Source organism: Daucus carota, chromosome 1, assembly GCF_001625215.2.
Source record: "Daucus carota subsp. sativus chromosome 1, DH1 v3.0, whole genome shotgun sequence".
Taxonomy (NCBI): Eukaryota; Viridiplantae; Streptophyta; class Magnoliopsida; order Apiales; family Apiaceae; genus Daucus; species Daucus carota.
In genome coordinates, this window is record NC_030381.2 from 34,365,020 (window position 1) to 34,471,917 (window position 106,898).

At 34.1% G+C, this 106,898-nt stretch overlaps 11 protein-coding genes and 1 long non-coding RNA gene across 20 annotated transcripts; 4 read left to right on the top strand and 8 right to left on the bottom strand.

Annotated features, from left to right (window-relative positions):
- The first annotated feature begins 5,746 nt into the window (after positions 1 to 5,746).
- On the top strand, positions 5,747 to 10,908 carry LOC108226734 (uncharacterized). 3 transcript variants are annotated; one of them, XR_010285543.1, is made up of 3 exons: positions 5,804 to 6,097; positions 6,202 to 7,045; positions 7,664 to 10,581. It is a non-coding gene; the product is annotated as an uncharacterized LOC108226734 (long non-coding RNA). The 3 variants fall into 3 exon arrangements; XR_001807711.2 differs by lacking the exon at positions 7,664 to 10,581 and adding an exon at positions 10,589 to 10,908 and having other exon boundaries at positions 5,806 to 6,097; XR_001807710.2 differs by lacking the exon at positions 7,664 to 10,581 and having other exon boundaries at positions 5,747 to 6,097; positions 6,202 to 7,199.
- A 10,824-nt stretch (positions 10,909 to 21,732) lies between these two features.
- On the top strand, positions 21,733 to 25,846 carry LOC108226085 (meiotic recombination protein DMC1 homolog). The gene is made up of 15 exons (XM_017401040.2): positions 21,733 to 21,878; positions 22,013 to 22,095; positions 23,202 to 23,293; positions 23,372 to 23,443; positions 23,519 to 23,557; positions 23,761 to 23,818; positions 23,916 to 23,961; positions 24,056 to 24,101; positions 24,309 to 24,370; positions 24,506 to 24,572; positions 24,665 to 24,757; positions 24,847 to 24,915; positions 25,017 to 25,095; positions 25,237 to 25,403; positions 25,619 to 25,846. Exons 1-15 carry the CDS (start codon positions 21,865 to 21,867, stop codon positions 25,661 to 25,663), a joined length of 1,032 nt encoding a protein of 343 aa, XP_017256529.1. The 5' UTR covers positions 21,733 to 21,864; the 3' UTR covers positions 25,664 to 25,846.
- A 136-nt stretch (positions 25,847 to 25,982) lies between these two features.
- LOC108226295 (stem-specific protein TSJT1) lies at positions 25,983 to 28,519 on the bottom strand. Its single transcript, XM_017401242.2, has 4 exons — positions 28,168 to 28,519; positions 27,006 to 27,246; positions 26,766 to 26,886; positions 25,983 to 26,488 (listed from the first exon to the last, which is right to left on the bottom strand). The coding sequence occupies exons 1-4, from the start codon at positions 28,365 to 28,367 to the stop codon at positions 26,298 to 26,300; spliced, it is 753 nt and encodes a 250-aa protein (XP_017256731.1). The 5' UTR covers positions 28,368 to 28,519; the 3' UTR covers positions 25,983 to 26,297.
- A 9,329-nt stretch (positions 28,520 to 37,848) lies between these two features.
- LOC108221520 (uncharacterized) lies at positions 37,849 to 38,865 on the bottom strand. Its single transcript, XM_064086160.1, has one exon. The coding sequence runs from the start codon at positions 38,863 to 38,865 to the stop codon at positions 37,849 to 37,851; it is 1,017 nt and encodes a 338-aa protein (XP_063942230.1).
- Positions 38,866 to 41,772: 2,907 nt separating this feature from the next.
- Positions 41,773 to 43,310, top strand: LOC108226386 (early light-induced protein 1, chloroplastic). The gene is made up of 3 exons (XM_017401338.2): positions 41,773 to 42,044; positions 42,463 to 42,561; positions 42,884 to 43,310. The coding sequence occupies exons 1-3, from the start codon at positions 41,892 to 41,894 to the stop codon at positions 43,226 to 43,228; spliced, it is 597 nt and encodes a 198-aa protein (XP_017256827.1). The 5' UTR covers positions 41,773 to 41,891; the 3' UTR covers positions 43,229 to 43,310.
- Positions 43,311 to 43,623: 313 nt separating this feature from the next.
- LOC108225680 (uncharacterized) lies at positions 43,624 to 52,134 on the bottom strand. Of its 3 annotated transcripts, none has more exons than XM_017400616.2 (18): positions 51,841 to 52,134; positions 50,940 to 51,179; positions 49,630 to 49,693; positions 49,418 to 49,547; positions 49,190 to 49,334; positions 48,632 to 48,877; positions 48,480 to 48,558; positions 47,784 to 47,886; positions 47,547 to 47,672; positions 47,359 to 47,472; positions 46,518 to 46,636; positions 46,220 to 46,307; positions 46,023 to 46,115; positions 45,816 to 45,905; positions 45,562 to 45,681; positions 45,375 to 45,466; positions 44,355 to 44,412; positions 43,624 to 43,992 (listed from the first exon to the last, which is right to left on the bottom strand). In XM_017400616.2, exons 1-18 carry the CDS (start codon positions 52,031 to 52,033, stop codon positions 43,912 to 43,914), a joined length of 2,181 nt encoding a protein of 726 aa, XP_017256105.1. In that variant the 5' UTR covers positions 52,034 to 52,134; the 3' UTR covers positions 43,624 to 43,911. The 3 variants fall into 3 exon arrangements, 2 of the variants coding, with proteins under 2 accessions (XP_017256105.1, XP_017256100.1); XM_017400611.2 differs by having other exon boundaries at positions 46,023 to 46,118; XR_010285546.1 differs by lacking the exons at positions 43,624 to 43,992; positions 44,355 to 44,412 and having other exon boundaries at positions 45,393 to 45,466; positions 45,809 to 45,905; positions 46,023 to 46,118.
- A 2,428-nt stretch (positions 52,135 to 54,562) lies between these two features.
- LOC108226121 (heat stress transcription factor A-6b) lies at positions 54,563 to 57,201 on the bottom strand. Of its 3 annotated transcripts, XR_010285548.1 has the most exons (3): positions 56,754 to 56,896; positions 54,790 to 54,906; positions 54,563 to 54,693 (listed from the first exon to the last, which is right to left on the bottom strand). XR_010285548.1 is itself a non-coding variant. In XM_017401071.2 (2 exons), the coding sequence occupies exons 1-2, from the start codon at positions 57,051 to 57,053 to the stop codon at positions 55,262 to 55,264; spliced, it is 987 nt and encodes a 328-aa protein (XP_017256560.1). In that variant the 5' UTR covers positions 57,054 to 57,201; the 3' UTR covers positions 55,143 to 55,261. The 3 variants fall into 3 exon arrangements, 1 of the variants encoding a protein (XP_017256560.1); XR_010285549.1 differs by lacking the exon at positions 54,563 to 54,693 and having other exon boundaries at positions 54,786 to 54,923; positions 56,754 to 56,893; XM_017401071.2 differs by lacking the exons at positions 54,563 to 54,693; positions 54,790 to 54,906 and adding an exon at positions 55,143 to 55,948 and having other exon boundaries at positions 56,754 to 57,201.
- Positions 57,202 to 58,661: 1,460 nt separating this feature from the next.
- Positions 58,662 to 61,735, bottom strand: LOC108226372 (acireductone dioxygenase 2). Its single transcript, XM_017401318.2, has 7 exons — positions 61,577 to 61,735; positions 60,423 to 60,534; positions 60,246 to 60,340; positions 59,972 to 60,086; positions 59,663 to 59,787; positions 59,043 to 59,113; positions 58,662 to 58,949 (listed from the first exon to the last, which is right to left on the bottom strand). The coding sequence occupies exons 1-7, from the start codon at positions 61,592 to 61,594 to the stop codon at positions 58,883 to 58,885; spliced, it is 603 nt and encodes a 200-aa protein (XP_017256807.1). The 5' UTR covers positions 61,595 to 61,735; the 3' UTR covers positions 58,662 to 58,882.
- A 4,742-nt stretch (positions 61,736 to 66,477) lies between these two features.
- Positions 66,478 to 67,921, bottom strand: LOC108226420 (acireductone dioxygenase 1). The gene is made up of 5 exons (XM_017401377.2): positions 67,779 to 67,921; positions 67,608 to 67,695; positions 67,422 to 67,516; positions 67,023 to 67,262; positions 66,478 to 66,827 (listed from the first exon to the last, which is right to left on the bottom strand). Exons 1-5 carry the CDS (start codon positions 67,788 to 67,790, stop codon positions 66,693 to 66,695), a joined length of 570 nt encoding a protein of 189 aa, XP_017256866.1. The 5' UTR covers positions 67,791 to 67,921; the 3' UTR covers positions 66,478 to 66,692.
- Positions 67,922 to 69,928: 2,007 nt separating this feature from the next.
- LOC108225861 (VAN3-binding protein) lies at positions 69,929 to 73,785 on the bottom strand. Of its 2 annotated transcripts, none has more exons than XM_017400823.2 (7): positions 73,373 to 73,785; positions 72,853 to 72,960; positions 71,513 to 71,933; positions 71,082 to 71,309; positions 70,784 to 70,833; positions 70,509 to 70,566; positions 69,929 to 70,354 (listed from the first exon to the last, which is right to left on the bottom strand). In XM_017400823.2, exons 1-7 carry the CDS (start codon positions 73,655 to 73,657, stop codon positions 70,140 to 70,142), a joined length of 1,365 nt encoding a protein of 454 aa, XP_017256312.1. In that variant the 5' UTR covers positions 73,658 to 73,785; the 3' UTR covers positions 69,929 to 70,139. The 2 variants fall into 2 exon arrangements, with proteins under 2 accessions (XP_017256312.1, XP_017256307.1); XM_017400818.2 differs by having other exon boundaries at positions 72,853 to 72,963; positions 73,373 to 73,782.
- Positions 73,786 to 79,725: 5,940 nt separating this feature from the next.
- Positions 79,726 to 85,411, bottom strand: LOC108225641 (protein tesmin/TSO1-like CXC 3). The gene is made up of 10 exons (XM_017400572.2): positions 85,178 to 85,411; positions 84,364 to 84,524; positions 83,616 to 84,294; positions 82,473 to 82,957; positions 82,290 to 82,364; positions 80,948 to 81,128; positions 80,762 to 80,857; positions 80,622 to 80,688; positions 80,320 to 80,479; positions 79,726 to 80,231 (listed from the first exon to the last, which is right to left on the bottom strand). Exons 1-10 carry the CDS (start codon positions 85,301 to 85,303, stop codon positions 79,913 to 79,915), a joined length of 2,349 nt encoding a protein of 782 aa, XP_017256061.1. The 5' UTR covers positions 85,304 to 85,411; the 3' UTR covers positions 79,726 to 79,912.
- A 3,085-nt stretch (positions 85,412 to 88,496) lies between these two features.
- LOC108225978 (serine/threonine-protein kinase STY13) lies at positions 88,497 to 103,245 on the top strand. 2 transcript variants are annotated; one of them, XM_017400940.2, is made up of 7 exons: positions 88,497 to 88,633; positions 89,273 to 89,818; positions 100,045 to 100,166; positions 100,375 to 100,589; positions 100,673 to 100,847; positions 101,905 to 102,039; positions 102,731 to 103,245. In XM_017400940.2, exons 2-7 carry the CDS (start codon positions 89,470 to 89,472, stop codon positions 102,935 to 102,937), a joined length of 1,203 nt encoding a protein of 400 aa, XP_017256429.1. In that variant the 5' UTR covers positions 88,497 to 88,633; positions 89,273 to 89,469; the 3' UTR covers positions 102,938 to 103,245. The 2 variants fall into 2 exon arrangements, with proteins under 2 accessions (XP_017256429.1, XP_017256420.1); XM_017400931.2 differs by having other exon boundaries at positions 88,511 to 88,799.
- Positions 103,246 to 106,898: the final 3,653 nt, after the last annotated feature.

A 106,898-nucleotide genomic window follows, 5' to 3' on the forward strand; every position in this document is an offset into this window, starting at 1 on the left:
AATTCAAAAATAATACTTTTAACTATATAGTCAAAACACTTTAATATGCGTACCAAAAAGTCAAAAGACGGATATTTAAGAACGGAGGGAGTATAATTTAAAGAGACCCATAAACCCAGATAAAAACAACCCAATTAGTATTTTAATATTTAATTATTAATAGTTAATAATATAGTATAAAACATATAATTATAAGTTAAAGGGAAGCGTAAACTCAAATACTGATCATAATACTAACCTAATTTTTATTGTTTTGATTTAATAGACAATAGAAAATACATATTATAATTTGTTATAAATTAAGGAGGTCCATAGATCGAATATGAAACGGTTTATTAAACTTGATCGACCGACCAACTGAACTTTTCATGTTTCGGTTTTAATAGTACAATAATTGATAAAATCGTATAGATTTGTAATATTACTTTTAAATTGAGACCATTAGAGTATTTAAAAATAACGGTAATATATTTTGGTCGAAAAATTTCACCATTTATTTATTAATAATTATATATTAATAACATTATATATATATATATATATATAATATTGCCTGTGTTAATTGTAGAAGATCGGGTTTTTAGTTAGAAAATATTAAAATGGGTTTTACTTAAAAATGTAATTATTGTATTCCTCGATGTTCATTTAGAAGCTTGAATTTTTTAGTTAGAAAATATAAAGAAAATAACATATTTTAGTTAAAAAGATATTTGTTTTTATTGATAGGTATGTATTTCGACCCAAAGTTAAAAAGAATAATTAGTTATTTAGATAGACTCGTATTTCGGCTCAAGTACCGAGCGACCAAAATTTCAATATTTCAGCTTTAATAGTAAAAAAAAATAACATATTTTAGTTAAAAAAAATAACTGGTTATATAGATAAGCCTGCATTTCGGCCCAAAGAGTTAAAAAGAATAATTAATTATATAGATAGGTCCGTATATTTCGGCTCAAATACCGACACACCAAACTTTAATATTTTGGCTTTAATAGTAAAAAAGATAACATATTTTAGTTAAAAAGAATAATTTATTATATCGATAGGCCTGTATTTCGGCCCAAAATTAAAAAAATAGATTTGTTATATAGATAGGCCCATATTTTGGCCCAAGTACCGACCGACCAAATTTTTAATGTTTCGGCTTTAATAGTATAGCCCAAAAATAAAAAATAAATTTGTTTTATAGATAGGCCCATATTTCGGCTCAAGTACCGACCGATCAAACTTTTAATATTTCGGCTTTAATAGTATACCCAAGTACCGACCGACCAAACTTTTAATGTTTCGGCTTTAATAGTATACCCAAGTACCGACCGACCAAACTTTTAATGTTTCAGCTTTAGTAGTATAGCCCAAAATTAAAAAATAAATTTGTTTTATAGATAGGCCCCTATTTTGGGCCAAATACCGATTGACCAAACTTTTAAAGTTTCGGTTTTAATAGTACTAGCTTATAGCCCGTGCAAGGCACGTGAGCTTTTTAATTATTTATAAACTTTTTAAATATATTTTAAATGGTGTGAAAAAATTTAATTTATAAATAATAAATTAAAATTTTCAATAAAATAAAATTCGAAATTATGATTTGTTTGTAAGTTAGAACTTTGGTAAATACATCATCACAACCATTAATGGTTTCAAATAAATTATTTTAATGAAGCAATTACTTTTCTCGTATGTATCATGCCAAAGTATTAAATTCTATCTATCAAATTTTAATATATTTTGAGTGGAATACGTTATGCTAACTCCTATTAGATTATATTAATAAATGTATTTTATATTAAAATTATTATAATGTGATTTAAATATTTTTCAAAAAATTTATATGGTTCTAAATTAAAATTGATAAACATAATTTGTTTTGAATTAAGAAAAGGCATCATAAATATGCAATAAGAAGGTAGAATCTATTTTGGATTAAGAAAAAGTTTTTGTATTTGTTCCTCACATAAATCCGGCTTATTAATTTTAAAATATATTATAAAAAAATTGTGACGGTGAGATTTATATGATTCTACGAATAAAACTGGTAGGAAATATTTATTTAGGATTAAAAAAAACATATACATGTGAAAGACAGAATTTGTTTTGGATTCAGAAAAGGAATTATAAACATGCGTAGATATCAGCTGCCTTCTAGAACAGAATTTAATTTTGTTCCAATCTAACGGTGCTTATTTGTTCAATATAAGATCCAACGGATGATAAACTTTTGGATTAGAGGACCATGCGACCAAATTATCTCCCTTACGCTTATTATATATAAGTATATAATAGTATAGATAGATGTTTCAGCTTTAATAGTAAGCCCAAAATTTAAAAATAAATTTGTTTTATAGATAGACCCCCTATTTTGGCCCAAAACCCGACCGACCAAACTTTTAATGTTTCGGCTTCAGTACAGATAAGTATTGATATCATAGATATATAAAGAATCCCACGTCATCATTTAATTTCTCGAATAAATAAATATCTTTCTTATAATCCCACGTCGAAATACTAAAAAGAAAGTTGGACTGAGTTTGTTTGACTAAGTCAACAGATGGTCCCATGGATCATTGACCAAACGACGCAAATAGCGGAGGATGTCAGTAATAATTTCAGCTTGTAATATGTGCTTTATACTTTTATTCGATTTAGATGAATATTAGTAACTGATGAAATATCATATTAAACAAGTTTTATATAACAAACTAGTAAAAAAAGTCCATCTCATTCTGTTCAGAAAAAAAAAAAAATCCATTTCACACAATTTCTCGATCCTCTGTTCAAACAAGAAGGTACAAAACTAAGATTGTTTTCTGATGAAAATAATTCATCGGCATAATAGGCTTTATTGTACATCAAAAGTCAAATCAGTATTTGAAATATTAATATATTAAATTAAGGGAATTGATAAATAAGCTCCAAAGTTTACTATTTAAGCTTCAATTCAATTTTTTTACTTATCCAAATCTCATTATCACCACTAATATGGATGAAATATGTGGAGAAGGCATGGGTATATAAGGTATAAAATTTGGATTTGGAGCTTAAATAGTAAACTGTGGAGCTTATTTATCAATTCCCATTTTTTATATACTTTTATCTTCTTAGATGATGCATAATGGATACTCCCTCCGTCCCACCCATTTCTTATCGAATGGGTTGGGCACGGAGGTTAAGAAATATGTATAAAGTAGTGGAAAAGAGGAAGAAAAGTGGGTAAAGTGGTGGGACCCATTGATTTTGGGAAAATAGATTTTTTTGCCCCTCAACTTATTATTTGTTTAGAAACCTACCACTGAACTATAATTTTTTTCTTTTTTGCCACTAATGTTAGGTTCGGATTTTTTTTTGTCACTAACGTTAGGTTCGGATTTGATTATTAACACTATGTTATTCTTTTTAGATTTAATTGCATTTGGCACCCCTTTGATTTCAGTATGTTGCACATTGCACCTAATAGTTTTGGAATAAACACTATGCAGCCCCTTACTTTTAACACGTAGACACTTTGCACCCTTTCTGTTATCTTCTGCCGTTCCTGTTAACTTTTGAAGGGGCATTTTGGGAAATTTTATTATATTTAATTAAAATCAGACTTTTATTAAATTTTCTGACCATCTAAACGATATTTTTCGGAAATCTATTTTTCAGTAGTCTGCAATATAATAGTAATCTGTGTCTATATCTTTATATGTAGTACTCCATATATGTCCTAGGTAGTTTATCTTAGAGGACGAGAGTACAGATTTTTTTTACTCAGAAAGGAAATCTCAAAATTAACTTATGGAACTATATTTATAAAAAGTGGGAACCTTAAAATACGTGACCAGTAGTGGTAAAGAACTATAAAGTCAAGTGATACTATATTTTTGTGGAGTCTTAAAATAATTCATAAAACAAAATTTTTTAGGTTCTTGAAATGCCTGTTAAACTCTCGTACTTCAAGGTAAACTAGCTAAGGGACATATAGATGACTGTATATAATGTTATAGACACATATCATATTACCATAATATTGCAGACTACCACTATGTTTTTATAATGCTAAAAAAATAACATATTGTTAATAATCAAATCAAAACATAACGTTAGTGACAAAAAAAAATCCAACGTTTTTTTAAGGAAAAAAACCAACATTAAATTTTATTCAGAAAAAATAAAATAAAATAATTTTTGAATTTTTTTGGAGTCTCAAAATGCGTGTCCAACTCTCGTCCTCCAAGGTAAACTAGCTAGGACACTACATAAAGATATAAACACATATCAGATCGCCGTTATATTGCAGACTAACACTATATTTTAATAATACTAAAAAAATAACATAGTGTTAATAATCAAATCCGAACCTAACGTTAGTGACAAAAAAAATCCGAACCTAACATGAGTGACAAAAAGGAAAAAAATTATAGTTCAGTGGTAGGTTTCTAAACAAATAATAAGTTGGATGACAAAAAAATCTATTTTCCCATTGATTTTTAATGTATAAAAAGAAGATAATGGAGTAAAAGGAGTGTGAAAAGGAAAGAAAAGTGGAGAAGTGGTGGGACCCATTGACTATTTTTGGTAAGTTTTGAAATGTAAAGAATTGGATGGGACACCCAAAAAGGAAAGTGTAAAGAAATGGGTGGGACAGAGGGAGTATAATATATTCTTGTAAAATTATTTGATATTTTCAAAAATAGAAAAGGCATGTTTGGCCATTTGGGATGTGAACGCTAATCAGCCTACGTGGACAAAAATAGGGGTTTGAGTAAAATTTCTTCACTCCAACCATCCTCTCCTTACCTAAAATTTTTAGATGAGAGAAAACAAAACCCCATATTTAGGGGATAGAAAAGCAAGCCCCTATTTTTTTTCCAACTCATCTCCCTCTCTCATTTTCTTTCATTTTTCATTTTCCCTCTTTTTTTTATCTATCTCATCATAGTAAAAATTCTAATAAAATATTATTTTTTCAAATATAGGGATGATTATAGGGAATACCGTTGGAGGAAAACAAGTTTTTGCTTACCTATATTTTAGGTAATCATTATTTTATTATATTTTAGGGGTTCAAAATAGGTAACACCATTGGGGTTGCTCTAAAAGAAGTCCACCTTTTTGTGCCTGTCCCACCTCCACAATTATTGGTGCGTGTATCTATTATTGACGCCTTTGTTTTTATCCCTCGTGTTTTTGACATTTTTATTTATATTTTAAGATATTAAAAAAATATTAAAATTTAAACTTAATTTATCGTATAAAATTTATAAAAAAATATTTAGAGTATAGATTTTAATTTGATAAGAATTTAGATTTGTACAGCTAAAGTGGGTGTTTGTTTAACACTTATAAGTCTCGCTTCTGAGATTATAAGTTAGGAGCACTTATTCATACCGTTTACGTAATAAGTCAAGAAGAACTTATAAAAAACTAGGAATGCTAACTTTTGTTTGAGGGCTTCTGCTTATTTCCAAAACACTTTAATTACTTATAAGTCTTATCTTGCTTCTAACTTTTACTTCACTTATTTATTTTAAGAAAGAACGACTTATTTTAAGCTCATCCAAACGGCTCCAAAATAACCCGAGGAAGTAGTGGGATTCGGAGAGCAGGAGTTTAAATGTGACCTCACTATTGCAGGCCAGCTCACAGTAATCTATTTTTAACGATCAAAACTAAATTTTAAATTGATATAAATATTCGAAGTTTCTATTTTATGTAAAGCATTGACTATCAACAGTAACAAAAGAATTAGACAAAGAAAACGCTAGTGAGTGGGAACACGGATAAAAGAATCTCCTTAACGCGGCGGACCTTTGAAGAAATCAAGTCCAATGACAGATGTAATTAGCAAAAAGAAAAGTTATTATTCGTGTTAAGACAAAAGAAGCTTGTCTATATATAGAGTTGCTCCCAGATTCTCCACATATTCATTCACTTATGGGAACGTTTTGAAAGATCCCAACCTGTTCTCATTGTCCCAGCTGTTTTAAATATTCAATGTGCCAAACAAAAGGCTGGGATAATGAGAATGGTTGGATCTTTCAAATCTACCTATTAATGTTGAAGGTGGTCATTAAGCTACACCGTTTTCACCCTCAGAATCACTAGTTGGATTACGGTATGTGTCATGTGTGTGTGTGTGTGTGTGTGAAGTTAGTGACTAGAAATCTGGAATGTATTATGCTTGAACTCAGTTGAGCTGAAATGTTTTTACAATTGCAGGTCAAGATTCTTGCACTTGAGATACAGCTCATTTGTACGTAAGATATTACAGTTTTTTATGCATGACAAATATATATGTTTCTATTTCATATGTGTGAGCTACAATGGTTAGATAAGGTTTCTCCGGTGAAATTTGGACTCTCTCGGATAGATAGCGAATAGGTTACTACATTTGCTGAAAGAAAATTAGACTGTTTATTCGAATTCTGAAGTAAAAAATCTTAATAAGCTTCCGGTGACCGCATTGTCAACTGATAAATTTTCTCCTCTTGTTTACATGTTCAGAGTTCAGACATGACATCACCCACACACAGTTGTAGTTACGGTTACGAATCTGGGTAAGATATCGATAAAAGACCACAAACAGAGACTAAATTGATTTAAGTTGGCCCATTGGTTGGCTAGTGAGGTTTATGGCTGTTGTACACAAACAAAATTTTCAGCTTTTCTAATGATGCACATATTTAGAGGATGTACAGTTTGGCCTTTTACTAAGTTCAGATGGGTACCAAGATTGATCCTCAATGTTTCTGTGTGTCCAGTTAAGGATATGCCCACTGTTGATAGTAGAAGACTTTCTCATTCATCAGTAACCAACTTGTAATTGATTTCTCTAATTGAAAATTATGGTGGATTTTGAGGATATAATGTAGGAATCATGTTATTATACTCAGTATCAGCAGAGTCGGGAAGGAAGGTGCTGCTGCATTTAGGCGTCTCAAATCAAAACTGCAAAAGGCATTGCTTAGCTATCACGTTTCTACGAGTACAGATCAGGTCTGTGCCGCCATTCAGGGTACAAAGCTTCGGAAAATATCATAAATTACCGGCCAGGTGTTTACAGGTATTTGATTTGATTTTATGAAGAAATCCAATTGCTAATAGAAGCAACATATTTTGCTGCATGCCTGCATATGAAGCTTATCGTTTTTAAGTATGTTATACTGTATATGAGAGTCAAATTCATCAATCCAACAAGATTAGAAATAGTTACTACACATCTGAGTTTTAAGAGCTAGATGAATATGGGCGGTTAAGGTACCTTCTAGCGATGAATCAGCTGGACAGAGATCGATTGGACATATTTCCTGTATAATATTTTTAATTTCAGCTTAAACTCGCCTGATTTTCAAACTTTTCGTAGCCTATATCCGCTTAATCCTGATTTTGTTCACCTGATTGCCGAGAAATGACTAATTGTTCTGTTTTTCATAATCGAGGCGTATAAATTTTGTCCACCTGATTTAGCATTTTGCGAAGAAATGACTAATTGTTCTGTTTTTCATAATCAATTACTATTTGAACACTGCTTCACACACTTCGGAAGTACAACATTCTGCGCTTCTGCCTAGCCATGTTATTGACATGGTCAATTCAGTTCATCTCCTTGGGCCTTCCAAATTTCATACAGTTTATTAAAGATACTTGTTATAAAATCTCTTCACATCGGGCTTTTGTGTAGTCTTCCAATAGGATTGGATTCTTTTAACCCATATCAAGAAGCCCACGACGTGTGTCAGTCATAAGCAAAGCATGAGTGTTGTGCACAATTAAGAATCCTAAGCTTAAAGCAAACTCTGCATTAGCATTACCCTTTGTAAACTCCACATGGAGCTTTGCAGGGGATAACTGGAAGTTGGAACCGGTCAAGGACTCAAGACCATCATTGTACTTCATTGCTCTAAAAGTCAAAAAGTCTTAAATCTTTCCCAAGCTCCTGCTCTTCTTTCTTCCTTGCCATGCTTGTGGATCTGTCGGAGCATTTACAATGGATTCTTCATCCCTATCCCTATTTTCTTATTAAATTTAGTAATTCCCTAAAATTATCTTGATGAATTTAAAAATCTTCTACATCTCATTTCCATCATGTCTTACCCCATCCCTATATTCAATTTTATATTACTTCTTTCTCTCTCTTTCATCTATTATCTAATCAATTACACTTATAAACAATAGTAAAAAATGAAATGAAATGGAATAGGTAATGAATAGTAAGTCCCCAATTATGGGGTTTTAGTTTTTGTCCCCGAAACTAAACCCCATTTTAGGGTTTCGGATGGAGCAACAATTTAGACTAAAAATTAAGAATTTCTCTAAATTATAAGGATATGGGAAGTATGGGGAATCCAATAGGAATGCTCTGAGACCTACAATTTACACAATCCCCAAATAGATAAATTTTAGCGGCCTCTCTACTTCCTTTTGAAAGCAGACATAAAATATGCGTACATCTTACTCTCTCCAGCCTGATGCACGAGCACTCGAGCAATATACACTATTCACAGATTTTATAACAATAGTTGCCGTGACAAACCATGGCAAAAACAGAGATTTATAGACAGTGGTCGTGTACTAGTAACTCAGAGAAAGTTAAAGAATAATTCAACTAAATAAAACAGAACTGAAAGTTTAAAATCTTTATAAGAACCACCATTATATGCCCTAAACCAGAATCTCTGTTAATATTAGTGCAAGTTAATTATATTCCTCCAAGATGTAGGACTCCGGTTCCTACAAATCAAGCAATGAAGAATGTCTGGACCAAGGTAAATTCAGAAATCGATCAATTATCGGGAACATAGCATGTAATAATACAGAAAATCAGATGTGAATCAATCGTCAGCAATATAGCATGTCATACAATTGTTAAAATTAGTTGTCAGCAACGTAGCATGCATGTAATTTTTATGGAACCATTTATACTTAACTTACAAGATGCAGGGGACTGGGGAGCAACAACTCTTAATTATCTCTCTGAATAAGTTTATTAATTATGACTTATTAAATATAAAATAGTAAATATAACAATTTTTTTTAAAGTTTGGTAAACCTTCAAGTGGTACCAAACAAGCAAACGCATTAGTCTTTATCACATAAATAATACAATATATATTCTAAAATTGTGAAACATACAAATAAACTGGGATCGTATTTGTGAATAAGTAGATGAAGATCGAATAAGAATAACAAAATTGAAGAATATAAAGAGATACAGAATATTTGTCTCCAAAGCCTAGACAAAAATTTCCGAGATTACAATACAACAGCGGTGACACTTTCACCAACATGCTTCGACACTATTTGACATGAGAACTAATTAAGACGGCTGCATCTTCTTGGTGTGTCTTTTATATATGATGAATAAACTTGTGTACTACACTTCACATGATTAATTTAAACACTTGAATTATTTAGTCGGTTGGAAATTAAATGAGTGATCAAATTGGATTTATTAAAATTAAATTAAAACAATACTGGTCCGTATTTATATGACCAACTTACGAGGCATTTGTATTCATAAGTTGCACACTGAAAAATTCTCTAAATCTCGCGAATGCTTGTGAAGCGTCGAATTTCTTCGTAAAAAGCCCACACAAGCGTCTTGTCTTGTTAAAGTTATGGATTTGTGTCACTCATATACATTTTATTATTCTTTTGATGATTTAGAATTATATACTATAATATTTTTCAAAATGGATTAGAATCGAACTGTACGAAGGATACGCCCAGTAAGGTGACCAACTTTAAACAATTATATATCACTGATTTCTTAATCATTTTGAATAATTAAATGTATTGAAGCATCACTCATCCTGACACAACAATTACCTATTCTTTTCTTCTTTTTTTTGACACGAACAGTTATCTATTCAGCAGAGGGTTCTTAAAATTCTCTAGAAGTTAGTATGGTATGATTAGCAACTTTCAGACCAAATCAAAAAATTCAAACTTGGAAGTAGATATCATAGAAGTTAAAATATGAAATTTTCGTTTACAAAATTTCAGAATTAGATGATCAATACATCTTAAATTACGTGTTTAAAGTTAACTAGCTTATTTAATGAGATGGAGGGGGTATTTCACAAAATTTACAGGGCATCTTTTGCCTGATTACGGAAACCTCAAATTCAGTCAATAGTCGTCAGTTATAATTCCTTATTAGTTCATAACTTCGAATTCAAGGCTTTCTCAGACTTTGTACATGAAATGCCTTTATACTGGTAGTTTATTCCTCAATATTTATTTAGCTAAATATGATCGAATTTTTTCGTCCAAATTACCTGATACTGTAATAGTGAAACTCTATTATCAATACTAAAAAAATTTGCATTTACCAGCTACCCTTTAGTTAAAAGTAGTTGTTTTTCTGATTCTAAATGTTGCAGATGATATGCAGGGTTACACCCTACCTTTGAATCTAAAGATAATAAATTAGATATTTCTGAAAAAAGTCTTAAATTTATCAAGAATCATAAAAGCCAACAAGGTCAGCATATTACTGCACAGCCTGTTAATGCACATGACTCTTCTTTTCTGGAACGCAGGGACCATCCATCCGAAAATAGCTAGCTGATACGAAACCCTAAAAACTGGTTGGTTTTTGCAGGTTTCCTTTTATTTAAATCACAAGTGAGAGCGACATAAAAGAGCAGTCTGGAGAATATATACTAGCTAGCTACTTGCATGAGAGAACCAACTGGGTATTCATTGACAAGTTCTATTTGAGCTATATATACCAAGGATTCTAATTATTAGCTCTGAGGTTCTGGAAAATTCAGACTTTTTATCGAAACGAGGTCTGTACCGAGAGGGAAGCAGCTGAAAGGGTACTTTCATAGATATGCAACTTCACATGTTACATGTACTAGAAGTTGTCAATTTTGTCTCTGCTTCTAGAAATCTATCATACACACTAACATTTTAGCAGCGCTCCTGTTCAGATATTCAATGCATCAACCATTAATTAAGAAGAAATTAACTGTTAATTCATAAAGGACATACTTTGAAGCTTGATTTGGTCTATAAAATTGAAACTTCTATTGGATGTGCTTAAATATTCTTGATTAACTTGGCAGTTAATTACTTTTATTCAATTAATTTCAGACCACACCATTTTACAGAAATTACTACCAGAAGTAACTGTAATTATCATAAAACCTGTACGAAGAGGTTAGACTCCAATATTGAGACGTCGGAGAATATCAAGATCCTAGTATATAGAGGCATTCGGTGTAGCAAGATTACAACTTTGAAGAAGACAATGGCATGTTTCATTGGATTGCGGACTACATAAATTTAAATACCAAGATACGGATTACAAAATGACCTGCAAGAATTAATCATAAAATATATAGTGTATTAATTTGAAAACATCTAAAAAGCCAGAGTAGTCCTCATATGCATCTAATTAAATATATAGTAGCAAAAAGGTACTCCCTAGCTAGGTCAATCTTTGCATCTGGAAAACCAGCAGTCTACTCACGAATACAAACCCTAGCACCACAAAGCTTTCCCTCAAAGAACATCCTAGCACCTGTTTGATCAGTTATAGATAAATAGCTCTCTGTGCTCTATGGCCATTTTATTACACACAAAAATTACATGATGAAAATTATAATCATGTTTATTGTATAAATGGTAATCACATGGACTACTAGATCAAGGAGGACCTTTCTCACAAAAGATTACATATATTAGGTAAGTATAAACTGTTAACTCATTACATTTCAAGGTTTACATAAGAAACTTATACTGGTGGAAAAAGCTCACTTAATTAGGTCAGCATAAAAGCCCTAGCTGCGCCTGTGAAGACTTTAATTACTACCAATATATATCTTGGAACCGATTGTCGAACTAATTATTTATCCAGCAACATAGCCAAGTGATTTATGATGTATGCAAATCATTAACTATATATAATTGTGAAGGGTATAAATAGATATGTTTAATGCATGTTACACACAAAAGCAAGTATGAACAAACTCAAAGCTGTCACAGATTAGGCTCAAACCCTAGCTACGCGTGAGCAGCTAATTACAGGGATTTTGATGTAAATCACCAAATTGTCCACAGTAAATTCGTTGTCAGAAGAAAATAGTACTATAAAAGGAAAAAAACCTGCTACTTTTCGGATGAGCTAGGTTTAATGTAACAAGAAAAAACATTGATCTGCAAATTTTTACAACCTAAATCTTAAAACATGAAAGATTAATTCAAAAATCATACAGTAAAGTAGTAAACTTAACTATATTCATAGATCTGCAGATCTCAATATATCCGATTGTCTAGACAATAACAAGAGAAGAGGCCGAAGATCTAAAATTTCTGCGAATCCCACAGATACAATGAGGGTTTCCCATGCGACCAGCAAGAGGTGAAGCTACCACCACGATCTGATTTCTCCAAAGTAGGAAAACTAAGATCATGCTGGCAGCTTCAACTCTTAGTGGTGCATGATAATTAGGCTATACATGAGAAAACAGAGGTGGAAGAGAGAGAGAGAGGTTTCTTTCATGTTGTTGGAGGATATATGGATGAGGTTGGCTTAACTGGAATATTTATATCGAATTAGGGTGGGTTAGCGAGCTAGATGGATAGAGGATTGGTAATGAAGAGCTTTGGTAAAAACATACAATAAAACAGATTTTAAAGATAAAGAGAGGTGGTCCCTGCAGTGACAGGAGCTGGATGAGGTGAGGATCGAAGAAAATTGAATATTGTCACGCCTGCACCATCACCACAACAGATCCAGACCGGTTTTGCGAGGGTTTCTATACATATTGTAAGAGCATTTATTCACTTTAGGGTTGGATGTGTGGGGACCTTTTCCATCTGTAAAATATATAATTTCATCCCTCTTTACTATTGCATTTTTCTTTAATTTTTAACACATATTTAATGGATTGCATCTTGTACCTGTTGCGTGTCAACAAATTTCTTCAATTCTAGCAGGATACGTATTTCCGTGTCATCATCACACACTAACGACTATTTTTTTTTATCTAGATCGAATATTTTGATATGCAGAGAGTTTTAAGGATTCAGGAGCAAATTTAGCGGTGATTGGTGCGGGCAATGCGATTTTTCTCTAAATTAGCAACCAAACCGCATATGCGGGTTGCTTGAATATTCAAACCGCAACTACACTGCTAGCATAAAAACTGCATAAACCACACTACAAAATTGCTAATTATAAATAATATACATCTGTATATAATATAATTTTATTTAACAGTTACTAATTTATTTATATATGTTATTATATTAGAGCATCTCCAATAGTTTTCTAGATGGCTCCTATATATAATATAAAATATTAAGCTCCTAGTAAGTTAATATAAAATTAAGAGTGTCAACTCCAACAATGCTCTTTATATTTGCTCTTAATTTATATTTTATTCATATTTGAAAATCAAACATTTGTCATGTAGTGAGAGTCTAATGTAAAAATGGGAGGAAATGATTATTTTATTAAGTTAAGAGCCAACTAGTAGTTCTTAAATTAGAGGAAAGAGAAAAGGCTCTTTAAGGTTTTTAAGAGCCACTAAGAGTCTCTTGGAACTCTTTTTTTTCTCATCCTCCTTACATTTTGATTTAAGAGCTAGTTTAGGAGTCTCTTGGAGATGCTCCTACGGTGCGGTGCGTTTGAACCGCACTAGTAAAATGGCAATCTGCGACCTGGCAACCTGCATCGCACCTCTCAGTTTGTGAAAAATTCAAACCACAACCGTATCACGAAAATTATAAATCGTGTTTTGTGATGTGGTGCGGACGGTTTGGCGGTTCTGTGATCACCTCTATGAGCGATTATTATTAACGGGATTGAAGTCAATAAAACATCATCACCTAACTAAATTAAAAAGTGTTTGTTAGTGTGTATCAAGAAAATCTGAATAAACAATATACTCTTTCTGGGCCAGTTTTACGGTCTTCATTTCCTATTTTCTTTATGAGAAAACTTGTCTACATATATTTAATATGGTAATTAATATGTTAAGTATATATGTTAGTTTTTAAATAAAAACAAGTCAAAAGTTGAAAACATATATATACTTTATTTATTATAATTAAATTAAAAATGAATTTTGACAAGGGAAGAAGAAAAACAGAACTGGGGAATAATAAACTCTCAATTATTCTATTAGCACAGAGTTTATTATAAATAATTAAATTCTTGCAAGTAATTCGGTAATTTTACGACTCATATGATGATTTATTCTAAATTACTGAAGTGCAACACGCCTTAATTTTATTAACAAGGTTCCTCGGTTTTATTAACCGGACGATCAAATTAATATTCATATGCGGGTTTTTTTTTTGCTAAATGGCTAAAAAACCCTGCGTAATTATCTAGAACTAGAAATCTATGAATAGACATTAGTTTATGGGTTGTCTATTAAACATTGCAACCGATATCGTTGTCGATGATGTCTATGTAAAAAAAAATAGACATTGATTTCTGACCGTTGTGTATGTTAATTATCATGCACATCGGTTTTAAATAATACATTGATGTCCATGCTCATTAATACGTCGTTCTGAGTTATTTTAAATATTAAATTTTGTAAATTTTTGAATAAATTTTATTTATATATTTTGAAATATGTGTCAAATAATATAAAAAAAAGATAAAAGAAATTTCAGGGGCCGATGGAACACCATTTTCATTTGATTAGGCGTCGATTTTGTGAATTATTTAAGTTATTATTAATACATTTGAGGCTATAAATATGTCTAACATTTCTCTGTGTAGTTTGAATGGGGGAAACCAGGGCGTCAAGAAGTGGCACCAAGGGTCTGATCATCGATACCTTTGAGAGCCATAAGATACACATGCATCCATTGTAACTGAAGTAGAAAGAAGTAAAGGCGTAGCTACCAGATGAGTAGAGCACCCAAAGAAGTGGTGGTTATGATTAAAAAGAAAATGACTCAAATTAAGCAAATTATTATAATTATTAACTATCACAACTCACAACTACTCATAGTAAAGGAGCTCTCCAGTGGTAGCTCCTATAAGACTATAAAGGCTAGTTTAATTATGAGCTTAATTAGTGGTCCAGTCATTTGTATGCATGCACATATACACAGCGCAGGAGAACTCACTGGAACAAGGTGGTGAGTATTGGCGTTGTGCAAATTCTAGCTAGCTAGCTCCTAGAGTGGTCCTTTTGCTACACCACAGGATCACAAGCAATAGTTCAATATGCTACTACTCCCTCCGTCTCTTATTACTTTTCCTGTTTCTCTCAGGCACGTTAGCCAATACACACTTTTGATCTTTAATATCATTAATTTCATATTAGTATTAAATATAAAAACTTTATTGTATTAAAGTACTCGTGAATACGAATCCAACAAGATCACTCACGACTATATTTAGTCTTATAGATTAGACGTAAATTAGTAATTAGTCTCATGTTATGAACAGTCCCGATATATCAAACGAGAAAAGAATAAAGAAACGAAGGGAGTAACATTTATATGCTCCCCAGTCTCTCTTGGCCAGCCTGCAACTCTACTTATTAGTAAATTGACACGACTAGCGGACACACTCATGGTCGTCTATATATGCATATGCATATGTAAATTTGGCTATGCTTTGAAGCTTTATTCATTTAGGTATACCTATAGCGACTGGAGTAGCAGACTCCCTGTCCCGATCGTGTATTAAGTATTTTACAAAAAAACAAGATATTGATTACGACCATTCGGCGAATAATTTTCTAAATATTCATATCTCACTTCTATATGAGTAATGAGTCGGTAGCTATGACACCCCTCAAAATCAACTTGATGTAAATATGAACAAAGCCCTAATATGAATGGTATGTGGACTAGAATTTTCTTTTTCTTTATTTTAAAACCCACTACAAGAAAAACGGGTAAATTTGACCGAAAAAATCGGTCAAATTTAGTTAAATTTGACCGAATATTTTTGACCGACTAAATTTGACCGCTTAAATTTGACCGAAATTTTGAAAATTTTAAAATTTGAATTTTTTTCAATTTCCCGCTTGAAAATTTGAAATTTGAATTTTTTTTCAATTTGCCGCCTACAATTTATTAAATTTGACCGCATTCGGTCAAATTTATAAATTTGACCGAATGCGGTCAAATTTCAAATTTGGCCATATCTGGTCAAATTTAAACCTGGACAGAATGTATTTTGCTACTTTGTGGTATATTCTTGTGTGCGAATTTTAATACTTTATTTAGTAAATTCACATAATATTATCTTACTAATCAACATATATATCACATAATTCTTAAAATTATATACCTTATTAACAAAAAAAATCGTAATGATATTCATGTACATTAAGAATTTTTCTATTTACAAAAGAAATGTTACAAATTTAATATAAGTTCCTAATTGGATTTTGTAGTTCCACTTTGTTCCTTATCAATTTGGACGGAAATTGTGACTTGAGATTTTTGGTCGACGGAGTTGTTTCTCGGACGCCGGAGTTGCTTGAGTTGCCGGAATTCCTCCCAAAGTACCATTCCACAAGTTAATTTTCTTGGTGATATTCTTGTACAAATAATGTTATTGTAGATAGAGATTGTGTATGTATAAATATATATGGTTATGAATGTGTATGTAAAAGAGGGGAAGAGGGGAAGATGGAGTCATGGAGATGGGGAGGGGGAGATGGAGTCATGGAGATGAAGATGGGGAGGGGGAGAGAGAGAGATTTGGAGAATGGAGAGTGTATTTAGGTTATAATGTGTGTTTGTATGTATATATAGGATAAGGATATGTTGTGATGATTTTAGACCGTTGGATTGTTGTGTTGGTATGTTAAATAAGGACCATTAGATGTGTTTCACGCGGATTGCTGACATGGCAATAAATTTGACCGCTGGCGGTCAAATTTAGTTAAAATTGACCGCTGGCGGTCAAATTTAACTTTGGGCGGCAAATTTCCCTCACAAAATAATTCGAATTATTTGAATGCAAATTTGACCATCGCTGGTCGAAAATGTAAATTTGACCGATTTCGGTCAAAAAAATTTCATAGATTAATTTCAAAAAAAGCAAAATAAATATATAATCATTTAATTAAATTACTAAAAAAAAGGTGCTAAATTCAAATAGTATTATCTTAACATCTATATGTTTGGACTGTTGAAAATATCATTTAAAAAATTTATTTTGTTAATCAGAAATGAATCTCATTTTAAGGAGTAGTACTTCTTAATATATTTTTCTTATAAAGTCATGCAAGTCAAATTTCAAATCTTTTAATTATTTTTTCACGTGATTAAAATCAATATATTTGAACATCCGTACGGTTGGATCGTTCAAAAAATAATTTTAATAATTTATTTTGTTAATCGGGAATGAATGTTATATTAGGATTACTACTTCTCTTAATATATTTTTCTTACAAAGTCATGCAAGTCAAATTCAAATCTTTTAAATTGTTTTTCACATGACTAAAATTAATATATCATTACATCCGTATAGTTGGATCATTGAAAAAATAATTTTAATAATTTATTTCGTTAATCAGGAACGAATCTCATTATAAGGAATAGTACTTCTTACTGGATTTTTCTTATAAAGTCATGCAAGTCAAATTTCAAATCTTTTAATTATTTTTTCACATGACTATAATTAAAATATCTGAACATCCGTACGGTTGGATCGTTGAAAAAAACATTTTAATAATTAATTTTGTTAAACGGGAATGAATCTTATTTCAAGAAGTAGCACTTCTTACAAGATTTTCTTATAAAGTCATGCAAGTTAAATTTCAAATATATTAATTATTTTTTTACATGACAAAAATAAATGTATCTTAACATCCCTATGGTTGGATCGTTGAAAGAATTTTTCTTTTATTAATCAGGAATAAATCTCATTTTAAGGGGTATTACTTCATACTGGAATTTTCTTATAAAGTCATCCAATTCAAATTTCAAATCTTTTAATTATTTTTTCACATGACTGAAATCAATATATCTCAATATCCGTACGGTTGGATCGTTCAAAAAATCATTTTAATAATTTATTTTGTTAATCCGGAATCAATCTCATTTTAAGGAGTATGACTTCTTACTGGATTTTTATTCTAAGGTCATGCAAGTCAAATTTCAAATCTTTTAATTATTTTTTCACATGAATAAAATCAACATATGTTAATATCCGTACGGTTGGATCGTTGATTAAATTATTTCAAAAAATTATTATATTAATTAGGAATGAATCGCATTTTAAGGAGTAGTACTTCTTATTGAATATTTTTTACAAAGTCATGCAAATTAAATTTTAAATTTTTTAAATTATTTCACACGCCTAAAATAAATATATTTTTATTCATATTTAAAAATTTACATATATTTAAAATTTAACCAAATTAAATTTTAACATGTAATGAAAGTAATTAGATCTGGGAAGGATAAATTTGACCGCCAGCGGTCAAATTTATAAATTTGACCGAAACTAGTCAATTATTATTCAAAAAAATTCCACCACTTCAAGCGGGAAATTTTGCCGCCCAAAGTTAAATTTGACCGACTTCATTTTTGACCGAAGGCGGTCAAAATTAATGACGTCAGCCCTAATTTTTTTTGGAGGGAATTTTCCCTCCTATTTTTTTGGGGACCCGCATACTAAATTTGACCGGATAAATTTGACCGGTGCTAAATTTGACCGGTTTTGGTCACATATGAAAGCGGTCAAAAATAGTCGGTCAATTTTAACCTTGACTTGATATCATATGAAGTTGACCTTAAATTTGACTGCTAGCGGTCAAAAATAAGCCGGTCAAAAATAATCGGTCAAAAATACCCGGTTTTTCTTGTAGTGACCATATGTAAAGGAACACTGTATAGAATTTTAAGTTTCTGTCCAACTAGGTTTGTAGGGATTAATGGTTAGTGTAGACCTGTCGATTCGTATTTTGTCATGTACTTTTCGTGTGTCGCGTATCTGGTACACGAACACAATACAAAATGAATTCGTGTATCTGAAATCCAAACATAAACACGACATAAAAAACGAAATATTTAATGGTTTGGGAGTTCTTTTTAAAATATTCAAAGACTTATTATATATAGAGTGATTGACAGTTTGCACCCCTTAATATTTAGGCGCTTTTTCAATTTGGTCTCAAACAATATTTTTTGGCAATATGCACCCTAAAGTTTGAAAAGCGCTTCGCTTTGCACCCTTGTGACCATTCTCCGTTAATTGACCGTTAAAGTTAACAGATTTCAGGTTTTCACTTTGCACCCCATAATTTTAATTTTTTTTCATAAGTATTTTGAATTTTTTTTTCATAAATGTAAGCCCTCACCCTTTGAAGCTCATGGCACAACTGTACCTGCTGAAGTAATGACGGAAGATAAGGTTACAAAGTCTGCTGTGGATCCAGTGGTGGGAAGTATAACTCTGGATGACTGATAGCACTCATGAGCGCAGGATTGTAATGCTTATCAATGTGATCAACAATTCAACTAATAATTGCTACTGTATGAAGTGTTACTTATGTAATAATTTTAGATTAGAGTTTATATTCTAATAAACTGTAAGCTTTATCCCAAGGTCGGAACTTGTTTGCAGATTTGCTAGGAACGGTAAATTATTTGAAGGACATGATTACCACACGAAAGGATAAAATTTAACTTCATATTACTAATGCCATCACTGTCTACCAGGAATCTTAATTCTCAACATCGTGTATGTAGAGCACATATAGGTTTTACATTGAAGTTTTATGAACCAACATGCTAGTTCCTCCAATATGTGTATAACCATTATTACTGACCAAGGAAATGATGCAGTAGCTACACAGCCTTCATTACAATCATATATTTCTAGGTCATGCCCTGATATGACCAGCGTGGATGTTCACCACTACATATCATTCAGTTGAGGAATTATAGTATTGTTGTAAAAACAACTCGGTTCCAGGCTGTCTGCTGCAAGAAAGGTAATAAGACTTAGTAATGCAAGGTTATACTGCAGCAATGTGAAAGAACTGATGCACAGGGGAGAAGTCACTCTTAAGTTTCCCAAGCTTACATTTATGAAAAAATATATTTCAAAATACTCATGAAAAAAAATTAAAAATGTGGGGTGCAAAGTGAAAACATGAAATCTGTTAACTTTAACGGTCAATTAACGGAGAGTGGTCAAAAGGGTGCAAAACGAAGCGCTTTTCAAACTTTAGGGTGCATACTGCCAAAAAAAATTGTTTGAGACCAAATCGAAAAAGCGCATAAACATAAGGGGTGCAAATTATCAATCATTCTTATATATATATTATATACACGCACACATTATATATATATATATATATATATATATATATATATATATATATATATATATATATATATATATATATATTCAAAACACAATATCACTAAATTTTTCAACAACCCCACCTTCACTTCCACCTTCTCTAGCTCCATCTCCACTTCCGGCAAATCCATGTCCGCCGCTCCCTCCACATCTGCTGCCACGTTCACGTCCACCTTCCCTCCGGTCTACCACCCACCTCCACCGCACCCTCCACCACTTTCATCTCGACCTCTGACACCACCACGGCACCACCTCCACCTCCGCGCGCTATCCAGGCCTTACCTTTCCCATACCTCGACCTCCACGTCAGTCATCTCAACCCCCGCCTAATATAAATTAGAATTATATCATTTATATTTCTTAATATTATTGAAATAATAGAAAACCCATATCATTTATTATTAAATTCAAATTGGCTTATTTAGTTAGAAAATTAATTTTAGATAGAAAATTAGTGTGCATGTAAGAGGGCTTCGTTATTATTTGTGGGATGAAATCAGTTTATATTTTTTATACACATATTTGTTAATTTTTTAGTTATAAGAAATGCAAAGATTGGGTATATATTTTTAATATAAATCTTTTATTCTGCATATTCATTTTTATATAAATGTGGTGGTTAAAAAATTAAAAATTATAGAAGTAAACATGAAAGTGTTGAAAGGTGATGAACACAATCGAGATTTATTAAATAGTACACTTTAACACGTGTCCCAAAATACACGTTAGCCTGCCTACAAAAAAAAAAAGAGGAGTATATTTTTATACCTAATTTATTTTAAAAATTAATTTCGCGAGATAGGGCTTGTCTGCTACCCGGCAATGAAGGCCGCGTCCTTAAGTTGAATAACTTTATGACGACTGAAATCTTTTCGGTATACGAAATATTTGAAAACCAGCTGAAATCCATTCACATTTTAAAACTAAATAGTCACGATGTTACAGATCTATGCCCGTCGCACGTGTATGTCCGCTAGTTACATATTTACATGACTAAAAAATTGAAGTGTAATCCCTCAAGCCTTATAGCGCAAATCAAGGACAGAGTTCGGGATAAGCTTTATTTTTGCAAAGCATTTCGTAAGAGGACCTCTGAGGATCAGAATTATATTTTGTTACTATTTTAGAATCTGTTGAATCTTAGTCCCATGCTTTGTTTTCTGTTTTGGGTCTAGACTTTTATAGTTGGCTTCTGCTTGGTGACTCATTGTGAGTTTTAGAATGTATTAATTTTCTTTTCCGCGGGGTATGCCTCCTGATGTGTATCTTTTCTTTTTTATATAATTCCACATTTAGAAAAAAAATGAGTGCATAGAAATTTTGGACACCTGACACCTGGGTCTCGTTATTGGTATATACACTTGGGCCGTCTCTCGTAAATACCCAATACACGAAGCCCGTAATTCCTCATCGCGCCAAGTGATTATATCAATCAAAAACGTTTTTCACTTGCGCGCAATATAAACTCACACACGCAAACCATCACTCTTCAAAATTTCAAATCCTCTACTCTACTCTCACACTACTTCTCTCTCATCACCCTCTCTCTCTCTACAATATTCAAAATGTTAGCATTCAAGTAAGTTACTCTATAATACTCGTTATCTATTCACTTCACTGTTTTTATTCGTAGTTAATACTCATGATCTCTCTCTGATAATTAATTTTGGATACTGTTTAATTTGTTGATTTCGTGTATATAATGGAGCTCAGATCCGAAGAACACAATCAGCTGCAGCTCGTCGATAGAGACGAGATCGACGATGAAGAAGAGTTGTTCGAAATGATCGACAAGTGTAAGTGATTTTGTATTAAAATATATTCGTTGTTGATTTCGTGTATTGTGATATTTACTCGATGTTTTTAGTACGCTAATGCATATAAGATGTTGATTAATTGTTTTGAGGTTAGGCTTTGTGTATAATGACTTTTACTCAATGTTTTTCGTCTGTGATTATACTTGTGCTTCAGATTTGTGTGTCGAACTTCGTTGTAATGTTTTTGTTGATGATCTTTGCGTTGTCTGGAAGATCATCGCTAAAATTTTGTGTGTGTGTGTGTGTGTGTTGTGAGAGGTTGTTAAATTTCTGCGATGTTCTGAAGTTTATTTTACTGTGTCGATTGATCATTAATCAAACTTTGTTTCAAGTTTTATGATATTTTTCTAGCTTGTATTGGAAGATTACGTTTGAAAATATATGTGTGTGTGTAAAGTGAGAGTGATTTGTTGAATTTTTATGTTGTTCTTCTGGAGTTAATAATAGTTTGTCAACTGTTCATTGATCGAATTACATTTTAACGTACTGATGATGATTCCAGCTCTTATGTCATTGTGTTGATTGCATATTGATCAAATGTCGTTGTGGTGATAAGTGCAACCAATCTGATGTGCTTCCAGATTCTCTAAATCAGACTTTGGATTTTTGAATGTATATTTCTGTGAATAGTCTACTAACTATTTATATTTGAAACTTCAATAGGCCTAAATTTTGTACACATGTTTATATCTGTAATTGATTGTAATTTGTAAGCTTGTCTGCCCTTTTTTATATTATCGTTTTTAAAATCAGCTACTTGTTTAGAAACTTGATGTGAAATGCATTCAGCGTGATGTTAACTTTTAGATCAGAGTTTTTGAGAATCAAGGGCAATATTCAGTTTGTTATGGAATATGGATACATTTCTCTTAGTATAGTTCAACGTCGACTACATTTTCAAATGTTTTTAGATATGAATAGGATGATAGGAGTTTTAGCTCTTCCCCTTCACTGTTTGGACTTCAGAAATATAGCACTGAGTACATGTTGTTTGCGACAACTGTTAGTTTCATAATTAGTGTCGTTGAACTGAAAGTTGTTGGTGACATGTGTTTTTAGCTATGCACATTGTTTGGTTATTGTAGTGACTGCTCATGGAATTAATGCTGGAGATGTGAAGAAGCTTCAGGATGCAGGGATCTACACCTGCAACGGCCTTATGATGCATACGAAAAAGGTTTAAATGGAATTGCTTTTGACTGCATTCTCTTGGAATTTGAGTTTGCTCTGCATTTAATTCATCAAAATCTTTCAGAATTTGACTGGGATCAAAGGATTATCTGAGGCAAAAGTCGACAAAATCTGTGAAGCTGCTGAAAAGATAGTGGTCAGAGATTTAATTTCTAATTGTCAATATAATACCACATTTGGTTTTTACTTATTCCTTTGCAAATCTTTTCAGAATTTTGGGTACATTACTGGAAGTGATGCTCTGATCAAAGTAAGTTGCTAGTTCATTTCATTTGAAAACATAGATATTGTACCAGGGGGCCTGAGCTAATCAAAACAAGTCATGTGATTCCATTTTGCTCTTTGAATTTTATTTAGCAACAATAGACCTGACTTGCTTACATTATTCATGTTAGTAACTTCAGTATGATCAACAACTGTGAATATAATTAGAAGTCATCTGTTGTTATACAGAGAAAATCAGTAGTTCGCATAACAACTGGAAGCCAGGCTCTAGATGAACTTTTGGGCGGTAGTATATGAGATTCTCTCTGTTTGGTTGCTCAATAATGTTGTTTCCTATAATTGTTTAGAACTTGCTGTAATCTTTTTTGTTTGAACATGCAAAGGTGGGATAGAAACTAGTTCAATTACAGAAGCCTTTGGAGAATTCAGGTGAGATCCACATCATTGTAACTTCTAAAGAATTTAGTTATCAGGCATCTGTTCAAGTTTTGATTTATACATGTTGTTCACCATTTGAATACAGATCTGGAAAGACACAACTTGCCCATACCCTCTGCGTCTCAACACAGGTTCCTCTAGTGCCACTATGACTTTAATAAAATGTGCTTGTCAGTAGAGGCACACTTGTTAGTGTGATTCAAACTAACAACCACTTTCACTTAGTTTCTAGTATATTCACTGATTGTATATATAAATGTATTTAGACTTGTAATCATTTGGTTTTAGTTTGTGCTGATTAGCCTAGGCTAACAAGTAACAATTTTCTTATTGGACAGCTCCCCATTAATATGAAAGGAGGTAATGGAAAGGTTGCCTACATTGATACTGAAGGAACCTTGTATCCAGCTGTATGTTCGGTTTTTTTGTCGCTTCAGCTTTCAAGTAGCATATGTATTAAACCTCTTTCATGAAACAGCCATAGAAATTCTCTACATGGTACTCTCTATATCTCCTTAACTAACTGCAATCTCAGCCGACCTGATCGTATTGTGCCAATAGCTACCAGGTTTGGCATGGATGCTGGAGCTGTACTTGACAATGTAAGCCTCCTGTTTTACCCTAAGCATCTTCAGATTTGTCCTATCTTTTGTTTTGGTATGTAGCAGATGTTAACATTCTTCCATTTTGGTAGATCATATATGCACGTGCATACACCTATGAGCATCAGTACAACCTCCTTCTCGGTCTAGCAGCAAAGATGTCAGAAGAGCCTTTCAGACTTCTGGTGTGTCTCTGCCTGGAGTCCAGTTTTACTCGTATATATTTATGTCGCATTGCATCATGGTTGATGTTTTCCTGGACTGATACCTGCAGATTGTTGACTCTGTCATTGCTCTGTTCCGGGTGGATTTTACTGGAAGAGGAGAACTTGCTGATCGTCAGGTTTATCATGTTTCCTGAAATGCACATTACAAACTACATAGACTTGATGATTGTAATCTTTGTTTAGAACTTTCAGTGACACTTATTGCTTCCATCTGCAGCAAAAACTGGCTCAAATGTTATCACGCTTAATCAAGATCGCTGAGGAATTCAATGTGGCAGTCTACATGACAAACCAAGGTTCATTAACACTATCTGAAACGACTACAATTGTAGTTCAATATTTGTGAACCCTTAGACAGTCTCCTGAAACTAGATTGTGATCTGTGTAATCTCCTCTTAGTCTTCTGAACTTCTTTTACATAAATTTGGTGAATGCAGTCATAGCAGATCCAGGTGGTGGTGTGTTCATATCAGACCCAAAGAAGCCAGCAGGAGGGCATGTGCTTGCTCATGCAGCTACAATAAGGTTGATGTTCAGAAAGGGCAAAGGTGAACAGCGTGTCTGCAAGGTGTTTGATGCTCCAAATCTTCCTGAAGCTGAAGCAATATCCTTTGAAATTAAAATATCTTACACATTGTTATAAGCATCCATTTAGAATAACTGTTAGAACTTAAACCAGTCCTTTTGTCCTTGCAGGCCTTCATCCGTTCCTCTTTCATTCTTTCTCTTCCTCTTTTAAATTTCAAAGTGTGTTTTAGTTTTTGGGTCTATAGTTAACTCACTGCTCTCATTTTCATGTTAAGTCCTTGACAGCATTACGTATTTCAGATAACAGGAGGTGGAATCACTGATGCAAAGGATTAGAGATCAGCTTTATTTTCTTCTCAGATACTTCAGAAATCTATATATTAGAAATCATTGATGCTTGGTTCATGTTTTCAGTATGCCTGTTCTCCATATTGTAGCCTGTAGAAAAACATGGTTTCATGTGTTTATTACGACAACTTCCAGATCTATATATAATATATTAGAGCTTGTGATTTTCAACCATATTTTTAGGACATATTACTGTATCAACATAACAGGTTACTGGAAATGATGTATAAGCAGATCTCATTTCAATGTCAAAGACGATGTCATTTAGAAAAAATTTCATGGCTGAAGTCATTTCCAATAACTTCCCTCCAAAGAACACATTCATGACTATTTAAGAAAAAGATTTAAACATGTACAATCAATAAACAAAAGGATGATAACACAACCCTTGCTGAAAGTACTATTATTTTAAGCATCCTGAATTTCAAATGCACTGAATTAAATAAAACCGTAAGCAGCTGATTAATGGTTGTATCGAAGGACTGTGTTTGCTCATAACAGATTGAGAAGTTCAATAACATTTAGCCAGTAAAGTTCATGATTAGAATATAAAAGAAGTGTAAAAGACTCCTGCGACCCACTACTAATAACCAAGGGGTTGCCGCAATCAAAGGTATTTCGCTCAGTAATGTTGGGACCAGTTAGCAGCACTTCCGACTCTAGGCATGCCGCCAGTTTCCTTCCGAGACCCTTCATCCACCTTAAAGGTTGCACCACACACCTCACCCGAGCTATCTACTCTCGGCACTGGCTTCAATTCATTCATAGGGTGCTCAAAACTCCTCAAGCCTCCAGAAGTTGTGAAGAAGCATCCTGGTAAATAATCAAAAAAGTGAGACTGATATCTTGCAATTTAAGTTTCCATATAAAAAAAAAATAAGAATGAGAATAATTTGGGCTAATATCCTCAAGTCTTAATTATATTACAGTTATTCTTTGTTTATTTATTTTTAATATGAAAGCTACTCTAGTCAGTACTAGGTAACCAGATGCAAAGACTTTTCTGATATAGGCAGGGGACAGGAGGAACCTTGAAGCACAATTCAAGGGGAACAGATAATCAGGGTTGCATGTGAATATAAAATACTACCTTTTGGAAATGGTGCATATGACTTCTTGCAGCTCTTGCTGATAACATCTGTATCATCCGAGATAACAAGATCCCCTTCAGAATCAGTACCCCAGAAGAAGGGCACACTTCCTTCAGCATCCTACATTGCATAAAATTCAACATAATTAGCCAAATAATGATACAACAGAAGAAACAGATGAACAGGACTAAAGGGAATAACGACTAAAATAGAGTATAACAGAAGAAAGATAGACTCACAGCAGCAACAAATGCAGATTTTGATGAACCGTCATACAGAACAAAAGCAAATTTTCCATGGAAATCTCTCAACACCTGATCTGCGGGATAAGGACCTCTATCCCTTAAAGTTCGGTAGGCCTCTAGAACAATGATTACTTCATTTGCATTCTTGCCCAATCCATACTGTTGCTTAAGGTGTGCAACATTTTCAATGTGGCCTTGAAACAAGCAGAATATATCGTCCGTCACAGCAAACAATCTAAGCAAGAAAAAATAAACATGAAATTTCCTCATCATGGTTAACAAAATCATTGATACCAGAAATGCATAGAACGGAATAAACATGAATCATGACTATGGAGTGTGGTTTATTCTCCAATAGACAACCCTCAACCATCATAATTCTTCTTGGAAAGCATTTGAAAAAAATCAATCCTTAATCACATCATAAGTAAATTCAATATGGTTAATTAGAAATTTTTAGTCAATAGCATAAAAAACTCCCGATGGGCTAATGGCAAGGTTCCTCTCCCCCTCCTCTCACCGCCAAAGATCATGGATAAGATACATAAGGGATAGAATGTTTCATAACCCCTTCCCCTCCCTGTATACTTAAACATCCAATGCATTCATAAAATTTTGCAACATATCCCCAAATAAAAAATATTTTTTATAGCATATTTAGCACAGCATACTCTTGGAACACTGAAAATAAACTATCACAATAAAATAAGGGATTAATCCCTACTAAACCCTAACAATTGCTTAATACAGATGTCCCCATAAATCTTGACATCAACAATAAAACAAAAGCAAGAGATCTGGACTTAATCTTTTTGTCCTTAACCAAAAGATATAATACCAACAAAATCATCACAAAAACTTAAATCAAAACAAAACACAAAATGACAATTAGACAGGACCAGCTTGTCAAGCTTCAAACTGGTCTATAAAAATACAAATCATAATTTATAATCTCAAGGCTACAAAATCAGATCATCAGATCAAGAATGATAAACAACTTATTAAAATAAAACAATCAAAATTTCTAATAACCCATGAAACACACAAACCAAGACCAGATCAAGAACAAAAAAAATCTAAACAATACACAAATTCACATGTATAACAATACCAATATAAAAATCAAAAATCAGAAAAAATAATAAAAAGAAAATACCTAGGAAGAAAAGGGTTCTGCTTATCCATGGAGTAGGCCAAAACGCCAGCATGACCAAGATTAACGGTGACAGAAACAGGCTTCACCGAAGAGAAATGGCCCACCAGAAACCCATCTTTCAGTGCACTCACCGAATCAGAGCTCGCGTTCTGTAACGCCTCTGGGCTCTTCGCTACCGATTTATCAAAAACTGCTAGCATCTTTCTATATGTTGTTTTTATGTTGTATCAATTCAACTACAATGCGATTATTTCTTGTGTTTCAGGCGATCAATACATATATATATACACATGTGTTGAAAGGTCGTTTGATGAATGTTTTAGGACAGACTTTTGAGTTATTATTGATTGATTCTCTTCTGACCATTCCTTAATTACGTATATTTAACTGTTTCTCTTGTCCAAACAAATTATGGAAAAACTACTTTTATTTTAAACTAATATTTTGGTTTGTTTTAGAAAATTTTATCGTTATACTTTGTATGCTATAGACATTTCCCAAAATATTTAAATTGTTTATATTAATTTATTTATATATTGAAAGTAATTATTTAATTTTATAACTAGTGGATACTAAATATAAAATATAATATAAAAATATAAATTTTCTGAAAATAAATTCTTATATTATCTAAATTTAAATTACGATAATACAGCACTCTTTCCTTTGGTTACACGTATCTCAAAATTCACCTACAATATGTCGACACTCACCGGCCAAATCTTGAAAGATTGGGATACGGGGATGAATGTGTATTTAATTATTTATTTATTCTTAGAACTATTTTTTATTATGTTGAAACTATCAGGGTGTATTCAGTAACTACACCTTGCAAAAGAGTGATAAATTTATCTTATCCATTCCTTTATGGAAAGGTGATGTGGACGATAGAGACTGTTGCGGTGATTATTTTACTGCTAAATCTGCACTATTACTCTATTAGTGATGTGGATTAACGTGGATTACCCTGCTTCCCGTGAAATCCTTTATATTAAACTAGTTGAGAAGCCGCGCGTTGCGGCGGCCTATAAAAATTATATTAATAATTTAATATTAATATTTGTAGAATAAAATAATTTTGTGGATGTTTATAAAAAATATATTAATGTTTCAAAATTAATATTTGTAGTATAAAATAAATTTTATATTATAAAAATCTAGATGTAATATCAATACTAATATATAAAATTGTCAAATTGGACTATAATTCATGGTGAAAAAATGAAAATAAATTTATACACGTAATTAACAATTTAAAGTATGACGAATTTTAATTTTATTTTTAATTTAAAGTACGACAAATTTTAATTTTATTTGTGTTTTTCCTGAATACAAAGTTCAACAACAAACATGTCCGAAAAACAAATCATATATTATAAAATAATGACCAACAAACATATATTACTAACAGTTAATTTATTGATATCATCTATCAATATCATGTCATGTCAAGACTATATTCTTTCCTGTGTCTAGATTTGTCGACTCCAACACAGAGGTCTATAACTACTTTTACTTTCAACAACCTTTATTTTCTTTAATACTGTATAAACAGCCTTCACTTATCGTTGCAGAAGAACGGCACCACCGAGTTAGAAATCGAGCAAGAGAACTACTAACACCTTCACTTATCATTGCAGAAGAACGGCACCATCGAGTTAGAATTCGAGCAAGAGAACTATTATGAGAGAGAGATAGGGTTGTGGTATTGAGTAGGGCTGAGCAAAAAACTGAAAAAGAACCGAAACCGGTAAAAAAACGATTAAAACTGATTCGGAAAAAACCGAAACCGAAAAATTAAAAACCGAACCGATATCATGGGTTCGGTTCCGGTTATTGGTTAAAACCGAACCGAAAAAAACCGAACCGAATAATTATTTAAATAATTAAATAAATATATTTATATATACAATTTATAAGAATTTTAAAATAAATATTAAGAACCACAAGTAAATGAGAGAGCTGGGACATAATTCTATGATGAGTTGCAATTTGTTTGAATTTATAAATCAACTCAAGTCTTCGCTTCGTACGAATTATGAAGATACCATGTGATGATATATTCATCCAATATCCCCCATCATCTTTTAAATTTACTTTGGCTCCTGGTGTTTCTGATCTCAGTAAGAGTTTCAGTTTTACACAAAGTGAAGTGATCATGTACAGCTTTCTTCTTCATGTCCACTAACCGATCAAGACTCAGACGTGTTTTGAAATCTTTTTTAATAAATAAGTTGATTATTACGTATATATTACGCATATTAATTAGTCTTCTTCGTATATTATTTTTAATTTATAACTTTGTCGGTATTACGCATATTAATTAGTCTTCTTCGTATATTATTTTTAATTTATAACTTTGTCGGTTTTATAATCGAAACCGAACTGATTAAAACCGAATCAGAGTTTTTAAAACCGAATCCGAACCGGCGGTTACGGTTTTGGATTTTAAAAACCGAGGATATATGGTTGCGGTTTCGGTTTTATCTTGGAACCGAGCCGAACCGGGCCTCCTCTAGCTTTCCCCCAATATTGAGAGAAAGAGGAGGTTGTGTTTAGATGATTCAAAATCCTACAATCTATAGGGGTATTTATAGGCGCAGAGAAACTTGTGTGCTACTCTTTCCCATAATTAGATAATCTGAAACAAAATCAGATTAAAATTTTCAAACTACTATATTCCATAAATAATATGAAACAAAATCAGATTCTGAAACTTGCTTCTAATATACCCGAAACTAAAAATGGTAGTTCTAATTTCTGATATTTTTTCATCCAAAAATTCCAAAAAATTAGAAAAATAGAACGGAGTGATGTGAGAGACGCCACCTACACGCCCCTCGCTTCTCCTTTATATAAGTATATTGATTTGGACATAATCTCGTCATCTTCACATTTCATTCACTCCCTCAGTCTCAAAAAACTTTTCCCATTTGATATGTCGGAATTATACATAACATGAGACAAATTACTAATTTACATCTAATATGTAAGACTAAATATAGTCAAGTAATAGTTGCCCGCTGCGCATGGGCATAATAAAGATTATTTGAAAATTTTAAATATAGAGAAATAAAATTAATTTTTGCTAAATTGTTTCATATTGGTATTGTTTCTTTGTGACACCTTATTTGTTTAAATATTAAAATTAAAATTATTGATTTATAAATAGAGGGAAAAAAAAAAGGATGCCTTTAGAAGTGAGCTCCTTGTTCTACTAATTTAATTACATTAAATTTTTTTATATTAATTTGCTCGTGTAACTCCTGGACACTGTTTTAATTAAACAAAGCTTTAATGCAGGAGTTTCTCTTTAGTGCAAATTCTGCAGAACTGTTTTAATGCTTTAACGCCTGAGTTTTTCTTTTAAAATATTCATGCCCGCTTATAGTAATGGTGCCCGCTTCGCATGGGAATTAAAAATTAATTAATTAATTAATATTAAACTAAGTATGAATTTTTAGAAAAAAATTGAAAAAAATTAAAGTCTTACTATAACTTAAACATTCATTCCGATGCTCTCTATTTTTTATGTTTTTTTAGGATATACTCTAACTCTTTATTTTTAAAATTTTAAAATAGTAAATTTGATAGTATAAAAATAAATCTCACATTATTTTGATCAAAACTTTTTTTCATATTAGTTACATCACCGGTATACTCAATGTTACTAACTTGACTAAATAGATGCTGATTATAGAAAAAAGAAGAAGAAAAGAAAATTAAAAGTGTTTGGCAAGCACAAAACTAAAAGGCCTAATAAGAAAATAAGCAAGCTCAAAGAACAACACACATCGCAGCACAAGAAATTTAATAATACATATCGTGCTTTAAAGGATTTAATATCAACTGTCTCATTTAACAAAAAAAGAAAATATCAACTGATCAGATATTGATATAGGAAATAGTATAAGATAGTGATGGTTGGCAGGTAGCTTCCTTACCGGAAAGAAGTTTGTTTTATATGCAGCTCCGAAGAATATAACTGTCATCATTGCCAAGTAACTAGCAAGAACAATACCAGTGGTAAAAATCTCAGCAAGCTTCCAGCTATCAGGCAGAGGATATGGTTTCACCCTGTCCTTCGAAATTGTCATGATCGTACCTGGTATCAAAATCTACTAATTAGCCGAAAGCAACATTTTCGTCACTATAGTAAATCTTTACAGACTTTACAAATTACAGTGAAGGATTTGGGGATAGTAGGAAAAAGAATAAATATTAAATTTATAGGAACTGAATGGAGTTTTATTCCATTGACACCAAAGTCCATTCCTTCCGATGAAACAGAGCATTAAGTTTTGAAACTATCATTCCAACAGCTTGCTATACAAAGAAAAATTCAGGTCAACCATTTTATTCATCACCATCAATTTTTAGTACACTGACCAACACATGAATAATGCAATAGCATAACTTTATTTAACTATAACAGAATATTCATAGCTTGTAATGATATAAAGGCCAGCAATAATCATTCCCTCTTGCACCTTGGTCATTTGAATATATCCAAATGTTTCAAACATGCAACAAATAGAATTCCAACCATTTAAACACCATTAATCAACTTCTCAGCAATAATTTTTATCCAAATTCCAGCATACAAAATTTAGGACTCATGTACCTTCTTCACTCATAATGTAATCTTCCTTTTTACTCTTCTCCTCAACCTGGACCAAACTCCTCTCCATAAATTCCTTCCTAATCATCACCACTCTGATTTGAAAATGAGTGACCGCCTCTGGAATATATACACCCAATATTGTGCCACCTCTGGAATATATACACCCAATATAACTCATGAAAAAAAAGTAAAATATTCAATGACACATTTCATCAAACACTTCGTGAATATAGAAAAAAAAAATCACCTATAGAGAATAGATTCCAAACAAACAATACCTCAAATTCATCGACACTAATATGACTATATAAGAGGATGTGAATTGAAAAACAAACCTAGCAGGTACAACATCAAAACTCAATATCTGCCGCCAAAAAACAAAATATGTGCCGAAGTCATTTACCTGCATCAAGTAACGCTCAAGTACATGGATCTTATCATATATACTAAAAAAAGGGGGAAATGGAAAGGCCGGAGAGATAGATAAAGAAACAAAAAGAGGGAATTATAGAGACAGTCGGAGAAGGGAAGAGAGGGAGAGAGAGAGGGGGGAGAGAGAGCACACTTCAGGGAGGAAGGCAAAGAAAGAAGGATACTTACATGGAGCATATGGTTGTGCGAGCGCAGGGAGCTTTGATATAAAAAATATAAGATTTGAATTAGTTCGAATTCAAATTCAAATTCATCATACAACATGAATTAGTGGAAGGACGATGAGCTGGTCCTCTGATTCCATTCAGTACCTGCAGTTTCTAAATTAGGGAAGATATTTGAAGATGGATTGAGACAACATGATGTTGGTAACTTCTCTCTGCTGTATTTTCTTTTAAGAAAGGAAATTAAGACACGCGAAAATCGAGAAAAACGCAGTAGGAGTATTTTAATAAGTGGAGTCAACAAAAAAAGTGGAAGGTGTTATAAAACTATAAACTAAAACTACTATCAACTATCAAATGATACGAACTCTAAATATATATTAAAGAGAGAGATAACAATAAGAGGAAATTATTTTTGTATATCTATCTTGTACATGAGCTGATCTCCTATTTATAGCCAAACGAAGGATGTAGTATTAATAACCTCCGTGTATTGGTAACTGCACAATCAATTTACAGCTTGAAGTTTCCAGTATTACAGCTTGCTTTCTTATTCAAATAACACGGTATGTTGACAATCACCTTAGCCAATTAATACGTTCATAACACTCCCCCTTGATTGTCAACAGTGATTTATTACAAAGATTGACTGTCTCGTTAAAACCTTGCAAGGAAAAACCCAGTGGGATAAAAACCTTGTCGAAGGAAAAAGAGTACAGTCTCCCCCTGAATAAAATCACTCACATTTTGATACCTTGATCCAGCAGACTCTTTAATTTTCGCATACCCATATTATTTCGCAGTTTCTCAAATGTTGATGTAGGTAGTGACTTTGTAAGTATATCTGCCAGATTATCACAGGAGCGAACTTGTTGCACATCAATATCACCATTTTCTTGAAGTTCATGAGTGTAGAAGAATTTTGGCAATATGTGTTTTGTTCGATCTCCTTTAATATATCCTTCCTTAAGTTGTTTGATGCAGGCCGAGTTATCTTCAAATAAAACTGTAGGACTGTCTGAAATACTTGATAATCCACATGATTCTCGAATATGTTGAATGACAGACCTTAGCCAAATACATTCTCTGCTTGCTTCATGAATTGCTAATAACTCTGCGTGGTTTGATGAAGTTGCAGCCATAGTCTGTTTTGTAGACTTCCAAGAAATAGCAGTACCACAATATGTAAACAAATAACCAGTCTGTGATCGTCCAAAGTGAGGATCTGACATGTATCCAGCATCTGCATATCCAGTTAGTTGTGATCTTGAACTGTTTGGAAAGAATAACCCAAGATCAATTGTACCCCGAAGATATCTGAATATATGTTTGATTCCATCCCAATGCCTTTTAGTAGGATCAGAACTAAATCTCGCCAACAGGTTTACTGCAAATGCAATATCAGGCCGTGTGTTGTTTGCAAGATACATGAGAGCGCCAATTGCACTGAGATATGGAGTCTCAGGTCCAAGAGCCTCTTCATCTTTCTTTCTAGGACGGAAAGGATCCTTTTCAACCTCAAGTGATCGAACAACCATTGGTGTGGTTAGTGGATGAGCTTTGTCCATGTAGAAACGATCAAGAATCTTCTCAGTGTAGTTTGACTGATGAACAAATATGCCTGAAGATAAGTGCTCCACTTGTATACCTAAACAAAATCTTGTCTTTCCAAGATCTTTCATTTCAAACTCATTTTTCAAATAGTTAGTAGCATTAGTAATATCTTCAGAAGTACCAACAATATTCAAATCATCCACATATACAGCGATAATAACAAAACCAGTCAACGAACGTTTAATGAAAACGCAAGGACATACTTGGTTATTAACATACCCATCATTCAATAAGTATTCACTAAGCCTGTTGTACCACATACGACCAGATTGTTTCAAACCATACAATGATCGTTGTAATTTAACTGAATATAAATGTCGAGGCTTAGTGTCATCTATATTTAATCCTTCAGGGATTTTCATATAAATATCACTATCAAGTGATCCATATAGGTATGCTGTCACGACGTCCATTAAGCGTGTTTCTAGTTTTTCCATACAAGCCATACCCATTAGAAAACGAAAGGTAACTCCATCCATCACAGGAGAGTATGTTTCCTGGTAATCAAAACCAGGTCTTTGAGAGAATCCCTGGGCTACAAGCCGGGCTTTATACCTTTCGATTTCATTTCTCTCATTTCGTTTTCGTACAAATACCCATCTATTCCCAACAGGGACTACCCCAGCTGGAGTTTGGACTGCGGGTCCAAATACATTTCTTTTGCGCAATGATTGCAGTTCTTCTTGAATTGCAATTTTCCATTTTGGCCAATCATCTCTTTGTCGACATTCTTCCACAGTTTGTGGTTCAGGATCAGAGTTCATAATAATATCAAATGCCACAGAAAAAGCATACACATCATCGATTTCAGTACTCTCACGATCCAATAATTTCCCGTTATGTACATAACTCATTGAGATCTCATAATTCTTAGGTACCTTTGCTTCTATGGAAGCATTTGCCACTTCTGGGGCATGTGCCACTTTTGGGGCAATTTCCTCTTCAGGAGGTTTTGTTACAACCACTTCAGGGGCTTGAACCTCTTCAGGAGGTGATACCACTTCTGGGGTATTTTCTGAAACTTTTGCCACTTCTGGGGCAATTCCAATCAATTTCCGTTTTCGTGGTACAATATCTTTTGCACCAATAGGTCTACCACGCTTTTGGCGTGGCTTTGAATCACCAATCAATTCCTCTGAAATTGATTTATTGCCAGGGATTTCAATCCTGGCTGGAGCATTAACAGCAGGTATATATGATTTCACAATATTTCTAGAATCATTAAAAGCATCTGGCATTTGATTAGCAATATTTTGCATATGTATAATTCTTTGAACCTCAGACTCACATTGTTTAGTCCGTGGATCAATAGCATTTAATCCTGAGGCATTCCATGATATTTCTGAATTTAATTTATGCAAAATTTTATCTCCCCCTAATGTAGGGAACATAGATTCATCAAAATGACAATCAGCATATCGAGCAGTAAAAACATCACCAGTCAATGGTTCCAGATATCTTATAATAGATGGAGAATCAAAACCAACATATATACCAATTCTTCTCTGAGGTCCCATTTTAGTTCTTTGTGGTGGTGATATAGGAACATACACAGCACAACCAAATACTTTTAAATGAGAGATATTAGGTACTTGGCCAAGAACCAATTCTTGAGGGGATTGTTTGTGGTAAGCAGAAGGCCTTATTCTAATTATATTTGCAGCATGAAGTATTACATGACCCCAAACAGATATAGGTAACTTTGCTCTTAGGAGTAAAGGACGGGCAATAAGTTGAAGTCTTTTAATTAAGGATTCTGCTAAACCATTTTGTGTATGTACGTGAGCTACCGGGTGTTCGACCGAGATTCCTACTGACATGCAATAATCATTAAAAGTTGCAGATGTAAATTCAGCAGCATTATCTAGTCGGATTGCTTTAATGGGATGATCAGGAAATTGAGCTCGTAGTTTAATGATTTGGGCAAGTAATTTTGAAAAGGCTGTGTTTCGGGTTGTAAGTAGACATACATGGGACCATCTAGTTGACGCATCAATTAAAACCATAAAGTACCTAAATGGGCCAGAAGATGGATGAATAGGACCACAAATGTCACCTTGAATTCTTTCTAAGAATTTCGGGGACTCGGTTTGAAGCTTAACTGGAGATGGTCGGATAATCAGTTTTCCTAAGGAACATGCTGAACAATGAAGTTCATCTTGGGGTATTATCTTTTGTGTTTTAAGCGGATGTCCTACAGAATTTTCAACGATACGACGCATCATAGATACTCCTGGATGACCGAGTCTTTCGTGCCAAAGGGAAAGTAGTTTTGGGTCTATGACTTTGGGGATGTTGACACTATGAGATTCAATAACTCGTATATTCGTGATATATAATCCCGAAGAAACTGAGTGAAATTTTTCTAGGACCTTTTTATTGTCAACGGTGTTTGAGGTGATGAGAAGGTATTCTTTTTCATTCTCATTAGTAGTTTCAACGTGAAACCCATTAAGACGAATATCTTTGAAACTCAGTAGGTTTCTAGTTGACTTGCTAGAGTATAGAGCCTCTTGTATGTGTATGAGTGTCTTATTTGGTAGAATAAAACTGGCTTTCCCAAAACCTTCTATTATATTTGATGTACCCGATACCGTCCAGACATGTGAGTTGGTTTTAGTCAACTGTGAGAAGTATTTCTGACTCTGTAAAATAGTGTGTGTGGTTGCGCAGTCAACAATGCATATATCTTCCATCTCTATACACATATATAAACGAAAAACATCTTTATTAAAAACACACCGAGTACATAGAACAACAACATGAAACAAGTACATAAAACGAGTACATAATAAAAACACATAAAACACAACGGAAATAAGTAAAGTAAGACAATACATATGAACCCTAGTCGTCTAAACCATAATAAAGATTAGCACCAGTGTCTATTTCATTTGAGGCTTTATTGACTGGTTCATTAACTTGATTATAACTAGCAAAGTTTGTTTCCACTCTCTTTCCAGTATTCCTTTTGAATGACTCGTAGAGATCAACAAGATGTTTGGGTGTGCGACAAGTACGTTGCCAGTGTCCCTCAGTTCCGCACCTATGACATATATCTCGTTTTTCTCCTTCTGGGGGTGCCTTTCTTTTGTTTGACACTTCACGTTGGCACTTGTTGTAACCATCACGTTGCCACTTCAGGTGGCCAGAATGATATTGATTGCGAAACCGACCACGGAAATTTCCACGTCCACGGTTTCGTCCATAACCTCGTCCTCCTCTATGCCCTTTCCCACGTTCATTCTTCTGGAATGACGTGTTATGTATTTCAGGTAACTGGGCAGAGCCTGTGGGACGTATCTGATGGTTTTTCAATAACAACTCATTATTCTTTTCAGCCACAAGAAGGAGAGATATCAGCTCGCCATATTTCTGAAAATTCCGCTTCCTATATTGTTGAGCCAGGATCATAGTGTTGGGGTGAAAGGTTGAGAGGGTCTTTTCAATCATTTCAGCATCAGTAATATTTTCACCACATAAAATTAATTTTGAGCTTATCTTGAAAAGAGCAGAATTATATTCAGCTACAGATTTGAAATCCTGTAGCCTCAAATTAATCCAGTCATATCGGGCAGATGGCAAGTGAACAAGTTTCTGGTGATCAAATCTATCCTTGAGATTATTCCAAAGGGTGAGTGGATTTTTGATAGTGAGGTATTCAGATTTTAGGTCTTCATGGATGTGATGCCTAAGAAAGATAATTGCTTTTGCATTTTGTTCAACAGTTGGGATTTTTTCTGGGTCAATAGTATCTTTTAGGCCATTAGCACTAAGGTGTAATTCCGCATCGAGGACCCATGACAGATAATTATTTCCAGAAACATCCAAGGCAACGAACTCTAATTTTGCAAGATTCGCCATTCTGAATTTAAAATACGACACAATAATAAAACATGTTGGTAACTAAAATAATTAATCATATGTCACATAATAAATTTATAATATAAAACGATAAATATTATAATCATGCAACAGGAATCTTTAATTTAAACAACAATATAAACAAATTTAAAAACTATAATAATGACAAGGGTGTTGATAATAACATTTATAAAATAGAATAAATAAGTTAGAGCGTACCTTCTTCGTTGAAATAAATCCCGGATAAAATCTTGTACTCCTTTTATTGATATAAACCCGGACAAAATTTTGTACTCCTTTATCGAAATAAAACTTGGGCAGAGACTCGTGCTGATAACGTGTTATAAAACTATAAACTAAAACTACTATCAACTATCAAATGATACGAACTCTAAATATATATTAAAGAGAGAGATAACAATAAGAGGAAATTATTTTTGTATATCTATCTTGTACATGAGCTGATCTCCTATTTATAGCCAAACGAAGGATGTAGTATTAATAACCTCCGTGTATTGGTAACTGCACAATCAATTTACAGCTTGAAGTTTCCAGTATTACAGCTTGCTTTCTTATTCAAATAACACGGTATGTTGACAATCACCTTAGCCAATTAATACGTTCATAACAGAAGGTGTTTTGTTTTTTGCTGGTACGGAAAGAAGTGTAGTAAAATATTTGATAGAGAGCATGCAATCAAATTACAATGGCATTTTATGTAATTAAGTATGAAGTCTTGGGGTAGGAGGTGTAAAAAGTCCTTGAAAATGGAATCAGGATTTATGATTTAAGGGATGAGTGATCTTGTTGGATTCGTATTTATGATTATTTTAATACAATGAAATTTTTATATTTAATACTAAAAAGAAATTAAAAATATTAATAATCAAAAATGTATATTGGCAAGCGTGACAATGAAAAACAGGAAAAGTATCAAGAGACAGAGGTAATATTAATTCGGTTTTTCTAGTGTGTGCCCATGGGCACACACTAAGCACCAAATTTTATAAATTTGGTGAATTTTGATTGGCTCATGCTTCTTTATAATGGTGGACCCCCTGCAAATTCACCAACCACACCAATCAAAATCCACCAAAATTATAGATTTTGGTGCTTAGTGTGTGCCCATGGGCACACACTAGACAAACCCATATTAATTACTTCAATCCTTGAGAAATGGGGGCGCCATAGGTGTAGTTTATCTTTTAAAAAAGTACAATATATATCGTTCATCTGCTGCTTAGAACAACCCAATCCTAATTCTCTCCATAGTCTAGCCTCTTTTTTGTCGTAGCCGTCGGGAGCTTCCATCGGTTTTCACCGGTGGAAAGCTCTAAATCAGTTAATTACTTTGTTTTTTTCATAATTTTTGAATAATACTTCTTCTCGGAAAACTTAGATCTAAAAGCATGAAGCATCGGAGATTTCGCTCTCTCTTCTAAGTGGGTGGGTTTTCAGTCCGATTTCTCTTATTTTTGTGGTCTGTTCCAGATCTATTCTCGAGAAGATTCTTAGATCTAAAATCATCGGAGAGTTCGCCGTCTTTCCTCTCTGTTTCAATCGGGGTGGATTTTTAGTCTGATTTCTCTTGGTTTTGTGATTCCGCTCCAGATCTAAGGTTGTTTTCTCTCCCTCGTGAGAGTTTTGTTTTCGCTTCTTCATTATAAGCAGGTGTCTTGATTTGATGATGAAAGTTTGCATGGAATCGCAGTTTTGGTCGATAGCTCAAACGATAGCTCTATTAGGGCATGATGAAGAGGGTAGCGGTGATTCAACGAGGATGCATGAAGCGGGTATTTGTATTTGTATATACTTTATCTTCAAAATATCGTTTAACTGTCTCTTTATGAGAACAGACGATTGCAATTTCTAGTTTGTTCGACTCGATCATTGGTGTAGATGCCGTATGGCTTTTGATTATTAGATTAACACCTTTGTTTCAAAAAAAAAAAAGAGTACAATATGTAATTTAAAATCTATTCACTTTAATTATGTAGTTGATCACTCAAGTGTACTTAATGTATCAAGTCGGTCACCGAAAACGTTATCAAGATAATCACTAAACTCGCCATAAATATCAAACAAGTAGCCAACAAGGTGTTGGTGTGGTGGTAGAGCTCTTGTACCCACGTGTGCGTGTGTAATCAATTAACAAAAAAAATAATATCAAACAAGTACCTTAAAGTATGAGTTCAAGAAGTTAAAATATTATTTATGGAGTTTTATACATTATTCTTAAATGTTACCCTAACCAAATAAAAGGTCATGACTAGTATGTATAATAATAAATTTAGATTTTATCAAATTTATTTATTATTTATTTTGTATTAAAAGAAAGAAAATAAGTATATAATAAATAATAGGGAATAAACTTGATAAATCTAAATATATTATAGATATGAAATGGGCCGGGACTAACTTACTGGATCAGGTTGAATTGCTTTAAGATTTTAATAGATAAATTTTGACCCAACCAACTATGAGCGGCCCAATCAGAAATCAATGCAACATACTCACGTTTTTTGATGGGTCGGTTGGGCAGTTTGGCGGCCTGTTCAGGACGGGTCCATGAGCAGCCCCAATTCACAGTATTTGAACTTCAGAACCCAAGTAATTCATGAAAAAACTTCTTGAAAAATACTGTCTTGAACGTTTAGTCTGGAAGGTTCTAGTGAGCGCCAAACCAAAGATACGTAAAGTTACACACCCCATTCCTGGCCGCTAATTCATCTTCACGCTCTTCTGGTCTCTACGTTCACCACGTCACCCTTGTTCCAACAAATGTGGCCATTTCGCTCGTCACGTAGCACACTAGCCCTTCATACCTCAAAAGTGTAACGTGGACACTCAAATATCCAGCCTTTTCCTACCTCACTCTCCTCACTTCGCCTATAAATACATTTATATCAACCTTCTTTATACATACCAACCATCTCACTAGCTACTCTACTAGCCAAGCTTTTGATCTTCTAATCAAAAACTTTATATCTTTCTTTATTTCTTTCGATTTTATTAAAATATTTGTGATGGCTTCTTCATCAGTCATGCAGTCTACCCTAGCCTCTCCGGTTACACGTGGCATCACCGGAAGAAAGTTGAACATTGTTCCGGCGAAATGTGCGTTTATGCCGTCTTTGTCGAGGAGGTCTGCGAGCCTTAGACTCAAGTGCATGGCAGAGGTAGTGGTTTAAGTGTTGATACTGTAAATTATTAAGTACTTCTATTTCTATATGATATGTTGTATATTATTTCCTCCGTTTCAATTTATATGTCCATTTTTGAAAAAAAATTGTTTCAAATTAGTTGTTTACTTCAACTTTCAATACAAAATTATATTTCCAAAGTGAATTTCACTCCACGTATCTCTTATTTATATCTTCTAAATCTACCTAATACCATATTTTGGTTATTTAATGCAATTAATTTATAAACAACCATTTTTCTTAAATTTTATGATTTTTTAAAAATGGACATGTAATTTGAAACTGAGAGAGTAGTAAGTGTAAATAATAAATACTATATAATTATTAATTATGATAATCCTACTGAAAAATGTTACTAATGCTTTGTTTGATGTATTTTGGTATTTATGTATAGGATGGACAAAAGGAGGAATCTAGCCCGGTAACAAGTCCAACTCCAGCTGCAGCTCCTGAACCCATTCCATTTAAGCCTACCCCTCCTCCTACACCCAAGGTAATTTAGATTTTCACCCTTCCTGCTCCATGTCGGTGATGGATCCAGAAATTTTATCGACGGATCCAGAAAGGGCCGTCAGGGAGTTTAAACACCCGATTCCTATAATTTTTCTTATTTACACTATATTTAAAATATTTTATATTTAATCCTGAATTATAGCACACCTGACTAAAGATTTTTCCAGCTATATTAATATGTTATTACAGCTATAATAATATGTTATTAGTTATTACGCGAATATAACTGGGCATATAAATTTTATTATATACATGGGAATCTCTTGTAACTAACAAGGTGCATGAATTGACTTGTGTGACAGGCCAGCACAAGTTTCTTTGACGTGCTAGCATTCAGTGGACCTGCACCGGAAAGAATCAACGGCAGGCTCGCTATGATCGGATTCGTCGCAGCCATCGGAGCTGAACTCGCCAGCGGCCAGGATGTTTTTTCCCAGATTTCCAACGGAGGAGTGACCTGGTTCTTGGGAACAAGTGTGGTGCTATCACTAGCATCTTTGATTCCTTTGTTTAAAGGAGTGAGTGTTCAGTCTAAATCTAATGGAGTCATGACTTCTGATGCTGAGCTCTGGAACGGTAGAATTGCTATGTTAGGTTTGGTTGCTTTGGCTTTCACTGAGTATGTAAAAGGTGGTGCTCTTGTATGATTACTAAACGTCGCCTTTATTTAAGGTCTAGATGTGTACTTCAAAATCCAGATCTATGAAGTGATACAAATATTTTTGTCAAGGTTTTCTTGTGTAATTTCTGGAGGTAAAAATATGATACTGGAGTCCAGTATCATATTAATAGCAAATTCATTTTTCTATATATGCTATCAACATAAATAAAAAAAATTACATCCTCCCAATTTATGGTTTTGAATCAGGTTTAAAATCAGAATTTTGCTTATTTTTAGATTTAAGTCGACATCTGATTTATTATATAAACAACATTTTTTAGTGGAAGTGATTTTAAGCCCAAGCTTAAAGTGCAAACAGGCTCTTGGCTGCATTACAAATTAGCAGTGTGTTCATTAAACAAGAGGTTAGATGCACAACCCTGCTAGTAACCGTGAAAATTATACATATAAATTACTCATACAAGGGTTATAATACTCTTTAATTAACTCTGCTTCTGGCATTAGATCAATATAGATCTATATGTAAGATTATACTGGACCTTTTTCTCTCTATGGGGTAATTACATATTTACAAACGTAAAAAGGGATTACTGACATATACTTCACACACTGATTACTGGTAGCATGAAATTTACTGATGGCCATATATACTCTTTCTATGTATGTATTTACTTGCACAATCTCCGTACACATGCCTGTCTTCTATCATTATATAACTTGATCGAGTCTAACTTCACTGTCATATATACTGTTTTCACCCTTATCAGCATCCTGGGATACATAACTTGGCTGTCCAAGAAAAAGGTAAACTGTGTTAGATGTTTATAATACTTGGCATTATGCATGATTGTGGAAGTTATGAGAAAATATCAACAAATAAGATCCTACTTTCCACATGGTTTTTATGCTTACTTCTTAGTCTTTAATTGGCCTATAGTTGGTTAGGAAACTGTTCCAATTTACAAGTTATCTATGAATCCCGAAGAGACAAAAACTAGGTGAAGTGTTATTCTTAATGCCAAAACACTGAACTAATGATCGGACTGTATGGTAATGAACAGCATAACTCCAGCATAAAATCTAAAGCCAAAAGGGATCATTCTACTAGAGTAATGGTATTAGTGTGATGATGCAGTATTTGAGGTACTTACTTCGACTGGGATCTCAACCGGAAATAAATTTATGCTCTTGGAATTGAAGCTGTAACCGCTAGAAAAAATAGGAAATAACATAAATCAATGGCGGGATATAAAAAGTTCGAAAAACATCTTATGGGTATCAAAGCCTAAATAAATTCACTTGGCTGGTCATGAACATATCTACTTGATCAGAACTATAACAATATTACAAATACACACACACAACAAACAAGTAATATCCTTGACAAGTGTTCTGAAGGGCACCAGCCCATGAGAACAACAAGAGCCGATTTAACACGCAAATTTTTAGCAAATGTAGAACAAGGGTAAAATGATTCTAATGTTTACACACTTGTTGAAATATATTTTTTACAAGCTTAAACAATAGACAACATAATACTGTATCATAATCTCCGATTATGCAACCTTAGCAACTATGCTTCAAAATCATTTGGCTCGAGCCCTAAAATTCTTTTCTCCCTCTTCATAATCTATCATCATGTAAGAGAGTTGAAGTTCTTTCATGGGTTGGATTTGAGTTGTAAGAGATCATGGTTCTGTTTTTGTTTTTGTGTTACAAGTTCAGCTGAACTTCAAGCATGTAATCACAAGATTTTGCAAGTATAGGCAGGTTTTAGTTTGACTAACGCTTTGTTACCAATTTGAAATTCGCTAAAAATCACCGAGAATATATATAGGGGACGGAGAGAATAGAAGGGTCAAAATATGTCCCATACATCTTCTCGACTAACAAAATCTCGCACCTACACTTAAAGTGCAAGTAAACGCCTCCATGACAGTCTATCCTACCATCAGATTCACTAACTTGTGATTAGGGTCTTCCAAAACAATGAAGACTATACTAATACAGTGAAGCATGTTCCATACCTATTTTACTAACAATATGTGTGCTTTTAGCTGAGGGTAACATATTCGATCATGAGGATGAAGTATTACATGTCATGCTCGATCCTAAGAACCTTTACAAGTTCGGAGCACAGATGAAAGAAAGAGTACAATAAAAAGGATCACCTGCGAGTCATAACAAGCTGCCACACATATGGAATGAAGAATTCCTCAGGATGACTCTCTTGTTCATATGTAAAGCGTAATTGAGTGAACATCTGTCAGAAAATAATAAAGAAGATTATATCCAGACAGGAGAACTTAATCTATAATTGCTCGATATAATATGTGCAAGGAGTGACATTATGTGTACCTTTATTCCTTCACCTCGCCACGATCGGCAATTGAAGATTATGACTTTAAGTATCTTCTCCACTGACCATTCACCTTCCAATTTTTGGGCATCGATGCGGCTATTGAAAAAATCCAGTACCTACAGAAGCAGAAGGTATTTTAAAAAAATATGTAAAGAAAATTGAGCATTGTATCATGACATTATGTTATATATAGTAAACTAAGCATGCTTCAGAGAGAAGACAATAGTAGAGTTGAAAGCTTACTACTTACAGTAAAAATGTTCTCAAGCAGCTCATTAAAACGTGGGTGAGACTTAAAAGGCAGAAATATATCCTGCCGCTGTAAAATTGCATAAACAACCTGGAGCCGTGCGGATATCGTCAAGGATTTGCAATAGGGATACATAATACTCCCATCAAAATTATGGATAAGATCTTATACAGAATCTCAACTCTCAAGTACAAAACTTAATGATACCTCGGGATTCCGCGGCAAGGCATAAGTCAGAATGACATTTAATATTTCAAGAACTATCCTCAGGAAATCCGTGTAAATATGCAATTCTGAGGACTGCTAAAAAAAGGGGAGAATTTATTATGACATATAATTATAGATGACAATGAGAAGATAATTGTGTCAAGAATTATAATGTAGGAGAAGAGTGCAACAACTACCATGTCATCTAGGAGGCTGTCACCATCCTTTAGTTCACTACTGGAAAACTGCAGCTTATCATTTTTCAGATCTGCTACTTTGGTGTATCTGGATAGTAAAACTAATTAAAACATGAATACAAGACCTAATTCTATGGAGAAGGTGGTGAAACATGAAACCAACAAATAAAGCTGCCAACTACTTGAATCAACTCAACGAAGCTTTTATACCAATGTGATTGGGGATAGGAAAGATAATTAACTTGCTGCATGTGAAAGAATAATACAACATACGAAGTACAGAAGAGTAACAGAATACCTCCTCAATAGCATATCAAATAAGCTAACTAATTGTTGTGAAGCATATGCACTCAAGTGATGGACATGAGGTGCCATATTTGCCAAAGTTGCTAGACAATTCGTATGAAGATAGACATCCTGTTAAAAATAAAAAGATGCACATTAGAGAATAATACATCACAATTGCTACCTGAGATCTTCAATAGAGTCTGGATGCATGAAATTATGGCACGTCTCCAAACTTGTACACATGTTCAACAATTAGTATCAAATAAACAAAAAAAAATGGAGATTGACAGATTGTAAAGCTTTCATGTGAACACCTTCCTATAGCACTGCAGCCATGCTTATCGACAATTACTAGTTCAATGCTGAAAGTTGAACCAAACTTATACTGTTTTACCTTAGTGTCAATATAACATCATACTGGTAAAGTTTTGTTTTTTTGACGAAAAATACCGGGAAAGATGCCCTTGGACGCAACACAGATTCCTTATAGGGTCTACTGAGGCATAAAGATTATCAATGAACTTGGACATAACTACTGAAACAGATAGTAAATCTCTTTTATTTTGTACATATCTTTTAAGGTATGCTTCAGAAAACAAATGCCAAATTTATTTTAATTTTCAGAACAAAGATGGTTACTTGATGTTATGACTGTGCATTAATATATATATTTTTTGACCAAAAAGAGCTGTACCAATGACATTCAGAACAGTGGTAAAAAACTAATGCTCACTGCTCAGGCTTTAGACATATTATAAATTTCACGTCAGATAAAGCAAAGGTGGTCTCTGTATCAATCACAATAATATAAAAAGCAATAAAAAATAAAAAATCAACCAATGAGGACATACCCGCAGCTTAGATTGGTTGTATTTCAGAGTTCTTACGAGGATTATAACCATGAGAGAACCCACAGAAGTTTGTGAAAGAAGACGCTCTTTGTACCATGAGACGGTAGGAAGAATCTGTCCAAAAATGTAAAATTACAATTATGTACTTAGTTCATTATGAGACTGACTCAAAGATGGCTTTGACTTACCAACTTGTGAATGCTGGTATTAAAAGAGGAGTCCTGACTTAGTATAAGAAGGATGATCAGCACCATATAAATTTGATTCGATCTCCTGTTTGCAGTATCATATAATGTTTCCAGCAACGGTATCAACTGTTGATGTCATTAGAGTTCGAAGATAAGTGACAATTGAATGCCATGATTAATTTGAGTAGCAAATTTTTGTGTGTTAAACCAAAGAAGACAAGAAGCAGCTGTTCTGACCATAGTTTCTAGATCTGTTCGCACCAAGACATACTCAAGAAAGCCTGAATTTCCATGAATCAGTGAGTAGAGTATAAGAACAGCACCTTCATCTGCCAATGACCTGAAAAGACGTCACATGTGAATTTAACTCCATAAAACATAGAGATAAGAATAATATGACACAGGTATTCAAGTACACAGAATTGACCAGTAGCATGCTTGTGCCAGGGTACAAGTATTTCCACTTTCTTACAGTAGAGATATAATGCCCTACCCATGGGAAGCTTTTAGCAAGTTCATAACCAAGGAGTTTTAACAAGTGCATTAGAAAAAAAAAAATCAACTACAAAATTCAGTTTCTTGGGCCAGTAGATGGATAAACGAGACATGGCTGCGCCATGTCAAGCCATAGATGTGTACTAATTTAGTAATGTGAAGGGGGAAAGAAAACAAAGTATAACTTTTATTGTAACTACCAGTTTAAATAGTTGCAAGATCTACAATTCCATTATCTATTTGTCTATAAGAACTTTTTATATCTAACAGATAGTGCATTAGAAAGTAATAAGTTAATCTTTCATAACAATCCATAATTTTAGATAGAAATAGGCACAGAGGACTGTTAGAAAATGATGCCAACTAGAGGATCATGAGAAGCACCAAACAATAATCTGACCACTATCAAGTACGCAAAAAGGTGAATGAAACACTTACATGGCAAGAGTATCAAAGAGAGAAGCAAAAGGTATAGATGGACCACCGTGGGCATTCCTTTCGATATCCGTACGATCCACTGAAAGTAGATAAATTACTGAGCATCATGAAACATTCAGGAAAGTGCAGTATCAGAAACTATAGGTTCTTACATTCTACATCCCTTGCATTTTCCAAGGCCTTGCAGTAAGGGTTATCAGAGAAATAGGTTTCTTCTTTCAGAAGATAATCTGATTTTGCCATGTCATCAAACTTAAATTTCCCAGGTTCCGGTAAACAACATTTCCGAAAGTGAATGAGGATTAGTAAAATATTAAGACTGCTTTCAGCTAATAGACTTCTCGAAGTTTCACTGCTTGCACTGACGATGAAAGACAAGGGAAGCAACACCAAGTTTGCTGTAAGAAATATAAAAAGAAGCGCTTTCATTGAAAACAAGATATTGAACTTTTGCTATGTAATTAATATCTGAGGAGAACTACAATGAAATTAAAGAATGACACAATTTAAGAAATTATTACAATGCAAGAGCAAGACCATATAGACTTACAACTCATTCTTCTTCCAAAGTATATAGTAAGAATGACAAAAAATTAAAAATACACTGGTTGATCATATTATATAACGATGTGAAATATTAAAAAGACTCTTGCAAGTTGAATCCAGTTGTTCACTATAACACAAGTATATGAATATAAAAGTTATATTACCCGCAGCGGAACCAACTCTCTGCAAAACACCAGGCTGATTCCCTTCAGTAAATATAGCATACGAAGCAGTAGTATAAGGAAACTGGGGCCGAGCCATGTAATTGAGCAACAGCCTGCGAACTACTAGATTAATTACAGCTTTTTCCTGCATATACAATAAGAGCTAATTGACAACAATGACATATAAGATCAATGGGATTAATATGTGCAAATATTTATCCTCTTAACCTGAATCATTGCTGCATCTGTGAATGGGTGGGAATCATCTGGTCCTGGTGATGGCCCGGAAAGAAGCTGCGTTGACATGGCAACGAGCATGAAATCAAGTAGTCCATGGTGTAGGAGATATGTATCGGAACTTGAAAAACACAAAAGCATATAAATTGTCAATAATTTTAACTGGCATGAAAAAATAATATAGGAAAGTCAATAGTGCATACCTTACATCTACTGATCCGATACAATTTAGAACACTATTCATAACATATTGTACAATGCTTTGATCTGCATCAAACAAAAAAAAAAACAGAATTTTTAGTCAGCAGAATTTTTAGTCAAGCACTCACTTAAACAAGAAAACTTTTGTAGAAGAGGTAAAGAGCAGACAGTTACTTCGAACACTTTTCAACTAAAAACCGAGAAAGTAAATCAGCGTTGCTTATAAATCATTGCAGCATATGTGTTACAATATGATCGAGGTGGTTTCCACCATCAACAAGTTAGACCATAAATGAACTAAAATTTACCAGCAAACTCAAGTTGCATCTATATGCTTATTTTCAAAGTTAATAACAAATAGCTTTTTTTTCATATACGTACATCCCTCATTTACAAAATTCTATATGAATTTCGCCTAATTATTTATATTAATATAGTCACCAAATCAGTTTCTTCATCCCTGCCCAGGATGTTGCAGTGTTCCCTCTTTATATACATCAAATTTCTCAATAAATAATATTGACGACTCATCTAAAATTTGAAAAGGAAAACTTTTGGCACAGAGGAAGAAAGAGAAGGTCAGAAGAGTGAGTATTCGATTCATTGATTCAGACTTCAGATCCTTGGTATATATACCAACATTTGGCAGAAATGAAATTATATGGGATACTTAATAAGAGTTACAAGTTGGCTCCATGCAATAAAAATTATATCGTCCAAGAATTTATTTACTTTACTAATTTCATCCAATAAATTTTGTTTGTTCTGGGATGAAGGATCAACAAAATTATGGGGGTGGGGTCTGAACTTCAGTTTTTGTCTTTCCAATGCTTGAAGGCGTTTCTAAGGTATCATTCAGAACTTCATTTCTTCAATGGTAAGCATATATATACCATGTTCTCCTCTAGGCGCCATTTCCAAATTCAGGAACAAGACCGAATTTACAATCTTAAGAAATTAACTACTTAGCCCTTTCCAGTACCAGTTCTATGAACTACAGACATATGATGGAACATAATATTAGGCCTTCATAGGCAAAGAGAAATTACATAAATTTGCTAATAAGACATACACAGAGCAATTATAACCTCAATATCCAACAGCTTTGTTCTTAATAGAGGCGAGGTGCTCAAGTAGCAAAAACAATGAAGAAATAGAAGGAAGGTGGAGATGTTTTAATAAATTTTCACATGCAAGGTAGATATTCTAAGTAGTTACCATAATATGTTAAGTGCTAAGTTGCACTAAATATGATAACAGAATAAATCTTTAATATTTATCCCAAAAAATAAATAAAGAATTTAAATAATACCTCTCGGGAAACTGTCAGGCAATGCCTCAGAATCATCCACAGACAAGTACAGCTCCTCATAAGTATTACCTTTTGCTATTTCAATCAAGTATTTAAGGAAAACAGATGCGACGTGAAGTGCATTTACAGCTTTGGTTAAAGCTTCAGATTGCACAGCAGAAGTACCAACCAGCGCTTGTAAACACCAAGCTAGGTGGATTAAGATCTTAGCAAGATGCCTTGTGAAGCAATTGTTCTGTGCTGCACAATTCAATGGAAATTAACAATCAAACACATGTAGAGAGAGAATACGAGCACATGAGGAAAGATAATAGATGTCACTTTAAAACAACTTACACAATTCAATGAGAGGACTTCAAGGGGTTTTAAATTACAGGCTTCAATCAAAATTCCGGTAAAAATATTTCTAGACGGCAAATAATGGTGGTAATTTTGATAACTACTAACTTTTCCACTAGAATTTCTCACATTGGCATATACAGATACAAGTAAAGCTCACCACTCGGGTAATGTTTAAGATTACATATATAGTCAACTCTAAATAATATTACTCAAACTCACGTGTGTTAAACCAACACACAATTAATCAGCTCTTGATGATCTAAATTAGTTCGACTGTAATATATTGGTAATCACTAATCAATATACTACAATCAGTGCACTCACAACACTCAAGTTCACACACACCATTATATTCCCTCCTGATTCCATCAGTAAGAAAATTCGGGAAAATATAACATGATAACATACTAAATTTGGTGTTGATATCCTATTTTTAACTCCTATAATATGATTACCAGAATTTGTTCAATACCTATAACATTATCTTCTGAATTTTTGAATTAACCAAAATTTCAAAAAGAGAATAAGTACTATTAAAGTCAAAACATTAAAAATTTACCGAAAATAAGGCAAGCCTCGTGATAACGATTAGAAGGCCAGTTGTGATCAAACGGAAGCAGAAGCAATTGCTGCCAAAACTCCGAGTTAATCGGGAACGAAATCTCTCCGATAAATCCTCCGATCAAGTACTCCGCCGTGTGTTGGTGTTGCGCATTGGTAGTCCACCGCGGAGCTGATGCCACGCCTCCCATATATGCACCGTGGAGCTGATTTTGTTTGATTCAAGGAAAGTGGTGTTGAAGCTGTTGTGTGTGTGTGTACACTGATTTTGAAAAGAGTTGAGGTTTACTTACGGGGGTGTATTCGATTGGGATTTTAATGCATTGTTTTTAGTCTATGAATTTTAATGGATTGTATGGGATTTTGATTTTGTGCGGATTGTTGATGAAATGTCGCAGAGTTGATAGGATTTAGGTACAATGCTTCAAAATCCCATTGAATTTGGTGGGATTTCAAAAAACTTAAAATACACTGAAGAATGCCACAAAATCCATCATTTTATGAAATGAAAAAAAATCCATCAGCATTTGAATACCATCAGATTTTAATGGATTTTAAACAATCCCAATTGAATACCATCGGATTTTAAAGCATAATTTAAAATCCCAATTGAATACCACCAGATTTTGTAGCATAATTTAAAATCCCAATTGAATACCTCAAGATTTTAATGGATTTCAAACAATCCCAATCGAATACCCTCGGATTTCATAAATGCAAAAAAATGCTTTAAAATCCCAATCCAATACACCCCTCTTAAAGAGATAGAGATGGATTCAGCTGCACTTAAGTACGACAAACGCTCAGACTCACTTGCCCATTGATGACGCGTCATTATACTAACGAACATATTTTACATCATAATTAAAGTGGATTTAGCGACTTTTTTTTTTCGTAAATTGACATATCTATCCAGGTTTGGACTTTTCTCTATGTTTTGTTAATAAGTACTCTATTGTATTTCCAAATTTTGTAATTAAGATTATAATATATTTTTTTTGTCAGGAAATTAAGATTATAATTGAACTTTAATTAAGCTGAAGCAAAAAGCTGCGCTGGATGACTTAACAAAATTCTCAATGAAACCCGGTTTTTGTTATGTTTTATGAATAATCCCATAATTTTTCTTTTACACAAAGCTTTTGTCATTATTAATTTTTTCCAAAACAAGTCAGGTTTATGTCGTATTATACACCGCCTTCCCCTTTTACATGTCCATCTTGATTTTCAAAGAGTCAAATTAATTTTTTTTTCGACTAAATATTACAAATTATCTAGTTATTATTTTTTTTCAACTATATGATACATGTAAATTAGTGTCAAAATATGATCAATTTGAATAGTCAAAAGTCAAATTGAACACGGAAAAGGAGACGGAGGAGGAACAAATTTTCGGGATTGTAAAAACTTTAACATAAAATCTGAAATATCAATACGAAATTGTGATTTCTTAACAGTCTAGTTTCTTAATTTTATTTTAATTTTGCTTTCGTAAACAACAAATTCATACGAATTTATATTTGTAAAATTAGAATCTAATAAATAAATTATATAACTGTACCAATAAGTCTTAAATTATATAAATGAAATCAGCCAATCTAATAATCAAGGGAGGCAACCACATAACGTGGTCTCCGCCAACTTGAAGAACAAAACATGGACGCCACTAAATTAGTTTTTACGTGTTCTAATGTTTATTTCACGTTCATCCCTAGAATTCCTCTCTGCAGCGCAGCAGTATTATAAATGCATGACGTGCTTGCCAAATTTACTTTTCAACATGTTGGGTTTGGGTCATTCAGCCAACGCTTAGAGTAATTTTTTACCCATGTTATGTTTTTTTTCAGCAACACATGTAATGTTATTACCATTACTAAAAGTTCCTAAATATCAATAAATGATTTAAGACTATTTTTGTCCAAAAAAAGTTTCTGAATACAGGGTCCAGTGGTCTACTGTTATAATACCAGTTGATTAAGATAGCTTAATTGTAAGGTGAGGTTCCATACAATCCGTGTCCCAAGTCAAACATTAAGAAACTGCCCAACCTGCAAGTTGGCAAAATTTTGTTAAAAGATCACTCACCAAAACGCAAGCCAGGTTCTAGTTTCCAAATAGTAGACAGATGACAAATTTTATCTAATCATCCTTTTGAATCACGACTTAATGTTTGACCCGGTTACCAGCTTATTAATTTCTACTCCCTCCGTCCCTCTGAGTTATATACACTGGGGGACCGGGACACAACACAGACTTTAATGCTCCACTAAAATATAGTTCTATAACTTATTTTTAAGATTTTTCTTTTCTGTATAAAAGTTTGAATGTTATATTTTTATTTAGAAAAAGAAAATTTTAAAAATAAGTTACAGAACTATATTTTATAAGAGCATTGAAATGCATGTAGAATTAAATAGGACAGAGGGAGTATTAATCAAATAAAAAGGAGAGTAATAACCATACATTCTTTCTTTTTTTTGGCAGGGAAATTTTTTGACATAAACCCGGGTGCAGACCATCCTACTAAACCTAACACAAGAACCGAGTGTTCATGCACTGGTAGATAGCCCCTAACAAATATATGACAGTCACGGGGATCGAAATCTTAATCACAAGTTTTCCAACAATCTCCACACCCACTAATAAGCATAGTTTCTAAGATACACAAGTTTATTATTTGAAATTACACAGAAAGTGGAATCTAAACTGAAAACACAACAAAAACAGCAGAAAAGATATTCAGCATGAGACAGAACAATACAGGTAATTCAGAAGGATAGTTCTTTAGTCCATAATAATAGGATTAGGAACTGCCTTCCATACATTTTAGCTGTACAGGCCTTTGGCAAACCTACATTAGAGCAACAAAACTTGGTCATGTTAATGAAGCATATGATCACCTTCGTTCGCAACTCTATTCATACAAGTTTGCAGCATTTTGACTTACCATTAATGAATTCTACAGGGAAGACATGCAACAGTATTCACAACCATCCCCTGTCGCATAGAATTCCCAGCCAATGTCTTTTGTATACTAAATTTGCCGCCTTCAGCTACTAAGCCGCTGCCAAAAATTTACTCCTAATTAGGAATAAATAAATTTGTCAGAGCTTAATAGTTTGAAATATAAAAGCAAACCATAATATAAAAGACATTATCTGAACATGTTAATGCCTTTAAGGAGGTCCCAGGTATTCAGCAACAAAATCATAACATAAAGATAATCTCCACCCTTAGAATCATGATGCTTAAGCCGGCTTCAATGAAAAAATTCATCTTCAAACCAACAAATAAAGTACATAAAATAAAATATCAGGTAGGTTTCAGATTGATGGAGAATGAAGAAGAAGATCGTTAATGCCTTCCAGGATCATCAAGTCGGACTGGTAACAATCTTAATTACACTAAATTTACGCTGATCAGCCAAACAAACCTAACTCTTCTTCATTCGTATCATTCAACAAGTCTTCCCAAAACTTCTTATCGAGTCCATTATTTCCTCCATCTTGTCCCTCGTCACTTCCCTTCGAAGTTTCTTCTACTGCTTGCATTTCAATAGAAAGTGTGTTCATTTCCGGAATTTCTGCATCAGTAAGATCCTTACTTCCTAATTCAACATAAATTTGTCTTTTACCTTGACTTATCTCTCTGAACTCAACACTTCCACAAACTTGATCAGTTCCCTTACTTTTTGTCTTACTAATTGCTTCCACAAGCTCACCCCTTCTCCCTGATTCAAATAATTTCTGAACTAGACTTGGATTCCGGATCATTCTAGTCAAGAAGCCCATGATATGTTGTTGTTTAATCTCTGTGTCTCTTAGTCTAAATTCAATAGCTTTAAGGTGTGCTTTAGTGTTCTGATGTTCTTGTCTAAGTCTAACTAATTCCACCCTTAAAACTTTTGTCTCAGACTGCAAGCAATCAGTTTCTGCTTCTGACCCAAACTGACCTACTTCTACACAAGAAAGACTGGGACCTTGGAGTAAATTCTGAGGATGAGGAGGTGGTTTCCGTCTCTTAATTTGTTTCAAAAGATGCCTCTGTCCCCTTAAAAACCATTCACTAGCGAACTCCAATTTGTCTGGATCAACTTTTCTAAAACCCTGCATATGTTATAACGGCCAGGAGACATTTAAGCAACTAATGAACCCTATATCTAAAAGAATTTTAAGTTATATCAATACTTGGAGCCAACTAAAGCATTGCAGATGGAGATAGTCCGAAACATGTACTATGTACATATTCTCTAGTCATCTTCTCTAATTCCTTATACCGCAACAACTGACATCTAACATATAATAGGCTACCTTACACTTTATTTGTAATTGTCAATGGAGGATGTGAAGAAGTGGAGGTGAAATTAAAGGGTTACGAGCACATGAAAATGACGAGCTGGAGGAGAAAATAAAGTACATGAAAATGACTAACCTCCCAACACCTCAAATTAAGACTGCATCCAGTTTTGTTGAGAGGGCTGGTAACTTGACAGACAGACAGACAGACAAATTAATGTGTGATGAACAAAATTAGCAAGTAGTATCATATATGCAGTGGCTTGACAGTTCCTAATTCCCATATGCGGTCAACAGGATGCATGAAAGAGTTTTTATGTATTCAGTAAGTTACCCCTACCCCTGCTGTTTAAAGAGAAGCAAGTTATACATTACGAACAAGTGACCTAGCAGATAACAAGTAACCACTTGTGCAACAAGGAAAACCTTGTTCAATGAGTAGAAGAGGACATATCAAAAATTAAGCTGAAAGTGCAAAGCCAGGTATTAAATTGCATTCTCATATGATGACGGGATGTATAAGATAAGCAGAGTGCCAGAGTGTACCTCTATTAAAATAAGATAAGATAAAAACTTCAGGGTCGACTTATATGGTTAAAAAGACGAAAGTACTTACATATGTGTTAAGCTGTCTGATAAAACTGGACAAGTTACTGTGCTTAAAGTACTTGGGAAGAAGCTGATTGGCAAAAGAGTCAGGATCCCAAATAACAAAACTGTTATTGCCTTTGCTCCAAGAAACAATATGGTTGGTCCTCGAGTCATCAACAAGGTCACAAATTTTAGCCAGAAACGGGGGAGGACTTGCGCCTTGTAGACCTTCCAATGCTTGAGGAACAGCAACACATAATCCCCTCGAATGCGATGAACTTGATCCTGTGACTTCCAGCATTGGCACTAAGCCTGATTGATCCATAGAACTACACTATGGTGTATGTTTATATATACCAACAAGGCCTTGAGTGTATGTATGAGATGACAAATGCACTTGTAAATAGGAAGAAACACGAAGGAAGAGAGAATATATTGTAGAGGGAGTGATCAAGATTTGTGAAATGTGATAAGCAGGGAGGATATTTATATATCTGTGCTGAATAGATTCATGGACAGGTGGCAAGTTGATGATGAAAAGAGAATCAAAATGGGTAGCACTTATGTTGATCCCCCATGTCCTTCTCCATTGGGAAAGCTGTTTGGTAAACTATTTCTTTTTGTTTGTTTATATCAGCCAAAGGACAGGTGTTAACCATATGCAGAAACATGTGCTTGCCTTCAGTAAAAACAATTGTATGGATATATCTAAAACCATCAAGAATTCAAGGCTGGCTTATAATATATATAGCACATTTTTACACTAGAGGAATTGACAGTGGTATGCATCAAAGGGCCTCTCTTTATATAGAGAAAGAAGAGTCCCATGGAGGAGATGAAACTTAACACCATGAATATAAAACCAAGGATTTTAGTTAACCTAATATCTGATAGCCTTAGGCTAATTGGTTGTAGTTTTGAACTTGAATTTGAGTAAGAAATACTGCAAGATCTGTTAATTGTTTATTGTTTAATGGTTGTTGGGGTAGAAAATGAAAAGCCTAGATCTTGATCTAAAAATATCTGGCTCAAAAAGTGAACCACCAAAATATCTTCAGGCATCAAATAGTATAAAACAGGAGTACTTTAACAAAATTAAACCAATATTTCTAATGTCACTATACTGATGTGGTGCACATGGGGATCATCCAATCAGATTCCTGCAATTTAATCGGTTTCTAGGCAGATGGTCAACAACTATGGAGCTTATAATATTGTAGTAGGTGAACAGGTGTCGAACTTGGAATAGGGCACGCAAGTAGTACAGAAACAAATAATTGATCTAAAAGATGATTATAATAACAAGGAAAAGGACCATTCTGGCAAAAGCACAAGTGCACAAGCTTTTATCAAGACAGGTGTTGGCACCATGGTTATTCAGCAAAAACTATATACTAAAATTACAGTGGCTCAAAGTTGAAAATACTCAAATATTTGTAGGAAGCTTCATAGCAAATGTCTGGAGAAATAAGATTTTTATCTAGAAATTGTATACCGGTTTCAAACACAAACTTTCTGAGGTGCCCTTATGGGGTAAAGGGAATCTATTGTCTGATGTGCCCTTCTGGAATACAGGAATTCTAGTTGTTCAAGTGCAAGAAGTCAAGAACTGCAAATCTCTTTGAGATTGTTATCTAACATGCCCTAGCCCTAAGTACCTAACCATATAACACAGGCTGAGGACACAGTCCTTGTATAGTACCTTAAAGCACAAGTACTCCATAAAATTATTTTGCAATTATTTGTTTTATAAAAATAACGTTTTCCTTATCCTAGAACTTATCCCATCACCAGGTACAATATCAGGGAGAGAGTTGATCTAATATTTTTTTTGATTTTTGAATTTTCACACGAACAGGGAAATTGGTTAAACATCCAGCAAGAGCGTGCAGCCTATATCGTATAAGATGAATGTTACTTTGGAATTTAGATATACACCAGAAAACGGCACTCTTCTTTGGCATGCAAGGTACAAACAGGGCATATATTCATAAATCCAGCAAGACAGTTTATATCAGCTACATTTATTCAGGAAACCAACTGAAAAGAGTACAACAGCGAAGTAGATATAGCAAGACTCATATTAGTGTCCAGACACTGACGCGTTCATTTGCTGTAGCTGTATAAGTTTCGGCAATCTTTGAAGATACGTTATCAAGCTGTGGCATCCACGCTGTTATTTGCAGTTGCCTTCTGCACGAAGGATTCAAGATACTCCTTCCTGTTAAAGTTTGGAATACATCAGATGATTAGTTTCTGAACATGTTTCAAAGCACAAATTCAAAACAACTGTCAGCAGTCCAACAAATCGAACCTTGCAGGAAGATGATCATGTGGGCGATTAAAAGGAGTCCATACAGGGTCGCCAACGAAAAGCCGCATAGCCTGACAAACACACCGTTTATGAATCAGTAAGACATCTTTTTAGATCAATTCGTAAGAAAATAAAGGTATTCAGTTCTATATATTAATTGCTCAAGCATAGATACAGGTGAAGAGTCTCAAAATTTGACTAAATTATAAAATTTTGAGTTTTATCATATATAACATAGAATGCTCGACACCATCAAAGTGCACAGATTAATCTTCTTCCCCAACTAGTGACTTCCTTTTTCAGTATAGTATTGACTATTGACACATATAGGATATGTACCACATACTTCAAATCTTCAGTTTCCATACATATGTGATTATTTATATATCAGAACTACCTAACTATCTCATATCTATAACTGTTGTTCCATGCAAGAGGTAGAAGAAAGATTTCGAATAAAAGGTGCTCCAGATAGCAGGCAAGTTGCAAGTAAGAAGATTTCAGTATTTCAGGAGCTATCCTACCCAACTCAAAGAGATCATCCATTAACAAAACAAAAACACCATTGAGATTTGAGCGTAAGAATGGCCAGAATTCAATGTCCGTCAGGCTGTAAGTACCTTAATATAGTTGTTTGAATCAAGTGTAAAGCGATGGTAAATTCCAGCAGGCAGTACAATCATTCCGCCTTTCTTTACCCATACTCGGATCCAACCATCATTGTGATCCCTCACATCAAAATAACCTTCAAAAAAGAATGTAGCAAGAAAGAATTAGAGAAGCTTAAACATGCAGGAAAATTCAGCACAGCAAAGGCAAGTTGAAGACTACTACAGCTAGATCTAGACTTGGCTGTAAGTGTCCAAAACTGGTGGGTGTCCAAGAGTCTAGGTAAGATAATTTTATAAAAAAATCTTAGTAATCATTACCACTTCCAGCAACACAGTAGCGGATTTCCTCATCAGTGTGAAGATGCTCTTCAAAAAAGTTTTTTATCTTCTCCTCATAATTTGGTAACTTTTCTGGGCACACCTCACAGAAGTCCTGCACAAGAAGCTTCAACAGTGTTATAACTAAAATTTACTAGCATAGAATTCTAGAGAAAGCAATACTCTCTGCCACATAACTAATAACATACAAATAAGTCTAAAAAAGGTTGTGTGAGAAAGATAAATTGAGAAACACATAAACATTCTTACTGACCGTGTAAGAGTATCCACGTGATTCACGAATTTCCTTCAACTTCTCATCTGTTTCATAATTATCTGCATCTAGTCGCCAGCTAAGCACCCCAAGTTCTGCAAAATCAAACAGAGGCTCGTAGGTGCACTCAAATAATTTAAAGTTCAAGATCTGGTAATGTTGAACTGAAGTACATACCGGCAAGTTTCTCTAGCGAGACAAATTCCTTTGGATTTCGGTGATGGGGTAATCGTTGGTCTTCATCACTATCATCCATGTACCATGCCTGTATAACTTCCTCCCTCTCATCCTACAGAAAATAAAATGCCCAGAATCAAATACCATACATCTTTTTCTTCATTTTATCCTACTCCTTCACTCGAGGCCAACATTTGTATATCATGTCCCAATCCCAAAGTTTTACCATATCAGGTTTTGATCCATTAATTGCAGTGAGTTAAAAAATCGTTAGACTCTGAATTTGTATGTATAAAACAAGTACATATTAAATACATGCACCGATGTGCGGAACCAGAATGGCACTGTAGCTCGATGTAGCATTTAGTAAGCTTCTGTGGAAAGCAGCCATAATCATCCTTTGTCACTCGGGTTTCATTCTCTTGCATTAAACCGACTAACATGGGAATGAAATTAAATTCAAAAATATTTGAGAAGTACAAACAATAATCGATTAATTACCCCATTTCATTCGGCAAGTTCATACTATGGTTAAAATTTCCTTGAATTCCTTCCAAGTTCCAACTACCAAATAAACAGACATTTCTCGGTTCCACCATCTTCTTCACCCTTCTCGTCATAAAATATTTGCAAACCTCTAGTATTTATCCCTTCTGCTCCCACGTTTTTCCCTTACACCCCTTGTTTTCATCATAAAAATAATATAATTTCTTCCAAGTGAACACCAAATGAAAGTTAAAACTTCAAACTCACCTTTTTCGTTATCCATTTATTCCTAAAACCATATCAGAGACCAACAATACAATTCATCCATAAAATTGCATATGATGACTCGATTCACAAGCTAATCAACAAGATATTAAAACAATCAAATACATCATAAACTTGATTCCCTAAAACCCTAAACAAACATTCAAGAAAAGCAGCTTCTGTAAAATATTCTAAACTGAAGTTGTAATTTTGAAACAAGATTATTAATTATAAACGAATGAATAAATTCAAAGACTCGAACAATTGCAATAACATATATAATGATATCCCCGATTCAATAATTCATATTGAACATCGTGAACTAATAATATTGTATGCTGAAGAACTTAAAAACACAAACAGAAATACAAACAAATATACATATATACACATGTATATATTACCTTGCTGATAGACCCCATTTGCGCCTTGTATCAAAAAGTTTTATTAAAGATTTAAGTTCTCTCCTCTCTGTCTCTCTCTCTCTCTCGATCTCTCGATCTCTCTGGATGAATTTTTTTACGCTTTAAAGCTACGCCACAAGCAAACACGTCCTTATTCTAAATATATCCTTTGAATATTAAACGCATTATTCATGGTCTCTAATGACACTAATACCCCTTGTTTTAATATTTAGAATATGCTTTGTATTTGACTAGATTCACGTCCAGATTAATTGTTACACGATCATAGAAAATGACTTAATGAGGTATATCCAAGTAAATTAAATATATCCTGACAAAAAAAAGGTAAATTCAATATAAAAGATGGTGAAATATAAACTATTTCTCAAACTTCCGGATTTACAAATGGTCTGTTTAGATTTTTGTTGAAAATTGTGTGGTGTTTGGAAAAGAGCCGATAAGAAAAGTAGATCAGATAAATGTTTACTAATTTTTCTGATATTAGCGTATTTTAAATATTAATATTAAAAGTTAATATTATGATAAGATTTAATAGTGAAATAATAAAAGCTTCTCGCAACAACAACAAAAACTAATAATAACATATGATTGTTATGATTTTATCTTAATAAAATGAGGATTCTTGTTCCATCTTTTTTATATATAATAAAATAGTTTTATACTACAGGTAAAAGCATGATTCATGATGTATTTGACCTTCTTTTTTTTTTGAAGAAATGTATTTGACCTCTTAATAAATCATTTCAAACATAGATTTTTTTGTTTATATAAGAGTTGAGAGAGCACGCGGATTTGAAGGCTGGCTAAACGTGTACGTAAAGACTGGGGAGAAACAGAGAGATGTGAATTTGCCTAGAATTGAAAGAAGAAGAAAAAAAATTGCTTTTTCAGCGCTCCATTTTGGAATCTTAAAGTGTTCTCTCCATTTTTATATAATAAAAGTTTAATATTCTAACACACGGTATTTCAACACATTAAATATACTAGCTTATAACCCGTGCAAGGCACGGAAGTTTTTAATTATTTATAAACTTTTTAAATATATTTTAAATGGTGCGAAAAAATTTAATTTATAAATAATAAATTAAAATTGTATGTATCATGCCAAAGTATTAAATTCTTTCTATCAAATATTAAATTATTTTAATTAGAATATGTGACGCCAACTCCTATTAGATTATATTTATAAATGTATTTTATATTAGAATTATTATAATGTGATTTAAATATTTTTCTAAATATTTTTATGGTTCGAGATTAAAATTGATAAACATAATTTATTTTGAATTAAGAAGATAAATCATAAACATGCAATTTTGTTTTGGATTAAAAAAAAGTTTTAGTATTCGTTCCTCACATAAATCGGGCTTATCAATTTTAAAATTTATTAAATATAAATAATTTTGTGACGATGCGATTTATATGATTTCACAAATAAAACTCGTAGAAAATATTTATTTTGGATTTAAAAAAATCATAAACATGTGAAAGACATAATTTGTTTTGTATTTAGAAAAAGAATTATAAACATGCAAGTAGATATCAGTTGTTTTATGGAACAGAACTTAATTTTGTTCTAATATAACGGTGCTTATTTGTTCAATATACGATCTGATAGATAAAAATAATTTTGTGACGGTGCGATTTATACGATTCTACAATTAAAATTAGTAAGAAATATTTATTTTGGATAAAAAAAATCAAAAACACTTGAAAGACAGAAATTGTTTTGGATTCAGATAAGGAATTATAAACATGCAAGTATATATCAGTTTCCTTATAGAACAGAATTTAATCTTGTTCTAATATAACGGTGCTTATTTGTTCAATATACGATCTAACTTTGTTCTAATCTAACGGTGCTTATTTGTTCAATATACGATCTAACGGATGATAAGTTTTTGGACCATCGGACGATGCGACCAAATTATCTCCTTTACGCTTATTATATATAAGTATATAATATAATAGTTAGAGTTATTATTTCTATTTTTTAAAATAAAAATATTAAACTTATACTTGAAATTTTTAAAAAAAGTTAAAATAATGGGACTGCGTGACTTAACTTTAAAAAAATGATAATTACTTATAAGTGAGCAATTACTTATAAGTGAAAAATAATTATTAATTTATGTGCTTGATATAACTTATTAAGTATAAAAGTTACTAATATAATAATAAATTATTATAAATTATCTTTCAAAATGATTCTACACATATTTATAAAGTCAAAGTTTAAGAGAAAACAAATAATAAATCATCCTATGAAGTTAAGGTTTTCAACTTCTCGATTTCTGTTAATAAATTAAATATTGTCTTATAATTTTTGACACAAAAAATACCAATAAATTATTTCTGACTTATATTCAGAAGTCGAATAACTAAGCTTTAGTCATGACCAATAATTTAGCTATAAGCTTAAAAAGTATATAAAATGTCAATTATTTGAAAAGAGAAGAAGCAGTATTTTTAGAATCATAAATGTATAACATTTTTTGTTGTCGACATTTAAAGTTGAGGGACTTAACAAGTTTATTTTACATCTTGTTATTCCACTGCGGTTTTCCAAGTCATTTAACTGGGTTAATGTATTAAATCAGTTATTAATCTAAAAATAATATTAGAGAGGTCGTTAAAATTAATTATACATACATATCATTAATTATCTTTGTCGTGTTGAATAGAACTATGTACTAATGTGGTACTCCCTCCGTCCCACAATATATGTCCCTTTGACTTTTTTCACGTAATTTGAGGTGCAAATAAAACATATGTCTATATATTATTTTTCAAACTTTTTTTTTCTGAATAAAAATATGGATGTTATACTTTTATTCAGAAAAAAAAAATTTGAAAAATAATGTATAGAAGTATGTTTTATTTGCACATCAAATTACGTGCAAAAAGTCAAAGGGACATGTATTGTGGGACGGAGGGAGTATTATTTAATTCAAAAATCAGTCTCACACTTGTATATGTACTAAAAAGTTGAAACAATCAAACACTTCCCAGGGCATCTCCGATTTCTGCTTTATAACCTCCTTTATCTTCATATATGAAGTTAAAACACTAAATTTCATCTCCAATGCACTATATCTCTATCTTTATATATAAAGCAAACAACTATCCAACTTCAAATTTGAAGGAACACTGTAGAGATAAAATCAAGGAAATAAACTATACATATTCATATAAGCATTGTCAATCATTGATAAATAAAGCTAAAATAGGTTTGGAGTACAATTACATTGTTGAATACATTAATAAAATGGATTTGAAGTGTAAGTTGAAAGAATGATTGGAGAAGAACTAGTGATATGAAGTGAAAAAGGTGAAAATTTAAAGATAGAGTTGTTTTAAAATAGAGTAATGTTTGGAGATGGTCTTAACATATTAGTCTTTTCTCAGTTAAATTCAGTTAAAATTATGTATCAACTTTAATGATCTCTTTGATAACTGTTTTGAGATAGTCATGTGACTTTGGGAACAATCCCATCTCTTACGATTATGAAATTAATTATAATTATAGCATCTTCAACGGCGTTAGCTATAATTATTGGCTAAATATGACATGTAAGACATTAGGTAAAATATGCTGAATCTATAAGACATTTTGCTTCAATGATATTGGCTATATTGGTTGGTTATAATTTAAAAATAATATGTTATTAATATTTTAGATCGTTAAAATAGAATATATCAGTTCAATACGATAATAAATGATGTGGAATCTTCCGACAGATTTCTTACAGACCTGTAGAGGTTCGCAAATATAGCCATCATAGGAGGTTGGTTAAAATTATAGACAACAGCTGAATATGGTTGGAGTATGAGTTTTCGAGGTGTTGGCTAAATTTTTTTATATTTAGTATGCCAACTCACCTTTTAGCTAAAGGTTTTGAATAGTTGGAGATGCTCTTGGGGGTGTAAACAAACCAAACTGTTCGTGAGCTACTGGAGCTCGGCTCGTAAAATATTCGAATTTGATTCGGTAATGATCGAGCCAAGCTTGAGCTCGAGCTATTTGGATGTTTTACCGAGCCGAGCTCGAGCTTCAAATTACTCGGCCCGTAAGGTTCGCGAGTCTTATCGAACTTCTACTATTTTTTCATTTTTTATTATAAATATATTTTTACAAATATATTTAATATTTTATTTATAACTTATATATTTAATCGAACTCAAGCCAAACCGATCATATTTGGAATTTTTGTCAATATTTGGTGCCTCGATTCGAGCTTTCGAGCCGAACTCGAGCCTTTCGAACTGTTTACGAACTGAGCTTCGAATTTGAAATTAAAGGCTCGATCAAATTCAAACTCAAACTCAAGTCCCGAACTTTTCAATCGAGCTCGAGCTGAGCCTCATTCGACTCGGCTCGGCTCGATTACAACCCTAATTGCAAGCACTTCAAATTGAACGCACGAAATGGAACACTGTTTATATGACAAAAAGAGAGAGAGAGAGAGACTAAACATTGTATATTGTACAGTACATCTGTACCTGACAGAATACTAAACATTTTACAGAACTTACTAATACAAGTTGTGCTAGACATGTCGCCATTTTGATACACAACATGCTCAACAAAATCAAGTTCAAGCACCTCCAATGTAATAGTACAAACAGGGCCGTTCCATACCTTTTGAGGGCCATGGGACGAAAGAAGAAAATGGGTCTAATTTTTTTTACTTCACTAAATTTGATAAAATATGACCTTGTAGCAATGCAAACTCAAATTTAAGTCAGCTTCCGTAAAAAAATAACTATAAAACAATAAAGTGTACTGGATGTAAAAAAAAAGATTAAACAAATGTTTGATGACATTTATCTGTTAGTGCATGATTGATAGCCATTAGTTTAGTTATGGACGTAGTCACTTAGAATAGAATAGGCTTATATATACTAATAACAATACATAAATTATAAAAATTTTGGGTCCTGGGCGGTCGCCCTAGTTGCCCTCCCTCTGGGCCGGGCCTGAGTACAAAATTACATTAAGTACGTGCTAGTGAGCACCTGTTTGTGTAGAATTGCTAGAATATGATAGTAACAGAATACCAGATACTGATGGGCTACTTTTTTATGGTTTGCTTCAGTGAGCTGTAAGAGGTGTTCCAACTCCGACCTTCTCCGCGAAATTTTTAATGTACTCCCTTCGCGAAGGATGGTTATCTTGTGGCCGATTATATGCAGTCCATACAGGTTCTCCCAGAAACAGCCTCATCAGCTGCAAGTTCTTCATTGTTAATAAATTATTTGACAGACTTGTGCTTCTTTAAGTTTTACCAAATTACACTTAAACAGAACTTATTAACTTAACTATGTGTGCCTTATTGTAACAATGCCAATGTCTATTCATTGTCGCGCTGATTAGTAGTAACTGCTCTTGCATCGATGATTTAAACGAAGAGTTATCAGTTACCTTGATATAGTCAGTGGTGTCTAGAGTAAAGCGGTGGTAAATGCCAGCAGGAAGGATAATGAGATCACCAGGCTTTATCCAAATTCGAATCCAATGGTCATCCTTGTCACGAACATCAAAGTAACCACTCCCTTCCAAACAGTAACGTATCTCTTCATCCTCATGAATATGCTCTGTGTAGAAATTACGCAGCTTCTGCTCGTAATTTTCCACTTTCTCAGGGCTCAAATCCAGTAAATCCTGTACACAAATCAATGTCCAACTTCTCAAAAACATCGAACCGTCTTTGTTTTAGCTCTGAGTTCATATCAGTGAATATTAATGTTCAGATATGCAATCACAGTTATATAACAGACATTCCAGCAGCCCTTAATTTTATTTTCACACACAATTACCTACCATGTAGTTATAGCCCCTTTCCTGTCTAATTTTCTGCAATTCTTCATCGTTTTCATAATTTTTCGGGTTCAAATGCCAATAAAGAACGCCAATATCTGTATCAAGGTGCTTTAAGTTATATGTGGAACTTATTGGAAACTTAACTATGCAAAAGAAAGCAAAAATTGAAAAATTATCAGATAAAACCTGCTAGATGGTCAGGAGAAACGAACTCTTTAGGGTTGCGATGGTGGGGAAGCCTCTGATCTTCATCATTTTCTTCCATAAACCATGCCTGCAAGAATTCACACACGCATGAGAGCAAAACAATATCATTATTACAGTAAACAGAATTCCTAAGAGAACCATCATCGCTACCTCAATCGCCATAGCTGATTTTCTGCTGAGCTTTTTTATTGAGACAAGTGTGTGAAAATGCTAGGCAAGAGATTATATAAGAAACTGAATTATGAAGGAGTGGCTGAAGTGTGTCAGGGAATTTGAAAACAACTTCTTCTAGTTTCTTCTTTAATTGTCTGTTTCTTAGATTTTTATCTAAAAATAAGTGGTGCAAAATATTCTTTAAATAACTGTGAAGTTCTATATAAAGACACATAATACAGACATTTACAATTAGACATCTAGCTACCAATTTATGACATGAATAATCAGAAACTTCATAAATTTATTTGGAACACTAAAATATGTGTTTTTTAGTGTACTATATATTTCTTTACATGTCAGTAACAAGAACTCAGTAATACAAATCACATGACTTTGAATTTACATGTTTCCAGATGACCCTCTCTAGTTATGGCTGATATTTCTAGAATGATATTCTAACTTATTCACTAATTCTTCAATATCTTCTCAATATTTTATCGCCTGCTTCTATGATATGCAAGTCTGATGTCAAAGATAATACATAGTAACTTGTAAAACGGACGACTTCAAAAAGCTGTATGACCTCTTACGTTATCATCTAAGCTTTAAATAAATGCTAAATTTACACACTACCGTGGCCTCCCTCCCATGATGTATCAATCTCCCTGAAGAGTTTCTGATCTGATAGCTTACGAGTTTTAGCAGAAGAGTGTTGCATTTAAGACGAACTGGCCTACAGGAAGCAAGCTTTACAGCATTTAGAATGAGGTCGTGTGTGTATAAGGGGGGACTATGCAGATGCGCGCAATGTCTCTAAGTCTTTATCACCAAATATTCATGTCTTGACAGTGGTAGACGTATAAAAGAATCTGGTTAGTTAATAAGAAATCTGTTGATGACTTGATTCTCAGCCATAACCGTGCCTAAGGTAAATCATAAATGCTAAGCTTACATACATCTTCATCAACAGTCCAATGTCCTATTAGTTTCCAGTTATCACTTTATATATCCAGAATCAAGAAGCAAACTGCAGCAAAATAGAAATCAGCATAAAGTTGATTCCTGTCCAGGGGGTAAATTAAAAAATGCAGAACTTACCCAGTATTATAATTAAATCCATAATTTATTGTATGATTAATTACTCAATCAAGTTGCCAATGAAAACGTAAGACATTTATAAATAACATTTGAGATCGGAATTTATATTAGTCCCGGGTGGAAAATTATCAAGTCAATTGAATTTGGTTAAAAATGGCGCCTGGACAACAATCTTGATATTAGATGCCTTGTTTTCACAATATTGAGGGCATGACAATGTTGGTGACTTAAGTCAAAGTTTGAAATCTGGTTCAAATTTTGTAGTACATTGCTAGGGTCCTGCCACCATTCTACCATATCTCAGATACCATCTAACTATGAAGTGCAATTTCCCCATCTTGTTTGTCCATAGTTTTGCTATGACAGACCAATTATATTTTTGTGTCAGATATGCAATTGTGGTGGAGTTTTCAGATCTACAGTCAAAATATGATGCCCATTTTAACCAGACTTGCATGTTGGATACAGTTAAGAATTCATTTCTAGACATGATTTACACTTTTACAGGTATTCACTTGTTTAACATTTGGTCTTGTAAAGCTTCTGAAATCATATATGCATCAAGTTCATCTTCTCCCATGCTCAACATTTGTATTGCTATCATTGAGATTGCCGGGAAAAACACATGGGGGCTTCTAAATTAATTGAAATAGGTATTGCAAGACAATATATTTGGAATAATAAATCAGAAGTATAGCAAGCTGGATTATCTGAAATTGTTTCAACAGCTAACTCATGGGGGGCTAGCTGAAGTCCTTGAAAGTCATGGTCAATGTAAGACCCACAAGGCAAACAACTGGTTTATTTGGGTCATGAATCATGATCCTGAACTAGTCTGAAACCTTAATATAAGCATCAATCATTCAACAAAGCTAACAGAATCAAAGGAATGTTTTTCATTTTTTTTTTTATTATTTTAACACTTCTCTTTATTCTCTATTCCTCTTTTTGACTGGTCTGGAATTGCCTTTATCTTTACATCAAACAGCTACAAGACTTCACTCACATGCCTTGTTTCTTGATTCTTACTCATTTTGTGTTCACTCTACTTTAAATCCCCCCAAAAAAGGACCATTTGGATAACTTAATACTTTAATTACACCTTTTACACCACAGAATTACCAACAAAAATGAGAAAAGACAAAGAAAAACACCCCACCAAATTTTAAGACCATATGGTTAGTCCCAAAAGCAAAACAAGACAATTTATACTATTCCCAGTTGTCCCATTAGAAATTCTACCCATTCTTGTACTGTTCAAATTTTATGCCTGCTTTTCTTTTCTGCAGCAATGGCAAGCAGTCTTGAAACACCTTGAGTCCATATATCATACTCTCTCTGATTTCGACACTCGAATTCTACGACCCCGCGCAACACTGTCTTCAACGCAAAGTATCGACGATATTCACCACCCTCGAGCAAGTGGCGCCCTGGCCACGCTGGCATATCTTTGATCACCTCCAACACCATATCTACAAAATTCAAAAGAGTGATTAAAGATGACAACTTTAGATCTTTTTATAAAACTAATGCATTCTGCTTTCACAAATCCCGGAATGCCACCACCTCCAATTCTGTTTCACATCATGAGAAAGATAAAAGAGATAAAAGCAAAACACAGCTTACTCTTTTTCTTTTTTGTGATGGTCCCAGCAACATGTCTACTCTTCATTTTCAGCATCACCTGCAAAAGCAAAGAATTTGGGTAAATGTATCATCCACATGTACATCAGTATATGGTAAAAGAATAATTTCGACTTCTAATCCACAGTTTTCTTTAAGAAGTTTCCACTTTTATAAGTTAAAGCTTAATCAAAACCCAAATGATCATGTATAAAGTCCGGTTTTATCAGCCTTCTAATTTGTTTCCAATTATTAGATTCTCAATGATAGAAACAAACCTGGCCCACCCTGTTGATATAAACAGATACTATTTTCCAATGAAGATCACCTGCATCGTATGTTTAAAAAAGTATTGTGTTAAGCCAGTGACACTCTGCAATAGTATATCAGCTAAACTCCGACAAGAATTTATATTTCAATCCGGTTAGGATAGATATTAAAGATAAAAACCAAATAGTTCTGCTAACTTAAAGAGCTAAATTTATTCTTGTATCGGCCCAATCAAGGCAAAAAATTGACGCTCAAGAAGTTTAAAGTTTCATTGCTCAACAAAATAAAGAAATAAATATTATGTACCTTTACGCGTGCGCTTAAGGAGCTCACAACCTCTGGCAAGTAATTCCCGACTGCAAATACCAAGAAAATTTTCTTCAGGGAGTAACTCACCACTGAAGCTACCATTTGAACTGTTATTACTTCCCCCATTGCCACTGATATTCATTCCCTTCTCAACAGGGATCACTGCAGCTATGTTCCACACATCCTTCAGTGCTCTAGCCTTCAACGTGGCCACACCACGCAGAGCTTCACAGTTGAAACAAAAGCATCCCGTTAGAAATATGTTAATGCTCAATATTAATCGTAACCATAAAACTGTTTAATATGATAAACTTGTATACTATACAAAACAACTGGTTTGTTTAAAATCACAAGAGTGCTGATATTTTTAAATGCCTACAGCAGTGATACAAGTACATAACTGTCGAAAATCATAACATAGTACATACCAGTAGCTGCGGCTGCTGTTAACGTCATGATATCACCAGCAGAACGAACATTAACTGCTGAACTAACAACTGATGCTAGATGATCACGCTCTGCACCTAATTGCTCTGCAGCCTCAACGCATTGGGCTGCAACCAGTGTGGCAGCAGAAGCCACTGCCATGTCAGTTTTAGCCATATGTTCATCTTTTCCTGTTGCGGATGAGGCAGCTGTTGCAGCAGCAATCGCTGCAATAGCAGCAGCAACTCCAGCCACTGAAACCGAAGCATGGAGCTGTGCATTTTGAGCTCTTGCTTCCTCTTTCTTTTTCTCTCTTCTGTCCTTTAGCCACCTTCCTACTGTCTTCCCGCCTCCAGCAGGAGGGGCGCCACTAGGGGCACCGCCTCTGAACTGGCTGTTTACATTATTATTCATACGACCAAACTGCAGAAACAAATCAACGTCAGCGATTGAGGATAATATGAAGACTACGTTTACATTAATGAGTGCCCCCTTCAAAAATGTGCTGACCAGCAAAATCATCGCCACAACTAACTTGTGATTTGCAATTAATGTCCATAGTTGTCACTACAGAAATAAACCTATCTGTCATAAATGCAGATCATCTACAAGATTTTCATGGATCACTATCTAGTCACTTCCATATTACTAACTTTTAATTTCTCCCAATTGCATCCACAAAACTGAAGGACCATTGGCTACCAGATCACAGTCTTTCGCCCCACACTCTAGAACACTTAGATTAGGTAGAGAACAGAGAGATCCCTACTGTCATATTTACCAAGAAATTAAATGTCATTTTTGTACCGTAAATATTCTTATAGTCACAAATAGAGAAACAGGTTGTTACTTATAACATGCAGAGCACTATATATGGAGATGTATCAACTAATGTTTCATTTCATCATTTGCAACTGAGGAAGAAACTAATCAACAAGTCAAATTTTGCCAGTAAAAGCGATATAAAGTCATCACAATAACAGGGCATGAGTATGAGTAATAGTATCACATGATAATCAAGTTATCAAGTGATACCTTGCTTATGTGAGAAAACAAATAAAGTGCTAATAAAGAAAGTACCATATTATGAATATGACACTACAAAATTTGGGTTAAAGAGAAAGCTGAAATATACTCATAGAAGATCTATGCTTGATTCTCTCAGTACTATTCATATGCTTTTTCACCCTATAAAAAATGCTGAATTTCAAACTAAACTAGAAAAATTCTTTTTCAACTCCAACTTAAAATTAAAAATCAGTAGATATATATTTGTAGCCTCCACTATTATCTAAAAATTGCTATAACGATAAATTTTCATCTACTAAAAGAGAGCGAAAACCTTAAGGTCATCCATTTCAGAGGGCGAAACAGGGGGGCTATCACTGAGAGAGCCATTCAGTGGACCACTGCTGTGTGAAAGTCTTCCAGATGTCCTTGGTGAAACCTCCTGCTGTTTAAAAAAATAAAACAAATTTAAACTAATGTAAGTAAATATTTTAATATTAAATCGACAGAAATTCTTGAATCTCGAAAGAATCATAGAGATCACGAGACAAAGAAATAACCAACACCACATAATCCAGTGAACAATATAGTTTAAAGCAGCTCTGATGTTTCCCTAGAAAACATGGCAATGTCGGGTAATTTAAATTTCTTTTCACAAGTACTTCCACTGCTACACTTTCCTAGTTTCAAGAAACTCATCTAAATTAATCTTTCCCATGGAGCATAAATTATTTTATCACCGACTTTAAGTCGAAACGACAATTATTTTGAGACAGAGTGATCGTGATTTACCAACATGCAAAAATCTAAAGACTTAAAAAAAGAGATAATAGTACTACATAAAAAAAACTTACAGACTGAGACATGATACGTTCCATGATAAGTTGTGAGGTTTGAGAAGAAGCAAAGGAGAAAGGGTTGCCGGAAACAGTCATGACTTCCTCCAACTCGCCGGCAAGGTCCTCGAAAATGGTGCCAGCAGCAGCACCACCACCGGCGCTGATGGTTTTAGCGAGTAAAGGAGGAGGTGGGGCCAAGGCTTTGGAGACTTCAAGAGCAGAGACACTCCAAGAACGAGACAAGAACTCCATTGGCTCCATTGGAGTCTCTGGTGGTCTGAACATCTGAGCTTGCTTCATCACTCAGTTGTGTTTGTGTTTATGTTTTTGTGTTGTGTACTTGTGTTTGGTAAGTGAAATTTGGGTTGATGATGGAAATAGATTTTATAGACGGAGGAATGAGTAATGAGAGAGAAAATAGTGGCTGAGTGACAGACTGACAGTATTATTTTTTGCTTAGTGACACTTTTGTTTAGTGCAATATCATTTATTTTATTTTTTGAAAATAATTTATTTTATTTTATTTAAAAAAATACTCTCATTTGTCTCTCAGAGTTGTATATGTTTGAGAGATGGGAACGTGGCCTGCTTCTATAAAGTGTAGTTATATAATTTAATTTTAGAATATTTCTTCTAAATAAAAATTTGGTTGTTACGTTTTTGTTTGAAAAGAATTTGAAAATAAGTTAAAATATTATATTTTATAAAAGTATTAAAATACGTGTCAAATAAGAGGAAAAAATACGTATGAAATTGAATAGGACAGAGAGTCGATAGATAACAACAAAAAAAAACATGTTATTAGCAACAAGCTAATTTCGATTGACATTAAGAAAACATGAATTTTTTAGTAAAAATCGTAACATACTGTTTAGCATCTCATCTTCTTGTAGCTAATAAAAGTGATTTATAATTAGTTTATGTCTTACGGGTAATTTTTATCCAAAAAAAAGGTTTAAAAAAATAATTCACTGAAAAGGGTATCTCAAATTAATTTGACTTTGCCGTTTGGATGAGTTTATAATAAGTGCTTCTTGCTTAAAATAAATAAGTGGAGTAGAAGTTAGAAGCAAGATAAGACTTATAAGTGATTAAAGTGTTTGGGTAATAAGTAGAAACCCTAAAACAAAAGTTAGCATTCCTAACTTTTTATAAGTGCTTCTTCACTTATTACACAGTACGAATAAGTGCTCTTAACTTATAATCCAGAAGCTGGACTTATAAATCCTAAACAACCACCCACTAAGTAAGTTTCTGACTTATTTCTGATTTTATGTTAGGCCTCCAACTTATTACACAAACATACAATTTTTTTTGCTTAAAGATTTGAAGGTGGGACAAAAATGCTCTTAATCTTAATAGGAAAATGCACATTTCAAAAATGGAAAATACCTTATCATATGAACATGTAAAATAAAACCTACTTTAATTGAAGTTTAAAATGACTTTATCATATGAGCTGCAACCCATTTTTTATTAAATTTATTATATTAGTTTAGAAAATTATATTACATCATAACTAAGTTAAAAAATTTAATTGATATGACATTTTCTGTGGTGACACCCTGATAGTCTATATGGTATGCAATATATCTATTGCAAATTTGAAGTAGGACTAGAAAATGGTGATAAGATGTGTGCATTAATGCCTATGTAAGGTCTATCAAATTTTGTATGTACAATTCCAACAGAAGGACATGTGAAAGAGCCAATTTACCAAAAGTTAAAAGATTATACTGTTCCTATGATAGAGAATTTGTGGGCAGCATACTTCAATTTCATTTCATTCTATTCATCAAACACTAATACAAGAATATTGTCCTAATCAATTGTTAATTTGACACGGACGGTGTAAAATGTACTATTCCATTTATATGATGCTTGATACTCCGTCCTTGCACGCGGATGGAGACTTACACGCAGATGGAGAGTTTGATACGGATTTTAAATATAATTTAATAAATTATATTATATTTTTTTGAATAAAAATATAATATTAAATTTTTTATAAAAATTTAAAGAATTAGTTATAAAGTTATGATTTTTATACATTTCAAAATACGTATCAAATAGCAGAAAAAACAGTAAAGAAAATAAGAAATAAGTGAGGGCGAAGTAGGTTTCGACAAAACCAAGCATTGGTAGTTTAGATCGCTGATCTCTTTACTTAATTCTGGTAGATATCCATTTGTTTTCCTCTTTATTGCTCAACACACAGGAGGAGAGTCTTGAACAGCAAAATCTAAGTCGCCGCACCATATTAAAGGTGTGTAACAAGGAATCTAATGGATGATCCAAGAAATCTTGACCCCACATTCTCAATTCGATTTACACTTTCTCTCCTCTTTCAACTTTTTCCACTGGCTCCTTACTCAACATAAGCCCATCTACACACATCTTTCACCTCTCAAAAAGGAAAAACAAATGATAGCAATACACTGTGCTACTAGATCTAACTACTTAAAATTTCATGTAGAGTTGTAGACCACGACCAAAGTGAACCCGTCTCTAGTGACCAGTGCGAGATCTTTTTTAATGTTCGATCTTCGATTCTCTGTCGATTTTCATTTATGTGTAAAGTATGCATTCTTCAAATCTCAAAATTATGGCTATGTTTGTTTAGGAGAAGTTGCTCTTACTTGTGACTTCTGTTTTTCTTGATCCATTTGTGTAAATAAGTAGAATCACTTTTAAAAAGTTGAGAATGCTACCTTCTCTCACAGCTACTGTTTTTTTTCCAAACACTTTATTAATTTATTTACTTCTCACTTTTAATCCACTTCTTCACTTTAAGCCAGGAATCACTTTTTTTAAGTTTACCAAACAGCCTTATGTGTGGCATAATATAATACCAACTCACATTATATGGTGGTTGTGGTTGAGAGATTCAGAAAAGTCAATATAAATCTTCTCCTTTCGATATATTTAAAAAAACTACAGTATTCTTTTTGTTCTATTTTCTTCCTTCCGTTTGTTTTTTAAATGTTTGACACGTGTTTTAATATGTATATAAATTATATGTTCAATATTTTCTTAAAAAAATTTCTTATTCTATATAAAAAGTTAAACATTAAATTCTTATTTAAAAAAATGATTTATAAATTTATATTTTATGAAAGTATTAAAATAAGTGCCGAACTCATTATAAATAATTGAGGGGAACTGAATTAGAAAACGCTCATTTGAAAAAAGAGTCTAATAGAAATGGCAAAATGCTAGAGGATTCATTTCCTGGTGCTCCACCACCAGTGCCCCATGATTACAGTACTCGCCAGACTTGTACACCCACACTCCAGGTTTTGCCGACCCCTGAGCCCGGCAAAGGAGGTAAAATGACCCTGACAATTTTATTGGGACACTTTCATTCCTCTAAGTGAGGCAATGTCCCAACAATACTGAACCCTACAGTTATTTTTACTTGTTTTATTGCAGGCAATGTGCAGACTTGGCATCAGCTGTTTGTTTTACTATACAGTTTCTGTTATGCTAAATTATACTACTATATTTTTCTACAAGTGTCTGTATATTATTTTACTGTATGATTGCAGTGAGGATGGTGACAAAATGTATAGCATGCTTTGGCTAGGTCATTATTTCCATCTTTTGGCATCATCTTCTTTTTTCAGTCCAAGGGCTACTACTATCACTATGCTATCTATACCAAAAGATTAACTCAACAGAGACTAGCCCAGTAGTAACACAAGGACCAAAGAATTTGAAGGGACAAAAGCAAAAGTGGTCAGTTTTCTGCTATTATTCATTCACTTATTTATCTTTCTATTTTCACCATAGATATTCTTGCCCATGTGGAACTGTATTCAGATTGATATGTTGTCCGATTTAAGTCAGATTAATATTATCTTGATAACCCGGTGAATTAGGTATGCTTTTCGAGTCTCTATATTGGCTTATGATTAAAAGGAATATTTTCATGACACCTTAATTAATATCATGTCACATCGTCTCTGGTCCAACACGTGACATGTAAATCGGATTCATTAAATGGTCTAGTGACCGCTCAATACAAGATGCGGAAAAAATTATCCAGGAAAAACTGAATCTTGAATGTTTTGATCAATAACTAGTGCTCTTGCAAACTCAGTTACACGTGCGGAGGCCTCAATTGCGATTTTGTCGCAGTGTCATCTGAATTTTTATGATAATTAAACAGTCATATACCACAATCGACAAGATGTGTAAATTTGAGCAAACACACAGAAATTGAATAAAATATAGTTGTATCAAGAGATCTTAATTTGGTACAGCATATTATATATTGGAATGAGGGGAGAAATGATTTGCCACCAAATTGGTTATGATTACAAGATAATTTGACCCTGTTTATATGGAAACGGCCACTTATCCAAATTAGCTAAATAAAAGCTTTTAGTGCATCATCTACTAGTAATTAACCAACAAAAAGAATGTTGCTAGTTGAAGTATTACTGGCCCTACTAGGAGGATGGTCTAGACTCTTTTGATCAATAATGCTATTGCTAGGCCATATGATTACAACAACAATTCTTCTGGTAAAGCAATTCATGATTAACAGGAGAGTGGCTAATCAGATATGGATATTCATAAGACACTTAAGTTTAAGCCCACTAAAGTGGTAAAATATCCCACAAAGACTTTGTTCATAAGGGTCTCATTCTAATCATAGCAGTTGTCTTGTGTATCCAGCAAAGACCAACAGTTCTCCAGTCCTGATCTTTGCTTAATATTGATGGACAGGTGAAAAAAATTTAAGGTGTAATGTATCTAACATTAATGTGAGTAATACGAAAGATCGAGACAGATAAAATGAAATTAGTGGGAAAGCAGATGATCTTAATGGTGGCAATATAAGTATACAAGGACAGATCACCCACCTTTTCTAGCTACCATTGTTATGGACCTGGCTAAAGACATGAACAAATATCCAACTTTATCCTGTGCTTTTATACTATATTTTTAAAAATTGTTTTGGAATATATTTTAAAATTGCAGATATCCGAAATTTTTTCCTCCGAGTATAATGAAATGATTATGGGGATCAAGACCGTCACCAGCAAGTTAGGAAAAACGCGGAAGCTTAGTAACATTGTCGAGTAGGGTGGCTAAATCTTGTATGAAAAGGAGGTGAAACCTTTAAAGTAGAAACAGAGATCGCGATGAAGGTGTATGGGAAGAAAAAGACTGCAAAAATTCATCCCAGAGGTCGAAAAACTGGAAGTAATAGAACTATGCAAGTGAGTGATAATAAGGCATCTACTTTAAATTTTTCAAAAGCTGTTATAATGCAATAGTGCTCCTATAAACACCCCTGAACTCACGATCTAGTAACATTTGTTCCTCTCATGATTTCAAGACCAAATCAAGCCAAGAGAGTCGTGATCTTTTCTCATTTTATTATGAAGTCTTCTTTTAACAAAAATTTAATACTTTATATATCTTTCCTCTCTTGTCTATCTAGCTAATACAGAAAAGTATAGCAAGAACAAAATTTGCACACAGAAAAACCTTGAACAAGATGAAAGAAACTTCATAAGTTTCTTATCATGAAACGTACTCACTCGAACTACTTGTATCAACATTGCAACTTAGCGTCCATGATTTCCTATCATGATTCATACTCTATATACAAATACTACTGTAGTCGGTTGACAGCAGCTGCAGCCAGTTTACCATCATAATCCAGTAACCTATAGCTATTCGATCGATTATATCCAATATAAATACTTGGAGGAATGGTACTGAACTGGATTTATCTTTGCTAACATGAAAGCAGACTATTATTTTGCGCAAAGGGAACTGAAGATAGTCATACCAGAGAAAGGACTCGACTTCCAGTACAAAAAACTAGAACATTGAATATCTCCCTCAATGAATTTGTACCCAACTAGTGCACGGCCACATGTGACCTATAAGAAGTAAGAACTACGTGGACACACCTCGCAACAAGTTACATGAGGAGAATTTTTCTGTACAATTTCTGTGTAAAAATGAAGAGATTCATCTCATGTAAAGCCTGTTGGGGTGAACTTCTAAACCAAGTGTAACCCAGAAACACTCTGGCATATCTTTACTCAAGATTAAGATATGCTTACACTCAGTGGAGAAATTGTTTATGGAGGGGAGTGAAAAAAGAATTTGCATACACCACAATGATTGAAAATGCTTTGACAGTTTGATTTGTAGGAAGCATGCTATTATAAAATCACAAGTGCAGGACCAGGAATCCCGCTACCTTCGGCTGAAACATTTTTTTCCCAATTCTTGAACTAAATAGGTAGTCATCCTGAATCCAGAAACCCCCAAGTACTGAGAAAGGTATGCAATAGGGGTGGTTACTGGCATGGTGATAACACAGAGTAATTGATCGACAATAGTACTGAAACCTCATCAAATATAACACAAGTAAAGTAATTGACCAATAAACGCATTCATGAAGATCTTATTATATACAATACTGCAAACATAGATTTTAAACTCTACAAACAACCAAGACACGGAGAATATCTACATAGGACAAAAAAAGAAATTCTCTTTACATTAACCAAATAACGGTCTTGCTTAGTGCTTAGGGGTGAGAGAAGGGAAGGATGGAATAGACTGCAGTATCAACTTACGGCTGCTTCTTAGACCAGGGGTAAAGCCAGCTTTCCCGTGAAGAGGAGAAGCTCTCTTACTGTTGGGAGAATCTGACTGTACATCACCCATGATAGGCTGGAGATTTTCAGACATCTCATCTTCTTGTGCATTTATATGCTTCTTAAACTTGGATTGAGATCGATTTAGTTTTCCAAACTCTTGGCTGGAGGATTCAACAGCTAGAAAAGTCGAGCGTGGTGGTCTCATACTCTTGGAGGACAGTGGTGGCGCAATCAATTGTCTGTGATATGAATATAACAGTACTGGATGATGAAGGAAATAACAGAATATGCAAACAAAATCTCCAATAACTGCTTTGCATCTTATACCTGTCAGATGGTAAAGGTGTCTCAGGAAGTCCGAATCTCGTATTTTGTTCTGCGCCATTCTGGACTGTTCTAATTTGCAGGTTTTTCTCAATCACACTCTCACATGCCTCACCCTCTACGTCCTTCTCTAGTTCGACTTCCATTCGTATATAACTAGACCCTACATAAGAGAGGTAACATAGTCATTAGCAGAGATACACAAAACCAAAAAAAAAAAAAAAAAAAAAAAAACTGTTTTTTAGGTCAAAACAGTATAAGTGAACCTAAAGTTATTTAATATCTGAAAGTTAAAGTATACTCACCATGCTTTCTACCAAATGTATTTTTACACTGTTCACATCTACAGTTAATTGAGCACCCAACACCTCCCTAAAGAAACCATTGCAAAAGCATCAGCATATTGTTTTAAAATGCAGGCATAAGAAGATACAGAGGAAAATACCTGGAAGCATTCACAATATTTCTTCGTACAACCAGATTTCTTGCAGTTACATCCTCTTTTATGTCTAGCGGAAGCAGGAGTCTTTCCAGATTCCTCCTGCATTAAGACATACTGTATAAATACATTTCTTTACTTTAAAGATTGCAAGGTAAATACTCAATATAGTGATAGCCTTAAAATCTTCACCCCAACGTCTATCATAGATTCTGAGCTCCTGATCACTTTAGGAGCAAATGCAAGGGGATTGCGAGATTCGATTTGATTGCGAGCTGCAAGAACATTTTCCTCATGAATAGGCTTGTTGAAGCATTCGTGACAAGCACATGGCTCCACACAATAGAGACCAGCAGCAAAGCATTCACAGTAACTGTATTTCAGGGCACAATAGATAATGAGAAAGATTTCCTAAAGCTTTAGTCTATCGTGATAATGCTTCAGCTTCACTACTAAGTACTAAATATTAAAGCATTAACCAACGGACATATGAAGACCATACTGACAAAAAATTCTTAAACCTTCATTTTTGAACACCCATAAGATTTCTCAATTCTCTTTATCACAAGCACAAAGGAAACAAAAATTATTTGAAAAACACTTAATCCAATTCTCAAGCTCCAGGAAACAAGCTCAAAAGCGTAAATACTAAACTACATAACAAAGTTCGAGCATTAAGGAAAGAGTGAAAGTTAATACAGTAACAATATATTCAAGTCGCCCGACTAGTCGTAAAAATTCGACAAGTCACTAATATACATATATATTTACTAGATCTAATATATATAACATAGTTGAATATACATCAGTTTATAGTTTAAATCAAAAGTAAAAGATAATAAGCAACAGTGAGATGTACAGGTTACAACAGATTGTTAGTTCACATGTAAAATGAAGCCAAAAAATAGTAACAGGAAGGAAATAATGTGAAGTTGAAAATGATACAAAGATCAGGGATGTACTGATATTGCTGAAAATCATACAAAGATTACGTAGCCGGAACAGGTAATCAGGGCCTACACGCTGACGAAAAGTCTATTAGTTTAGTCAGACCAGATGTAGCCACACAAAGCCTTATCTTTCTTTCCAGATCAAAATCGCATAAGATTTTGTCCAAAATAACCAGAATTCTGAAGTTTCGGATCAGGCCAGGTACCGGGTTGGGTCGGGTAAAACCCATGGTCGCCAGACTAAAAAATACAATGCTCGACTTTTTCTATAGAACAACTGGCCGACTAGTCGTCGACTGGATAAACAGTGCTTAACACCATTGAATACCCCCCCCCCCCCCCAAACTAATATGAAGCCTATATCTATGTATTCTGCAACCCATAATTAACGCCAGTGAATACCCTCCCCTCCTGCCTCGTGATAAGTAATATTTTAACCTAAGGTGACAAAACGTAAAATGGCAAGAGAGGGCAAGGTCTAAGTGATATGTTACTAAGAAACTGTTAAAAAGGCCTCAACAACAAAAGCAAGATGAATATATGATATGAAGTTTTATGCAAATGATAGAGAACTGAGAACTTACAGCTTTAAGCACTTTGATTTTTTACACTTGCAACGCTTGCAAGACTCACCTTCTCCACCACTTTCCACTTTTTGCCTGTAAATCCAAGTCAGTTTGTCAAATACCCACTCAGAATGGATATACACAAGACATAGGAAAATGAAAGTTCATGTTCAAATCATTATACAAGTAAACCACACATGCCTCTTCTTTTTTGCACTATTGTCAACTAATTCTTCATTCAGAACATCTTCTGAAGCTTGACCCGCATCTTCAACAAGTGAGATGTATTCTCCAGCAGGGAGCATATCCATTTCAGATGAACTTGCAACTAAAGAATCTTTTTGTTGTTCTTGCCTATTTGAAGGATTTAGACAAACAGCTGAGGGGAACACACTTAGTGGTTGTTTGTCAGTATTTAATTCCTCATATTTTCCGACTTTATGGTTTACTGATGTTGATGCAAGAGCATTTAAGTGCAAACCGATTCCAGATAGATTGCATCTTCGAATATCATGCTTAGGCTTATTAGGAACAAGACATTTATCATTGGACAAAATATTATCATGAGAATGAGATAGCGTGATTGGGCCGACATTTGAAATATCGGTCAAGGGTTTCCTTCGAGATCCCGTCATCTCAAAAAGCAGACAACGTCTTCTCAAACCACGCTGTATATTTGAAGCAAGCTACACAGAAACATACAAAAAACGCATGTTATATGACAATTTTTTGGTTGATTTGCATTGAAATCGAATTCATAATAGCCTGCTCATAAGCAGGCAGAATTAATAACATTCTGCCATTTATGGAGAATGCAGAAGAATAAGCGCACTGACATCAAAAAGAGATCCGATAATTCTACAGATAACTTATGGAATCATGGACAAGGCTATAAAATCTATAAAATTAAGGCATACAAACATCAAAACATAACTTATAGGCCGTTAATGCATCTATATTTATCAATGACATGAAGCTCCAAATGTTCGGAAGAGATCAACGAACTTAGCATTTAAGAAGCAAGTAACGTCGTAGAAGTTCTTAGAATGTACAGATTTTGCTAACATATGCATCACATATTTCTTTTGAATTATGTTTGACTCATATTTGATTTTTAAATTGGTCAAAAGTGTCCACATTTTAGTCAAAGGATCTGACACGAAATAAGTGTCGTGTCTGAGTGTCCAAGTGTTCAGCACAGGTACAACAACCTAAATACAAGAGTTGGAGTTTCATAGATCAACAGCAATAAAGAGATGAAAAATAAGCAGGTGTACAGATTTTGCTAACATGCATCAACAGTTATAAAGAGATTTATGACGGAAGCAAATGTACAAATTGTACCTCGCCATCCACTATCTCATTTGTGTCCCCTGCCTCACTACTCAGGGAAACAAGGAGGTCATGATTTTCAGCTATTTCATTCATATTACTCTCTTTATGTTGAAAAGACATATCATCTGTTTCAGATAGTTGACAAGGCTCAACTGCCTGAATAGCTAAATTTTTGGGTAGATCATCAAACAAAGAAGTGCGGAAACTCATCCCAGCCTCATGTGATTTCTGACTAGGATCGTTCAAAGACTTTGAATCAATTGGAGATTCAAAGATTGATAAGCCACCTTCATCAGAAAGTAAATTATTCCAATCACAATCAGAAACTTCTTTCTCCTCATCAATATGGCTTGCTCCCTCTATGTTAATTTCACTTCCAATTTGACAAATTCCAGAATCAATATGCATAGATGGACCAAGAGTGCTACACGATCCAGACAATTCTGGTATACATTTGGTTTGCATCACAGAGCACAGAGCCACATCAGAATCAAGGTTAACAGGTTCGTAAGTCACAGTTCTTGAAAGCTCATTTGGGAGATGAGGTGGTTTACTAGAGGCACTCACTGGACTGAAATTTTGCACCTCGCTGGAATCATCAAAAATGCCTGCAACTTCTTGCTGTTTACTTGCTTTGTTTACATTCTCAGAAGAGAACTCAAGTTTTGATGGATCGCGTAAATGATGCCTGAAATACAACATGTATTAACATTTGCAAGGTACAGAAACTAAAAAACAAAAAAAAAATGTTAACTACCTTCTTAAGAATTTAGAGTCCTTGATGGTGCTAACATGGGGTGAAGTGAAAACTGACGGAAGAGATGCAAGATTAAGTGAGTTGTATGTCTGAGTAATGTGCACAGACCTAACCCCCGCAATAGGAGAAAGGTTGTTGAGATAATTGAAGACAGGAGATTCCTGCACGTTTAAACAAAATGCAAAACTAGTCAAAACGTTAAGGCATGTATCTCTTCACAAAAAATCCATACACAAATCAGGGTACAGGAATTGTTAGAAATTGACACATAAAGTAAAAACTTTAGCTCCGGTAGTGGAGATAAGCAACTTTCGCGGAGTAATATTTTTGCCGTGATTTTTTTTTCTTGTCAATCCGCAACAGGCAATTGAATGAAAATACTCACAAAATCATACCCCCGCTAATTATCAAGACGAAAAGGGTATCAATCTAAGCCATGACATGACATACATTCCGAAAAACATCAATCAATACACATCTTAATTTTCATAACTACCAAGCACCCAAAAACAAACCCTAACTTCATCAAACACCGCAGATCAAACAACAGATCATTAAAAAATATAAACAAAAAAATTTCTCACACATCTAGGTCAAAATTGCATACTAGTAAAAAACCCACAAAACACACACACACACACAGCATCACAAATCATCGAAACTCATCACTCAAAACACTAAAATTCTCAACAAATCATCAAATACCCATCACTCAAAACACCAAAAACAACAAAATCAGAAACTCAAAATCACAACCCACAAGTCAAATCTCCGCAATTAAAAGTATATATAGATATAACAAAGAGATACACACCTCGAAGTTAGAGACAGGAGTATTGATCTGTTTTCTCTGTGGAGTATCCGTAGCAACATCTCCTGCTTCAGTAGCATCAACATCTTCACTTTCTCTCTCTAAACCCACTCCATCATCATCACCCATTTTCTCTCTCTAGAAATAAAGACAGATTTTCAAGAAGAGGGGAAGGCGGGAGAATGAGGAAACAAATGTGAACATATACGAGTAGAGAAATTTCCTTAATAAAATCCAGACTGGGGCCTACCTTAAAACACAGTGATTAACAGCTGTTGATTAAGGTGGAAAATTAAGGATTTTATTGTTTAGACAAAGATCATCTCGTAAAGTGAGATTTTTATTTGCACGTGCTTTTTTCCATTAATTTTTTTTTTCCAGCTTTTTCATTAATTTAATTACTACTTCCGTCCCAAAATAAGTGTCAGTTTTGACTTTCTGCCCGTAATTTACTTTAAGGTGCAAGAAAAACATACTTCCCCATATTATTTTTCAAATTTTCTTTTTATGAATAAAAATATAGATGTTAAACTTTTATTCAGAAAAAAGAAAATTTGAAAAATAATACGTAGAAGTATGATTTTTTTTGCAGCACAAATTACGTGAAAAAAATCAAGACGACACTTATTTTGGGATAGAGGGAGTGCAATATTAGTCGGTACCTCTCATTTTTTACATTGTTTTTGCATTATTCTGCCACGTATTTTAAAACGTATATAAAATATAGTTTCACAAATTTTTTGGAAATTTTCTTTTTTATAAAAATTTAAATAATAAATATTTTATCAAAAGAAAAAAAAAATCATACAATTCATCAAACTATATTTGATGAGACATTAGGAATCATGTCGAGTCCTGTTCCTCAACGTAATCAATTTTAATATATATATATATATATATATATATATATATATATATATATTAAAATACGTGATAAATAAATTTAAAAAATGAGTAGGAGATTGGAAATATATATTTATATGATTTAGTAATATTAAAATATGATGCTATAATATAATTATTGATATTTTATATTTGCTTATATTATAGTTAGGGATCTTTTTAAAAATACCCATCTGTAAAATTATTTTTTTTAAAATACTACCATCTTTTTCATTGTTTTTAAAAATACCTTTTCATAAATTTTTTTTTTCAAAAATACGATTTGCAACTTTTGCAACCTCATTTCCAACCTTGGGCGGCGCAGCCGTAAAAGTTGCAAATGAGGTTGCAAAAGTTGCAAATGAGGTTGCAAAAGTTGCAAATAAAAATGGAAAGTTGCAACTGTTGCAACTGTTGCAACTGCAATTGCAACTAGTTCAACTGAAAACTGTAAGTTGCAAAAGTTGCAAATGAGGTTGCAACTGCAGTTGCAACTTTTGCAACTGCAATTGCAACTTCATTTGCAACCTCAGTTGCAACTAAATGCAACTGAAAACTATATATAGTTGTAAATGAGGTTGCAAAAGTTGCAAATGAGGTTGCAACTGCAGTTGCAACTTTTGCAACTTCATTTGCAACCTCAGTTGCAACTAAATGCAACTGAAAATTGTAAGTAACAACAGATGTATGGTGTGCCCCTGGCGGGGCCATTAGATTACAATAGAATCAACTGAATGCAACCATATGCAACTGAATACAACCATATGCAACTGCATATGAAGTTGCAATCAGGAAAACTGGAAACTGGAACTTGAAATCAGGAATTCAGCTGCATATGAAGTTGCAAAAGAGGTTGCAAGAGGTTGCAACACGGCTGGCGCCGCCTGTAGTTGCAAATGAGGTTGCAAAAGTTGCAAACAGTATTTTTGAAAAAAATATTTTATGAAAATGTATTTTTAAAAATAATTCTGGAAGGTAGTATTTTTGAAAACAATAAAAGAAAAGCTAGGTAGTTTTGTAGATTTCCCTTATAGTTATTACTATTCATATAATATTAATGGAAATCAAATCTCAAAAGCTACTCTAACTAAAATAAACAAGAGTTGGTAAACTAGGTTTGAGCATATTCAATTAATATATTCAGAAAATTATTTAAATCTTTTGATATTTAATTTCTATTAGAAAAATTTTGTAAAATCTTATTATGTTCCATTACAATTCTAAGTTATCAATATATAGTAGTAATTTTTTTTGCCCCCTCGATCTTTTGGACCCTTAACGGTTGGCCTGGACAATCTCTCCCAGCAGGGCGGGCTTGCACTCGTATCCAAACACTCACGATCGCTCTTAAGATAATTCAATGAATGAGTTATAAAATTTTATATTTTTGAACACCCATGAACAAACTGTTCTTCAAGCATCCTCAAAATTTAAAGTCTAAAAAATATAAATAATTTGTTATAATACCTGAATCTAGCACAATATACATTTAACCAATCATAAAATAGTAACCATTTTATGACCAATTAGAGATGTTCTCTAAATTATAAACCAATCATAATCATTATTCAAAATTTCTTATATTAAAATTTAACTAAAGTATTAATTACATAGAAGTTAATGCGGTTAACCAGTCAGAAAATTATTTTAAAATCATTCAATGGCCCTTCTTAAATTTTAGAACAATAATATTCATTCTTCAACTTTCAAGTTAAGTGCGTACAAATTTTCTAAAACATGACTACAAAAATTATTCATGCATATACAAATAAAATTATGAATACAAATTAACTAAATTATATAATTATAATAGAATAATACTAACTGATATGAGGGATGCATCCATCTGATCCGACCGATCTTAATCCGATATTACCCTATTTAAGATGGGAAACCGAAAAAAAAAATATAATTTATATATACTTTTATCATTATCATTTTACTTTTTATTATTTCATTTACATTATTACTTAGTCAAATCTTAATCCGACAAATCTTTAAAATACATATATGTTTTTCAAAATAAATAAAATTTAAATTTGAGTTAAATATTTAAATATACTTGACAAGGACAAAGTAGTAAACATAAAAATTACCCAAGATATTAGCATGATTATAAAATTTGGGAATCGAAACTAACTAGTTCATCTATTCATTCGATTTTTTTATTAAATCAAGAATTTCTAGTCAAATCAGAATATAATAAATAAAATAATAAAATAAAATATTATCAAGATTTTTCTTTAAATTAGGATATGTAGATTCTACGATTGAACAGAATAAAAAAAATCGGAATATTTAAATCAGCCGATTGAACTGAATAAAAGGGGAAAGTTTGAATATTATCATTATCGCAAAATGGTAAAATCGTCTTTTCGTAAGAATTCCAGGTGATTTGGCAAAAAAGGACAGCACGGAATAGTACATTTGTTCATTCCATCTGTCTGTTGGATGTTGTTGTCTTTGTACAAACACACACACTGACACACACACACACATTTTTATTTTTTACGCAAAGCCCCGCGCTTTCCTCTCTCGCTCTCCCCACAATACGTAAATAGATAGATACACACCCATGTATGTATCTGTCATCTTCCTTCTTTAATTCAGATTCTCACTTTTTTCTTTATATCCCTGCCATTAATTTTATTTTCTAAATCTATTTATTTTCCTTGGCCTCCCCTTTATATTTGTCCATCTCATTTCCTGCCCTTTTTCTCTCTTTGGTGTTTTCTACTTATGGGTAAGTTGTTTTTCATACGTGTGTGTATTTTTGTTTTTGATCAGGGAGTTTGTGATTATTAGATTAGCTCTATTTTTGTGCATTAATTTGTGGTGGGGTTTAAGTCTTTGTGAGATTTGGGTCATTTTCAGTGGGTTTACTTTGGAAAGATTGAATTTTTATTATATTTATGTCAAACAAGAAAATGGTTGGCGGTGAGGATGTTAGGTTTTGAAGCATCTAAAAGGCCTTTTTTTTGGAGGAAATGAGTTTCAACTTTAGTTCTTTATTGTGCATTTGATTCTCCTAGAAATAGTAAATTGACCAGTTCCTATTAAAAGATGAATAATTTGTATATTTTAGTGATATATGTAGTATAATTGGGATGGTTTATTTAGGTCTCATTTGATTAGTTGTCTCTTTCTATAATTCACATTTTTCTATTTGTTTTCTCAATTGGTTGATGTTTGACCTGATGTGCCTTGATTTGGCAGGGCTATTCTAAATTGGAAGAAGGGTGGTTTGTTTGTTTGCTTTCATATATTCAAGCATTTGACTTATTTGATTTTGATATAAAGCTGGATAGAAGCATTTTAGACGCAGGTGTTTGATGTTTGTATATAGTAGAATTCTAAAAATTACAAGTTTTAGAGAGTCTGTTGGGTGGAATTGAGTTTTTCTGTCATTAGGAATGGATTCAAATACTAGTGATGAGATCAGGGAGGCTGAGAAGGATGAGAAGTTGGAAACTCAAGGGGGTGGTTCTAAGGTGAATGATATAGGTAGTTTGACGCCAGGGAAGAGTCTGGAGAGCCATAATAGCAAAGATATGATTTTCAGGGCAGATAAGATTGATCTTAAAAGCTTGGATGTTCAGCTGGAGAAACACTTAAGCCGCGTTTGGTCTAGAAGCACTGATCCTCAAAAGCCTAAGGAGGTTTGGGAGATTGATTTATCAAAGTTGGAGATAAAATATCTTGTAGCTCGGGGAACATATGGTACGATATATCGCGGTACTTATGATAAGCAAGATGTTGCAGGTATGTATTACCCTCTTTTTTTCTTTTTCGTTTTTACTTACAAACAAGTTTGCCTCTTTCCTTTCTGATAATCAAAGATGATAAAATGGAGACATGTTGGCATTTTTCAAGTTTTTTCTCTCCAGAATCTATGTTTTCTGTTACCTCAACTTTTGTTCCTTGAAAGTGTTCTTCTAGGCCAAATAGCGTGACATAATGTGGCTATTCATAGGTAATAGGTTTCAACATAAACCCCAAGTGTAACACCCCCATCTTAAATTAAGACGAGGAGTTACCTACAAACCCAAAACCTGCAAACAGAGCGCTAATATGTTCGAAACAATAATAAACAGGTCTAATAATTCCTAAAATGATTTAAATCCTCCAAAACAATTAAATCCGAATAATGCGAATAAATAGAATCTCTAACAATAAAATCCGAATAAATGCTAGAAGTCCATAAATCCTAAAAATGCGAAAAGAATGGGGTGCTCTCCATCACACAGTCCCGAATCCCCCTAAGTACCTGCCAGAAGAAGAATACGGCATGAGCCAAATGCCCAGTACGGATTGGAAGCATTTATAAAACCAGAAACACTTAAAATATTTTGACAGTAATATAAATCAGTTATTTTTTTTTAAATAACATGCTGAAGCAACAAGGGGTTAGGATATTTCATACCGAGATCATATCAGAACATATACAGATACACACATCATAGGGTACCTAATGTGTGCAACAAATCGGATAACGTGTACGGCATATACAACGTCACCGTCAAATCATCAATCATATCAACTGAACTGGGTGCACCCACGTATCCTGAACATATAATCAAAATGGCCAAAGCTCCTCCCAAGAGCTAACAGAAGGATACGCCGTGACCAATCACACTGTCACGGAAGTGTCATGTCAATGGTGCCGCAAAGACATGGCTGTAGTACCCCTACAGCTGGGTAACTCGGTATACCCTATATCTCTCTAAGGGTTCAAAACAAAATAGTTTTCACAACTTAAAAATCACATGGTACAGATATTTCAAATAAACTGAGCAAATCATATTTTGTAAAATCTTTGAAAACCGCATAACAAATATTTCAATCTTTCAAAACAGATTTTTAAAATATTTTTCGGAAATCAAAACAGTCAAATGAATAGCACTGAACAAAACTTATCAAATCGGACGGATCAAAAGAGGCCAGATCAAAATATTTAATATCGAAAGGAGTAGCGCTGAATAAAAGAGAACGAAATCCGTACAAACACACCGAACAGAAAGGATCGAAACAGAGTAAACAAATTTAACACTAATTGAAGTAGTGCGGAATAAAAGAGAATAAAATCCGTACCTCGAAAATAGCTAATCGAACACTCACGAGAATCCGGAAATAATTCGCTAAACTCCCGACTCCGAACCTAAATATAAAATTATAATTAATTACAAGCCATCGGCTTAATAACTACATAATACGTGATAGAATGCGTGTCCTGTAATATAACTCATGCTCGTGCTTCAGTCACAGTACTCGTACACTAGATTAACTTTACCCACTGTGAATTACTGTACTAAACATGGCACATGCGAGGGTGTGAGTATTAATATGCACCTCAACAATCATATATCATGGCAGGAGCTAATGGTTCATCGCCGTACAAGAAGCATTCATTATAATAATAATAAGTTTATAAGTATGTAATCTACCTGAATTAATGAATCAAAAATCCTGCTCCTGTGTTTCTTTCCTTCTCGTCTACGCGCCTCCGTTTCTTAACATCTAGGGCTTAATAAGATTGTGTTCTGATGCGAAGGTCTTATGTGAATATATACAGTCCTCCTGGATATCCTATTACTACTATAACTCTAATAATTAATATTAACCGTCTTATTATCTAATTACTAAATCTATTCTAAATCAAATCATTTTAAAATACTAAGTATTATTACTAACTTATATTACTAATTCTTTTTTAAACCAAATTACCAAACTAATATTATTAATACTATTCTAATTCAGATATACTAATAATAATAATAAATAAATGCAGATATTACATATATACCCCCTTAAAAAGGATTCCGTCCCCGGAATCTAACGAAACTAATACTCGTACCTGAATCGAATAAGTGCGGATATCTCTCACGAATAGATTCCTCTAATTCCCAAGTAGCCTCTCGCTCCGAATGATTCTTCCACAAAACTTTGACAAACAAAATATTTTTCTTCCTCATTACTCGCTCCTCTCGATCTAAAATAGCTTCCGCTTCTTCCTCACAAGATAGATCCTCCCTAATCTTATGTAATGGATACTGAACCACGTGAAACGGATGATACTTATAGCCCTTCAGAACAGACACATGAAACACATTATGCACATGAGACAACTGCGGTGGCAAAGCAACTCTATATGCCACCTCACCCACTCTCTCTATAACATCAAAAGGACCCACATATCTCGGACTAAGTTTCCCTTTCATACCAAAACGCTTAACACCCTTACAAGGAGACACTTTCAAAAACACATGATCACCGGGTTCAAATCCACCAAACTTTCTCTTCTGATCTGCATAAATCTTTTGACGTGATTGAGCCTTCTGTAAATTTTCTCTAGCCTGCGCCACTTTCTCATTAGTCACTCTAACCAACTCTGGCCCTTCAATATCTCTCTCTCCAACCTCATCCCAACAAGTCGGTGCCCTACACCTCCTACCATACAAAGCCTCAAATGGTGGCATGCCAATACTTGCGTGCCAGCTGTTATTATATGCGAACTCAACAAGATACAAATACTTATCCCAATCACCTGTCCACTCTAAGGCACAAGCCCTCAACATGTCCTCCAAAGTCTGAATCGTCCTCTCTGACTGTCCATCTGTCTGCGGATGAAAAGCTGTACTAAAGTTAAGTTTTGTTCCCCAAGCTCGCTGAAATCCCTTCCAAAAGTGTGATGTGAACCTCGTATCTCTGTCAGAAACTATAGACACAGGCATACCATGAAGTCTAACAATATCCCTCTGAAAAATCTCCGCCAACTCATGAACAGGAGTAGTCTCTCGAATAGGCAAGAAATGAGCAGATTTAGTAAGTCTATCAACTACCACCCATATGACATCATTCTTCCTAAAAGTCCTTGGTAAACCGGTCACAAAATCCATGGTTATGTTTTCCCACTTCCAAATCGGAATATCTAACTGCTGTAACAATCCACTAGGTCTCTGATGTTCTATCTTCACCTGCTGACATGTAAGACACTTTCCCACAAACTCCGCTATATCTCGCTTCATTCCATTCCACCAAAAATGTGTCTTCAAATCCCTATACATCTTAGTAGAACCCGGATGAATAGAAAATGAAGAACTATGAGCCTCAGTCAAAATCGCCTCACGAATTGTCGAATCCGAAGGAACACAAAGTTTACTACCCAACCATATCACACCCTCATCATCAACACGGAAATCAGTTTGCTTCCCGTTCGCCAGCTCCAATCTAATAGCATCCAACTCCGAATCATTCTTTTGAGCATCCTTAATCTTCGAAATAAGATTAGGTTCCACCTTTAAGCTTGCTACACTGCCATCTGACCCTCTAACATACAACTCCACATCCAAGCGCTCTAAATCTGAAATAAGGTGCGGCTGAGTAACAAGAGATGCCACACTCCCGAAGTTCTTCCTACTAAGAGCATCCACCACCACATTAGCTTTCCCCGGATGGTACTGAATCTTAGCATCATAATCCTTAAGAAGTTCAAGCCACCTCCTCTGCCTCATGTTCAACTCCTTCTGCGTAAAAATGTACTTGAGACTCTTGTGATCAGTGAAGATATCACAAGTCTCTCCATATAGATAATGTCTCCAAATCTTCAATGCAAATACCACTGCTGCTAACTCCAAGTCATGGGTCGGATAATTCACCTCATAGGGCTTAAGCTGTCTAGAGGCGTAAGAAATCACCTTCCCATGCTGCATAAGAACACACCCCAAACCTCTCTTAGAAGCATCACTGTAAACCTGATATCCCCCACTGCCTGATGGTAAAACAAGTATGGGAGCTGACACCAACCTTTTCTTTAGCTCTTGAAAACTCTTCTCACGATCATCATTCCACTCGAACTTAGCACCCTTCCTCATTAGTTGAGTCATTGGCAAGGCTATGGACGAAAACCCCTCAACAAACCGCCTGTAGTAGCCTGCCAAACCCAAGAAACTCCTCACTTCTGTAACGTTGCTAGGTCTTGGCCAATTTGTGATAGCCTCGACTTTCGCAGGATCCAACTCAATTCCCTTACCAGACACAATATGACCCAAAAATGCAACCTGCTCCAACCAAAACTCACACTTTGAAAATTTGGCAAACAATTTCTTCTCTCTCAAAATATCCAACACAATGCGCAAATGCTCCTCATGCTCCTCCTTACTCCTAGAGTATATCAAGATATCATCAATGAAGACCACAACAAACTTATCAAGGTAATCATGGAAGATCCGGTTCATCAAGTCCATAAACACGGCTGGTGCATTCGTCAACCCAAAAGACATCACAAGAAACTCATAGTGACCATATCGAGTGCGAAAAGCTGTCTTAGGAATATCCTCATCTCGTACCCGTAACTGGTGGTAACCCGATCTCAAATCAATCTTTGAAAAATACTTCGCCCCTTGCAACTGATCGAACAAATCATCAATACGTGGCAACGGATACCTGTTCCTAACAGTCACCTTATTCAACTCCCTGTAATCAATACATAATCTCATTGACCCATCCTTCTTCTTCACAAACAACACCGGAGCACCCCATGGAGACACACTAGGCCTGATAAATCCCCTATCCAACAACTCTTGCAGCTGCTCTTTTAGCTCATGCAACTCTAGTGGTGCCATCCTGTACGGCGTCTTAGAAATAGGCTCTGCACCTGGAACAAGTTCAATACTAAACTCCACTTCTCGATGCGGTGGCAAACCTGGTAACTCATCGGGAAACACATCTGCATATTCACTCACAACTGCATAATCCTCTATACGCGACTCAACCTTGGATGTATCCTTCACAAAAGCAAGATAACCATCACAACCCTTAGACAATAGCTTCTTCGCCTTTAGAGCTGAAATCAACTTAACCTCCCCTTTTGGCTGAGACCCCTGGTATACATACTCTGGCTTATTCACATCCCCAAAGATAACCCGTTTCTCCTCACAATTAATCGTCGCCCTATACTCACTCAACCAATCCATACCCAAAATAATGTCAAAGTCATGCATCATCATCGGAAGCAAGTTGACCTTATAATTTCTATCCCCCACAACTATCAAACACTCTCGGTACACATCAGAAATACTAACAGAAGTCCCCATAGGGGTAGCAATAGACATATGCGGAGATAATAATGAAGGTAAGACACCAAGATAACGAACATATGATAGGGATACCACAGAATGAGTCAAACCAGTATCAAATAACACATAAGCATCACGTGTACCCACAAAAACCGTTCCGGAAACAGTACCTGGATTTGTTGCTGCCTGAGAAGAAGTCAATGCGAAGACTCTGCCTGTAGGATTCTGCTGATTCGGCTGACCTCCACTGCCACTACCTCCATCACCATTATTACGTGGACAGTCCTTTAACCTATGATCCATCGAACCACACGAGAAACATGCACCAGTCTGTTTATAACAAGCTCTGCCCGGATGGTGTCTACCACATGTAGCACAAGGAGCCACCGGAATCATATTGGGGTTACCCCCATACGCTGGATAACGTCCCTGTCCCCTTTGACGATTCTGCCACTGTCTAGGCTGCTGCTGAAACTGCTGAGTCTGCCCCTGCTGAGCCTGCCCCTGCTGAGCCTGCCCCTGACCACTATACTGATTCTGTCTCTGACCATGAGCTGTATGACCTCCCCTATTCTGGTTCTGTCCACGCCACTGTCCATATCGACTGTTCTGACCACCATACCCCTGTCTACCCTGTGCTGTGACTAGCTGATCATCTCTACCCCTCTTACGACCACTGTCAGATCTGTTAGTCCGAAAGTCTATACGCTCCTTCTCAACATCCTTGGCTGCATCAGCCACCTCTGCTACATTCTGAAATCTGGAAGAAATGATGGACATCCTAAGTGAAGACTTCAACCCCCATTTAAATTTTTCAGCCTGCTGTGCTGCAGTCCCTGCAGAAGTCCCAGCAAATCCCGCCAACCTGATAAATCTCGCAAGATACTCAGTGATACTCTCATCATGCTTCTGCTCAATAGAATTAAACTCTCTCATATAACCATCCTTCTCTGCCTTTGAGAAGTACTGCTCATAAAACAAATCTGTGAACCCCTGCCAAGTCAATGCCTCAACAAATGCATCACCCCTGATAGTCTTCACTCCTCTCCACCACCTCTGAGCATCCCCCTCTAACTTATACACAGCCAACCTCACCTTTGTAGCGTCATCACATCCCAATGCATCAAAAATCTTCTCAAGATGAACAATCCAATTTTCAGCATCAATAGGCTGTGGTGCTGAATGAAAAGAATCCGGTTTCTGCTTAACGAACCTATCGAACCAAGCTAGTGCATCAGGCTGATTTTGTTGCTCTTCATTATTTCCTGGGTTTCCCTGATTTTGCCCAGCTTGTTGAAGAGCCTGAGTCACTGCTTGAGCTATCAACTGAGCTAACTCAGCTGCACCAATGTTAACGTTATCGCGCCTAGGATTCTCACGTCTAGGAGGCATCTACAATATAAGAAACGAAGCGAATAAGAAAACGAGATTGAATAAGAAAATAGTACAAACAGATGTCAAATGAATTGCGCAGATGAAGTGAGCAGTTGAAATGAATTTAAACAGAATACCCATCTTAACGTCTACCCACTCTCACAGGTCAACCTAAATAGGTTTTCTACAGGAAAGAACCTCGCTCTGATACCAACTTTGTAACACCCCCATCTTAAATTAAGACGAGGAGTTACCTACAAACCCAAAACCTGCAAACAGAGCGCTAATATGTTCGAAACAATAATAAACAGGTCTAATAATTCCTAAAATGATTTAAATCCTCCAAAACAATTAAATCCGAATAATGCGAATAAATAGAATCTCTAACAATAAAATCCGAATAAATGCTAGAAGTCCATAAATCCTAAAAATGCGAAAAGAATGGGGTGCTCTCCATCACACAGTCCCGAATCCCCCTAAGTACCTGCCAGAAGAAGAATACGGCATGAGCCAAATGCCCAGTACGGATTGGAAGCATTTATAAAACCAGAAACACTTAAAATATTTTGATAGTAATATAAATCAGTTATTTTTTTTTAAATAACATGCTGAAGCAACAAGGGGTTAGGATATTTCATACCGAGATCATATCAGAACATATACAGATACACACATCATAGGGTACCTAATGTGTGCAACAAATCGGATAACGTGTACGGCATATACAACGTCACCGTCAAATCATCAATCATATCAACTGAACTGGGTGCACCCACGTATCCTGAACATATAATCAAAATGGCCAAAGCTCCTCCCAAGAGCTAACAGAAGGATACGCCGTGACCAATCACACTGTCACGGAAGTGTCATGTCAATGGTGCCGCAAAGACATGGCTGTAGTACCCCTACAGCTGGGTAACTCGGTATACCCTATATCTCTCTAAGGGTTCAAAACAAAATAGTTTTCACAACTTAAAAATCACATGGTACAGATATTTCAAATAAACTGAGCAAATCATATTTTGTAAAATCTTTGAAAACCGCATAACAAATATTTCAATCTTTCAAAACAGATTTTTAAAATATTTTTCGGAAATCAAAACAGTCAAATGAATAGCACAGAACAAAACTTATCAAATCGGACGGATCAAAAGAGGCCAGATCAAAATATTTAATATCGAAAGGAGTAGCGCTGAATAAAAGAGAACGAAATCCGTACAAACACACCGAACAGAAAGGATCGAAACAGAGTAAACAAATTTAACACTAATTGAAGTAGTGCGGAATAAAAGAGAATAAAATCCGTACCTCGAAAATAGCTAATCGAACACTCACGAGAATCCGGAAATAATTCGCTAAACTCCCGACTCCGAACCTAAATATAAAATTATAATTAATTACAAGCCATCGGCTTAATAACTACATAATACGTGATAGAATGCGTGTCCTGTAATATAACTCATGCTCGTGCTTCAGTCACAGTACTCGTACACTAGATTAACTTTACCCACTGTGAATTACTGTACTAAACATGGCACATGCGAGGGTGTGAGTATTAATATGCACCTCAACAATCATATATCATGGCAGGAGCTAATGGTTCATCGCCGTACAAGAAGCATTCATTATAATAATAATAAATTTATAAGTATGTAATCTACCTGAATTAATGAATCAAAAATCCTGCTCCTGTGTTTCTTTCCTTCTCGTCTACGCGCCTCCGTTTCTTAACATCTAGGGCTTAATAAGATTGTGTTCTGATGCGAAGGTCTTATGTGAATATATACAGTCCTCCTGGATATCCTATTACTACTATAACTCTAATAATTAATATTAACCGTCTTATTATCTAATTACTAAATCTATTCTAAATCAAATCATTTTAAAATACTAAGTATTATTACTAACTTATATTACTAATTCTTTTTTAAACCAAATTACCAAACTAATATTATTAATACTATTCTAATTCAGATATACTAATAATAATAATAAATAAATGCAGATATTACACCAAGCTATTATAGCATAACAAGCTTCATGTTACTCATAATTTTTATAGAATTATGCAAGATTCTTATAAGCTTCTGTTGCTAACATATTTCTTTACTGTAGAGCAAAACGAGTACATGATAATCAGTTCATCTGCTTTGTGCTTATACAGTTTGGAAGGTCGCTGATAATAAAAATGGCTTAAGGAAGACATCATTTGGATGCAATATGTTGAATATCAAAATTAATGGGGTTTCTATTTGATAAATAATTTTATGTTGTTAGTTTATCAGGTTCTTGCATATAATAATATTTATGGGTGGGTTGTATGCCTGTATATCAAAAGAACACCCTAAGATCCAAGAGCCAGGGAAATAATCAGTTTCTGAAAAGGTTGTCAATCACAAGGCCACATTTGATTGTCATACACTAATATCCTCAACTTTCTGCTTTTATGACAAATCTGATATGATAGGTGTATTGGAAAATGTAACAAACATATATATGAATTTAATCACACAGCTGATGACATAATGTTTAAATAGAAGAAAGATGTTATTGGTCCCAAATCGGATCTCCCCAAATGCCATATATCTCATTTTAATTGTCTTTGAAAATGCTAAATGAGATGGATCCTCTATATTCACATCAGCCATACCACTTGAAACTTCCCATTATGCCACGTAATCTCTGCCACCAGGGACGGAGGGAAGGTGGAGGCCTGGGGGTGCCCAGACCCCACCATGCATTCCGGATGGCTAGTATCTGTGTGAATAAAAATGAATTTAGGAGTATTTTAATGGTTAGTGCCCCAAACAATTTACAGCAGTAATAGTTATGTTATTATGAGCCCTCATTTGTCAATAACATCCCTCACTTGTGTTTTCATGTTCTGTTAGCATTTATCTCTCCTTTTCATGTTTTAGTTACTTATTCATATGAATGTAAGTTTTTCCTCTCTCTCTATTTAATCTTTTTATCATATAATATTCATTGGAAATATTATCTTAAAGGGCATTTTTCTTACCATGATCAATCAATTTTCTAGTAACTTATTCGAGAATATATAAATAAGTGAATGTACGTCTATTTTTTACTACAACAATGGAAATATAGAATTTTTAATTCTTTTTTGTATTTTCCAAAAAATAATATTTTAAATTTTAATTAGTTTTTACAAAAAATTGTGCGCCCAAACAAATAAATTAATGGCTTCGTCCCTGTCTGTCACATAATTTGGGAATTTTTTTTAGTACCCATTTTGGGACCCCTAGCACTATAATTAGAATAGTAGTTGATGGTATATTAAAAAGCATTAGACTTCTGTATTTTCCCTACTGCAGGAATGCTAAGTAAATCTCAGAAACTTAAGAAATAGTTGATTATCAGTACTCGTGTAGTAATTTATGTGATCGTGAACCCCTTGAACTTTCTTTTGATCGAGCAAATTATAGAAACCTGACTGTATAATTATAATATTCTTAGACCTATTGTTAGTAATAATAATCTGTACTATTTTGCTTTAAGTTGTGATCTTTTGTGCTGTAGTGAAACTGTTAGACTGGGGGGAGGAGGGCATGGCCACTACAGCAGAAACTGCTGCTTTGAGAGCATCATTCCGACAAGAGGTTGCTGTTTGGCACCAGCTTGACCATCCAAATGTGACAAAAGTATATTCCTGACCCAGCTTCTTCATTAGAAGTTTGTTTGTTCTGTTAATTTAATGTAAATTTCAGTTTGTTTTGAAAATTTACTCTCCTATTTAATGATGACTAGTTTTACTGTCATTTCTTACTGGAAATCATATTGCTTTTTTACTTTTTCTTATCACTTTTTGGTAAAACAATTTTACTGAAGTACACTATATTTTTTTTTCAGTTTATTGGTGCTTCAATGGGAACTTCTGATCTTAAGATTCCTTCCAAAACCTCTTCATCTGCAAGTGATGGTTTAGATAACCTTCCTGCAAGGGCATGTTGTGTTGTCGTGGAATTTGTTCCAGGAGGAACACTAAAAAGCTTACTGTACAAGAACAGGAAGAAGAAACTTGCATTTAAAATCGTGGTCCAGCTTGCATTGGATCTAGCCAGAGGGTGGGCTTCTGTTTGATATTTTTACCTGAAACATTATAGGTATCTTGTTTAAAAGTTATTAATTATTTGTCTTCATTTTGCAGTTTGAGCTATTTACATTCAAAGAAGATAGTTCATCGAGATGTTAAGGCTGAAAATATGTTATTAGATCACCAGCGAAATCTGAAAATTGCTGATTTTGGTGTTGCTCGAGTTGAAGCTCAAAATCCAAAGGACATGACTGGTGAAACTGGGACCCTTGGTTACATGGCACCAGAGGTAACAAGGACAACTATATGAAGTTCTTTTATAATTGAAAATTACAATGCCTTCCATTCAATATGTCATTTAGATGACATATATATTACTATATATGTGACACAGTGACAGCTATTACGTATTTACGTCCATCATTATGTATGAAAAATTAGCGCCTATATTATATAGCACTTTAATTTTCTTTGGGGTTAAATAGCTAATACATAACTAAGCTAGTTAAAAACTTGCAGTTTGGTCATGTTGTTGAAAAAGCTTTCAAACACATAACTTTGCTTCATATAATTTTCAATTGAACGATCTTGCTAACAGAAACTTACACGAACGTTAAAAGTCATTTGACTTTTAACGTTTTCCGTTAAAATACCCGTTTACCCGACCCGACCCAATCCTAATTACATCTAAATTTAAAATCAAACATAAAACCATGTTTTATTACACCTAGTACAGAGTAGTCGATTGAGCATTTGGGGAAACAAGGGAGGGGAATTAGGGTTCAAGATTACAAAGGACGGCTGATAAAAAATCAAACGAAATCAAAGGTAACTCTTTGATATTTTGTTGCTCTACACTCCCTCTATAATCTTTGTATATTACCGGTGTATCTGCTTGCTTGAGTTTGATTGAGATGTGAAGGAGTTGTGTTGGGGAGGTCAGCGGTGTTGAAAATTCCGGCGGGGGCACGGAGTTGAGTTTCGCGGCGGAAAGGAAGTTGAGCAATGGTGTGGCTGCTGCGGCTTGAACAGCAGTTGGTGGCCACCATTGTAACTGCAGGACCGTGATTCTTGTTTTGTTTGGGATGATTTTTTTTGCATTATTGTGTTTGTTCCAATGATCTTTTTGAAAGATGGCTTATTTCTGTTAATGTTTTTAACGGAGTTCACGGGAACTACTGATATGCAAGTTTTTAAACACTTCATTAGTTGACTGTGAGCTTTTTTAACAACATGACCAAACTGCAAGTTTTTAACTAGCTTAGTCGTGAATTAACCATTTAACCCATTTTCTTTGTTATCACTAGTTTCTTATGTATGAAAAATTGATGAGGTGCTTTTTATAGGTTCTTGATGGCAAGCCATATAACAGAAAATGTGATGTCTACAGCTTTGGTGTATGCATGTGGGAAATTTATTGCTGTGATCTTCCTTACATAAATCTGAGCTTTGCTGAAATTTCATCTGCAGTTGTCCGCCAGGTCAGTCTTGCTGATAATCTTACTATACCATCCAGCACGATTATATTGTGCACTTCCTTGAATGATGTCTCAGAAACGGTTCGGAAGTAATTATGTCAGTTTATTATTTCCTCCGGTATTTGACACTTGGACGCATTTATTGTTTGGAATGTGTCCCGTATTGCCTTGGGAGGAAACTTAGATAGTGCTGTGATTGAAAAAAAATAAAAGAATTACACAGGATGGAATTAGGATTAGCTAAAGGCTTTTTGTGTAAAATTCATATAATTAAGGCAAACCTAGACTAGATAATCCGTTTTTACCTTATGAGCCATTTGCATCGATTTAGACACAAGACTTATAGTGAATTTACCAAATACAGAAAGTAATATAATTGCCTCTGTCTGTGAATCATGACATGACCATCTTCATATGTATGTAAGAACTTCTCTTAAATGTGGACTATCATAACATTACACACAACTTTTTTCTAGATGGGAGGTTTTTGAATGAGGTTCTGAGGCAAAGGCTAGGAAAGATTATAATAGGAAAATGAGAACATCTGTTTGATGGGTAATTTTTAATAACTTTCTTCCTCGCAAATAAAAAATATAAGATTAACTAAAGTAACTAAAACCTTGTATTAGACTGGTTCTGCATCTTAAGTTTGTGGTCAAAGTTTATACTGACATTGCTGAACTGTTGTTTCCAGCATCTGCGCCCAGAAATTCCTCGATGTTGCCCAAGTTCTTTCGCGAGCATCATGAAAAAATGTTGGGATGGAAATCCAGATAAACGCCCTGAAATGGACGAGGCCGTGAGGTTGTTAGAAGCGATTGATACCAGCAAGGGAGGAGGAATGATTCCGGAAGACCAGGCTGGCGGCTGTTTCTGCTTTGCTCCAACACGAGGTCCTTAAAATTGATCCTCCCCTCCCCTCCATTTTCCAATACACTCAAGTGGAAGTATGCCTGTTCACTTCTGACTGCTGGAAAATTTGAATCGAAGGAGGATTATAAATTCTTACTTGCAAAAAGAGGTCCAACTAGTTTTTTTATTGAGGTTTATGGATGAAACAATAGGAAAAAGAAAAGAAGTTTATGGATTTGTAATTTGGCCATTTGGGTAATGATTATTGATGCTTGTGTACTTTGGTAATGTACGCCACTTTGGTTACAACTTACAAAAGCAAATATTGAGTTATTAAAAGTTTATAATTTTGTATCAGTTTGTGGAATTATTAGACGGTTTACTATTTTTTTAATTGATGCTATATTTAAACGAGTTACCAAATTGAGTCAGTTTTAAAACAATCGATTAACTTGATATATTTGAATCAAAACAGCGATGAATTTAATATTTATTCCTAATATTTAAACACATAACTCGAGTCAGTTTTAAAACAATCGATTAACCTGATATATTTGAATCAAATCAGCGACAAATTTAATATTTATTCCTAATATTTAAACACACAATTTGTCCTTTAACTTTTACCAGCCATTCATTTCTACATTTTCTTAAAAATCTGGCTACTACATTAGAATATATATTATGCCAGAGTAAAATATATCTCCTGGTATTTGATTACATTTGATAAAGCATATGGGTACAGTTTTTGGTTGCTGCACTTGAACTTGTTGCTGGCAAGAAAAACACCAAATATTGGCACTTGAACAAAAAGTTCTCGAATATCCAGTTGCAAAATAGAGTTTAACCTATTTTTGAATTTAAATACAGTTGCAAAATATTTGTTCTTGGTAGTAGATAAAGTTGCAGAATCTTGAGCTGGAAATAAGACATGTAGGAGTGATAAACGAAGCAGACTCTTACGACGTTGTTCTTATTCTTCATACTTCGAGCATAGTTGAAGACTTGAGTGTAGTGGCACTGTTATGCCCAAAAATCGGCATGGGTCTCGGCAGGCCCATAATCTGGCATGGATCACCAAGGTGGGCTCCTCCACTTATATTTATGAAGATTTATCCAGTTTATCAGAGAGAGAGAGAGGAGGTTGGGCCACAGATACTGGGCTCAACAGCCTGTTTGGACCAAGTCTTTTGGGCTCATCGTTCTTATAAGGTGCCTCATCAATGAGGCCCCATGACTGGGAATATTGATGAAGACTTGAAGAAGAGTCCCCAGGGGCCATCACCCTTAGGGGTCATCAAGAAAATATACCAATGAGCCTAGGGCCTCACTGCTTTATGGCATCATGCCTCTCAGGGGTCATCACCCTAGGGCTCACTCTCCAGCTAGGTCTCTTGGCCTCATCCTTTCAACTACAAGGTGGCCTCATCAGAAGGGTCACATGTTTTATTCTACTAAGTCCTTTGGGCTCTCATCATTAAGGCTACGTCTTCCACATCGGGTTACATCACCCCATAAAACGATGAACGGGCTCCCTCGCCCCATAGAGGATGAACGGGCTTCCTCGCCCCATAGAGGATGAACGGGCTCCCTCGCCCCATAGAGGATGATTGGGCTCCCTCGTTCCAAACGAGGACTTATTGGATCGATATCCATTCTCTGACCCGCTCCATGACAGCCTCTTGCCATATGGGCCTAAGCCATGCGAGCACGGACCTCTCCTGACGGTTGCCCTCTAGGTCCTACGGGCCTGGGCTTTGATGGACCGGACTGACACTTAGCCCATGCTAAGAAGTTTGGCTCGTAAGAACTACGTGGTAGCTTGAACCCCTATAAATAAGGGTACGTAGGCCTCTTGTGCTAATAAGCTGATTCTTGTTGAGAAACGTCTGAGAACACTTTCTCTCTTTCTCTCGAGGATCAAACCACAAGATCAGCTACACCATCCATCACTCTCCGTCCCGTGTTCTTTGGATATTCTTCCTACAATCATGTAAGTGCCCACATCTGTTGTTAACCAATTTCTCCCGTTAACAGGCACAAAAAACTATTAATTTCGTTATTTATGTCTTTCTATTTGTCTTTCTGGAGTTACAGTATATTCACACTTCACAGCATGGCTGGAACACTAATGTCTAATCAGATTGATTATCCTCTTATCCTGATATCTCCTACAGGTTCTCTTTCAGGTGTATAGTCCATTGTTACTTTCTTGGTTTTTAACCAATAAAATCTAGAAAAAATTAGGCGCTGCAAATTTAACTATTAATCCAGCTGGTTCAAACACCATAGGCTGAACAAACAATTTCTTTGTTATTTATTTACGGTCTTTCTTGTGTGTGCCCACTGGCATCTACCCAAAAAAGTTGTTGTTAGTGTGACCATGGGCACATATGAGAAAATCCGTTTTTTATATACATTTTGCCCTCACTGAAATTAGCCTTCTTCTGAATTTTACTTCTTTTAAGCTTGCCCTACTTTAACACGCATTAAGGCTTTCTTAGCAGAAGATACGTTAAAGGATTTGTGCCGAGACAAATCTGTTCACATATACATCTTAGTTACCTTGATTATACATCATCCTAGAATTTTGGTATTGGTGGTATCCTTAATCCTGACTCTCAAGTCTCACCTTTTAAACTGGGTAATATTTTCTGAAACTATTAATTGAAGAAATTTGGTTTGAACAGTCTTTATTACTGTGAAGCTTCCTGACTTGAGAGGCAAATTTTCTATTGCTCACTGATTCTTTTAGAAGCCAAGTATGGTCCTCAGGCACAAGTAAGACTGTAATTGTTATCAAAAAGACCCTTCAGTTGTGCGGAACTCAAAGGTGTGCCAGAATTCTTGTTTAATCACCATTAGGAGATGAATGAATAGTACTAATACAATTCTTGGCAAATGATTTCTCTGTGATCTTCATTCTGTTGTAAATCTTGAAGTGCATGTATCTGTGTACAGATGGTCATGTAAAAGTGGCCCATATTTTTTATAGTTAGACATTAGATCATTACAGGATTGTAAATTTGTATATTACAAATGCATCAAGTAAACATCCAAAAACAGATGAATCTTCTTTGCTAGCAGGTACATGTACTCTTTTGCAAGTTCACATAATTTGTGATTTTTATGGGTTATTTATATTTTGTATCCTTAATTTTGACCCAAACTCATATTACTATTTATACTTTTTCGTGTGACAGTTTGTAATCTAAATTTTGGTGTGACAATTTGCCATATAAATTTTATAATTTACGAGTAGAATTACTTTTTGACTTCAAATTTATTGAAAGAAGTTTTTAATTGAAAGGCAAGTCAAAATAAGTCTACAAGAAAAACTAAAAAAAAAAACTCTTCAGGTTAAGTTGTAAATTATATCTGGTACTTTATTTTAAATTTCAATTGTAGAATATTTTGTATGGGTTTGGTTTATTTAAATTCGATTTTATTCTCAAATTTCGTGTTATATTATAAAAAAATAAAATTATACGCTAAAATATATAAACACATTGAATTATATGATTTATTCATATTATGATATTTTGTGATATAAGTATAATATGATACGATATGATATTTATTTATTTATGAATTTATTTATAAAAATATTATGACACCGCTACAAAATGCCGCTTATAACTCTTAAGAAGTTGGTAGAAATTTAAAGTGTCAACTCCAATTATACTCTTTATATTCCTTATTTGTTTTTAATATATGAATTCAAAAAGGGAGAAAAGTGATTGATAGAGAGAATAAACTTTTTTATTACAAAAAATAAGTTAAAGCTGTGAGGAGCACCTAAAAGCCTGGATGAACTCTTGAATTTATAAAGAGTCTCTTAGAATTTTATTTGAACCTGCATCTTTCCTACTTAAGAGTTATGAGAGTCTCTTGCAGATGCTAAATGACCTCTTCAAACAAGCTTTTAATTTTAAATCTGAACAAACTCTTATTTTTCTTTTATAATAAAACATTTATTATCTCTTATTCGAATTTAAATTTTTGTCGGA

Excerpts from the sequence above, each read along its gene's own strand:
- LOC108226085 (XM_017401040.2), top strand. Across the intron at positions 24,573-24,664 it reads CTGGAGCTGTACTTGACAAT|ATCATATATGCACGTGCATA; the intron begins GTAAGCCTCCTG and ends CCATTTTGGTAG. Across the intron at positions 24,916-25,016 it reads GAGAACTTGCTGATCGTCAG|CAAAAACTGGCTCAAATGTT; the intron begins GTTTATCATGTT and ends TTCCATCTGCAG.
- LOC108226295 (XM_017401242.2), bottom strand. The coding sequence starts at position 28,367 with ATGCTAGCAGTTTTTGATAAATCGGTAGCGAAGAGCCCAGAGGCGTTA. Across the intron at positions 27,247-28,167 it reads CAGAACCCTTTTCTTCCTAG|ATTGTTTGCTGTGACGGACG; the intron begins GTATTTTCTTTT and ends TTTCTTGCTTAG. Across the intron at positions 26,887-27,005 it reads AATCTGCATTTGTTGCTGCT|GATGCTGAAGGAAGTGTGCC; the intron begins GTGAGTCTATCT and ends TATGCAATGTAG.
- LOC108221520 (XM_064086160.1), bottom strand. The coding sequence starts at position 38,865 with ATGGCGAATCTTGCAAAATTAGAGTTCGTTGCCTTGGATGTTTCTGGA.
- LOC108226386 (XM_017401338.2), top strand. The coding sequence starts at position 41,892 with ATGGCTTCTTCATCAGTCATGCAGTCTACCCTAGCCTCTCCGGTTACA. Across the intron at positions 42,045-42,462 it reads GACTCAAGTGCATGGCAGAG|GATGGACAAAAGGAGGAATC; the intron begins GTAGTGGTTTAA and ends ATTTATGTATAG. Across the intron at positions 42,562-42,883 it reads CCCCTCCTCCTACACCCAAG|GCCAGCACAAGTTTCTTTGA; the intron begins GTAATTTAGATT and ends CTTGTGTGACAG.
- LOC108225680 (XM_017400611.2), bottom strand. The coding sequence starts at position 52,033 with ATGGGAGGCGTGGCATCAGCTCCGCGGTGGACTACCAATGCGCAACAC. Across the intron at positions 49,335-49,417 it reads CAGATGCAGCAATGATTCAG|GAAAAAGCTGTAATTAATCT; the intron begins GTTAAGAGGATA and ends TTGTATATGCAG. Across the intron at positions 47,473-47,546 it reads ATACCAGCATTCACAAGTTG|ATTCTTCCTACCGTCTCATG; the intron begins GTAAGTCAAAGC and ends ATTTTTGGACAG.
- LOC108226121 (XM_017401071.2), bottom strand. The coding sequence starts at position 57,053 with ATGGATCAATCAGGCTTAGTGCCAATGCTGGAAGTCACAGGATCAAGT. Across the intron at positions 55,949-56,753 it reads TCAGACAGCTTAACACATAT|GGTTTTAGAAAAGTTGATCC; the intron begins GTAAGTACTTTC and ends TAACATATGCAG.
- LOC108226372 (XM_017401318.2), bottom strand. Across the intron at positions 60,341-60,422 it reads CTCGCTAGAGAAACTTGCCG|AACTTGGGGTGCTTAGCTGG; the intron begins GTATGTACTTCA and ends TTGATTTTGCAG. Across the intron at positions 60,087-60,245 it reads CACGTGGATACTCTTACACG|GACTTCTGTGAGGTGTGCCC; the intron begins GTCAGTAAGAAT and ends CTTCTTGTGCAG.
- LOC108226420 (XM_017401377.2), bottom strand. Across the intron at positions 67,517-67,607 it reads TTCTCCTGACCATCTAGCAG|ATATTGGCGTTCTTTATTGG; the intron begins GTTTTATCTGAT and ends ACCTTGATACAG. Across the intron at positions 66,828-67,022 it reads ACACCACTGACTATATCAAG|CTGATGAGGCTGTTTCTGGG; the intron begins GTAACTGATAAC and ends AAGAACTTGCAG.
- LOC108225861 (XM_017400818.2), bottom strand. The coding sequence starts at position 73,657 with ATGAAGCAAGCTCAGATGTTCAGACCACCAGAGACTCCAATGGAGCCA. Across the intron at positions 70,834-71,081 it reads CCTTAAGCGCACGCGTAAAG|GTGATCTTCATTGGAAAATA; the intron begins GTACATAATATT and ends CATACGATGCAG. Across the intron at positions 70,355-70,508 it reads CATCACAAAAAAGAAAAAGA|ATATGGTGTTGGAGGTGATC; the intron begins GTAAGCTGTGTT and ends TGAATTTTGTAG.
- LOC108225641 (XM_017400572.2), bottom strand. The coding sequence starts at position 85,303 with ATGGGTGATGATGATGGAGTGGGTTTAGAGAGAGAAAGTGAAGATGTT. Across the intron at positions 82,958-83,615 it reads ATGAGATAGTGGATGGCGAG|CTTGCTTCAAATATACAGCG; the intron begins GTACAATTTGTA and ends GTTTCTGTGTAG. Across the intron at positions 81,129-82,289 it reads AAATCAAAGTGCTTAAAGCT|TTACTGTGAATGCTTTGCTG; the intron begins GTAAGTTCTCAG and ends CCTGAAATACAG.
- LOC108225978 (XM_017400940.2), top strand. The coding sequence starts at position 89,470 with ATGGATTCAAATACTAGTGATGAGATCAGGGAGGCTGAGAAGGATGAG. Across the intron at positions 100,590-100,672 it reads GCATTGGATCTAGCCAGAGG|TTTGAGCTATTTACATTCAA; the intron begins GTGGGCTTCTGT and ends TTCATTTTGCAG. Across the intron at positions 100,848-101,904 it reads TTGGTTACATGGCACCAGAG|GTTCTTGATGGCAAGCCATA; the intron begins GTAACAAGGACA and ends TGCTTTTTATAG.